The sequence below is a fragment of the Pseudochaenichthys georgianus genome, chromosome 11 (assembly GCF_902827115.2).
Source record: "Pseudochaenichthys georgianus chromosome 11, fPseGeo1.2, whole genome shotgun sequence".
Taxonomy (NCBI): Eukaryota; Metazoa; Chordata; class Actinopteri; order Perciformes; family Channichthyidae; genus Pseudochaenichthys; species Pseudochaenichthys georgianus.
The window spans coordinates 5435935-5580113 of NC_047513.1; the positions used below are offsets into that span (position 1 = coordinate 5435935).

Consider the following 144179-nt stretch of genomic DNA (forward strand, 5'->3'; position numbering starts at 1 on the left):
TCAGATAATAAATAATAATAATTCATTCTATTTAGGGGCGCCTTTCAAAGCACCCAAGGGCACCTTACAATTCATAACATATTCCAAGGAAAGGTTTTAAGACAGTACAAAGAATGCAGTCCGGGTGATGTTTTTTATGTGGGGTGCAGATGAGAGAGCTGTCCAGAATGACACCAAGTGTTTGAGTTCTTGATAAGCCATGAAAACAGTAAAATAAGTGTCTCCTGTTCACCAAAACATACCCATCTGTTATGGAAAAAGAAAGTATTCCAAAAGTAATCTGAATACTATTTATAAAATTCTGGGCTATATAAAAATCGCTGGCCCGCGATAGCGTCTATTGGTTACATATCGGCCCTTGGACAAATGTAGTTGGTGACCCCTGGGTTAGGAGGTCGTCACGGTGTTTGGATTTCCACCGTTTCCGCTCTGCTGCCCGAAGGACGGTTCTATTAGCACGCAGTGCGTCATTTAGCCAGGGAGCAGGAGGGGACTGACGAGCCTGCCGAGATGTGAGAGGACAGAGAGAGTCCAGAGAAGATGAGAGAGTAGAGAGGAGAGTTTCTGCAGCAGAGTTTGGAGGCAGGAGTTGGAACAAGTCAGAGCAGTGACGTGCGGTGAGGTAATATTCGGTTATTTTCAAAAGCTTTTTTAGTCTGATGCTTCGATTAATTTTAAACAGACCGTTCAACAAAAGGATAGGCCTACTCACAATCTAAATATTGTATTGTTCTTTCTTAGTAAGATCCCATTTTCATTACAATTGTGGTCTTACCTTGACTTGAAGATGAAGTCCATGCTATCCTTCTGGACAACAATCTCTTACTTTTTTGTAAAAGTCCTCCTTATCTTCCTCTAGTTTCAAAAGTCTAGTTTGTTGTTTGCGTCTACCGTCTCTGCGTAGAATAACAGTAGCAACAAGAACCTGTGGGCTCACTTGCGCCCCCTTCAGTGCGGCAGAGGTTATGGCTGCCTCTCCTGGTGCTTTCTCATTGCGGTTGTATGATGAGACCAGCGAGCCTAAATACCATATATACGTGAAATAAGTTATTTAGAGATTATGGATGGCGAGGATAAATGTAATAAAGGGACCTACAAACATTACATTGGTGACATACAGTGAGATGGTGCAGGCATGCGCTTAGGGCCCGCTTTCCAGCCAGTTTCTGTGGGGTGACGCATTCTGAGGTGAGGCAGAGCTCATCTGTGCCTCACCTCACCCCACAGTAACTGGCTTGAGCGCGCTCACAAAATAAGTGCCTGCGTTAAAATAGTACCCCGCTCTCCAGCCAGTTACTGTGGGCTTACGAGAGGCAGAGCTCGTCCCTGCCTCTCTCCTCATCGCTACCCGTAGTTGTAGCGGAGCTCGGCACATTTGTTGATTTTGACCATAAAAAGCGATTGGAAGCAAACATAAATTACATTTACAAAACAGATCAGTGGAGACATTTTATTATTATTTAGTTTTTCTTTAGTTGTTTTTTACGTTACATTGAAGTGAGGCTCTGCCTCCCCTGACTGCACGTCGCTGAGTCAGAGGGAGGGAGGGCTGAGAGCACCGATGAGGCAAAGGTAGAGGGGGAGCGGAAACGAAGGTTGCGGCTAGTGATGGCGAGATGAAGCCTTATGAAGCTTTGAAGCTTTCCAGCCAATTGGTTCGCAAAAGGGTTCATCTCATGAGGCTTCATCATGGGCTTCATCTGAACACAAACCCCCTGCTGGTCAAAGTGTGTAAAACAGGCAGATTGGACATCTCAACAGTGTGCTCTATCTCATACCGAGTTCCCATTGAGTAAAGCCTTAGAATAACTCTAAACAACGAACAGAAAATCATATTTTCACGTTAACAATATTGTATTTATTCCAGTTTAATGATTGTGATTGAAAAGCCTAAGGAGGCTGGTAAACATTGCAAAGAGGGATTTGTATTCCTTAATAATATTCATAAACTTAACCATGTTGTAGCCTGAGAAAGGCTAAACCATATCAAAGAATACATTTATTAACTACATTATCTCATTTAGCTGTAGCTTTTATAAACAACAACAAAGACGTATTGATGAGTCGTTGAACCAGGGACCCTGCGGTCATGAGTCAACTGCTTTCCAGCTGAGCCACAGCACACACACTGAAGCTCCCTGAAAACACTGCAACATATGTATTGCTGTATTTATTGATGTTTTTATTCCTACATGTATTTATGCTTGTATCTATTTATTATGACATGTTCCGACCTCTATATGAGTGAGGGTCTGAGCTCTTTTAATTACATCGTGTCTTGGTTCTTATTATACATCCATGGGTATTATGAGCGTTGTGGTTCAACGGTTCAACCGATCTAAAGCACTTCCTGAAGCAGTCACGTGGTATCGACAGGCAGCGAGGCTTCGTTTGTCATCGATGACGTCACTGGCCCAAAACGATACAAGCCTCGATACATGCTTCACAAAAAGCTTCGGGGATTACTCGACACACGCTCCGAAGCCTCGGCGCAATACGTAACATCACTAGTTGCGGCGGACAGGTGCAGAAATAGAATAGATTAGTTCGTTATGTTTGGAAAGGGGTAGAGAGAATGAAATGAAGAAGTGATCAGATGTGTGGAGCGGGTTTACAGAGAGGTTAGAATGCAGTTCCTTGAGAATATGAGATCAAGGACATTGCCAGCTTTATGAGTTGGTGGAGACGGAGACAGTGAGAAAGCAAAGGCGGTTAACAGAGATGTTAGTTCGTCTATCTTCCCCGTCTGGAGGTTGAAGTCTCCGAGAAGTACAGCGGGAGGGCCAGTTTCAGGGATGTGTGAGAGGAGATTATCCAATTCCTCCAAGAAGTCCCCCAAGGCACCTGCTGGACGGTAGAGAACAACAATGGTTAATTGTATAGGATGGGTTACTGTGACGGCATGGAATTCAAAGGTGGAAGGAGTGAAGTTAGGTAGCTTGAAGAGGGAAAAGCTCCATTTGGGAGAGAGCAGGAGACCAGTGCCACCTCCTCTGCCAGTGGGTCTGGGTGTATGGGAGAAGGAATGTGCTGTGGAGAGAGCTGCTGGGGTGGATGGAGTAATCCAGGTCTCAGTGAGAGCACGTGGGATAGACGAGAGCAGGCCGGTTATATCGATTAGGAGATACACGGGGCCAGTGATAATTGTGAGAAGACACATGAACAGGAATGGAGAAAATACACATGATTATAGCATGAGGGGCTAGAAACACAAAATAAAATAAAACACCAGCGATACTTAGCTCAATCAAAGTAGGATTTGCCTCCTCTTTGCCTCCCTCGTGACTCCAGCAGGACTCCTTTGTCTTTGTCTGGAGCTGACGCTCCAGGAACATGCTACCTAAAATGGAGACCTGATTGCTGAGTTCTCACAGCTGTGGGGCCACGCCCCTTTAATTAGTTAACTCTCTGCAGCTGGTGGCCCTCAAAAGGAAATCTAGACTGGCTCCCTCTTGAGTTGCTATAGTATCTTTTCAGTGGCACAATGGTTTTACAATTACATTAAACCCTAAGTTATAAAGTTGAGTTTAACCCTTAATACAGTTACACCTACTCAATAAAGCTCTTAGTATTCTACAAATGTTTAAATCAAAGTTAACCCTAGCAGTCAGTTAGTTCAGTTTTAAGGTTTCAGTCAAATGAGTTTTCCCAAGTTTCTGCCTGACAGATACTGTAGCGGTTTTGAGATTTAAAATCACAATTTCAGTCAGATCAACTACAGAGCATTTATACAGAGTACACACACTGAAACAGAGAAGTCTAAAAACAGAACGTTACTCACACAATTCTAGAAGTCACCAGTTGTTATCCTGTCAAAATCGAGTTGCACAATACTGATTATTTTGTTGCAACTTCTGTAGAGCCTCAATAAGCAGAATGATGTTGGAAACAGTAACCAAACATCAGCAATACTATCATTAAGTATATTTGAGCAAAGGTCACTAAGAAAGTCATGACTGAAGAAACAGAAACTGAAGGTTGAAATCAAACACAGACGTTTCCTCTGACAGTAGCTGTAGTGCTTTTCTTGATGTGGATTGTTTTGGTGTTGGAGCACATCCTTCTGCGCAGTGATGAGGATGGTACATGTACTTATACGTAAACAGCTCCTAAATGAAGTTCTGAGAAGTTATTTGGCTTTTCATAATCATTTTCTGCGCTATTTGTGCACCACAAGCCAAATTACATTTTTGATGAGAGAGAGAGCAGACCTCCAATATCTCCAACACTCTGTTACTCACATTAAACACAGTAAACACATGAATAGAACTACAGGTAAGAAAGAGCAACATCTATTTGTGATGTTGTGGTGAAGTTTCCCTTTTAGTGTGAAGAAAACCTGAAGTTAGTATTAAATGCTGTTTTTGACACGCAAATCTAAAACACTTTATCAGCACAATTTGAGAAGATTAGATTAATAGTAAGCAAATAAAAAAAACACCAGCAGTAATTAGTATATGATTTAAGTATTAGATTAATACGACATTTCAAATAATAAATGCACAAAACATAAAGCAGAGTAGTTATGAAATGTACACACCGGTACAGCCCTCCACTTAGAAATATAATATTCTGTATTTTGTCATAATCTCACTTTTTAATTTATATGCTTTGTAAATATTTCTCTTTATTTGTTAATATTAAATAGTTTTTGTAATTGTTCTATTTTTTCTCTTCACATTTATTTCCTTTTAAGGTGTTTATGTTGGTGTGACGACCCCTGCTTTGGGCTCCTGTGGTGTGTATGGCCCTTTAATGTTTCTCCTCTGCTTGTGCCCGCACTGATTGAGGACACCTGACGGCTCACCTTGTGGTGTAACCGGCAAGAGAGAAAGCCTGAGCTCCAAACTGTTTCAGAGAGAATCCTTGATATGGCATGATATGGCATTTCATCACGGCAGTATTTAGTTTATACAGTAGCTGCCGGGTCCCGCATGAGCTCAGCCCCCTCCTCTTTTAATTGTTATTTTGTTTAAGCTTTATACCCAAATCAGCACTTTTGAAACAGGAAGTGAAATAGAGGGATATGAGAAATGGCTAGAACGGGTGAACTGTTTGGTATTTTGGGCAAAACACTTCACAGACATGTTTTTTATATGAGACCTATCATGCTATTGCCTAAAAATAGCATGATAGGTCCACTTTAAGATGCATTACTGTGCATGTGTGTTCTGTGACAGTCGTACACAATCTGACCTCAGATCTGCTGCCCTCAGCCTTCCTTAGTGAGTTCCGATGCCTTGCTGGAGGGCACTTCAGCGACGAATGAGAAGACAAACAGAGCTTCAGCACAACCTGCAGAGTCAGAGGTAACACTCCTACATTTATTACATGAGTTTAAATTGCACATTATGTTCCACAATGCATACTGTATAATCAGTCCTTCCACATGACTGGCTGGAGTACATACACGTATCGGTGCACAGCTGCTGGTCCACAGGCGGCACGCAACACAGCATTCATTAAGAGGTTATACTTTGTTCATATGCTTCAAAATCTCTAGAGGAATACAAAACAACCAAATGTGTTCACCACAGGCCTGAACATCCCGTTAGAAAACATTACACGACGTGATATAAACATGAGATGATACAAAAACATTCAAGTTCATGTGTCTGAGAACATAGATTATTAATTAGTTATTATTTAGCACATGATTCAAACAGATATTGCTTCTTGTTCTGCTCGATAAATCTCTTCAAACTCCCTCGCGGCTTTTACAGTCAAACCAAAGACAAAGTTAAATATGGAATCCAACACTCATTACAATATTTTATAAACATTTCTGTTTCCAGTCCGTCTGAACTCAGAGGTTCCATTGTTTCCCAACATCCCTTATCATCTCCTGCACTTCATTCTCTTTTCATTGGAGGATGTGTGTCCTCGTCCCTCTGAAGATGAACACGTCTCCTCCCTGCATCACAATCAATATTACAACATTTTAGCGTTTAGGCATTTCTCAAACCTTTCTAGGCATTAACTCCTGCTGTCCTTCCTCCTGACGGAGTACTCTGCTAGCGTCAAAGCCAGTTGAGGGTTCACAGAAACAAAGTGTGGTGAGTCTGAAACCCCTCCCTCAGTCACTGATGGGTTAACTCTTCATGTTACTGTAAAGAGGAAATAAGGCAACAAATAAATACATATTTTCCCATTAGCAACACCAGAATGTTACTGCTCTTAAATGATTATACAATTGTGTGTAACGCTATAACTATAGTTGATATGTTTATGTAAACTAATAAGCAGTATTTCTCTCCTTTTGAATATGTAGTAATCAGGAATACTGGGGCAAAGCTACGCTTGAGATTCCATTTCAACATTCACTTATGGGACAATAAAACATCACGCATCAGCAGTAGTGTGGTAGAAATGTTATTTAAGCATCTATCAAAGGTTAGGCTTTGCTATTTAGGATAATCAAACAATAATTGCCGTGGACTCTACTTTGTTTTGATGCATTGTGGGATATTTTTAGAGCAAATTATAGTGCATACATATTACATAAAGTAGTGCCATTCTAAAATGTGAGTATTTAGAATGTAAGATTCTTGTATTTTAGGCAATTACTTTTGCCTAGGATCCCCAACATTTATTTTTATTTTCTGATTCAAATAATGAATAATTGTTGATCCATAAAAATAATATTCTGTTGCACCATTACAAAATGGAAATTGAAATAAGGAGTGAATAGGGGTTGGTTTCAGATGCAGCCAGCAAAAGGATCAATTGGATTCTCTGTATTTACAAAAAGCACCTTGAATATGAGCAGAGAGCTGGAGTGAGCGAGAAGCAGAGAGAGAGAGAGGGATTGCACATTTCAGAAAGACAAGGTCTGAGCTGTAGAAATCAATCAAACCTACTGAAGTGACTCGTGCTATATGCTAGGCAGACTGCACGCTCTTATTGTCTGATGGAGCAGAAACCTAAGAAGAGAAGCGTTACACAGATGGCTGGATCCAAATCAAGCGTCCTTAAGAGAAATAAGAGAAAAGATGGAGCGGAAAGAAAAGCAGAGATACAAAGAAGACCTTGGAAAACAAAGAGTAAAGCCCAAAACTGAAATGAGCAACTTCAGTTTCAGATCCTCCTTCAACCGGAACAAGACATCTGAAGATATTCCAGCATATTGAAAACCATCCGACGAGGGAACATTTGATTATAGAGCTACATCAGTTCTTCATGCAAAACACAGACACATATTCCCGTGGAGGTAGCAGTGGGCGCTGAGAAGTGTCCCAACATATTCCATGTACTGCTCTACAAGTTAGTTCAAAATAAAAAGGACACGAGCCTCAGGCTGTCTGATGAACATGACGTAGTGTTCCTGAACATGCTGCATGTTTCTACCGTCAGGATGGGACCCCCCACACCTGGATGTTTGTGTGATGGCAACTCACACCCCTCTGTGGACAAGAGGAGGCGGTCTAATAAAGAATATTATTATGAACCTGCTGAAGCTGATATTTGAACCAGCTGTAGTGTGCAGGTGTTGTGAGTACTTCCCATCCTGAGAGCCACGCAGGCAGCGTTCACAAAAGCTATTTGATCCGTGTCAAAAACTGGGACTTAATACACATTGGTTTCCAATGACAACCAAATCTTTTCATTTCTAAGAATAAATGAGCTTCTAATCTACACTATTGATTGCTCTTAACAACGGGGGACAAAGGTTCCAGTTGGTGGGTCTCAGGCTGAAGCGTTCTGCATCGGTAACTCCTCCCCCTTGATATGGATTCATATACTGAGGAGTCTGCCAATGTGGAGCACTGATCCGGTAAGTGGTGGCGTTTTCACCAATTAGAATGTGTTCACACAGCACTACACTGCATGCAAGAATCTAAGTTTACATGAGAAAAAGTTAGCTGGTGGCCCGGTTATTGACGAGGAAACTGTATTTAATTGAGTTTGTTGGCACACGTGTAATTAAAGTATTTGCTGACGAGAGAGCATGAATCCACGCTGAGACTCAGATTCATTTCCACCATGTCTTTGTGTTTAAGTAACTAATGGGGAAAATGTTTGCCGTCGTAATGATTGGATAAGAACAAAAACAGGCTGAATGTAGTTGAAGCGGTTTCGCAGCGTCCATTAAAGTGATGCATTTGTTCGTACTGGGGTGGGCTTTCCTTATCTGCCGAGGGGTCTGAGGACGGAGTGCTATGCTGTGCAGACCAAACAGACCTGCATCAGATATGTGATTGTGACTACATCATATATTTGTTTAAGTGCTTGAGACAGGCTCATCAATATTATTATTGAAAGTGTCTACTAACATCATGTGGACCCTCACAAATAAATAAAAGGTGGTTCCTTTTAAATAAAAGCTTGTTTTCTCACGGTGAAAAAGAAGAATGGATGCTGGGTCCCTGGAGCGCCTGTCCCTCAACATTTCAAATGTGTGAATTGAAATGGGAGAATACCCATTGTATTGACATGTTGACTGAGCAGACAGTGAACACAGCATGGTGTTGGGAAGAAGCTACAGGGGCTTGTGAACTGAATCTCATCAGCCAACACAAACAGCTTGCAATGCCTTACAGGCTGAAGAGGTGTGAACGCCGCCGGAGCAGGAAGACAGAGAAACATCCAGCTGTAAATACTTGTTCTTTTTTTAAAGTTGACAGCAGCAGGATCCAGTCTGTAAGTGTGCAGTGTAGTGGCTGGTTATGAAGACGGTGACACTGTGTCTATGCGGGGATGTGCTTTCTCTTTGTCCTCATCATCATCCAGGAAGAACAGCGGGAACATCCCCAAGATACAGCCGATGGACACTCCGATGGCTTTACCCTGCAGGAGGAGGAAATGATATCATCATAGAGTCAAAATAACCTTCACCCACAGACCTAGAATCCAATGGATGTATTACATGTCAGAACAGCCTGTTAGCATGCTATGCTACAGAGGAGAAGCACAGCATCAGCTCCAGAGACATGTTTCAGTGTGCAGAATAGAGTCACTTGCAGGGCTGCTAACTTTGAAGTTATCTCCACATGAGTTTCTGATAGCTTTGATCTTACTCCGCTTTTCAAATTCTCTCTTTTCGTACCTGTGGATTCTCCTTTTAAAACATTTCCTCTGATGTGCCTCACAGAAGAAACAAATCGGAGCACACGGCCTTTGAGGTTAAACTGCAACATCAGCCCTTCGACTCCAGCACGGGACCTTTGTTCCATGTTATCCCATTTAACACGACTTACTTGTTCCTCGTAGTCATCTCCTAACTGTTGGCTTTGTGTTGAAGTCATCAAATTAGAGATGCACATATTGCAATTGTCTTCTCAAATTTAGATTTTTCTTTCCACGTCAAAAATATATTCAGACAAATATTTGTATAACTATTTCTCATGGAACATTTTTAATTCAGTTAAAATACATGTGTTAGATGTTATTTAGCTGCTATAAATGAATCCGTTTCTCACCATGTGCGAGCTGACCCTGGTCTGCCACATGTCCGCCTGTTTGGGCGTCAGTTCTGGACCCTGCATCCCAAATTTGGTCGCCAGAACCTCCACATAACCTGCAAGACTGCATTCACACATATTTGGGTTAGTATATTTGTGTAGAGAGTTATTGACAAATCATGAACCATTCCAATCATTTCCCTCATTTGAAACCGTTTGCAGAAACTAAAGCTACCATTAAAATGTAGCTAAAAAAGGTCCTCAGGTTTAAGGTGGGAAACAAAGTTGTTCTCCTGGAAACAAAACAACAAAGTATAAAAATAAAATAAACTCAAGCATTAATATGTGTAAAGATCGAGCAGCAGATGAGATGAAAATGAAAAACTATAAGTAGTAACAACTCAAATCCCACCTGATTGAACAAGAGCACAAAGAAACCTCAGTTCTTTCTTTTAATGAAAATGCAGCAAACACAGACTGTACCTTGAAGCACCTTTCTTCAAAGACTTCACACATCTACCTTAACATATCACACATCAGAGCGTTCATAATGCTGCTCACCCGAGACCGGCCAGATCTGAAATCAGGTTCCCCCACGCAGCAGCTGCACAAACACAAAGAGGGAACACTCTGATGTTCTCTGATGAACACACGCATAGTGACGGATACATAATGCACATAACAATCACATGATAAATATAGAATTGACTGATTTGTGGGTATTGGCTTCGTAATATTGGCTGGCTTTGTCTTGTGGCAATTGCTTGATGTTTGGCTGTGTTAGCAAAGATAACCACTCGTTAGCTATTCTAATGGATTCATAAAAAAAAAAAGCAGGGGTAATGTTCGATCTGTCCACATATTCTAAAGTGGTGCATCAATTCATCCACTCTGAAACTGCTGGGGCGCTAAATCGCAAAAATACAGAAACTAGTATAATGGTGCTTTAGGAAATATTTGTAAGAACATCCTAATAGAGTGGTGCAGGAATGAGTCCTAAAGCCTGGATATGAGTTGGCATGTAAGCACTTCTGGGCTCGCTCATGAGGGTCTAGATTTTTTTAACGTGTTTTGGTTGGATGCCTGAAATAAGAAAAATGTCTTCACTTGTTGGCATAAATTAGTCAATCATTACTAATGTGGTGTAATTCATTTATAACTTGGCTTTTTATTTCTGCCGATTGCATTTACGCTTCAAAAATCCTAAAAGTGGTGATGCCAACAAAACATGCAAGTATCATAAACGTGTGTTTGCCATAGATCTTATTTTATATGATACTTAGAAATCTAATGAAAAAATACTATTGAGTTTTTGTTGTCAAGGGAGCCCTTGCTATGCTAGCTGCACCACTCTATTAGCTCGGGTTACACCGACTACTCGGTAACAATGAAAGGAGCCAGTTATGATGGTTCAGACATCCGATCAGGATGCATCCTGGATGACTATCTTGAGATGGTTTCCAAAGAAAGTCAAACCGGGAGGGGAGCTGGGAAATATCCCACCAGGCCTAGAAAAGCATCAGGGTCCCCCAGGAAGAGGGGACGTCTAAAGAGAAAAAGATGTCTGGCCTACTTGCATTAGTCTGTTGCCATTGTGCAGGTGCCTAAAAAAAGATTCAAGGAGTAATTGAAGTTTAATCTACAAATAAGTGGCTGATATTTAGGCTGTTATCCACCTCTAGAGCCTGTGTTGTCCCTGCAATGCCCACGTTTCAGCAACATTTAAGAAACTCACCCACACGAAGAAGTGCTTGTACCTAAAAATGTGCTGTGCCAAAGGGCCCACATAAATGCGTATATGCAAGAAGATGAAAAGCAGAGAGAGAGAGAAGTTCAAACAATAGACTGTGGCAGCACAATGCAAGAGGAGAGCAGTAGGAGTGAGAGAAGGTGTTTACATGTTCACAGATAAAAGAGCACCTTTGGAAACCCTCCAAGACACCAGTCAGCTCCTTTTCCTTCTGCCTTCACGTTAAGACTGTCAGCAGAACGAGCTTCAGATCGACAACGCTTGTGAATAATTCACGCTTGGATTTTCACAGTGGATGGCTGACAATGCGGTAGAAATTACATTTGTTCACGGTTAGTTCAACTTAAAGTGGACCTATCATGCTATATTTGAAAAATATATTGTTGGGCCATACCTATATAAAACATGTCTGTGAAGATCATGCATTTTAGCCATGCCTCATTTCGCTCTATTTGCTCTTTTCCAGCCCTGTTTTTGCAAGGGCTGATTCTGCTTTTGTGGCAGACTACAGCGCCACTTACAGGCCTGGCATATGTACTACAGCGTCTCCAGCGCTTTCGAGCGGTCTCTCATTCCCCTGATAGGTGGAGAGTTGCTCATATAGGAGGAGCACCCCTTTTCTGATGTCAGAAAAATTCAAATAATAATCAGTCCCGTTTTTAGAGATTTGGGTATGGAGGAAAAGAGGGTTGTGTTTTCTGACACTTGGTGAGTTCCCTGACACACCGGGGACACATATTCATGTATACTGTAAAAGACGTACAAAAGTGCATTTTGCATGATAGGTCCCCTTTAAGGCGTTACGTATGTGTTTGTTTTGAGTGGATCTCTGGAGGCACCAAAAGCAACGGTGCTTAGCGCTGGATGCTAGCAGAGTTTCCAGCAGGAACTAAAGCTCCAGATGGAAGTTTTCAGTCCAAGTTCCCTCAAAGAAGTGAGATGGAAAAGTGAAAGAGCGATACAATCTCACAACCTCATTTCACCAGCACCTCCGACTGATTGCATATGGCAGTAAAGTGCTGATGATCACGGGAGTCAGAGTTAAAAGCTAGAAAAGGTCTGCTCTCAAATCAGTCGTTGAGCATCACCGCAGGCTGGATGATGATGACACAAATATGAAGCAGCGCCGGAATGGATAAAGACGGGCTATTGATCTAGAGCCTTTTTTTCCCCATTTGCACTTTGCAGAGGAAATTGGAGCCAAGTATCCATGGAAACAGAATAATCTAGTGTTGAGCAAAAGGGAGAAGACGAGCACCAGTGCCTTTATGATTTTCACAGCCTAATAAAGACCTGACCTGAGACCCAGAACAGCAGCCATGATGGCAGCAGGCGGTGTGCAAGAAACTGCTGCGGTGCCCAGGAGAGCTGAGGAGTTTCAAGAAGATTCTTCAGTGCAACTTTATACAACTGGTGGCATCAGCCAGGCTTCAGAAGTAGAAACATGGCTCTAGTGATGGCTGATGGAAGAGGAGGCATCGCTTCTAGAATATACTGTGAATTACAGCCTGAAGTATGGAGCCACAGTGCATCTTGTGTGATAGATAGACATTCTGTGTCTAAATGTGTAATTCACCCATCACAACGTAACTGAATTGGGCTTAGTTTGACACAGATCTGAATAGTTCATAAATTACAACTGATGCTTTGTAACTTTACCCACCTAAACCAATACATGACGGGTAGCCTTAAGGATGAGTTTGCTGTACCCTAAGGCTAGGTACAGCAAACTATATTAATACAATTCATAAGCCACATATTTTTTGTTTACAAATCATTTTTTGCATTTGTGGAAAGTAATCACAGATGACACATTTAAAGACAGATTTGTGACCTGTTCACACACATAATACTGAGGCAAATCCACCTCCATACTGAATGAAAGCAATAGCAGGGGTTTATGGTGAACAACATGTTTTTAGAAAAGGTCACTTTTCAATGTTTTGAAGAGAAAACAAATATATTTGAGAAGATGGAACTAAAGAATGCTTGGCTTTTTTATTTAGAAATGACTTCAATTATTATCGATTAAATATTTTGACCAACATATGTATAAATGGAATTTGGGACAAGATAATAAACTCAATTTTAAATGTCACGGTGACCCGACTACAGATTCTCTACATGTTCTTACCAGCCATGGTGGAGATGCCGAGAGTGACTCCGATAGAGAGTTCAATCTGTGTTCCCTGGAGGAGAGGAGAGAGTGAGGGGGGGTCTCATCAGAGTCAGAGTTTTAGAAAGAATACAGGTAGACAGAAGAAGATACATCATTGACGGAGACTTGCATTTGTCAATCATGAAGGAAATGCATGACAGTCAAAAATAAGCTTCATCATTGTGTAAGTAAAAAAGGCACTTACTGCTGCGATCATGATGGCATTATCAAGGAAGCCAAATCCAATAAAGGGGATACAGTTGTGGAACAAAACTGCAGAGAAACAGGAAGAAGGATTAACACAGAACGTTGCCATCAGGGAACTGCAGAAATCATGTTCACCCTTCAGCTTAATGTGCCGTTTCTAACTCTAACACATGAGTTCACTTCAAACATATTTGAAGGAAATTGTGTTTAACTATTTTTAAAATCAGGAAGAGGATGACAGTTTTGATAACTTTTAAGTAAGTTTTGAAGAGGTCAAAGTCGTAAAGCCTTTTAGATTATTGAAGTGTTGAATTATATGTGGTCAATTAGGGGTGTTGAAAATAATCGTTTCTGCGATGCGGACCTGGACGATTCGGTTTCGATGCAGTGACGGAAGATAATCGGTTATAGAGTAGTAACGTTGCTTCCTGATTTTCCGGCCGCGGCTTTACTATAACGTTTTTTCTGTCACTTTAATATCAAATCGGTCGGTGACGCAGAGATCAGGGAACAGACGTGACAGCGGCACAGCAACACCAAACACGGAGCAGTCTGCTTTATCCACCAACACAAGAACACCAGTCCAGAACCCACAGCAGAAGGACCCGCTCCGAATCACTCCGTGTCGCTGCGGCTCAGAGACACAGACAGGGATTTATGTTTTTCAAAGATAATCGCGTTACAATCATGTCAGGTTTTTGTTGGATTTAATTAAGTCTTGGATTGCAGAGTATGAATGTCCTCTAGCAATTTTCAGACGATATATACGTGTGTAAAGTTTGTGAAGGCAGGAGGAAAAAAGCTTCCGCGATCACCGTCTCCTCTCCGTTCCTCCAAGCCCCGCCCCCTCCCTGAAAATAATGAGTGACAGGCTGATAGTGACCCGATATAAACTTTATTATTCACTTAATCACTAAGATATAATGAAGCTAACTTAGTCTCATGCATCCATGGGATTTATGTAACAGTAAGACAGAGAATGTAAGTGTGCACCCACATGCACTATTTTAGTTTGTATATGCTGTTGTAAATACTCCTGTTGTCTGCTGTGTTCAGACTCAAGTCCTGTGTGTGATGCCACATTCAGGACATTCAGTGTCCTTTTTTAACAGAAGACCGTGGCTAGAAGCTGCAGCTAGACTGCAGGAGCATTAGCTTTTTGTTTTTGAGGATGGAACAACTTCACACACGGAGGCTAGACCTATACAATTCATTTATTTTGGTTTATAAATTAATGTCAAGACATTTATGTTATTGATATCTGAAGCACTTTCTAAATAATAAAAAGAGAGTTCATATGTATTTACTGCATGTATGCATTGATGAAAAATAAGCCATGTGCAGTAATATAGAGAATTGAGGATGCAACGCATTGGTATGACTCGTGATGCATCGGGATATCGAACCGAAGACAGGATAATCGAATCGTGAGACCAGTGAAGATGCACAGCCCTATGGTCAATACATGCAAAGTATATGAATAAACAGAACAGACCGGCCTGAACAGTATTGCATACTTAATGAGAGGAAGTAGTAGAGTTTGGAGAATCAAAGCCAGCTGCTCTGTGAGCTTGGACTTATTGTCAGCGTGCAAACATGCTCACATTGAGATGTCTAGCAGGTTCATATCATGTTCACCATCTAAGCATATTAGCTTTAACTTTATCAGATAACAAGCCCTTAACAAAGTACAGCTGAGGCTGATATGACGAATGTCTGCATGCTTCTATTGTGGAAAAGAGTTTGTACAATGCTGTGGCTCTATGGTTTTTAATAGAGCATACAGGATAATATAGCATTTTATTTATTCTATCACTTATTAGTCTATGTTTATATTTATGGTTCCTGATATAGCATGTTTATTACATACACACTACACAAATAATACTTATACATCAATACTTTTATTTTGAAAGCCATATGAATATCCAATAATGAATTATAAGATTTAATCAGTTTACACAACAAATCCAACTCTTTTTGTTTCCGTTCTCTTCGTTTAGTAATCTCTAGGGCACGAGGATTTCACCCTTTTTAATAATGACCTACTCCACATGACCCCTGGTGGTCTCAATATTTTCCCCCTGTGGATAAATATTGTTTGAAAATAGCTTTTTTTAAGTCTGATGTTGAGGTCAGTTATTGAACCGAAGTTATCACCGAAGTTCAGACTTTACAGTACAAACTGGTATATGATAGAATGATATCTTATATATCTTAAAACTTAAAAAAGAGATCAACTACTCAAAGTGTTTAAGGAAAACAGAACTGCTGACATATAAATACTCATGGAGGAGTTTCAGGTTGCGGTTTATTTCCAAAACATAGATGATTGTGAGTGTGTGTGTCACATTTAATCTCACCATATTTGATCTGGGCCCTAGTCGGCGGCGAGGGCTCCTGGTTCTCTGAAAGGAAAAAACATCAAAACACATCAGACGTTTGCTCATTAACTGCTGAGGTTTCACTTTAAAAAGGCCCCTACACACCAGGCCGTCGATAGATGTGGGGCTGTCGATGAGCGTCGTGTTGCCCTACTCAGATTGGTGTGTCCCGCACCGTTGTGTCTTTTCGGCCGTGCCGACACCTTCCGCCCCCGATTCAACATGTCGAATCGGGGAGCTGTCGGCAAAAGAAATCACTCTGATTGGCTGTTCAGCTTAGTGAATCAGTGCATGAGAAGCGAAACGGAAGTGAAGAAGGTACACACAGAGGGCTATTATTTTTCATTTTCATCTCACCTGGACGCAAGAATTTATTTTACACCATGGCGATCTGAAATGAAGAAACCGAATACCAACTCAGTTGCCAGGTAATTTGCTGCCACACTTCCTGCATGAGGTGGACAATAGCTTCTTCAAGTATTTAATGGACAGGACCCTGGACGATGTGGCTATTTTTTTTTTATTGTAGGCCTATTACTTACTATTTTTATCTTATTGTATTTTAGTCGATTGTTTCCATTGTACAGTTCTACATTTGATAATACTTTTTACCGCTACTGCAAAATACAAAACTTTATTTCGTACCTTCAAACTACAGCCATTAGATATCACATTAGAATATGAATACAATTAGCTATACTACAATAAAAGTCAGACACAGATGTACATAATGATAAATCATTTGCATTTCAATGTTATGATGTTGTATATTAATATAATATTGGATTATAATTACTGATGCATGGAATGTGGTAGCAGCAGTACTTTAAGGTTGCCAGCCACAATGCTTAAATAGTTTATTTCTGCTTCAGAGAGCTGAAGTTTGTATCACGCAGTCCGTCTTCCGGTTGTTGCCTCGTTTGAATGACAAATACACACTAGCGCCGCCTGCTGGTAAGGAGAGTTATTGCCACTCACGCATGCGCAGTGCGTGCGTGCGTGCTACTTGGCTGTCGGCTGAAGTCTTTGCGGTGTGTTCCAGTGCGACTGTTGGCCAAGACGCAGGAGACGTGAGGCGACACAACAGTCGTGTTCCGTCGGGACGTGTCCTTTGGTGTCGGCTTGGTGTGTCAGGGGCCTTAAGCTGCAGCAGCAAGATGGAGACAGTTGGCTCATCTCTTCTCTAAAGTTCAACAATTCACACTTCCAGTGGATGCTCTACAGCAGGGGTTCCCAAACTTTTTCAGCATGAGACTCAAAACAGAAATGTTGTGGTCCTAAGGGACCCAAGCTCAAAAAATGTCATGATTTTCCATAATATCTACAGTTATAAACAAAGAATGCAACACACCATGAATTTAAAATGAAAATATTTATTTAATGATAAAAGTGCATCGCAGCAATTCGGTTTCTCACCATAGCAACCTTCTCTTTGAGCATGCCCAGAAAAAATAAGGATCAAAGCAGAAAGACGAAACCTGGGAAGTGCAGTCAAGTATATACAGTACAAATCTAATTTAAATTATACAATTATCAAAAGTGCAATATTAACTTTGTCACTAGCTCAAAAACTATGTACACACCATTTTAAACTATTTTAAATGAACAAAGAACAAACATGTTGTAAACAGAAAGGGACAAAACACTAACTATAGGAAGTGCAGTATACAGAACATCACAGGTGAAACCACATTTAAATTATCAGAAGTGCAACATTAAGTTTGTCACTAGATCAAATACTATGTACACACATTTTTTAAACACTTTTAAATGAACAGAGCTGTTGTAAAACACTCTGAGAGACAAAGAAACTCCAACACTTGGCAACTGATTAACTTTTTTTTGTGGAGGCTGACTTGATAGGATGCCCTCAGTGCCCCTCAGTTCCCTTTGAATGCCTGAAAATAACAGAGAAGATATTATCATTAACATTGCTGGGTTATTGGGTGATTTTTAACACGGCGTATTTTTAACACGGCGTACGCTGTATACCCAATGTGGACCTGGCAACCGCATTTATAGCGCATTAGATTAGTTACTTGTTAGACGCTTTTATCCAAAGCGACTTACATACTCAATACTGTGAGGAATCCCCACAGAGGGTTTTTGACAGGGTTGTTGCACAAAAGATCCGAGCGTGCACAGAAGAAATCTGAGAGCAGACATTTCACGAGCGCACAGAAACAGCCTGAGTGCGAGGAGAAGGTTTTAAGCTGGAACACAGGAAATCTGTAAGCAGCAATATATCCGAGTGCAAGCTACAGTTTGAGCAGAAGCAAAGCAAATCTAAGTGCAAGCAGGCACTATTTGAGTGCGAGGACAGGGTTTGAGGGAAAGAAATACATATTCTGAACGTGAAATCAATAAAGTATGTTCTCAAATTTAAAGAACAAGCTCTTGAATAAAGATAGGGAATAACCCCCAAGACGACTGCAGCAGTCACGTCCGTGCGGCTGATACTTTCTCTCGCTTTCCTTCTCATACTGCCTGTCACTTTCCCTCTAATCTTCCTGTGGTTATTGTTTCTCTGTTTTTCTCCCGGCCGTTTTAAAAACATTTCAGGCAAGTAAAAGTTGAAACACCGCTCTGTGCCGCTGCAGAATGTAGTGGACTCGCGGGACTCTGCATTTCATCCAACTTTGCATTAACGAAACAATTTCACAACAGACCCTGACAAGCTCACAAACACACAAAACAAATGATTAAAATGAGTGACTTACTTTTCCGCCGTCAAAACACTGCTTCTTGAAAGACTCTTCTTTGCAGATGAAAAAATCCTTCGATTTGTCCCGATGCACGTCTGTCCAATTTATTCATTTTCAAGCTTTCGTTACTGAGCACCTCTCCACATAAAACACACTGAGGCCGCTCCTCTCCATTTCTAACAGCTTTTGTGAAGCCAACGTTTAAAAACTCCTCTTTGTATCGTCTTTTTGCCATCATGTACGATCGGGATTAATCAACAGACAATAAACAGACGGCGCGAAAACTTTTGCGGGGGACGCGTCAGAGCTGATACAAATACAATCTTTTATTTTTAGTTTATTTGTATTTAGAAAATTAAATCATTCAATATACAATGCTATATTGCATAATTTCATTTTCAAAATAAAAAATAAAAAAATAATTAAAAAGATTGTATTTGCAACGCAGCCATCAGCTCTGACGCTGTGTGTGTGTGTAGCAATGCATTTAACTGGCGACCCAATCAAAACGGGGTCGCGACCCTGAGTTTGGGAAAGGCTGCTCTACAGTAATTACCAAGCTTCTTCAAAACCACACCAGATGTGTTTTACAGTTCAGGATTTGACTTTTAGTTATGGCGTCCCCATTATGCAATGAGTGTTTATTTAAATGCCAGAAGAGGGATTACGATCATATTTCATTCAAATACAAAATGTGTTTCTCAGCAAGCAAAGATATCTTAAAAAGCTGAGCAAACCATGAATTTGAAGGCATTTCTTGAAAGGAAATGATCCTCTAATTGTAGAGCACTGTAAGGAGTTGGGTCAGAGAAGTAATCCCTTGCTCCTCTGCTCTGACTGCTTCTACTGCAGCATATTCAATCTTTCTCTGTGTTCCCGTCTTTGTGCCAGGGGCACATTTGTTCTCTTACACACACTCACACACACACTCACAACAGTGTGAGACACTCATCACTGCAGAGAACAAAACGATCCAAACTGTGAGTCGAGGTTGATAACGCTCATGGTCACAAATGCAATAAAACCCTTACAAGTGATATCAGCAATTTATCAACATCCTGCGAATAAATGTAAAATCAATCTGCAGAAATGCAAATATTCTTCTACTGATGTTATTACTTGTTGTAGTACGGTCCAAAGTGTGAGTAGATGTTGATAACGCTCATGGTCACAAATGCAATAAAACCTTTAAAGGTCATATCAGCAGTTTATGAACAAAATCCGGCGAATACATATAAAATGAATCTGCAGAAATGAAAAGATTCTTCTACTGTTTTTATTACCTTTTGCAGTTTGTTTTGTGTTTGTTAGTTTTAACATCACAACAATAATATAATAGTGCCGATTCTTTACTTAAATGTTTTTTTAATTCTTCAAAAGCATTCTCTAAAGATAGAAATAGAGCTGAAGTGGAAGTCTTTCACTGGACCACCTGAGACTGTAGCCCCGTGTGTGCTGCAGCGCGGCCTCACTGCCAACAGATGAGGCTGCGCTTCTTATTTAACCTGCTCTGTCTGAAAGGGACCTTAGAGCAGAGCTCTTCCAACATGGCTGCCTGACCGGGGCACAGTATTTACCAGTGCATGACATTAAGGATTGCAGATGGCCCTGAGCCCAATGGAGATTGCCCTGAAAAATGCTCGCGGACGAAATGACGCACGAAGGGTTTGGGGGGCCTCCCCTAGAACATTTAGATGTTTGCAGGTCTTAGATGCTGTCTGGTGCATTCTCTAGACTGAATTATAAGATGAACCACCACAATATTATATTGTTCAATTTTATTCTTTGTTTGTGTTTGCTCGCTTGCATGCCCTGCATAGCTATAAGAAATACTTAAGTTGTTGATCAAGACACTTTCCATCTGATGAAGGCAAATGCCTTCCCAGATGTAAAAAAGTAGAAAACATTACATTCAGTTATAACTGCCAAAACAAACATTATTTACACTATTATGGCCCCTATTAAAAATGTTTGTAATGTTATCTACTGTAAGTTGGTTGAACAATGCCTCCTCATCCGGAAGTTGACCGAGCAGACCCGAGCAGCAGTCGATAGGAGCCGAGCGCATCCGCGAAGCACACAAAATGGCGACGTCAGAGTTCCCGTTAGCCGGCAAGTCAAAATGTCCGGTCAAAATAATTTCCCTTTAGAGCAATACCGCTTCAGTTGCGCCACTTATGTGACAGACAAGAAGAGTATGTGACAGACAAGAATAGTCAACTCTAATGTCTAACACTTAATGTGGAGAAAGAGATGTCCTGTATGGGTTGATTGTGCGTTGATCTGTTGGTAATGCCTCGGGGTTCCGGTGGGCATGTAAACAAATGCATAATGCTGCGCTATAGTTTGCGGCCTCACCCGGTTGCATAGCGACACTTATTGTTTAGGTGTCTTTTAATAAGCAGGCAGTCATATCATTAGCTAGAACTAGCTGGATCTGATCGATATGGACATAAACGCGACTGAAGTCTAATCTGACGGGAGAGAGAGAGAGATCAGCTGCTGCTGACGAGTCGACACGCAGCTCTGCATAATCACATGCAGCGGTGAGCGGACAAAACACACACTTCAGGTTAGAATATCACACGTAGCTATTTTAATTACCTCTCAAACTACGTAAACTAGTTATAGATATGTTTAGTTTTACTGTCGGGTCACTCATTACTGGATCCGCGAGCTGCATGATACTGGCATAATAGATTGCCCGGTCGGGCCACCAGCAGGTGAGGCTTCATTGCCCGAGCTAAATGCTAGATGGCCCCGGGCCATCGGGCAGTCCTTAATGTCGAGCCCTGGTTACAGTCAAATGGAAGTCTCAATAACTCACTCCATCTGCTATCAGAGGCCCACAATGCTGCAGGGTTTACAAAAGTGTTCTCCTGTTGGAGCCTGAGACAAACATCAAGGAACAACTAGAGAAAACACTATTTTTGTTTTTAAAAGAGGATTTGATATAATAACTTTTTGGATGCAAGTTTTGATTTGAATTGCAATCAGGCATTACACTAGCAGGGGGCAGGACTCAATGTAAAGTACATGAGCATTATCAGAGGATCACATATGAAAGCAGCTTTAATCAATATTCTTTATAATAAATTCATAAAAAAGACATTTGAAAGAGTTTGCAAATAGTAATGAACCTACATATAGTCATTAGCTGAATCTGCAGCTCCCTTTGGACATACGGAGCTTTATTGTTAATCATTGTTTAATCTGGCTGACTCAGTGGGCTCATAGGGACATTATCGTCTGCAGCACTACGCTGTTTTCAGAAGCGCAGTCAAAAGCCCCTGTGCTCTACTTACTGAGCAGGGAAAAGCACACGCACAGTTAGAGACTAGCTGGGGAAACAGTGGAGAATGTAGCAGCTAAAGAGACGGGTGTTTCACTTTTCAAAGGAGCTCAAAGAGAGACAATATCGGACTTTGCATTCATCAGCTGGACACAAACAAAAGTCATTATGATTATCTTGCTCCATAACTGCTGGATGTGTTTGGAAGCATCATTTTTGTTTGTTTTTTATTAAAAAGGGACCCTATCATGCTTTTTGAAGTTTCCCTTTCCTGTAGTTATCCAAGTTGTTTCTGCATGCAAATGGTCTGCAAAAGCTACACTCCCTGTGTTCCTCTCCCCTACTGCATCACTTTATAATGAATGACATCACTATGTTACACTCACTCTTCTATTGGCTAGTGCTCGTAGCGCTCTGTTTTAATCAACCACAACAGAGCCGGCCAGCTAACCAATCAGAGCAGTTTCAGACATAGGGTGAAAAGAGGTGCTGCAGCACAGGCAGTATGAGAAAAGAGGAGCATGGAGACATGTCCCAGTAGAGACACTACATACTGATATACACCTGATAACAAGCATTACAGTACATGTCTTCTGTGGCTTAAAAGTGTATGGTCTGCCATTCCTATTTTTACAATATGCTTCAACAGCCAACAAGTGGCACAAAAAAACGATATTGCAGGGTAAAAATATAAGCATGTATACAAAGGAAAATATGCGCTAAAGATCTAAAGCTGATTAAGTTGGAAAAATAAAAACCTCCTAGATTTGGGTTATATAAAGGGCACGTTCAAGTGTGAAAGACATTTTATAATAATAGGTTCTTTGAATCTTTATTCTTCCCCTTATTATTATTTCAGCAAATACTTTGGCTCTCCATAAGTTCAGCTTACTTTCAGCTACAGAAACCATTCAAATATTAAACTATTCAGCCTTTTCAGGAATCGATGGGAAACCTTCAACTTTTTAAAAATATGTTATACTTTTTGAAATATTCAGGTTTTTAAACTCTTTTTTTAACATGGAAGTCAATGGGACGACTCTTCAAATCCTCTTTTCCTACACCTTACACCAAATGCTTCTCCTTCCACATACTTTCAGCTTGAGACTAGGGGTGCAACAACTAATCGATTTAATCGATTACCAAATTAGTTGCCAACTAATTAAGTCGTCGATTCGTTGGTGACGTCATCACGTGTGTTTTACGCACCGTTAAACTCCAACGTTATTGGTCTTTTTATCAGTACTGGAGAAATGTAAAAAATATATGTCATGTATTATTACTACATAAGCATTATATCGCAGTCTTAGTGTCGCCAACTCGTTTCTAATAAGCAAAAAGACAAACAAATGCGTCTATGATATATTTTCAATCTTTCCAATCCAGAAGAGAGATCTTTCTCTCCCCCGTCTGTGTGCGAGGGGGCGGGGCAGTTTACACACGCGCGGCTGCTACATGCAGCAACACACTGCGGAGATGGTGGAGTGAACGCGCTCCGAGGTGTGGTTAAACTTTACCCGTCTCCAGGGGCGGACTGGGAGGAAAAAGTGGCCCGGGGATTAATTGACAGACAGGCCCACTTAATGCGCGGCATTTATCGGCCGGCCGGCGACGAAAGTATGTTACTTAACAAAAAACCCTATGCATTTAATGTTATTTTGGACCATTATTCATATAGTAATCACATTGAGCCCTTGAGTTGCCTAGAACAAAATAGTTAAAGCATATATTTAGTTCTTTTAATGTTAACAGATGATTGATGCAATAACATTTGGACCCAATTTGCCTGACTTGACGCATGGAATAAAACATGGGCGTAGGAAGCATCCTCAATGTGGGTGAGACAATTTAACTGGGGGTGTGGGCAGGTGGTGGACCTCACCTCCTCTAGGGGGGTCCGGGGGCATGCTCCCAGCATACACACGGTTTGATTGGCTAGCGCTTGTACTGGCAGATTTGCATAAACGGGATTTCATTGGCTGACGCCTCCATCGAGGCGTCAAAAGTTGAACATTGCTCAACTTTTGAAGCCAGCAACGCTCCACGTCGCTTCCTAAAATGCAGTTTGGCTAAAAGTGACCCCATTCAAAGTGAATGGGCAGAAGCGTTGGAAGCTTCAACGCACGCCGCTGTGTGGACGGGCCGTTAGGTTTCAAAACAAACGGGCAGCAGCATCGTGCTCAGACTCACACCGCTCTGACTGAACAGTCTCTGTGGAAAGGTCAGGCTCTATTTCAGGACACAGGGGTGCAAGGTTTCTTACAATATTCTTACTATATAAATAAACTTGCCTTGCCTTACAAACCAGGCCAGGAAAACCTCCTGCTCTCCATTGAACACAGCGCCTCATGCTACATAAAAATGCACCTGTTACTTGTATTACTTCACCCACCTTATTGTTTAATAATAGAACATGGTCCTCACTATATTGGCTCATCTTCTTTTTATGCAGCCACTCAAAAAGAGTAGGTCTGCAACCAAAGACATATCTTCATTACCAATTGACTTTAAAAATAAATAAAATATTATATATAAAATTGACATACATTTTTTTTACAGCACACTGTAAAATATGCCAAGTACAAGCTGAGGCCATCAAACCCATTTTGATTTGTCAAGGCCACAGTTTAAATCCAAAAATATTGACTGTGTAATGTATTATAATTCAAAACTAGGAAGAGCAATACATTGTTGAATCTGGAGGAATCAAGTGTTCAACATTTGTGCCTAAAAGATCACAACTTATAGACCAATCAGTTTCTAAAGTAAAACATTTAAATTAAGTCCATTCCCCTTTCTTTCTATATGCCTTTTTCTTGCGATTAAAACTATTATTTAAAAAAGTCTATGGTAAAAGGTTCAAGCATCCTTTCTCTCTACAAATCAGATCGACTCGACTATCAAAGAGATGTGTGTCTTTAGTTCCACATGGTGGTCTGGTGCTTCCTTCATCTCCATGAAGAATGCTCAATGAGCTAAAGATACTAGGCAACACATTCCTTTACACTCCGTGACACTGGACCTGGGTGCAGGAAAATGTTACTTATTACAACTCTTAACATCTTCTGAACCAACTGAACGCCCCAAACAGTCACAGAAACTTGAAGACCTGCAGCCTACAAAGTAAATGTCGAGTTGATTACTGAATTCAGTCAGACTGCTACATTGTACCTCATTAAGCTTAAAGGTCCCATGTCATGCTTTTCCGGTTATTACCCGTCTCCTTGTGTGTTATGAAGATTTGTATGCATGTAAACGGTCTGCAGAGTCAAACACTCAAAGTACACCCTGTCGCGAGTAAAACTCCAACACATTTTCCATTGTTTTCTTCCTGGGTTCTCTGACGTGTCAATACCCAAATCAACAACAAATGACCGCTCTCGCTAAGCGGTCCTACGACGCGGGTTATCAAGTGGATCGCTCAAGCCAGCCGTGTCCCATCTAGTTAGGTGCACGTTCACATAAAGGGGCGGGGTTAGCAACATTTGACCAATCACAAACATGGAGAAGCGCACTGACAGCGCAGAATTATACTTCCTGAATGAAAAGTCAACTATAATATTAGTCAAATATGAAGAAGTTAAACTTTAAACATCCATGACTTAAACACTTTATCCAGGATCAAAGCCTCAGAGCTGCACCTGCAAGGTGAATACAGCTGGTAAAAGAAAAAGTGCTTGAATGCGTACATTAACAGGTTTATGATATCACTGCCCCGTCTAAGACACGATCTGACTTTAATTACATTTGACTCGAGTGTTTCGTCAACTTAATGTGTTGCTTAAAATAATACTTCTGCATACAGTATGTGACACTGAGTGTTGCACGGCCAGATACGGCTCAAGAAGCTGACTCCGATAAGGAAATATATACATTATGATGTGATATGAATGATGGGACACATCGACGTCTGCACTCAGTGCCGCGGACTGATTAATCAATTATTATTCGCCAGGGCTGCCGAATAATCGATTTTGATCATGGTCAGTTTCTGGCAACCCTAGTTTCCGCACAGTTTGGCTTTATGAAGCAGGCACGCAAACGGTTACGTCATGATGCAAACGATGACGCAATGACGCAGCACCAGTCGGACTCTGGGCGGTGTGAAAAGAGCCGGAGCAAAACCGAAGAACCGGTTCTGAACCTGAAAAGCTCTAGCACGGAGCTTGAACCGGAGTTGCATTGGTGTGAATGAGGTATATGAGAGCTGGTCACAGGGATGCGTTCAAATTTAGTCAGTAATTTGAGGAACTGTCGAAATGGCGAACGCAGATAAAGTTGAGCTCGAACATCCTCCAGCATCATTGAAGTCTCCGATTTGGGAACATTTTGGTTTCGCAGTTACGTACAAGGATGACGAACAAAGACAGGTGGACCGAACCAAAGCTGTTTGTCGGCATTGTTCAACTAAAATTGGTTACGCGGCTGGCAATACATCAAACTTGCACACTCATTTGAAAAGGCATCACCCGAACATGAATATCACCGGTACCAAAAGAAAAAAGACCGAAGTGCAAACCCAACCCCCACTAGCATTTAAGCCTCCACCACTCGCAAAAAGTTTAGACCGAGCCAAAGCTATTACAAACGGCAAATATCCTTATGTTGCCATGTTAGCAAAGCGCTACCTGGCTGTATCTGCTACCTCTGTCCCTAGCGAGAGTGTGTTCTCCACAGCAGGAGACATTGTTAGTGCCAGCAGATCTGCCCTTTCGGCAAGCAATGTGGACAAGTTAATTTTTCTTTAAAAAAACATGAAAATACAAGCAAGTCATAATGTCAAACTGGCTGCTTAGGTACTATTACCTTACTTACCTTTAGTAACAGTGACAAGTGTGGGAACTGTGGAGGTAAGGGAAATGTAGAACATGTTTTATTAAATTGTGTCACCCATAAAGCTGAAAGAGAAAAACTAAAGGATAGAGGCAGAGAGGGAGTGTGGTTGGTATTCTGGGAACAGAAGGAGAAGGAGTGAGAGCTACCAAAAAGGCACGGTTTACCTTTCTGAGAGAAACTGGGATAGGTAAAATAATCTAAAAGTAGGTTAGAATAAATTATGGATGATTGTTTTGTTTTGTGGTTTCTTATTTTAGTTTTCGTTATTTTGTTTATTAGAGATGGAATGACATGGTGATACACACTCATGTACAGTAGGTGGCGGTATGCAACTAAAAGCTGTTTGCGATCCGCCATTAAAAAAGAGAAGAACGGTCCATTAACTGCGGTCCATTAACTGCGGTCCAGAAACTGCAGTCTTCAGCTTTATACTATTGCTCCCGCCCGGAAAATCTTCAGTGTTGATTGACACTTCAGTAATAGCCTATCAGATAGCGTTGTGGGCGGGACATTGCTCGTGTACACAGAGTGGTGACTGCAGCCAGAGAAACGGCCGCATCAGAGGCAAAGTTGTAACGGCAATTTGATTTTTAAAAAAAAAACAGATGCGATAATCGGTCAAATGCGGAATATCGGCCAGGCCGATTAGCGGTCGACCCCTAGTGAATACACATACTACACATTGCTATCCTGGCTCCAAAATGGTGGAATGAGCTCCCCATTGACATCAGGACAGCAAATAGCTTGCACATCTTCCGGCGCAGACTGAAAACTCATTTCTTTCGACTCCACTTCGAGCAATAGATTTACTAACAAAGAACTGCTAACAGAGCACTTATATACTAATAAAAGGACCGGCTTATCTATAACCAGTTGAGTAGCATTTGAAATGTTTGGCTCTATGAAACCTGATGTACTGATATGATTCTGTTTTCTTCAAGGTTGTGTCTTCCTGGTCGAATGTACTTATTGTAATTCGCTTTGGATAAAAGTGTCAGCTAAATGCAATGTAATGTAATAACATACTATACAGAGGCAGTATGAGAAACCAATGTGATTTTGGAAAATTGCACAATTTAAATCTATTCTAGTAGACCTCAACAATGGAAATATGATCAGTAGAAATGGCCATGGCACGGGACCTTTAAACAAACATTTGGAGATGCCTCAATTGATATTTGGTTTTGTGATATTGCTGAAACATGGTCACAATGTTTGAGCAAACATTAAAGATCTCCTATCATGCTATTTTTAGGCATATATTATGGGTCTCAGATGTATACAAATATTAAACACATCTATGATGATGTGTTTTGCTCAAAATACTTAACAGATCACCCATTCTAGCCGTGTCTCATACCCTCTATTTTAGGCCTGTTAGAGAAGTGCAGATTCTGGGTCCTTAGCTTTTATAAAAAAAAAAATTTAAAAAAAAGAGGGGGGGGGGGGGGAGCTTGTGCCTGCTCAGAATTCTACCCAGATACAGCTAAATGCTGCTGTGATGAAACGCCACATCATGTTCAAAACCACATCAAGGATTGTTTCTGAAACAGTATGGAGCTCAAACGCTTTTTCTCTTGCGGGTTTACCACAAAGTGAGTTCCTTTTTTATCTCCTGTTTTTTTTACACATGCTCTCTCCAGTACAGGTTAACGTGTTAGCGATGCTTGCTAATGTAAACACAGATCATATTACTTCCAAAACACGTTGGGCATTGTTTCTGATAGCGACATTTCTGATCGGGCAGTGGGTGTAAAGCCAGCCCACATTTCAGATATTACATCATATCGGACTCAAATCTGGATTCGCGCCGGTGTTCCCCCGTTTTTAGAGATTTGGGTACGGAGGAAAAGAGAGAGGGTTTTGTTTTCTGACACTTTGTGAGTTCCCTTACACACTGTGGACACATATCTATTAGGGATGCTCCGATCGATCGGCCGCCGATCGATATCGGCCGATAATCACTCTCTGCCGATCGATCAGTGCTCTCTAAAAATGCCGATCGCGAGAGCCGATCGCATGACGTAAAATACATGACACTTTTCTCTGTGCGTGGCAAAACAAGCTCGCCAAAATGGCTTCACCAGTCTGGCAGTATTTTAGGTGTCCGAAAAAGACAATAAAATAGCGCTATGCAACGTGTGTGAAGCAGAAATCCTGCAGCTCCACCCGCTGTGACGGACCGGTGAGCGGAGCGAAGCACACACCAAGAGTTAGACCTAACACACTTAGCTACTTTATCTAGCTCTGGAACTAGCTAAACTAGTTATACATATATTTATTCTTCACTGTCGGGTCACTCGTTACTGGATCAGTGAGCCGCATGAGATACTGACAGGCTGTCAGGAGAGAGAGAGAGAGAGGAAAAGAGAGCGCTTCCACTCATTTCTCCCGTGTTATTATCCAAAGTTAATGTAAACTTGAATAATGCACTTAATTTGAATGTAATAATTATGTTGGTTGTTGTTTGTGGAAGCGCCAGTGAATGAGCCCCATTAACTGAGTTTTAAACATCACTTTAAATGGAAGATCCCCAAGATCGCCCACTCGATCGGATCGGCCGATACTGATTCTGGCCCAAAAATTGGCGATCGGAGCATCCCTAATATCTATGTTTAAAAGACATCAAAAAGTGCATTTTGCATGATTTTCAACAGAATCTGGAGAGGTTACAGGGTTGATGTTGCAGCAATATCTACGCTTAATGACTTGCTTGGATAAATAAAGTTTAAAAGTGAATAAAAACATGAAGCATGCTAATCGATTAGCTGACTGATGTTTTGAAGGAATATACCCTTAGTTTAGATCAGAGGTGTCAAACTCAAATACACAGTGGGCCAAAATAAAAAAATGGGTACTAGTCGAGGGCCGGACTAGTTCAGTGTTTATTGCAAAACTTATTGAAATGAACTTATTGCACATATTAAACCTGGAACTAACAAAGCTTAAATTATTGCCTATAAAAACATATTAAATAATATATAATATATTAAACATTAAATAATCAGTTGCATTCTTTTCTTATGGCTCTATCTGCAGCTTTTCCAGAGTAATTTCTTATGATTACATTTTTCCACAGGCCAACAACAGCTTAAAAAGAACATTTCCCTCAAAGACAAAATCAAACATGCCCTGTTGTCGCAAGAAACAAAGTGCAGAAGGAAACATGCATGTAAACTCAGTGTGCTGCTCTGTGATGCGAGTTCAAGCAGATACTTGGCATCTCATCTTGAGTGCAAGGTCATCAATGTTTGGGCTCAGGCTGTGAGCTGAGGAAACCCTCAGGATTGAGTGAAGATGTGCGTGCAATATGCCACACCTGTGAGGTGGGATGGATTATCTCGGCAAAGGAGAAGTGCTCACGATCACAGATCTTTTCAAATTTGTGAACAATATTTGAGATAAATGGTTATTTTGTGTATATAGAAAATGTTTTAGATCTTTGAGTTCATCTCATGAAAAATGCGAGCAAAAACAAAAGTGTTGCGTTTATATTTTTGTTCAGTGTAGTAATTACTAGGGATGCTCCGATCGATCGGTCACCGATCGAGATCGGCCGATACTCACTCTCTACCGATCGATCGGTGCTCTCTAAACATGCCGATCGCGAGCGCTGATCGCATGACGTAAAATACATGACACTTTTCTCTGTGTGCGGCAAAACAAGCTCGCCAAAATGGCTTCACCGGTCTGGCATTATTTTAAGGTGTCCGAAAAAGACAGTAAAATAGCGGTATGCAACGTGTGTGAAGCAGAAATCCTGCAGCGCCGCCCGATGGACCGGTAAGCGGAGCGAAACACACACACAGGGAGAACCAGACCGCAGTTCATTTCCTCATATTACAAACGAGAAATTACGGTAGCAAATCACCCGGTTCTTTACGACCAGAACTATTAACGGGATACAAACCGGAGGAACCAGGCATGGAGGGAGGTGGCAGAGACAGTGGGTGAAACTGGTAGGTTTTCGCCTGTTTGGGGAGTGTATATATATATATATATATATATATATATATATATATATATATAGCTCGCATAAAATCCCCGGGTTTTTTTGCTTTGTATGTCGGGGGCGGGAGATTCATGTGATTGGTTGTTGCTCGCAAAAAATCCCCAAGCTTTCAGACACGCCCAGCTCCAAGATTTTTGAAAAGCTGCTGTGTGGACGTACCGTAAGAGTTAGACCCAACACACTTAGCTATTTTATCTACCTCTGGAACAAGCTAAACTAGTTATTATAAATATATGTATTCTTCATTGTCGGGTCACTCATTACTGGATCAGTGAGCTGCATGAGATACTGACAGGCTGTCAGGAGGAAGAGAGAGAGGGAGAGAGGAAAAGAGAGCGCTTCCGCTAATTTCTCCCGTGTTATTATCCAACGTGAATGTAAACTTGAATAATGTACATCATTTGAATGTAATAATTAAGTTGATTGTTGTTTGTGGAAGCTCCAGTGAATGAGCCCCATTAACTGAGTTTTAAACATCACTTTAAATGGAAGATTTAAAGTGATGTTTAAATCTTCCATTTAGGCCCCGCCCACTCGATCGGATCAGCGATCGGTATCGGCCGCTCATCCAAACTCCAGTTGGTACTGTGCTTCCTAGGGTCCACTCCTTAGCTAAACACAAGCCAGGTTTAAAGTCTATCGGTTATCACATACAGATACAAAAAATGTGTTAGATGTCCAGAGAAAATGCATTTCTGAAAGAACATTGAATTTGAATGAGGATTGTTGAGTGTTTCATCATTGCATTGCTGGTGCATTTCACAAAGAATAAATCTACATGTGTAAATAAGAAGGAATGTAGGTCTGTCTCACTCTTCACAATTAGCTCAGGGATTTATCGGATTTATTCACTCTTCATAAGCAGTTTAAATGCTGAGTATTTAGACTTTGTTGAAATACTGCAACAACAACAGACCAATTTAATCTCTGCCTACCTGAGCTGTACAATCTCTGAACTCGATGCATCATGGATTGCAGATTCAATGTGATGGAGCATTAAATTCCCCTGGCATAAACGCCTTTCTTTTTTAAATCAACATTGATCCCCTGTCTAATTATAGAGCACTGATTCATCCCAGAACATTACACAATCTCAAAACATCTTTAGAGTGGGGCACTTCCAATGAGAGCAGACCGAAGATCTTGGACCTGGACAATGACTACAGGAAATGTTTATCTTAAATATTTGACAGTCAAATTATAATAATCCATGGATCAATGACAATACAATCATCTTAATTAAGCCACTATCTCTGTAAATGCGGGGGCAAGTACTTTTCACTTGTTCCCTAATTATCATATGTGTATCTTTTGGTAAAAAACTCCTCAATTGCTTTATTGGGAGAGCAATTCAAGTGTTCATTATACCAGTCCAGATAGATCAAATGTAATCAGACACCACTATAATGTATGTTTGTCAAATTGGTCCAGAATGAAATCTCACCACAATTATTGAATGTTCAATTAAATGGCGCTTTGAGAAAGAATGCTACCCGGTCTTATGGCACATTTCCACTGCAGCGGGGTAGCCCCGTTTAAGCGTCCCCAAGCGTCCTCGCTCAGGCCTCGGGCTGCCTCGCTGGCCGTCCGAGGCGCATTTCAATTACAGTTTAGGACCTGGGGTAGCAAGCAACGCAGTGTAGGCGGGGCGATCGGCTTTTTGGTGGGCTTTTGGGGCGGAGCGGCGCTGGGTAAAACTGCAGTGGCGTCATCTTCAATGCGACAACTCACAAAACAATGGAGGATGTGGAAGCGATTCATTTAAAAATGCTATATATATATATATGTATATGTATATATATATATATATATATGTATGATCTCGCGCGCGATCTTGTGACGATTCTCTCTGACCAATCAGCAGTCGAGAGTGTTGACGTCACTAGTTCAGCCCTGGCCCGGATAGAAAAAGTACCCGCTAGCCGGGGCTACGCTATATGGAAAGGCCACCAAAACCTGGCCTGGCCGCTTGAGGACGATAAAGGACGCTTAAACGGGGCTACCCGCTGCAGTGGAAATGCGCCATTAGAGTCCATATGATACCCATTTCCTCTAGCACCACAGTCAAACTATACTTCACATTATTAGGAACTAAAAGCAATCTTGTCTCAATTTTCATCCATCCAAGAGTTTTGTTTTCTTTTACATTACATTGCATTTAGCTGACGCTTTTATCCAAAGCGACTTACAATAAGTACATTCGACCAGGAAGACACAACCTTGAAGAAAACAGAATCATAAAGTACATCAGGTTTCATAGAGCCAAGCATTTCAAGTGCTACTCAACTGGCTTTAGATAAGCCAGTCCTTTATTAGTATATAAGTGCTCTGTTAGCAGTTCTTTGTTAGTATCGCTCGAGGTGGAGTCGAAAGAGATGAGTTTTCAGTCTGCGCCGGAAGGTTTTCTGATGTATCATGAGTGTTGCAGCCTCACAGGGTTGCTGCAGTGGCTGTTGACTTTAGTCTTGTGGAAAGGAGACAACTATTTCAGACACACTGCTGAAAATATGAAGCCACATGGTGGGAATAACCCAGTTTCACCCTTTGTGATTTTGGCTTCCTAATGACTGCAGTGTGACGACAAACACGGGGACTCCTGGGAAAACACGTCCAGAAATAGGTCTGAGTGAAGCAGGCAAAAAAGACATATCACTGCTGACAATGTGCCAAGAGCAGCAGATTTGGAGTCAGATGAGTGGATGCAGAATATCTCAGAGTACATAATGACAGGAGATGGAGTCGAACACAGCTCATGTGTCAGAGTGTGATTCAAGCAAACACAAGCTGAATATGTGTGTGTGGATAATTAGACGTCAGCAGATGCTCCATCATCTGCATGCTTTCACACTGCTCATTATACGAGAGGAACTGCTTCGTGCAACACACTGCACACCTGAAAAACCAACCGTTCAGAGTTTGAGGCTTTGATGCGATTGCAGGGGAATATTCAGGAATCAATCATGACTAAGTTAATGTTTCCTACAGTTGAGCTATTGCAGATCCCATTGTGCTGCCAAAATGCATTCCGCCATCACACCGTCCCTGTGATACTAATAACATGCCATGTGAGCATCTGTTACTGAACATTTGTTTGAAGGACTGAATCTTTTTAGCACTAATTACATCCGTTCATACGTTAAAAAACATGACATTTATTTTTGGCTTTTGCATTTTGGATAATCTTTTGAGTTTTTTTACACAAGGTCATTTATTGGCCTTAATAACTTCAGAGTGAAATGAAACAATGTCCACAGACTAGCTTCAAGGGAAACAAAATCATGATATTTGAATGGATGGAAGGACTACATACTGTCCCATTTAAAAAACAGAAATATCCCATTAATTAAGCCTACAAAAACAATGAAAATGCAAACCAAAGAGGATTTAAACAGCTTCCGATACTGTGTCTACACAAGAGATTACCACACTGTTGTTTTTAAACATAATGTGAAATTATAGACAGAAAAACTCAAATGCCAATGTCCTGAAATAACTCTGAACAGCTCCTATGAGACACTTCTGCTTGGGCTGAAATTGGGGCAGAAGCAGAGCCTCAGCCACTAATGATGAGCTAAGGGCCAACGGCAAATGTCAACAAATCCAGACTGAATAAGGAAGCGAACACTCATTGGGAATTCAGTCTAATTAACAGGCTACAACGTAAACACACATGGATAATTTATCATATCAGTTTGTCATCTTTGGAGAAATCAAACCCTTTTTTTTTAATGAAGCAGTGCATATTTGATTCTTATTATTTGATATTTTGGACCTTTTACTTTGATTTATTGGACGGTTTTACTTTAGTTACTTTTCTTTAATACCTTATGCTTATATTGCAACTTGTTACTTCTTCTTGAACCTCAATACATCTCCTTTTGCTTGAAACTTTTTAGAAAAGTTTTCAAATGATTTTGTAGCACATAAACATTTGTCTATGCTTTAATTAAAAGACAAATCAGTTAAGACACAGACTTTCCTATCGAGTAACCAGGCAACACAGGCTGTCATGCTACACCCTGCTACAACCTCACACACACCAAATGAACGGCTAAATGCTTTTTCCCCTCTCCCAGCCAACCGTGCAGCTCGTCCACTTTATAACTTGGATATGTCATTATATAAATAACTCTGACTCCCCATAGGTTTGGCATGCCAACTAATTGGCAGTGTCATTTTGGCAACTACAATCTAGTTTAAAAAAAACATCCATCACTGTTTTCACTCTGCGGTCTTCTAATTAGCTTTCACACATTTTACACTTCACCACTCCAGGCGTCAGATGCTTCAGTTTGGAGAAGTTTAGTGTGATGATGAAACTGCATTTTACCAAGTGTTTTTATATCCATCACTGAAAAATGAGGACTGTGCTCTAATACAAAATGTGAAGGATAATGAACTTGAGAAACTAAGGAGGATAGCATCGCAAGTACTCCAGACAAAAATAATATGATTTTGGAATATGGCAGAAAATAATATCTGTGGCAAACACACGGATAGTTACACGCTTTGTTCAGCAGGAACATCTCCACGTATTAACACAACTTTGTGTCATTTCTGAAGCGTAAATGCAATCGGCAGAGAAGAATGTAATGCATAGAAGCTTCAGATATTTACTGCCCTTTTTTATGTTGTAAGACAAACTGTGGAAATATGAGTTAATGTTAACCACAGACCTTTTTTCCTTATAACCGTTGATTTTGAGGCAAGGGAACAAAAGGTGGTCAAATGCCAACTTATTTCCCGGTTCCAGTCCTCCTGCTGCACCGTCCTATACGTCAATTATTGGATCGTAATTAGGGCGGAACGATTAAAGGTGGGGTAGGTAAGTTTCAGAAACCGGCTCGAGATACACTTTGTTATATTCCATGGAATGTTCTTAACATCCCGATAGCAATGAATATCTTAAGTGCTTTGACAACAAATCCATAAAAAAAATTTCATCTGTGGAACCCGTGGTACTGTAAAAAGTACAACCAATCCGTTTAGCCGGGCCGGCTAAACGGCTGGATTGCCGCCCTGTCTGTCAGCCTTCCATCTTGTGCACGCACAAATGTATCTCGTGCCCTCATTGGGCGTGCATTGTGCGTTCCTGTGTGTTGGAGGAGGTGCTCTGTAAGGAAGTCTGAAGGAAGGGGCGGATTCTTTTCGGCTGTGTACTTTCAAATTTTAGTGCACTCGAGCCGGTTTCTGAAACTTACCTACCCCACCTTTAATCGATTTTAAATATTTAATTTTTGTTCTTCTTGTTTGTCAGTCATCCACACCAATCAGAAGTGCTGTGCTCCAAATATCGCAAATCGAATCGCAATATCTGTCAGAAAAATCGCAATTACATTTTGTCCCCAAATCGTGCAGCCCTAATCGTAATGTGGCATGAATTGTGTCTTTTTCAGGTTTAAAGATATGGAATAAAAGTTATGTAAAAGTGATTATATGCCAACAATATTGTTGCAATGTCGATTGTCGAGGTTTTTGTTAAAAATATAGTGATATTTGATTTTCCAACTGTCTCCAAGCCCCAATTGTTGCAGAAAAATCCAAAATCATTACAATGAATCTGCTGCCGCCTCCACTCAGCGGGTGTGAGCTTTCTATTAAAGTGTAGTTATCAGATACTAGAGCAAGGCTCACTGACAGCAGTTCATCCAAATTACTGGTTAGTCGTTCACATTAAATAGAATGAAACATGCTTTTATGCTGTATTATATTTCTTTATGTTTTATATAGGGCTGTCAAACGATTAACATTTTTAATCAGATTAATCACAGCTTAAAAATTAATTAATCATGATTAATCACCATTCGAACTATGTCCAAAATATGCCATTTCTTTATGTATATTGTTGTGGGAATGGAAAGATAAATGAAAGAAGGCGGATATTTCCATTTAACATACAGTATCTATGTTTATTATAACATTTGTCTGCGTGTCAAAATGAAAGACAACCCACACACCTATCAATCATCAAACCGTGGGGTCTTAATTCATTACGTGTTGATTTCTATCAACGGGGGAGTACTTCAGGAAAGTCGACAGAGGGGGGGGGGGGGGGAAGTGGAGTACTTCGTGACCACAGAGTGTGAACGTTGTGATCAGCTGTTTTAGCGCAGTTCTCCAGTGACGGGGGGAGTCTCCCTCCGCAGCCGGTTGGCGTAGTTTTGGCACAGTTCCGTTGTACAGACCGACGTTAACAGCAGCCTGTCTGTGCACACGGAGACCGACTCTGTCGTCCGGTGATCAAACCGCCTTCTGGAACAACACCACGCCGTTATCAAAGATGTTCTATTGAGAAGACGATCACTACGTGACAAACGTTTTCAAAACCGTGGCTACTGAAATCAATCTTACTAACTGCTGTCTGTGCAATTTACTCCGCGCGAGTTGGCAGACTTTATTTTGCTTAATTTAACATCATTTTTCATGGTGGGGCTAAGCCATTTCTTGGTATGGCTGTAGCCTACCCCAGCGCTGCCACTGGTGGCACGTATGGGGCGGGCCATTCTGCACATGCGTTAAATATTTTAACGCAATTAATTAAAAAAATTAATTACCGCCGTTAACGCGATAATTTTGACAGCACTAGTTTTATACTTATATGATATGAACAAAAATTGTTTCGCCGAGCCATTGTCCAACATTCAAAAAAGTGTAGCCTTCAGTTGAAGCAAACAATATACTGTGTTCAGGGTATTTGGGGTGTCCACGTCCTTTTGCCCATCATGTAGCAGCTTCTGAATTGACACAGAGCTAATTGATGCCCCACTATAGCTTGAAAGGTATGCAACTGCCACATGTAAGAAACTGCTGTATGCAAACTAAAGATAACACCTTTGAGTGAAGGTCATTCATTCTGGTTGGATGCTGGTTTAACTCGAGCTTTTTTAACACTTAGTGTATCAGCTTTACAAAAGTAAATGTGTAAAGAGCTGCTGACACATTCTACAGTTTATCTTTGGAGGCCTGGGGATTTAAGGAAATGCTGACATTATCATTTTATTCAAAGTTTATAGTTAGAAAAAAAGCTCTTCGGCTATCTCTGCGGGGAGTAGGCCTGCAACAGGGAGAACACAAAAGATATGAAGCTCTTCTGTGTTAGAGGAGGACAGCAGGAGTCCAGATAGTGTCAGGAGTTTAAGCTGTAGTTGAAAATATGACTGGGATTTCAGTTTTCTGTGCTTCAAACACAAAGCAGACGACTTCCTGCCTGACAGCCTTTAACGGTTTTCACTTTGCTCAGTAGAATCAAAAACTTAACAGAGCCCAGCATACAACTCTACAGACGTCAAGGTGTTTTAAAAGGACATACCGACGTAGCATACGGCAGACTGACCGTTGGGTGTAACTGCAAAAATGGAGGAGAAAACACTGTTGATCGATTGTCTCGCATGGTGTAATAGTCGTTCGGAAATAACTGCAATTGGATTTCATGCTGCCCACAGCATGAGTGGCCTTGTTAGACAGCTCACAGGGGCTGAGCATACACAAATGATGGTGCTTCATTGTGCTCTATAACATTCATGGTTTTCTGCTAATCCCTTGTGCTTACCATTGAATTGTTTTTGCAGAAATTATGATACTATTCATGAAAATCTTGAGCATTATCAATGTAAGATATTTGTACACATGAAATGATACTGCGATCCCCTGTAACTCTAGGTCAAAGAGGATTGTGTGGAATAGTCTAGAATTCACCTTCTCTTGCCCTCTCTGCATTGGTCTCCTTAGTCCGGACCTACTGTCTGTGCTAATGCATAAAGATGGCATTCTAAGGGTTGGGTCAGGTTTGGGTAGTTGATGAATGAATCAAGGGAGTGGGCGGGTACGGGTCTTAATAAATACTAACCCTGCCAATGATATCCTTCACCAACCAAATGTAGTGAGGAGGTTTTTTAAAGGAAGGAGTAAAACAATCAACAATGTTATGTTCCTTTGCATTCGTTTAAAACTTGTTACCACAAGCTTAAAACGTTTTAAATAGGCCGCTGAAAATGTCTGTCCCATCTTCATATGATTGTCTTAGAATCTAGCCCCATTGAATTTGTTATTTAATAGCAAAGTTTAATTAAAAAGGTATAGAATTTTGTTTTGCTGCAGACCGTGGAGACCTCTCTTTTTGTATTTCTTCACCCTCCATCTCCCCCCTTTCTCTGTTCCTGTTAATTTGTCATTGTCAGCTCTGAGATGCTGAGCGATCTCAATCTCCCTGCATGAGGCAGCACTTTCTGCTCAGCTGAAAGCCACATTATGCTGCTGTCGACCTGCAGGCTGCGGCTTTGATTTAAGGACACAGCTCAAGTTTTGAGGTGTAGTCCAAAATTACGTGTTAAACATCAACTCTTTTGATCTGGCTCAAACTTCCAAAGTGCTGCTGAGCACGTCGAACCTAAACAGATCATTCATCTGTCTCAGGTCTCAGAGGAAATAACGGCTTCATTCCCAGCAACCCCCAAACCTCAGCTCTACAACCGTTGATGAGACAGGTTCCTCCTGAGGTGTGTTGGCACGAAGCAGGGAGTGGATCACAGTGCTGTGTGCAACAGCAGGCTTTACAGTGTTATTAAAAGCCTGTCTCCTTCCATACACTAACAATGCAATGACAACAAAGTTAATGAGGCTATCTGTGACCCGCTCTATCGAAACCAGTCGGAAGTCGCAACGGCTCATTTAAAAATAAACGTGGATTTGTGTAAAAAACTAGTTTTTCTGGGTTTGGGTGTTTCGTTTGATTTTAAATAAACAAAAAGTTTTGGCTTTCAGAATATGAAACTTTTATTTCCAAAATCACACGATAAATACATTCTTTAAGCTTGTAAAGGGAAGATGAGGCACCTCTCACTCGCAATCTGCTGTTCCGCAGCGCCGCCCCCTCCCTCCGGCTGACATTATGAATGTACGCGTAGAGTAATCATAAATAACACGGCAGGGTCCGTTACGGTTTGTTTTCATCCGTTTTCAATTAAACAAAGTCTTGGCTTTCAGAATATTAAACTTGTTTCGGCAAATTTAGATGATAAATACAGATTTGAAGCTTCGGCATAATTACAAGCGGAGAACGGAGTAACTTAACGTCACAGCAGGCTTAACAACAGCCGGTGTTAAGCCGAAAAGGAGTGTTTTCCCCGGGAAACAAACACAATACACACAAACGCAAAATTACACAAACACGCACTCGTGAGCTTCCCCCAGACCAGTAATCCAAACGAAAATATCTTCCCTCCGTAGTATTTTGATCATTTGCTAATAACCAATCAGATCGATGGATTCCAGAGAAGAAGAAACTTTGAAGGCCTTTTTCTCAAAATGATGACTCGGTGACAGTCAGTATATAATGTGACATATTTCGCTTAATATTTGGAGTACAACAACAATCCTGATATCATCAGAAAGCTAGGAATCTCCTCTTTCCAGCAGTGTATTCAACTCTAGATGTGTCTTCGGGTCAATGCGACTGATTTCGATAGAGCAGGTCACATATGAAGTACACTATCGGAGTTTGACAGCATTTTATACAATCTGAATTCATTGTCAATCTATTATTAAACCCAATACTGATTGTAATTAGGTTACCTTCTGAACATATCAAATGACATTGTTTTCACCTATTGGTAGCAAGCAGATGGTTATTTATAATACTGAGTGGCAGCAGGAATGTATAGGTAAACAAAGCAAGAGGAAATGCAGCTGTGTCTGCTTCAGCACAGTGCAGTGTCCTTTCCCCACTAATTAATTCTCAGTAGGTTTGTACTATTTGCCTGAATTCATTTCTGCCGTCTATTATTGTCGCTGGTGGCACTTTGCAAACATCAAACATAGAAAGGAAAAGGCAAACCTCCAGCACTCAATACAAAGGAGAAAACAATAAACTAACTCTTCATGCTTCCCTCCCTATACAGAATGAGGTTTACATCTGCACAGGGGCCATGAGGAAAACAGAACTGCTGTCTTATATGTACTTTGTTCAGTACATTCCGTTTGCTATTACAAATAGTCTGTGAATCTCTCCAGGGCTCGACATTAAGGACTGCCCGATGGCCCGGGGCCATCTAGTATTTAGCTCGGGCAATGAAGCCTCACCTGCTGGTGGCCCGACCGGGCAATCTATTATGCCAGTATCATGCAGCTCGTGGATCCAGTAATGAGTGACCCGACAGTAAAAACTAAACATATCTATAACTAGTTTAGGTAGTTTGAGAGGTAATTAAAATAGCTACGTGTGATATTCTAACCTGAAGTGTGTGTTTTGTTCCGCTCACCGCTGCATGTGATTATGCAGAGCTGCGTGTCGACTCGTCAGCAGCAGCTGATCTCTCTCTCTCTCCCGTCAGATTAGACTTCACTCGCGTTTATGTCCATATCGATCAGATCCAGCTAGTTCTAGCTAATGATATGACTACCTGCTTATTAAAAGACACCTAAACAATAAGTGTCGCTATGCAACCGGGTGAGGCCGCAAAGTATAGCCCAGCATTATGCATTTGTTTACATGCCCACCGGAACCCCGAGGCATTACCAACAGATCAACGCACAATCAACCCATACAGGACATCTCTTTCTCCACATTAAGTGTAAGACATTAGAATTGACTCTTCTTGTCGGTCACATAAGTGGTGCAACTGAAGCGGTATTGCACTAAAAAGGGAAATTATTTTGACCGAAGAGATTTAGATTTGCCGGCTAACGGGAACTCTGAGGTCCCATTTTGTGTGCTTCGCGGATGCGCTCGGCTCCTCTCGACTGCTGCTCGGTCAGCTTCCGGACGAGGAGGTATTCGTTCGACCAACTTACAGTAGATAACATTACAAACATTTTTAACAGGGGCCATAATAGTGTAAATAATGTTTGTTTTGGCAGTTATAACTGAATGTAATGTTTTCTACTTTTTTACTTCTGGGAAGACATTTGCCTTCATCAGATGGAAAGTGTCTTGATCAACAACTTAAGTATTTCGTATAGCTATGCAGGGCATGCAAGCGAGCAAACACAAACAAGAACAAACAAACAAGTGAAATGAAGAATAAAATTGAACAATATAATATTGTGGTGGTTCATCTTATAATTCAGTCTAGAGAATGCACCAGACAGCATCTAAGACCTGCAAAAATCTAAATGTTCTAGGGGAGGCCCCCCAAACCCTTCGTGCGTCATTTCGTCCGCGAGCATTTTTCAGGGCAATCGCCATTGGGCTCAGGGCCATCTGTAAACTAGCTTAGATGGCCCACAGGGCCATCTCCCAAAATCCTTAATGTTATGCACTGCTCTCATTAGCCTAGATCAGTGCTTCTCAAAGTGTGGTCCGCGGACCACTGGTGGTCCGTGAGCGCCCCCTAGTGGTCCGTGAGTATATTGGTAAAATGTCACATTTGAAATAAATAAATACATTTAAGTTGTTCGCACTCTCGCGGGAATATCTACGCAATGGAGCGAGCTTAAGTTTCACTTTCGATTGCATGATATATCCCAGATAAACACCTTCATCACACATGTTGCCACTTGTTTGTACCATTTTCAGGCGATTTATAAAAAACGATGTGTTTTTGGATATTTGTGGAGTTAGGTGGTCCTCGAGTGTTTTTTTATTGGTTAAGTGGTCCTTGGTATGAAAAAGTTTGAGAAACACTGGCCTAGATAATCAAGTTAACATTTTCAATATTCAAATTAATCTGTTTTTCAATTCAAAAAAGCGTATGCAGTATGTAGACCTAGAAGATCATTGTATGAGTTTTTTCCGAAGCCATAGCACTAGTGAAAGCAGATAGACACTTTGTCTGACAGGTAAAAGGTGTAAGTGCAAAGTCAAACACCTGCAGTATGAACTACAAGCTGCTCCAATCCATCAGTAGGCAGTGAGCTGCAACACTAACAGAGGGTTCAATGTGATCACTGGATTAACATGAAAATGTCCCCCCCCCCCTCGGATCCGGCCCTCTGATTCTATTCTGCCCAATAACTTCATTTTTAGATTGTGCATCAAATAACAATAATTGAGGATATTGAAATGTTGAGTCATAACATCTTAAAGTGAAATAGATGACTTTTCCTTCTGGCCCTTAAAGCTATTGGTCATTCACTAATTCTCCCCAGTAGATTCAATACACGCATCATAACGGTATCTCAAAAGGGTCCGTGTTTTTATGACTAAAAGGGCAGTTTAGAAAAATATAGGGTTACCGGGTTAACGTGAAAGGCAGACAGATCATTCCATAAGGAATAGGAAACAAATAAAGGCTGTTTTCTTGGTTAATGCACTCTTTTAAACTGCTGTCTCTGATCATTCAAAACAGCACTCTGCAACCACAAGGGTTTTTCTTGACCAAATACATCGACAGGGGAGTGACTCCTAGCTCATTGCGTCATGTCACTTTTGTGCATACTATCAATATTTTAAGATGATTCAATTAATACATCTGAATTAGGACCCCCATGATTTGGAGTAGGGATGCTCCGATCGCCAATTTTGGGGCCAATCGCCGGAATCAGTATTGGCCGATGCCAATCCGATCGAGTGGACGGGGCCTATAGGGATCTTCCATTTAAAGGGATGTTTAAAACTCAGTTAATGGGGCTCAGTTAATGGGGCTCATTCACTGGCGCTTCCACAAATAACAACCAACATCATTACATTATTCAAGTTTACATTAACTTTGGAGGGTTAGCGTTAGACAATCAAATCATATGCCAGTACAAGCTCTAGCCAATCAAACCGCGTGCTTGTGTGTCCGGGGTGGGAGATTCATGCGATTGGTTGTTGGTCGAGCATCAGACACGCCCGCCGGCAAGCGTCAACGCACGCCGCTGTGTGTAAGGTCCGTCACGGCGGGTGGAGCTGCAGGATTTCTGCTTCACACACGCGATATGCAGTCTTTTTCGGACACCTTAAATTACTGCCAGACTGGTGAAGCCATTTTGGCGAGCTTGTTTAGCCGCGCACAGAGAAAAGTGTCATGTATTTTACGTCATGCGATCGGCATTTTTAGAGATCACCGATCGATCGGCAGAGAGTGAATATCGGCCGATATCGATCGGAGCATCCCTAATTTGGAGTAAGTATCTTTTGAATGAGTTACATCTGCTTAATGTTTGAAATACATATTTATTGAAATGTTGTGCTTTTCAGCAATTTTTAGGTAGTCAACGGATTTTTGAGTCCGCTTGCAACGTTGGTTTTACATTAAATGTGGAAAACTAAATGTGGATTTGCACTCAATGAAATGATAAGATCACCTGACCGTGTTTGCAGTAAATACCCACACTGGGCTGTATAATGAATCCAAAGTAAATCGAAAAAGCAAAATGGACAAGTGCAATATGCACAATATTGGTTAAAGGCTATAAATGAGTTTTGATGCAGTTCCTATTTAAAAAAAAAAAATCCACCATGATCAATTTAAAACATTTAAATATATTTTTCAATTTAAAAAAAAATAATGAATGCAAAAAGGATTGATTTCCTCATATATTGCAATAGCAATATAATTGCAATTAGTTCCTTTCTTTTTATGTATTTAAAGCAGCACAGATGGGTTCAGCTACAATCAGAGCTGATGTACAATAACACATAATTGGAGCCATCAAACACATTCTGCTGCTGCACATACATCCAAATGTATTATTATGTGGTAGGGCTGTACCCGAATATTCGACTATTCGAATATTCGTTCGTTGGTCAACTATTCGGGTTTTAATTTCATTATTCGGATATTCGTTTTTTTATTTATTTTCAATTCAAATTTTTTCCTAAATGTATGCCATCAATAAAAGGCGAATTTCCATATTCTTATACTATATTTATACTTTTGAATTGCACTGTTAAAATGCGGAAATATATACAATCTCAGCCTGTGCTCCTGACATCGCGTTCACTCACAGTCACGAACGCAAACGGCACGCTTCACACACCTGAACACAAAATGCCGAAGACTTCAGCTGTGTGGGACCATTTTTAAATTGGACGATGGTAAGAAGAAGGAAGTGTGCCAAATATGCGACAAGAAACTGGCCTACCACGGTGGCACAACAACTCTGAAAAGTCACCGGATGCTGTAAGTACTAGCCTAGCTTAGCTTAGCTGTTGTCAAGTTGCCATGATGAAGCTGCTTTATCCGCCGTTTAAACAGTAACGTTACACATGATAAAATCGTGCACTTACTTTGCTTGGAAAATAGTTGCAAGCAAGCAACCGAATTGTTTTTTTATATTAGTTTTTCAATTTGATCCGAATAGTGAAAATAATAGGAGCAATGTGGGAACATCTGGGACTAAGGCAATTATTGGCATACAGTTCGTTCATTTATTTTTCGTTCTTCATTTATTTAAATACTGTTTACTGTATCGGTAACAAGTATTACACTGTTAGGCCTACTGTTACGGCTATGTTATTAAAAGCATTGTTGTTATAACATAAATATGTGTTTTGTATCTTCAGGTTGTAAAACGTTATAGACGGAATTTAGAACCAGATTTGGTCCCCAGGCGCTGCACTGCGGCTCGGTTAAATGCAGAGGACACATTTAGTTTTAATGTATGCGAGTACTGAGACAATAAATAAATAAATATAAATCGTAATAGTATGCTCTTTCTGCACTTCTGCTTAACAGCATGTTGTCAGGTGTCTCGGAGCGTGTTATGAAATTTGTTTGTAAAAAAAAAAAAATTATTTAAAAAAAAAATCTTTCCGCACCGAATATTCGAATATTCGCTGCTGATTACTACCGAATATCCGGAGCCCGAAAAATGGTATTCGGGACAGCCCTATTATGTGGATACCATCATTTGAGCTGTAGACTGTTGGGTTAAAGAGTTTTATTTCTGGACAGCCACAGTTTCAATTTCAGAACTCAATAGCGAGTTTTCAGTCCGATGATTACAGAAAGTCATGATAAATAGCCTATTCTAGGACACTGATCCGAAAGACTGTGGCATACTTTCACTCAGCCTGCCTTGATATGAAGAGATGGGAAGAGGCACAGACCAAGGAGGCAGAGGGGTTCATGGGAAAATATAGTCTGTGAGCTGTATATTAAAACGATTTATTCGTATATATTCTCCCACTAAGGATTCATTCCTAAAATGTGGGAGCAATCCTGTAAAGATAGCTGATTCAGGGAAAGCTTGTGAGGCTCTTTGTGCACAGGGAGGCTTTCATTGCCAAGTGGCCTCATGAAACTCATTTAAAAATCACTTCCCATGCTGCAAAGCACGTTGAATTCCAGCCAATAGTTCCTCAATACTGTACACCTAAATGTTTCCCCAGCACCGCCAAGTGACAAACCCTATGAGCTTATTTTTAGACTGAGAGAAAATAAAGTGAATACAACTCATAATTAACTATTTTCTATCTCAAATGAATGGCTAAGGTCTAATTGCATTAGAAAAATGCAGGTTGAAACGTGTGATAAAGCCACTTTACATGTATCACATTATTACATAGGCTACTTCTGTAAGATACATACAAGACACTCTTTTAGGAGAGAGGATAAACAAATGCAAGTCAGAAATGAATTTAACCTAACCCTTTTTTAAATTGTCCCAAGCATCAATGACGAATTACATTTTATGAAAACCAAATCAATTTCCAAAGCATCATTAGCTAAATAAACAACAATGCATCAGCATTTAGCAGTCTGACATTATCTGCGGAGAATAAACAAACAGTCAATAGTTCAGATCGGGGGGGGGGGGGGGGGGATTCTGTTCCTTCTCATCTTAACTCCTGAAAGTCAGGAAACGATTCAGTTTGGCAGATGTGTTGGAATTACAAACACAGAGTGACGGTTCTTTCATTACCTGGGCCCAGGAGTTCAAAACTTTTAATCTCAATCAGATTTTGAAATCCCATTTTTTGTGATCCAGGATCAGACAAATCGGCCAGATTGTGTCCCTGGAGTTCAACGCAATTCAGGATAGGATCAGCCTGATCCAGATTACGATTTTTCAAGATGACTAGATCCTGAATATCAGTGCTTTAATCCTACCGAGCGCCATCTAGTGGACATGAAAATTAATACAAGGAAGACAAGAGACCACATTGCAGAGACATCTATTGTCCGCAATTACTTTTGAAAGGCGATGACAGATGATGGACTTTTTTTTTGTTGAAGATATTTTTTCTTTAATCTAAATTACATTTGTGATTGAGAATCTTTGTTGTGATACTTTCATGAGCATAAACATTTATGTCATCAACATTTGGTTGAAAACAAAATAGGCCACCACAAACGTGACCAACAAATGAAAAATAAAATGTATTTCCCATGAAGGCTAAAAATTGTGTATTATTTCAGTTAACAAACTTTGCCATCTTATTTATATTGAAACATATTTTTAAATAAATGGTACAGTATATTTTGCTCTGGTAATCCACCCCTCTGGTGGGATCAGGATAATCCAGTTTTTTGGGAACAAACTGATCCCAATCCTGTGTTGTCGGTTTGAACTGCCCATTTTGAAGATTTGATCCATATTAAAGCTTGGATTGGATTTCCTGATCTGATCGGATATCAAAGTGATCATAATCCTGTTTTTTGGTTTTGAACTCCGCAAAATCCAAATCTGATCGGATCAGATAGGGATTCAAAGTTTTGAACTCCTGGGCCCAGAGGATCTTTGGTGGATTACAGACAAAGAGTCTAATCTGCGTATTACAGATGTGATATGTCAGATTCCAACAAAAAGTTGTAATTTAGGTAAGGCACAATATGTCTGTCATTTTAAGTCCCTCGCTTCAGTCCGTGCATATACAGTGGGGCAAAAAAGTATTTAGTCAGCCACCAATTGTGCAAGTTCTCCCACTTAAAAAGATGAGGCCTGTAATTTTCATCCGAGATATACCTCAACTATGAGAGACAAAATGAAAAAAAAAAAAATAAATAAAAAAAATCCAGAAAATCACATTGTCTGATTTTGAAAGAATTTATTTGCACATTGTGGAAAATGAGTATTTGGTCAATAACAAAAGTTAATCTCAGTACTTTGTTATATACCCTTTGTTGGCAATGACAGAGGTCAAACGTTTTCTGTAAGTCTTCACAAGGTTTTCACACACTGTTGCTGGTATTTTGTCCCATTCCTCCATGCAGATCTCCTCTAGAGCAGTGATGTTTTGGGGCTGTCGCTGGGCAACACGGACTTTCAACTCCCTCCAAAGATTTTCTATGGGGTTGAGATCTGGAGACTGGCTAGGCCACTCCAGGACCTTGAAATGCTTCTTACGAAGCCACTCCTTTGTTGCCCGGGCGGTGTGTTTGGGATCATTGTCATGCTGAAAGACCCAGCCACGTTTCATCTTCAATGCCCTTGCTGATGGAAGGAGGTTGTCACTCAAAATCTCACGATACATGGCCCCATTCATTCTTTCCTTTACACGGATCAGTCGTCCTGGTCCCTTTGCAGAAAAACAGCCCCAAAGCATGATGTTTCCACCCCCATGTTTCACAGTAGGTATGGTGTTCTTTGGATGCAACTCAGCATTCTTTCTCCTCCAAACACGTCTAGTTGAGTTTTTACCAAAAAGTTCTATTTTGGTTTCATCTGACCATATGACATTCTCCCAATCCTCTTCTGGATCATCTAAATGCTCTCTAGCAAACTTCAGACGGGCCTGGACATGTACTGGCTTAAGCAGGGGACACGTCTGGCACTGCAGGATTTGAGTCCCTGGCGGCGTAGTGTGTTACTGATGGTAGCCTTTGTTACTTTGGTCCCAACTCTCTGCAGGTCATTGACTAGGTCCCCCCGTGTGGTTCTGGGATTTTTGCTCACCGTTCTTGTGATCATTTTGACCCCACGGGGTGAGATCTTGCGTGGAGCCCCAGATCGAGGGAGATTACCAGTGGTCTTGTATGTCTTCCATTTTCTAATAATTGCTCCTACAGTTGATTTCTTCACGCCAAGCTGCTTACCTATTGCAGATTCAGTCTTCCCAGCCTGGTGCAGGTCTACAATTTTGTTTCTGGTGTCCTTTGACAGCTCTTTGGTCTTGGCCATAGTGGAGTTTGGAGTGTGACTGTTTGAGGTTGAGGACAGTAGTCTTTTATACTGATAACGAGTTCAAACAGGTGCCATTAATACAGTTAACGAGTGGAGGACAGAGGAGGCTCTTAAAGAAGAAGTTACAGGTCTGTGAGAGCCAGAAATCTTGTTTGTTTGGAGGTGACCAAATACTTATTTTACTGAGGAATTTACCAATTAATTCATTAAAAAAATCCTACAATATGATTTCCTGGATTCTTTCCCCCATTCTGTCTCTCATAGTTGAAGAGTACCGAGGATGAAAAACACAGGCCTCATCTTTTTAAGTGGGAGAACTTGCACAATTGGCGGCTGACTAAATACTTTTTTGCCCCACTGTACATTCACATTCTTTTGAATACATAGGCTGGGGAATATGGTAAAAAAATCTAATAGCACAATATGTGTGATCAAATACCTCGATATCGAGATGATACTGTAGGGTTGACAATGGTTTACACAACAATATCTTTGATAAATAATTTAAATAGCAATCTGGATATAATGGCTAAGTGGGTAAAGGCAAAGAATAATAACCGTCTGGTATGTTCAGAAACGTACATCCCTTTACCGGTTATGATAGTGAACATCTTAGAGAATATCTAGACTTATTATTAAACATAATATCCAAATATAGCCCAGCCCTACAAGCATGGGAGTGAAATGTTGCAGCAAGACTGTTGCATTGAAAGTGCTGTTTGGAGATATTCTAAAATGTGCCTGTTGGACTGCTCTGGACATCTCCATTACAGCCCAATCAAGCCTGGACAGGGACATCTAGATGTAATCTGTCATTAGAAGCATTACCTTACACCTGTGAAAAGGGCCTTTAAAGAATGTCAAAAAATCTCCATTTCATTTGACCCCCCATTTTCTCTGCATTAACATCTACTAATAGGCTCTGGAGAGGAGCGTGTGCATGAATGTCTGAAATGTAGATGAAATATTTTAATGAGCCTGGAGCTCAATGTGAGACTAACTCACTGGGCTGAAAACGCTTCACAGCCTAACAGCAAACGCGCTATCTCACTGTTCTTTATTTTGCTAATTTGTGATAAGAGTGAAGGGGGTAGGCTGGGGGTTCTGACTTGAAGTTGACTGCTTATTAGCGAGGACTATAGGAGCCAAATATGGAAAACTCATTAATATGCTGGGTAGTGCTGCAGAAAGAGAGCGGGATGCTTTGGTGACTCTTTTGGTACTCTGAGCTCAGTCATATTTGTACTTAATTACTTTTGACTGACTTTACATACACAGAAGAAACCACGTTACCCTGAGAGGTCTGAGTAGGTTGCACTACCAAAACCAGATTAGTGTTAACTTTGACTTGATTATGGACCTGGAACATAGACAGGATCTGGACCCATGCTAGCAGAAGTCTTTGAGCAAAACAGAAGGACAAGTAAGGCGTGTGCTGTGCATGTACCTCTAGTGATGGTTTCCACTCGGACCTGTGATCATGCAGAGCTGCGTGTTCTCCGTCAGCAGCAGCAGATCTGATCTCTGATCTCTCTCTCGCGTCCGGTTATACTTCACTCGCGTTTATGTCCAAATCTAGCCGATCTAGCTAGTTCTAGATAATTATATGACTGCTTCTCAAAGGACACCTAAACAATAAGCGTTGCTTGGCAATTATATTGCTATTACCCGTTTCCTTTTACTTCTAAAATGTATGCCATGCTTATAAATACATTGTTTTGCTCCCGTGTTAAAACTGTTATCATAGCTAATGTTAGGGATCCTGAAATATATGAGGCAAATAAAGGACACTGATGCATTTATGAAATACAGCAGGGATCATTATTAGTCATTTGGGTCTAACACATAAGAGAAGCTCAGAGCTCCCAGTTGCCATACATACGTTTTCATAATGAAAAAAATATAAATATATCTTTCTAAACTTTAAAACGTTCCCTTGGCTGACAGATTAGCCAGGGGTCGGCAACCCCTGGCACGCGTGCCAGCATAGGCACGCAGCACCGTAACCAGTGGCACACTATAGGAATAAGTGGAATAAGTGTGCAAAAATATTTAAATGTTATTTTCGGATCCTGAACGAGACCACCGCCGTTACCTGCAGAAGGAAGCCATGCACGCAACGCAGCCCCGCTCTCTTTAGCTCCAGGTGACTTTCTGCCGCTTTCCTCCGTGGTGCAGTGCTGATCGTTTCACCACGGAGGAAAGCACTTCACAAATTGCAGTACCCATAAGGAGCTGTACAAATGCCGCAGTTTTTGCGTGGCTGTGTATTTAGTTGAAAGCCCAGTGGCGATCTGCTCATCGAAATAATATGCTACAAAGGGGCGGACTGGCCATCTGTGTGTTGAACTTTCCTGTCGGCTCCCAGACCGTAGTCGAGGAGGGCAGAAGCAACAAGCTTCAGGTTCAATAACCCACTTTAGCTTAAATGACTAGAGAGAGGCGAGCTCTTCTTGGGAGGCCGTTGCATTTATTTAGCTGTTCTTCTGTTTCACTAAATACATCACAGACCTCTGTTTTTCTGCTTCCTCCTTTCACTTCCAGAAACATACACACGTTCTCTCTAGGGATGCACGATAATTATCGGCCCGTTAATTATCGGTCCGATATTAGGAATTATGACGTCATCCCGATAAACCCGATACCAGTGTTAATAGCCCCGATAATATACAATATATTTTTTGGGTAAAAAAAAGAAAAAATACTGCGGTGTGGGTGGATTGGGATGAGGAGCGCTTGTTTTTCACTCGGCTGCTCCCGTTTTGCCAGTACTGTGGTATTAGTGGTTTAGGAAGAGGGGAGTTCTTCACAAATCCAGCGCTCCCTAATACTTCGAACCTGATCAGTCACCTGAAACATCGCCATCGCTACGATGGTGTGTTAAAAGCGTACGAAGCCAATAATACAATACAGTGCGTGTGTCTGCGTGCACGCGCGCTGGAGCTATGTGCAACTCAAGGCATATGCTCGAACGGGAGCTGCCTGTACGCTGCAATCATGTTGCGCACTATCCGTGCTGAGTGTGCTGACTGTTCGTACAATGTCCCACTGTCTGCTTCCTGCATCAAGTCAAGTGCTCGGCGCAGTTGTGGCGAAATGTCGCTCCTCTGTTTTCATTTAAATAGCTCCTTATATCCGTTAGCGCAGCTAGCTAGCACCAGATGCTAACAACAACAATGCACGTAAGGAAAAAAAAATACACATGCGTTAATCGCGTTAAAAATAATTAGTGGCGGAAATCTTTTTTTATTATCAGTTATCGGTATCGGTCTTGAGAAGCAGGAAGTTATCGGTATCGGTTTCAAAAACCCAATATCGTGCATCCCTAGTTCTCTCCATAGGTTCTCTCACAGTCGCTCTACCATCCACAAACACACATGCACAAGCTACACCCCCCTCTCTCTCAAAGGGACAGCGATCTCATCTCACTCTGCATGACCCTAATATCATAACGTGTGTGTGCTCTGGAGAATCACAGAACGGACGATCGTCCTTATTATTATGCCGTTTAAACTAATTATTTAAATGCGTTTGTTAAATTCGGCATCATGTAAGTTGCACTGACAGGTCCACACAGCTTCCCCGCAGCGAGGCTCCCCCGCCCTCCTGCTGATAGTTGACGAGGGTCAAGCTCCTCAACCGCCCCCCCCCCCGTTGAAAATTCTCGATCGTTGGCACGCTGATAACAATTTTTTAAATGGCACTTCATATCAAAAAGGTTGCCGACCCCTGGATTAGACACACACACACAGTGCACAACAGTACTGAACCCTTATGACTGAAGGCCATTAGGTTTGCTTACTCTTTAAAACCTGCCGTACCTGTGCAGAGACCAGAGCAGACACATTCCTACATACAATCTCTTACACAACAGTCTCTCAAGAAATGTTTGCCGACTACTGGGTGTGGAACCAGAGCTGGTCACGGGCAGTCTTTGTTTCTTTTCTTCATTTTGCTTGAACTACATATTATGCAATGTTGCAACGTACATATACATTCCTTAAGTGAACAAAATGCTGTTACATTGTAGGCGGATAAATAAGCAGCCAGAAAAGGGTTTTCTTAAAAATCCAATTACATAATACCCCCCAAAACCTGTTGAGAACAGTGTGTTGCACAACAAAGAAATAAGAAGCTCTTTGACATCTTGGATCTCTACACATCTGTGGTTTCGATGCATATTTGTTTTGAATGGAATCTGAAAACCTTTTGAGAATAACGCATATATTTTGAAGGTTAACCCTGAAATGAAAGACGACCATTTGCAGGAATGGTCGTGTCCCCAAGACACTGAGAGGAAATACTCAGATATTTGTACCCATGATGCATCTGCTGACTTTAGTATTTTAGTCCTAAAATGAGTCAAGAGGAAGGAATGCCTCAACTCAACATCAACCAACACCGACATAAATGACCCTCTGCCGGTGACTCGAAAGAGGAAATATGCACACAAGTGTAATATCTAACCTGGATAGTGTGCACCGGAGGCCAACTTAGATTTAGACTCAACTGAGTCTGTTACATGTACAGGTGTCAGTATTAGTTAGGTTATATAATCATCAAGTGCTGAATGTGAAATTAACTTCCTAATAGGTTACAATCTTAGAGTTTATGATTCAACTCCCGACAGAATGTGCTAGTTGTAGAGGACCACACCCCTTTTCCAGTGTTGATGCAGTTACCACAGCAGCCACCTGATGTTACCAAAGAGCCACATGTTTTACTCATTACTTCTTTACTTGGTACGTACAGGTGTGGCCTACTATACGCCTTTATGGGCCTGCCAATTTTCATTCAAAAACTCCAGCCATTAATTAGCACTCCTCAAGAAGAGAGGAGGGACCCATCTTTGAAACACCTGCTAAGTGAGAGAAGACTTAACCCGAATGCACGTGCACACGATGTTCAGAAAGTAGTGTCCATCGATATCGGTTAATATGGGGGCGGGGAAATATGGGCGCGTGCCTCGTACCTGTGACTTCTCATTCATTCCCACTTATAGCAGTTGTCAACTTGTTTATTTCTTACCTTGTACAATGGCTATGGACTCGAAACTCTGGAGCTCCTTCAGTAAACAGGTCCTCTCCGTCGGATGGAGGTGGTAAATAAAGTCTTTGGCTATCTTGGGGGAGCTGAGCGGCTCCCTCGGCTCGTTTCTCCCGTGTGTTCCCATCCAGCAGCTCGGTGTGTGTGTCCCAGTCCCCGGCAGCCTCGGCGGCACTGCCTGCCTCAGTCCTGTCGGTAACTTATGTGACACCAGAGGAAAGGCTTTCTGTAGGCAAAGCTTTAGCATTATGGCGAAATAAATGACTACTACAACAAGTCTGTTAAATTTACTCCTCTTTGTGCGCCGAGCTTCGTCGTCGTCTCCCCGCTCCAGCAGGGCTGCGCTCGGGCAGAAGTTGTTTCTTCGGTCCTACTAACGCTAGCTGCTAAAGAGAGAGACACCGGTGACTTTTGAAGTCCGTTTCACAAAATCTCGGGGTAACTTCCAAGCAGCTGTGCATGTCTTCTTTTCGTGCTGTCAGCCGACCAACCCGTCTCATGGTCTTTAGACTCAGCGGTCAGGAGTTTGGCAGATGAAGCTAAAGCAGAAGCACAACTAAGCAGCATTAAGTCATCAGAATAAAACAACTTCCGGAAGGAGCTTTCAAAATAAAACAAGTTGCTTCCGGTCAAACCTTCAGCGTTAAATACACTGGAAAAAATGTTGCAACATGAGTCTGCTTAAAAAAAAAAAGGCATAATACAAGACTGTAACTTCCCTTTGCGGTCAGGACAATGATTTATAAGCCAAACAATACAAAGCACTTAACTTCTATATATTTGTGATGTACTACCTATATATTATATATATTGTTGTACTACTCTTCATTTTAGATAAACATTTTGTTAATGCATTCCTGTTTACATTGGGATGTCTTGAGCAGGGGCGGTTCTAGGGGGGCAGGGGGGGGAAGTGCCCCTAACACTGACCTCTGACCCCCCTGTGGCCCCCCTAAAAATGAAAAGTGAAAACAATTTATGATTTATTACACGATTTATTGAATGACGGAATAGGCGGAACTAACGTTATTCGTCATTCTAGTCGGACCCATTAGAGCGGTGCACTCAGGACCCATTAGAGCGGTGCACTCACTTTCACTGTCCGGCTGAAGCGCGCGAAAAACAAACACTTTTCATCTCGAATCATCAGAGGCTGTTGCATCCAAGAAAGACTGATTGAAACCTACGTTTCGAGAGACTACCACGATAATTGAAGGTGATTTAAACTATTTTATAAAACGGACAAGTCAAATCAAGCAATCTGATCTTAGCCGTGATATACTGAGCGTATACCACAGGTAGAATTGTAAGTTACTTTTCACAACAAATCAGTATCCCTCCGCGTCTGAGAAAAACAGTATACCGTTGGGCTGAAAATCAAACTGCCTGCAGTTTGCTTTTCATACTGGAACAAGAAAGCAGTGGAGAAGTAACGGGGCAGAAACCCTCCTTTTTACGCAGCGGTCCAGACATAGACATCAAACGGCAAAACATATTCTGTGTGCAGTTCCTTTGGCATTAGGGCAGGGATTTCTAGATGCTTTCCAAGGTTTGACATCATGAATTGTGCTACTTTTAAAGCAAGGAGCGATGTTTTCAAATCTGTAATCAAAAAGGTCCGCAAAAACACTATCGACCAATCAGATTGCTTGATTTGACTTGTCAGTTTTATAAATATATTTCCATTTCGTCCGTTACGAAACAAATATGATTCAATCAATCATCAATCAATCAATGTTTATTTATATAGCCCAATATCACAAATGTTACATTTGTCTCAGTGGTCTTCACAGTGTGTACAGAATATCAGTATGACAATACGACACCCTCTGTCCTTGGACCCTCACATCGTACAAGGAAAAACTTCCGGAGAAAACCCAGTTTAAAGGGAAAAATGGGAGAAACCTCAGGGAGAGCAACAGAGGAGGGATCCCTCTCCCAGGACGGACAGACGTGCAATAGATGCCGTGTGTAAATTGAAAAGATAATACATTTGCAACATAGGTAGTCCAAATGTTTGGAAATGCATGTGTGTATAATAGGAAGATGAATCCACGAGGATATCCATCCAGGACCTATGATCCAGGACCACAGCCACGACTCGCGATCCAGGACACAGCACCGCAGGATCATTCATGTCTCTGGATCCCGGCGTATATAGACACCAAAAAGAAAGACATTTGGGGAAGCTGGGTTAATCGGAACATGAGAGTACACAGGTATAGACAGAGAGAAGGAAGAAGTAAGATGTCCCCCGACAAACTAAGCCTATATCAGCAAAACTAGGGGCTGAATCTAATCAGCCCTAACTATAAGCTTTATCAAAAAGGAAGGTCTTAAGCGCACTCTTAAAAACGGATAGGGTGTCTGCCGTCCGAACACAAACTGGAAGCCGATTCCACAAATGTGGAGCTTGATAAGAAAATGCTCTGGCTCCCATTGTACTTTTAGAGACTCTAGGAACAACCAACAACCCTGCATTCTTGGAACGCAATGCCCTAGTAGGACAGTAGGGTATAATGAGTTCTTTAAGGTAAGATGGCGCCTGCCCATTAAGGGCTTTGTAGGCGAGAAGAAGAATTTTAAATTCTATCCTGTGTTCTATAGGGAGCCAGTGTAAGGCAGCCAGAACAGGAGTAATGTGGTCCCTTTTCCTAACTCTGGTTAGTACACGAGCCGCAGCATTTTGAATCAGCTGAAGCGACTTGACTGACTTCTTGGTACTCCCTGATAATAAAGAGTTACAATAATCCAGCCTAGAAGTAACAAATGCATGGACTAGTTTCTCTGCATCGTTTTGAGGCAAGATATGCCTGATTTTTGCAATGTTACGTAGATGGGAGTAGGCGGTCCTTGAAATTTATTTTATGTGGGCGTTAAAGGATAAATCCTGATCAAATATAACACCAAGATTCCTTACAGTCTCACTGGAGGCCAAATTAATGCCATCCATAGTTAGTATATTGTTACGTTTCCTCTTGGCTAGGGATACAAAAGGGAAACGACACGACCAGATTGGATTTGGTATATGTTACCGGTGGTTTATTTGTAACGGCAACTGAGTAAAATGATGTACACAAACAGCTTGGCCCAACAACGGGTCAAGCTGTCACTATCTCACAAAAGGGTCTCCAAAAGAGAGTTGCCCAGTACTATACAAAAAGGAAAGGAAATACCTCACTTCTAAAGTGGAAACAGAACAATAATCAAAACGAGGCTGTGGGAAAACACAGCTGGTGCGGGTCCACAGGTGCTAATCACCTGGATCTACGCAATATACACACGGGAATGCTAGTCTATAGGTGCTAATCAACCTGGATCTAAGCAATATACACACACAAACCCTATACTAACACAGAACCCGACGACACGCTGCTAATCAGTGTAGCTAACACAGAATACACACGGCTAAACAGTCTCAGAACTCACAGAACGAAGGCAGTATCACAAGGATAGGCTTGAGGCATCTGTCACACAATACAGAGCCTCCCGAATGGTATCCGTGCCCAGCCTTTATACTCCTCCCCCGGATGACGTGGCAGAAGCGGGCAGGGCTTGGGTGACGTCTGTCCAATCCCCGCGGATGTTGCGAGGTCGAGACGGCCACTGACAGCATAGGAACTGCACAGCTCATTTGCATACACCCACACACAAACAGAGTTAAGGGCACAAGGTAGCAGCCGCTGTAACATATATCTTTAGATAATTTGTTTCGTAGATTCTTCGGGCCAAGTACAATAACTTCAGTTTTGTTCGTGTTTAACATCAAAAAATGTAAGGTCATCCACGTTTTTAGGTCCTTAAGGCAGTCTTGAATTGTATTTAGATGATTAATTTCATCAGGCTTGATTGATAAATATAGTTGAGTATCATCCGCATAACAATGAAAGTTTACAGAATGAGGAATGAGGAACAAAAGTTTCCAAACTTTCCTTCTGTTCAAACTAAATATAAATTCCCTCTTAAGGATTGTAATTCTAAATTAACCTTTTTTCTCACAACAATGTTGGTTTGTTGTGCCCCAATGTAAATCCTAATGTGAGAGTGAAAAGGACGGTCAACAATATAATGTACATTTCACAAACATTTTGTGTTTCGATTGAATCCTTTCTGATGTCAATCCAATAATTCAGGAATCAAACCAACATTTGATGATAGGTACAGACGTAGGGGAACAATTATTTTTATAGTATTAATCATGACACTTTTATTTTCTTAGGTTACACTGGAACAACCTCTTCAAGTGACGAGGACAGTGTGGTTGTTTTAAAGTTGACATCTGGAGACAGTCTTGCTGACACCGTGGTCAGTTTGGATCTATCGTGGCATTTATTCTTAATTAAGTTAATTTTATTTCAGTCAGTCATTTGTGTGTTGTATGCAGGTGTGGGACTTTCCAAATGAACAGAGCACTCCCAGAATGGACAACAGTTTTCCAGGGTAAAATAAAACATTGTCAACATGTTATTTTGTGCCACAAGAAGCAGAATGTTTTAACAGTACAGTAGTTTGAATATATTTTTTGTTTACCTTTATCAGACCTCTCAGGCACCCACAACCACCGTCTTAAGACTAATTAAAAATGTAATTATACCATGTAGGTTTGAATTTGTGAACATGAAATCAATAAATACCTTTGTGTGCTAATGCCACTGTCATTAGATCAACTGCATCATTATTATTTCCTGGGTAAAAATAGGATGGAGAACCTAAATAAAAGAATTATTCTATACTGTAAATCGTATTACTAGCTTCATCATTTAATATTACTATACATCACTTTGTCTTTCCCAGCACAGAATACCTGACTGCGCCAGACGTTGGAGAACTCTCTGCAAAAATTAAAAATACCTCTTGCAGCAGGTTTAATATGAACCGATCCAGTGTGTGGGATGGAGCAATCTGCGGCTTCAAAGGGGCCTCATTCGACCCCTCTCATCAGATACAGGTTAAGTTCACTGACGATGAGGGGCAAACTGAGGATGGAGTGGACACTGGTGGTCCCAAGCGGGAGTTCCTGACCCTCCTTATGGAATGCCTGAGAATGAGAAGAATATTTGATGGTCCACAGGACAGGAAATTCCTCACGTTCGACAATGCAGGTAATGATGTTCGCAAATCTGTCTTATGTTCAATACTGTGCTGTAAGTATAGGAGCTGCTTATGGATTTTGCAGCTGGATTTACGTGACAATTAAATGATCTTATACTGTATATCTTTATGATAACGTGGCAACTGCAAAAGATGACGAATACTTTCATGCTGGGAGGATGATTGCAACTTCTATAGTTCATGGTGGTCCAGGCCCCGCTTCCTGTCAGAGGCGCTCTACCAGCACCTCACTGGAATGAAAAACACCAACATTGAAGCCATCATTGAAGACATTACTGAAGACACTATGAGAGCTTCCCTGCTTGAGGTAGGTTGGCATATTAGGGCAAACATTTGTTGTTTTACGATCACAGCCCAACATACAACATGAAGTTGTCTCCCTTATAACCTGTGAAGAATTTGGTTTTTTTATTGTCCGGCATTTGATAGTTTGTTATTGGGCTTTTGTAGCCTCTTTTGGAACCATAACGAACAACCTTAGCTAGCTGTTGTGGCACACCATTAGAAATGATGCAGTATTTATTTATCATACCTAACTGTCATTACAAATATCATTAATGAAAACAAATGTACACTAGTAAGAACAAGTTTATGTCATCTTAGAACAATATTAAAAATGTATTCCTCCTTTCATGACATGGATATAGTTATTAGGGATGCCAGCGATTATTCGATTATTCGAATATTCGCTACAGTCTCCATAATCGAATATTATTTTAAAAAAATAATGTCTGTCTTAGTTTCAACCAAAATATATATATGCTAATAATAGTAATAGTATTAATAATTGTAAATGGTCATTGGTCACACCACCAGTTTGTTTTACTGTAAACTTGGAGGAAGCCTGCGTGCAGAGCAGACTGCTGAATAATCGATTATTATTCGCCAGGGCTGCCGAATAATCGATTTTGATCATGGTCAGTTTCTGGCAACCCTAATAGTTATATACGCTTTAATATCTTGCCACTTTGATTAATGCAACTCCTTACACTAGGTATCATTCATAATTCTTGCTCCCCTCTGCAGCTGGTCAAAAATGATTGGGGTAATTAAGTGTAAACCACAATGTTTAATAAGAAGAAGAAGAAGAAGAATAACTTGGATTTATTTACCTTTCAAGAAACCAAAGGACACTTACATTTATGATACTATTTAATGAGAGTAGTAAATCAGTCAGATTTAAACCGAACACCATAGGAGGGAAAGAAGATGTTACAATTATTGAGGATATATATTTTTAATTTGATAAATTGCCTGGCTTCCTTCATATGCGAGTTTGACAGCATATTGATTTATGTTTATGGATTATGATTGTTTTCTACCCTAGATATCCAGCGCAGCTACATTGGAGGAACTACATGCATCAATCGACAGAATTCCAGCTTGTTGCAGACTGCAGGTTGCTTGCAGTACCCTGATGGTGTGGATGGCAAAAACGCAATCATAAAGGATTTCATGCAGTGGTACATAATTTACCGCAACCATTTTTCCATACAAAGGTAATGTTTCTGCACCATTTACACATCACCATTTAGATGTTAAAGCACGGTTATAATTTATATTAGCACCATTCAGACACAAAGCAATTCCAAGTGCTTTACACTTTCAGAAAATACAAAATTGCATTTAAAACATCATTAAAATTATTAAAAGCAGTTTAACGTATATTGAAGCTCGGAACAAACATTTAAAGATAAGAAAAGCCTAAATCAAGCATTCTATGACCAATTGTGATACCAAGGCGATTGAGGGTTTACAAGGGTAGAGTTGCACCTCTCGATTCACTGGACAATCCTGCATTTGGAGATAATTTTATAATCAGTTTAGTTACTTTCACAGAAGTTATTCTGACTTTATTTAATATATGTTATTGGTCTTGGTCAAAAAGTAAAATATGAAACAGAAATATGTAAAGATTATTGATTGATTTACTTTACTGCATGTAAAACCCAGAGGTCATTAAGAAATGAAGTAGATCTAAAATTGGTTCTAATACTTTCTTCAGATATTGTTACTAACCTGGCGATAGGTGATAGTAGAGTGGGTCTTTGTGTCTAATGTTTCCTAGATTCAAAGACGGACTTGAAGCCTTGGATGTGATTCATGCTTTGGAGCAGCATGGAAGTGTTTTCAGAGCTTTTATGTGCTCAAGTGTGGGAGAGCTGACTTCTATGGGCTCAGAACAGTCTCATAATACACACCTGCACACAGAAGGATTCACACTTGTATTTCCGGATCCACACTTGTGTTTTTCAATGCACACACAAATGTGTTCCGTTTCATATACATGTAAATAAAATCCAAATACAGAAAAAAGTTTTACATATGTATTTTTGATCCTCACATATTTGTTTTCCGTTTAAATCCTCTGCACCTGCAAACACAAACCGCTTTCTGTGCACGGATCGCTGTGCATTCGTGTGTGGGTTTTTTGAGACTCCCCTGACGCTCACCCGATTCGTACTTGTAATTTTTCTATCGATAGCCAATCAGATGTCTCCTCAATTCTAAGCCAATCACATGAGCGCGCCCCCACGAGGGTATGATTTCTGTGGCACCACAGGGGCCGAGAAGGGTGGGGCCGCAGGCGAGGGCCGGGCCGGTAGGGGCCCTAACAAGGGCGAGGGAATCCCCACCGGGGGTGGGCCGGAACGGGCCCGCAGTAGGCGTCGTGGCGAACGAAGAACTCACCCGCCAGTCGGAGAAAGCTGGGTCGCCGAGCCGCGACGTGGAGACGGGCGTGAATAACCCGGTGGTCCCCAGCAGGAAGGAGCGCTACCCGAGGGCACAGCGGCGGCGGGCACAAAGTCCTCGGGAGGAAGGAGCCGTGTCCCCGGGGGCAGGAGCAGCATCCCCGGGAGGAAGGAGCCGTGGACAGGGGAGAGGCCAGACGGGGTGCCGCCCGAAGCCGCCGTCGAGGCGAACCGTGAGCCGCGGTAAGAGGAGAGGCTAGGCAGGGTCCAGAAGCGCGCCACCCATGGGCCGATGAAGGCATGGGCGACGTCCGAAACCGCCGAGGCGAGGGAAGAGGCCAGACAGGGTCCCGAAGTGCACCACCCGTGGCTGATGAAGGCATGGGCGACGTCCGAAACCGTGTAGAGTCGAGGCGAGACGGGGTCCAGAAGTGAGCCACCCAGACGCCGATGAAAGCGTGGGCGACGTCCTAAGCCGCTGTCGAGGTGGGCGAAATTGTGAGAGGATCCACACGAGGCCAACCAGACTAGGTCGAACCTCCTCTCCGGCACCACAAAAAAATTGTCAACAGTCAAATGTCAACCGATGGATGTCGATAGCCTTTGCAGCTAGTCGTTAGATGTCGTTGTTAGCCGCCAGCTGATAGTCTTCGGTAGCTGCTAGCCGTTAGCTGCCAGCCGTTAGCTGTCGTGGTTAGCTGCTAGTTGCCGTTAGCTGTTAGCCGTTGTTAGCCGTCGATAGCTGCCAGCCGCTAGCTGTCGTGGTTAGCTGTTAGCTGGTGTCGACGGCCGCTAACCGTAAGCCGTTAGTCGATGTCGTCGGCCCCGGACTCTGTTAGGCGGCGTTCCTCTACTAGGGAAGGTGCCGCTGCGTGTAGTGGCCAGCACCTCAGAGTTAAATCGCCGGGCGGCCAGGAAGAACCGGCTAGCTTCTCTGGCTAAAGCGCGGGGCTCAACCATAGGGGCTCAACACTAGCCGTGTTAGCTAGTGCAGCCTGGACATGCAGCCTCACGTCCAGAAGAAACAGCCCCATGAGGCAGAAGCCGGAGCTGAAAAAGCGCTGGTGTGAAAGGGGCATAAGTCAGGGGTCTGCAACCTTTTTGACCAAAAGAGCCATTTTGCTCCTTTTTCCAACAATTTTTGTTTTTGTTTTTTATTGTTATATCAGACAAAAACTATAGTTTTTTTGCATTTATTAGGCTATTTATTACATGATATAAAACTGTTAACCTCTAATAAGAAACAAAGAACTCTTATAAGGAGAATTAAAAATAATACACAGGCCTACTTTATAATAAATTAAACACAGTACTTGGAGAGTCCTCTGCACATTTGAAGGGAAAAAAAATATTATTAAAATGGGCCCACTTTGAAATAAATAAAACAAATATCTGCACCCTAAAAAGAGTTAAAGGTAGGGTAGGTAAGAATGGAGAAACCAGCTCGAGTGCGCTAGAATTTGAAAATACACAACTGGAAAAAATATGCCTCTTCCTTCAGACTTTCTTACAGAGTCCCTCCTCCAACACACACGAACGCGCACATGACCAATGAGGGCACGAGATAAGTTTGTGCACAGATGGAAGGCTGACAGGCAGGTAGGCCATCCAGTTATTTTAGCCGGGCCGGCTCAGATGATTGGTCGTGCTTTTTACAGCGGTACGGCTTCCACAGATTAATTTCTGTATGTATTTATTGTCAAAGCATTTTATATATATGCATTGCTATCGGGACGTTAAGAGCATTCCATGGAATATAACAAAAAGTATTTTCTGAAATAAATTACATACCCCATTGAATTATGACTGAAGATCGTCAGCTGGCTTCCTCTCCCTTGTTGTTCCTCGATACGTAAAGGCTGCACCACCGTTGACAACGTCTCTCTACATATCAAACATACCGGTAAACCAGCATCGTTCGCTGTGAAAGCAGATAACTCTGTCCACACAGAATTAAATCCTGTGTTCCTCCGGTACTTTTCTTTGATTTATCCATAGTTCGCTCATCGAGCCGGGGGTCAGGTTATTCGCCTCCAAGAAAAGGCGCTCGTGCGGGACCGTAGCAGGATGTGACGCATATTTTAGTTGACCTAATTAAAACCGTTTTGTTTTTTATTTATGTGTCACAGTATCACCTCAAAATACAACATACGAAACATTTTCAACCATGCAACAAAATATAAATAGTCCTACAAATACTTTTATTTTATTTCCATCTTATTTTTGTCTAAGCTCAAGGGAGCCAGAGCAGAGGGCTTAAAGGGCCGCGGGTTGCCGACCCCTGGTCTAATGCGGCTTTCACACCAGCGCTTTTCAGTTTCTAGCTCCGAGCGGGAGCTTTTCTGGTTCAGCTCCGGTTTCCCTTTTCAGCTCCCGCTCTGTGCACACCGCCCACTGGCGCCCCAGAGCTGCCCTTGCTGCGTCATGACGTCACCGTTTACATCGCTGATTTGCCCCCCAACGGCAGCCATTACGGCAGCTCACAACAACAACAACAACTGCGTCGGGTCGATGATCGTGTTGCTTTTAATCACACGAAGCCAGAATAAATTGAATAACGACTTCTCCAACCTTATACTTTTCTCCAGAGTGCCGTGGTTCATTGTTTATTAATGTGTTTCTGCAGCATTTACCGACCGCTGCAGTGCTGGCTGCTCTTCCACGGGAGTTTATTCTCCCGTTAGCTCCCGGTTAGCTCACACTGCAGCGGCCGCTCTAAAGTATTCACTGTCCGACTCACACAAGCAGCTGATGCATATCCCCAGTTCCCTTAGCCTAAGTGAATGTGTGTCAGTCTGAATTGACACTGTTTGGTATCACAACGCTGTTATGAAAGTTTCTCTGGTATAAAACGGGTGATGTTACATTACATTACATTGCATTTAGCTGACGCTTTTATCCAAAGCGACTTACAATAAGTACATTCGACCAGGAAGACACAACCTTGAGGAAAACAGAATCATATAAGAACATCAGGTTTCAAAGAGCCAATCGTTTCAAGTGCTGCTCAACTGGCTAAGCCAGTCCTTTATTAGTATATAAGTGCTCTGTTAGCAGTTCTTTGTTAGTCATTCTATCGCTCGAAGTGGAGTCGAAAGAGATGAGTTTTCAGTCTGCGCCGGAAGGTGTGTAAGCTTTCTGCGGTCCTGATTTCAATGGGGAGCTCATTCCACCATTTTGGAGCCAGGATAGCAAACCCACGTGTTTTTGCTGATGGGAACTTGGGTCCCCCTCGCAGCGAGGGTGCAGCGAGTCGTTTGGTTGATGCAGAGCGTAGTGCACGTGCTGGGGTGTACGGTTTAACCATGTCCTGGATGTAGGAAGGGCCAGATCCATTCGCAGCATGGTACGCAAGTACCAGTGTCTTGAAGTGGATTCTAGCAGTTACCGGAAGCCAGTGGAGGGAGCGGAGGAGCGGCGTGGTGTGGGAAAATGTTGGAAGGTTGAAGACCAGACGAGCCGCTGCATTCTGGATGAGCTGCAGAGGTCGGATGGCACATGCAGGTAGACTAGCCAGGAGGGAGTTGCAGTAGTCTAGGCGTGAGATGACGAGAGCCTGGACCAGAACCTGCGTCGATTTCTGGGTCAGCTGTGGGCGTATCTTCCTGATGTTGAAAAGCGTGTATCTGCAGCAGCGGGTTGTAGCAGCGATGTTTGCAGTAAACGACAGGTTGTTATCTAGGATAACACCCAGATTCCTTGCAGTCTGAGTCGGGGAAACAACAGAGGGGCCGATGTTGATAGTTAGGTCAAGAGTGGGACAATCTTTTCCCGGAAGGAAAAGCACTTCAGTTTTGTCAAGGTTGAGCTTGAGATGATGAGCGGACATCCACTGAGAGATGTCAGCTAAACAAGCAGAGATGCGTGCGACGACCTGGGTCTCTGAGCGGGGAAAGGACAGAATTAATTGGGTGTCGTCAGCGTAGCAGTGGTATGAAAAACCATGCGGGCTAATGACAGATCCGAGCGAGTTTGTGTACAGGGAGAAGAGGAGAGGACCAAGAACAGAGCCCTGAGGGACCCCTGTAGTTAATTGACAAGGGTCGGACTCAGACCCTCTCCAAGTAACCCTGTAGGTGCGGTCTTTGAGGTATGAGGTGAGGAGGGAAAGTGCAGAGCCTGAAACTCCAAGTTCTTGGAGAGTGCGAAGGAGGATCTGATGATTCACCGTGTCGAATGCAGCAGACAGGTCCAACAGGATGAGGACAGAGGAGAGGGAGGCTGCTTTGGCAGTGTGCAGTTCCTCAGAGACAGCAATGAGAGCAGTTTCTGTGGAGTGACCTGCCTTGAAACCAGACTGGTGCGGATCCAGAAGGTTGTTCTGATGGAGATAGCAGGAGAGTTGTTTAAAGACAGCGCGTTCAAGTGTTTTAGACAGGAACGGGAGGAGAGAGACAGGCCTGTAGTTTATAACATCAGACGGGTTGAGAGTGGGTTTCTTCAGGAGAGGGTTTACTCTCGCCTCCTTGAGAGTGTGTGGAAAGTGACCAGAAGTTAGAGAAGTGTTGATGAAATGGGTGAGAAACGGTAGAATATCAGGAGCGATAGTCTGAAGGAGGTTTGAAGGGATAGGGTCCAGAGGACAGGTGGTAGGGCGGGCAGAGGTAATGAGGGTAAGAACCTCACTTGGAGAGAGAGGGGAAAAGGAGGTTAGTGTGCCGGTTGAAGGTGGCTCAGGTGATCCAGCGGTGAGTAGGGGTGAGTCAGAAAAAGAAGAGCGAATGTCGTAAACCTTTTTTCAAAGTGGTTAACAAAGTCGCTTGACAGAAGGGAGGAGGGGGAAGGGGCTTTGGGAGGGTCCAAGAGGGTGGAGAAGATGGAAAATAGTTTTTTAGGATTGGAATAGGAAGATTGGATCTTATCTTGAAAGAAAGTGCTTTTTGTCTGAGAGATGGAAGCAGAGAAAGAGGAGAGGAGAGCCTGATAGGTTAGGAGGTCGTCACGGTGTTTGGATTTCCACCATTTCCGCTCTGCTGCCCTAAGGACGGTTCTATTAGCACGCAGTGCGTCATTTAGCCAGGGAGCAGGAGGGGACTGACGAGCCTGCAGAGATGTGAGAGGACAGAGAGAGTCCAGAGAGGATGAGAGAGTAGAGAGGAGAGTTTCTGCAGCAGAGTTTGGAGGCAGGAGTTGGAACGAGTCAGAGGAAGGGAGGGCTGAGAGCACCGAGGAGGCAAAGGTAGAGGGGGAGAGGGAACGGAGGTTACGGCGGACAAGTGCAGGATGAGAAGAGATTAGTTTGTTATGTTTGGAAAGGGGTAAAGAGAATGAAATGAAGAAGTGATCGGAGGTGTGGAGCGGGTTTACAGAGAGGTTAGAAGTAGTGCAGTTCCTTGAGAATATGAGATCAAGGACACTGCCAGCTTTATGAGTTGGTGGGGACGGAGACAGTGAGAAAGCAAAGGCGGTTAACAGAGATGTTAGTTCGTCTATCTTCCCTGTCTGGAGGTTGAAGTCTCCGAGAAGTACAGCGGGAGGGCCGGTTTCAGGGATGTGTGAGAGGAGATGATCTAATTCATCCAAGAAGTCCCCCAAGGCTCTATGCTATGTTAGCATAGCAACCGAAGCTAAACTGACTACTTGCATCCGATAGCTGCAATAATACAAAACAACACGTCTGGCTCTCTCCACAATGATCGATAACAGTGAACGGATGGTCAAAGTAAGGCACAAATAAACAGAACCACACGAAGCCTGGTTAGTGTTGCCTGACTTTATAAAGTGTGTTTATAGGCACTACTGCTTGTATGCAGGCATAACAGTCGACCCATGGTAGGTGGGTTTAGTTTCCTGCACGCCTCGACGTAAGAGAGACGTAAGCGACGTCACCTCTTAGCTCCAAAGCTCTTGCCTCTGGACCGACAATTTTTTGGAGCTGGAAATGAAGCGGATTCCGGAGCTAAGAGCCGGCGCAGCTCCGGTGTGAACTGGAAAACCCGGCGCTTTTCAGGCTCTAGCTCCGAGCCGGAGCTGAAAAGGCGCTGGTGTGAAAGGGGCATAAGTGAACGGTGACTGTAAAAACTACACTGCGCATGCTCAGAGTATTTTCCTATTTAATGTGTGTGGCAAAAAATAATGACCATTGGGGCAAAGTGCTGCCATCCCCACCATACGTCATCTCACATAATTCAGAGCTGATTGGCTGTAAGTACGTGTGCCGCGAAAAGTGTGGTGTGTGAAGAGGAGACGAGAGATGCGTCCTAAAACCAGGAAGTAAGCTGCGCATGGCTTCCCTCCACAAAAAAGCAATGAGATTTCTTCATAGAATTTTAGAAAATAGCTACAAATAAGATCTGTGGGAAACGTACCGGTTAGATAAATGCACGTTTTGTTCAACCGGATAATATCCACATGTCTACCCTACTTTTATCATTTTCGAATCATAAATCCATCATTTAGATTTATGATAGACTTTTGAAACGACAAGAAGATAAGGAGGACTTTTACAAAAAAGTAATAGAGATTTTTGTCCAGAAGGATAGGCAAATGGACTTAATCTTCAAGTCAAGGTAAGACCACCATTTTATTGAAAATGGGATCTTACTAAGAGAGAACAATTAAATATTTAAATGATAAAATTACATTTTTTTTGGGTATCCTTCTGTTGAACTGTCTGTTTAAAATTAATTGAAGCATCAGACTAAAAAAGCTTTTGAAAATAATATTATATTTTGATTTAGGTCAAAATATAAACCTGAAGAGTCAGTGCCAGTGCCTCACCAGCCATGAACCTCTCTGCAGAAGCTTAAAGACATCTGAGTTTTTTGTGCCCCACCACTTTTGTACATATAGAAACGCCACTGCCCATACCTAGCAGGTCGTGTATCGTCTCCGTGTAGTCGGAAGGCTTGCTGTCTTCCAGTGCCGAGACGATGTGGGAATGGCGAGCGACGTCTCAGCCATTCCGTGGGGGGCGCACCGAGCCTCAGTCCGTGTGCCGGTGGCAGCCACGGACGTCTCTAAAAATCGCCGGCATATCGAGAAAAACAGCGTTTTTCGCCATGTTCGGGTCAGTCCCGGAAACTTCACGAGACGTTGTCAGGGTCACCAATGTAGTGCCGAGAGATAGGGAGTCGGAGGCGGTGCAATGAAGGTATGAAGCTGGCTTTAATGAGCAGCAGACACGGACATGTTGTCGGGTCGCAGCCCGGGAAGACAAGAGAAAGAACTGGGCACATAAGAGGGGTGGAACCTGTGTGTGTGTGTGTGTGTGTGTGTGTGTGTGTGTGTGTGTGTGTGTGTGTGTGTGTGTGTGTGTGTGTGTGTGTGTGTGTGTGTGTGTGTGTGTGTGTGTGTGTGTGTGTGTGTGTGTGTGTGTGTGTGTGTGTGTGTGTGTGTGTGTGTGTGTGTGTGTGTGTGTGTGTGTGTGTGTGTGTGTGTGTGTGTGTCAAAGTTGACTAAATCATCCAAAATGCAATGAAAGTGGTGATCAGCAATTTTCTATGTTCAAATATCTACTGTGAAGGATATCATAAAGCCTTAATGCAATCGAATGTAAAACAAAAAAGTTATGATTGATGAAAGTAGTACATGGGTCAAGCGAACAGGGTTAATAAATAAAACATTGTGCAATGACGCCATCTGCCGGTTCAATCAGTCAACTGCATCTACACACAGAAAGCTGTACTCATGTGTAACGTGGATGATTGCAATGCAGAAGCTACATTATCTTTTGTGTCACATGAGTACTAGACAGTCCTTTATGGGTGATGTCAGTGATATCTGAGATACAGTCCAAACGCAATATCAAAGATGATTTTATTTACATAAAACTCTTTTTAAAACAAAAGGCAAAAATAAACAGCTTTTACCTTTTGAAAAAGCTTTCAGAACAATCAACTAATAATCAAAGTCCTTCATAGCTGAAACCGGTCAAAAAGCACAGCTTTCTAATCAAATTCGCATCTCTTTCGCATCATCATCAAGAAGTTCACGGATTCCTTGCAGCTTCTCTTCTGCCAGCAGTAATTACAACAGTAATGAACACGAGTTTATAGTGAAACTCTTAAAGACGTTCAGGCTGTGGAAGTCTAAACAATGTCATACTCGGAGGAGTTGTGCTTGAAAGTGATTTAACACAAATTCACAATGAAGACCTCTGACGTCGCTGGACTGTCAAAAAGGTGAAAACATGGCTCTTAAATATTTTCTGCTTCTTTCTTTCATTCCAGTAGTTGAAGATTTGTATTCAGTGTTCAGTCGGACATCTGCTGCTGGAAAACAAGTGAGGATTGCTTCTTGTAGCTGTTGGACAGAAGGACAGCTCCTGTCCACCTGTACCAGTGATGTACTGAATAACATGGGGACATAAATGACTTCTGGCGTTACAACATGGCTGAAAACTGACAGCTAAAACAAACCACGGCACTTTGTTCCTCGTGAAACCAGAACGTCATGGTAGACAAACCAAGTGGCATCTTTTCATACTGTATGTGTCAATTACAATAAGCAAAGAAATAATCCCAAACATTTGCATTCGTCTTCCAAACTATTTCTGGGTTCGAAACAAGAACTTTACCAAAGGAAATACTGACTTGTGTGAAGAGAAATGTGCATTATTGAAAGAAAAACAAGTCTCCTCTTGTCCTAAGGGAGAACGTGTGCACATGTTTTATTATATGTACAATAACGTACACAATTGTAAGCGCGGTCGCACAATAGACCAGTAGTAAGTAATGATCGAGGTATATCAGTGATTACAGTAGCAAGTCACTTCTTCTTTTTTCTTTTGGATCAAACACCTCTCAGTTTGTCTCTGGGTTGATGGGAACCGCTTCTCTCCCCGGCCTTCACTTCTCTCTGGACACGAACACACTGTTTCAGTTCGGAAAGACCCCCACGTGGAACAGCTGTGTGACTTCCTTGAGCTGCATGCATCTGTAAGTCAGGCTTTGAGAGCACTTGTTTGGTAAGACAAATATGTCGGGATCAACTGTGCTACAGAGGCTCTTTTCACCCCTCCGTCTGAAACCAGAGTCTGCTCCGATTGGTTAATTTGCCAGATCTGTTGTGATTGGTCAATCACTTACAGGTGCACTCTTTAGCCTATCCCATACAATATGTTGGAGCGCTAGCCTATAGATGTGCAAGTGTTACTTAGTGATGTCATTTTGTTACGGAGTGTGTGGGAGGGAAACTCCATCTGGAGGGAACAAGGGCCCCTGCTGGCCATTTCCATGCACACACATTACAGGAAAGGGAACAACTCCAGGAAGCATCAAAGGGACTAACAGATATTATTTGGCACGATTAAAAAAGAAACCTAGAGAAAATAATATCAGCATGTTTGAAACAGAAACTGTGCACCATTCCTCTTTCTCCCAACTCCTAAAACATGACTTACAGATGAATAGTTGTTGTGGTTACGCCAACCCACTCCAGTGTTTCCCCTTCACCCCACTCCCAGGGAACATGAAGTGCACCTTTAAGACATCGTCTAGGCACATTGCATGTCGGCACACACACCCACACACACACACACTTCCTCACAGACACACAAATCATTGGGGCTGCACAAAATCGAAACAAAGTTGTGATCTAAATTATTTTTCTTTTCTTTGGACGAAAACATATTTCCACACCGTGCTTAAGAAGGCAAACTTGTGCTGTGCAGAACATACGTGCTGCAGAACATACGTGATGCAGACCCAGTCGTCAGCTTTGAGGCATTGGGGGGGAACGTGTCGAGACAGCTGTGCCCGCATAGCAAGATATATATCTCCGATCATTTGGGGATACAATTATAAAAAAGTAACCTTACGAGTTGTTGGCGTGCATCATGCAGTCCTCCCTCACGCACAGAACCAGAGCAGCAGCACTCTTTCCGTGAGCCCTTATCGAGTCATCCCAAATCAAAAAGAGAATAAAGACAAACGGAGAATGATATCCCTGACATTTTTGAAGAACAAATTAAGATAGTGTTTTATAATTATTTTTTAACTTAAATATAATAAAGATATATGTATATTTCTCTCTATAGATCTCTTGCTGTCAGTCCTCGGTGGAGTCTGTGTCGTCGTTGATATAGTCTTCTTCTATGTGTGCGTTGCCGTTTTGCGTCCCCCACTCGTCCTCGTCGTACTCTATGCTGTCGTTGTCCTCCAGCAGCTCGTTGTCCGGCTCCCCCGCAGCCTGCCCCCCCGCTGCCCCCCCCTCCCCCGGCAGCTCTGCGTCCTCTTGTCCGCGCTGGTCCTCTGCCTCCGCAGCGACGTCCCGCGGCGCTGCGTAGCCCCCGTTGTTGTTGGAGAACGCCGCTCTGTCCCGGCTCTCGTCCTCCACGTACACCCTCTGGTGGCACATGGGGCACGTGTCCTGGATGTAGAGCCACTTCCTCAGGCACAGCGCGTGGAAGTAGTGGTGGCAGGGGGTGATGCGTGCCGAGGTGGCGAACTCCTGGTAGCAGATGGCGCACACGTCCTCGATGTCCCTCAGCTGGTCGCCGCGCATCTCCGGCAGCGAGTTGATCTTCTTGACGGCCGTGCGGCGGTTGATGAAGGTCTTCCAGCCGTTCTTGGCCTGCAGGTAGATGTTGAAGTAGGCGTGCAGGCACATCATGCAGGCGCGGATCTTGCTGCCCGACTCGAACATCATGGTGTAGGCGCCGTTGCCGAACATGATGACGCCAAACAGGAACTCGATGATGTTGCCCGAGGAGCGAACGTAGTACACGTAGTCGTCCAGCTTCTCCCACAGGACGTTGGAGAAGCCGTCCACCATGAAGAGGCCGTAGACGGTCAGGGACACCACCACCTGCAGGGAAATACAAACATGGACTGTTAGTAGCTCCTGTTTCAGATAGCTACACCAACAGAAACAACGGGTTCTGCCTTCATCTGTAATCTGCTAATCAACCATCTTCAAGTTATTTATATTTTCAAAAAGGGCCAAAAATTATGAGTATTTTCAGTTTCAAAAGTGAAAAGACGGAGGGGAAGTGGGTGGGTGGCTTATTAGAATACTGATTCTGATTGATACACTTGGACTTCCAGAGGTCTGGATAGCAGACTGCTAATAAGGACGCTCTGACTGAGGGACCTTGTGCAGTCATGTCAACCCGCTGATTTGACCTTTAGCACTGTCTGACACTCCATCAGCAACACAGTGGAATACTTTTTGAATATTCATCTTTATATATTGAGGGTGCATAACATTTGAGATTGTTAGACAGCTTAATATCGCCCTTTAAAGAAAGTGAAAACATAAAGAGGAAAGGAAAGAGGTTTAAAGCCACAAAGTGCTGGAAGGAAGTGAGATCACAGGAGAGGACGGACGGAAGGGAACACATGGCGACCTCACATTTCACACTGAACCTCACGGACTGATGAGACTTCTAGTAAGTATCTGTGCGTCACTTCGTAAACTAAAGCAGCCGCAGAGTCCCCCACTCACCTTGAGGCAGAGCTCCACGCAGAAGGCGGTGACGGCGAACAGCCAGGTGTTGAGGGCGTAGTGGTGCCACAGGGCGTAGCTGAGCACCACCGGGAGCACGAAGAGCGCAGAGGACACCAGCAGGACGGGGAAATGGCGGCGGAACGAGGAGACGTGGGAGGCGCTGAGGGACATGAGGACGGGGTCCGTCATGCCGTGGATGAAGTGCAGGATGGCGGTCAGCAGAAGGCACATGTTCCGACTCAGGCGCACCTGCAAATCAAAGGGTCTCGTCATTGGTACAACATGTTAAAGATGGCCTCTACTTTCACACACGGGATGATTCCACATAATCAGATCGATTGTTAATACTACTCCTGAAACAAAACTACATTTTACAACACTGCATTTAAACATATCATGATATCATGTGTATATACCCTCCCTCAGTACACGTTTTTACTCAATAGAGCTTGAACACACCATAATGAAACTCAGTAGAACCTAGCGCTGCTCTGTTATTTAACCAAGGGGTGCGATGCCAACCCTCTGCTATTATCTAGCAGGGGGCAAAGGGTGTACCCAGGACGCGTCCATCGTGAGGTCACTGCGTCGTTTAGGATTCTGCAGCAAAGCCAGATCTACGCCTGAAGCATCTGTGATTCCGAGGCAAAGGTGATGGGAAAGGCCTAGAGTTTTGTTCAGGGGCCTGTCCGTGCACATCCAACAATATATATATATATATATATATAGAAAATGGAAACATTTGGGTATCTTGATCACTTTTCTTTTTGTCTTATGCTTCCCAGTGCTCGAGCAATACCAATAATGTTGCACTTTCCAAATGTTGGCATCGACTTGGCACCGAAGTGTCCTGTGTGACATACCTACTTCAGAAAGCTTAACCTAGTTTGGCCAATAGGACATTTAAATAAGACTACAAATACAACGTTGAGCGTGAACCACAATATCAGTAAAGGTCTAATCGTAATAAAGCAACTGAACCGATTGACTCGTTTCCCGTACCAGGCGTTCCTCGGGGTCCAGGCTGCTGAGGCCGGTCTGCAGGGCGAGGATGAAGAACAGAACAGGAGCTACGAAGCCTAAACGCTTGTCCTCCTCCTCCGTCGAGCCTGAGGGTCAACAAGAGACAACATTTGCATTCCAGGACCTTTCTTATGCGCAGCAGTTACAGCAGATAGTCAACGCTTGTAAAGGACACACACTCAGCCGTACCTATGAAGGCCAGGATGCTCAGGCCGAGGTAGTGTGCCACAGAGGAGATGACGGCGCTCATCCCCAGCACGGTGAGCGTGGAGTCACAGCCGGAGATGATCAGGTTACTGGTCAGATCCCAGAACACATCCCAGCTCAGCAGGTAACCCTGGCAACAGAGAGGTCACACAAGGAAGCATGTCAGCATCACCTGGAGCTCCCTTTACTCTTTGTATTCAGATTGTGCAAGCTACGATATAACATGGGGTTCCATGAAGGCAGCACCCCTGATCTGCGCTCCAGGTGTAACCCTCCCAGGGGAAGCCATTTGCCTGGCTGCACATGTTGGTGCAGAGTACAGACATTTTGACCTTCAGACTTTGCACATCTGCAATTAACAAAATGGGTTTAATGGCCTTTTTAAATAAAAAATGAATGTAAGTTATTTACGGTCATAATCGTCAAAGAATGATTTAGAAACAGTAGGGGCCACTCGGCTTATAGTAATGCATTACATCTCGAGTTGGTCTTTCCAAAAGAAGGAAAATGTGTATATATTTCTCTACATATCGACAGCAATTAATAAACTCAGACAAAACACAAAGTACGTTTTGTTTGTATTCCTGTTTGTTGAATCAAATGTTTTTTTAATTATTATTGTTTTTTTGGGGCCAAATCAAATGATAGGACCCATCTGTAAATGGACTGTACGTATAGAACGCTTTATCCAGTCTGTACGAGCCCTCAGAGCGCTCGACATACTACATGTCATCATCCCCCCTTCACGCCTCATTCAGACAGAGCAGCGCCCCGTGCTCGAGGAACCAACATTCATTCACATTCAAACACCGTTGGCCATGCCGCCGGGAGCAACTGATGAAGTACTGATTAAGCCCAAGGACACAAGGACGTGTTGACGGCACGGGCTGGGATCAAACCCACAACCTTCTGGTTGGAAGACGACGCAGCCAGCCGCCCTGTCTACCTGAACACAGTTCATCACAAACTGCTAGCGTGACAGCTGTGAGTACTACAAATAGCCACTTTCTTGTTTACATTCAAAAATAGACAAGTTTCTTGTTTACATTCATTCTGACATGTTTCTGTTCAAGATGATGACTTCGGGGGGAGTGCTTTTGAATGTAAACCTGAAACAATTGTCTGTCAGCGTTGCCGACTTCTTGACTTGGACACTGTTGGAGCTACGGTCGTGCTGCTCGCTCTTCTCATAGAAAAAGGGCTGCAACTAATACCGGTATTTAGTTGGAGCATTTGAACATCTACCATACTCTGGCTTCCCACGATGAAACACCCTCGGTCTAAGTACAAGCATCCAGGGGGTTTATTCAATGTCAGTTCTTACTAATTATTTATAACAAGGATTCCATCCAGTTCATTGCATAAATCCGGAGGGCTTGGAGCCAAAATCACACTTTAAGTTTATAGATCATTTAACGCTTTCTCGAGCAGCTTGCAAACACATAACATATTTACAACCTACTTTATTTTCAACAGCAAAAACAAAACATAAATAGCCAACAATACCTTTTCTAGGGGAATGAATTGAGTGTTTTAGGACCGGCAGATATGAGCTTGAAAGCAGACGGAATGGTCCTGGTCTCACCTGTGAGTCGGAGCCTCCGTCTATGAGACTGCCTGTAGCGTCTCCGCTCTCCCTCCGCACGGCCCGCACCACGTACACCAGGATCAGCGCCTGGGCAGTGAGCCGGGTCAGCCAGAACACCCGCAGCACGTCTGGGAATCGGATCCTCTTCCAGGTGTCCTCCAGCAGCAGCTGCAGCCCGTAGATCCGGTACATGTGGCGCACCAGCAGGTAGACGTACCGGCACGAGTAGTAAAACCATTTCAGCCTCATGGCCAGGCACACGGCCGTGTTGAGCGCCAGCGCCAGGCCCGAGAACACGGCCACCAGCTGCCGCACGTCCACGGGCAGCTCGATCATCAGCCCCCACAGAGGGATCATGATGTCCAGCACCACCAGAGCAGCGAACACCGACTGGAGGTTGAGAAGGAACACGTAGCCCACTCCAAAGACAAGCTGGATGGCAGCCATGCCCAGCCACAACGTCGGCCCGTTTCTAGGCACCAGTCTGAAGCCCAGAGCCGCTTTGTAGTAGGCGCTGTAGAAGTCTATGTGAGAGGTGGCGTAGTAGTTGATGAGCACCGCTGCCATGCCGAGGAGCACAGCAAAGAAGAGGGTGTAGAACTTGAACAAGGCTTTCTGAGAGAGCAGCAGCACCATGCTGGAGATGAGGATACCTGAGGCGCAGCAGAGGGGCGAGGATTAGGGCTGCACAATTCATACAAATCACAGCAACCGTTGGTAAAGGCAACATTCATGAAAATATCTCAATGAAGTATTATATCCCAGCCTATAAATGGTATTCTATATTGTTTTTAAGATAATGCTTCAAACATAATAATTCTGTAAGATATCAAAACATTTCGCAACTGAAGTATCAGGCAAAAATGGACGTGATGGAACTATTTCCTGTCACACGTAGAAAATGAACAGAAGACTTCTGCCGACTGTAGCTTGTAATGGTTGATATGAAACGTGCTAAAGCTGTCTGCAAAAACAGGCGAAGGATGTAAACATGGTTCTTATAGAGAGAAGGGCATGAGTGCCAGAAACACAAAGGAGATTAGCAGGAGAACAATCGGCTTACAGTGCAGTAATCCTGACAGGTCAAAGATACAACAAGCAGCGGGGCAAAGGGAAGCAAACAGAGACAAATAGTCTAGATATTTCTGCCCTATTCTGTTCATGTTCAGGCGTATATCAGTATGTACTAGTGTCTCTACTTTAAAGAGTCCTCTCCTGCTGATGTTCAGGCGTATATCAGTATGTACTAGTGTCTCTACTTTAAAGAGTCCTCTCCTGCTGATGTTCAGGCGTATATCAGTATGTACTAGTGTTTCTACTTTAAAGAGTCCACTCCTGCTGATGTTCAGGTGTATATCAGTATGTACTAGTGTCTCTACTTTAAAGAGTCCACTCCTGCTGATGTTCAGGTGTATATCAGTATGTACTAGTGTCTCTACTTTAAAGAGTCCTCTCCTGCTGATGTTCAGGTGTATATCAGTATGTACTAGTGTCTCTACTTTAAAGAGTCCTCTCCTGCTGATGTTCAGGTGTATATCAGTATGTACTAGTGTCTCTACTTTAAAGAGTCCTCTCCTGCTGATGTTCAGGTGTATATCAGTATGTACTAGTGTCTCTACTTTAAAGAGTCCTCTCCTGCTGATGTTCAGCTGTATATCAGTATGTAGTGTCTCTACTTTAAAGAGTCCTCTCCTGCTGATGTTCAGGTGTATATCAGTATGTAGTGTCTCTACTTTAAAGAGTCCTCTCCTGCTGATGTTCAGGTGTATATCAGTATGTAGTGTCTCTACTTTAAAGAGTCCTCTCCTGTTGATGTTCAGGTGTATATCAGTATGTAGTGTCTCTACTTTAAAGAGTCCTCTCCTGCTGATGTTCAGGTGTATATCAGTATGTAGTGTCTCTACTTTAAAGAGTCCTCTCCTGCTGATGTTCAGGTGTATATCAGTATGTAGTGTCTCTACTTTAAAGAGTCCTCTCCTGCTGATGTTCAGGTGTATATCAGTGTGTAGTGTCTCTACTTTAAAGAGTCGTCTCCTGCTGATGTTTAGGTGTATATCAGTATGTAGTGTCTCTACTTTAAAGAGTCCTCTCCTGCTGATGTTCAGGTGTATATCAGTATGTAGTGTCTCTACTTTAAAGAGTCCTCTCCTGCTGATGTTCAGGTGTATATCAGTATGTAGTGTCTCTACTTTAAAGACTCCTCTCCTGCTGATGTTCAGGTGTATATCAGTATGTACTAGTATCTCTACTTTAAAGAGTCCTCTCCTGCTGATGTTCAGGTGTGTATCAGTATGTAGTGTCTCTACTTTAAAGAGTCCTCTCCTGCTGATGTTCAGGTGTATATCTGTATGTAGTGTCTCTACTTTAAAGAGTCCTCTCCTGCTGATGTTCAGGTGTATATCAGTATCTAGAGTCTCTACTTTAAAGAGTCCTCTCCTGCTGATGTTCAGGTGTATATCAGTATGTAGTGTCTCTACTTTAAAGAGTCCTCTCCTGCTGATGTTCAGGCGTATATCAGTATGTAGTGTCTCTACTTTAAAGAGTCCTCTCCTGCTGATGTTCAGCTGTATATCAGTATGTAGTGTCTCTACTTTAAAGAGTCCTCTCCTGCTGATGTTCAGGTGTATATCAGTATGTAGTGTCTCTACTTTAAAGAGTCCTCTCCTGCTGATGTTCAGGTGTATATCAGTATGTAGTGTCTCTACTTTAAAGAGTCCTCTCCTGCTGATGTTCAGCTGTATATCAGTATGTAGTGTCTCTACTTTAAAGAGTCCTCTGCTGCTGATGTTCAGGTGTATATCAGTATGTAGTGTCTCTACTTTAAAGAGTCCTCTCCTGCTGATGTTCAGGTGTATATCCGTATGTAGAGTCTCTACTTTAAAGAGTCCTCTCCTGCTGATGTTCAAGTGTATATCAGTATGTAGTGTCTCTACTTTAAAGAGTCCTTTCCTGCTGATGTTCAGGTGTATATCAGTATGTAGTGTCTCTACTTTAAAGAGTCCTCTCCTGCTGATGTTCAGGTGTGTATCAGTATGTAGTGTCTCTACTTTAAAGAGTCCTCTCCTGCTGATGTTCAGGTGTGTATCAGTATGTAGTGTCTCTACTTTAAAGAGTCCTCTCCTGCTGATGTTCAGGTGTATATCAGTATGTAGTGTCTCTACTTTAAAGAGTCCTCTCCTGCTGATGTTCAGGTATATATCAGTATGTAGAGTCTCTACTTTAAAGAGTCCTCTCCTGCTGATGTTCAGGTGTATATCAGTATGTACTAGTGTCTCTACTTTAAAGAGTCCTCTCCTGCTGATGTTCAGGTGTATATCAGTATGTACTAGTGTCTCTACTTTAAAGAGTCCTCTCCTGCTGATGTTCAGCTGTATATCAGTATGTAGTGTCTCTACTTTAAAGAGTCCTCTCCTGCTGATGTTCAGGTGTATATCAGTATGTAGTGTCTCTACTTTAAAGAGTCCTCTCCTGCTGATGTTCAGGTGTATATCCGTATGTAGAGTCTCTACTTTAAAGAGTCCTCTCCTGCTGATGTTCAAGTGTATATCAGTATGTAGTGTCTCTACTTTAAAGAGTCCTTTCCTGCTGATGTTCAGGTGTATATCAGTATGTAGTGTCTCTACTTTAAAGAGTCCTCTCCTGCTGATGTTCAGGTGTGTATCAGTATGTAGTGTCTCTACTTTAAAGAGTCCTCTCCTGCTGATGTTCAGGTGTGTATCAGTATGTAGTGTCTCTACTTTAAAGAGTCCTCTCCTGCTGATGTTCAGGTGTATATCAGTATGTAGTGTCTCTACTTTAAAGAGTCCTCTCCTGCTGATGTTCAGGTGTATATCAGTATGTAGAGTCTCTACTTTAAAGAGTCCTCTCCTGCTGATGTTCAGGTGTATATCAGTATGTAGTGTCTCTACTTTAAAGAGTCCTCTCCTGCTGATGTTCAGGTGTATATCAGTATGTAGTGTCTCTACTTTAAAGAGTCCTCCTGCTGATGTTCAGGTGTATATCAGTATGTAGTGTCTCTACTTTAAAGAGTCCTCTCCTGCTGATGTTCAGCTGTATATCAGTATGTAGTGTCTCTACTTTAAAGAGTCCTCTCCTGCTGATGTTCAGGTATATATCAGTGTGTAGTGTCTCTACTTTAAAGAGTCCTCTCCTGCTGATGTTCAGGTGTATATCAGTGTGTAGTGTCTCTACTTTAAAGAGTCCTCTCCTGCTGATGTTTAGGTGTATATCAGTATGTAGTGTCTCTACTTTAAAGAGTCCTCTCCTGCTGATGTTCAGGTGTATATCAGTATGTAGTGTCTCTACTTTAAAGAGTCCTCTCCTGCTGATGTTCAGGTGTATATCAGTATGTAGTGTCTCTACTTTAAAGAGTCCTCTCCTGCTGATGTTCAGGTGTATATCAGTATGTAGTGTCTCTACTGGGACATGTCTCCAGGCTTTAATGTTCAAAAAGCTCTTTATTTTTCTCATACTGCCTGTGCTGCAGCACCTCTTTTCACCCTCCGTCTGAAACCAGAGCCCAGTCTGCTCTGATTGGTTAGCTGGCCGGCTCTGTTGTGATTGGTCAACCGCTTAGAGATGTCCCGCCAGTTAGCCTATCAGTTGCAATGTGTTAGAGCGCTGGGCAATAGCAGCGATGTGATTGAGCGATGTCACTATGTTACGGAAGTAAACAAAGGACTACTATGGAGGTGAAGTCCCTGTGGAGGACACAGGGACTTCATACTCTGAAGAGACATAGACATTTATCAAAACCCTTAACATGGATACCAGGTGCACTTGTGAAAAATGACCTGAGATGAAAAAAGGAAGCACACAAAAATAAATGGATTGAATGAGCCCGAGTGTGAAAGGAATGCCTTCAACAATACCCATAAGAGTAGCATCAACTATATACTGTTTGTTTTTCCCTTATCTTCGTCATGCATGACCGTCATGACATGTTTTTTATCTAACATAAATCAGCACAGTTACTGAAGCGGACGGGAGGGACCGGTCAGACGGTCCTTGGCATTTCTATTTGTATCTTGGCAATGCAGTAAATAGTGATATCAAATGATACAATTAGGTTCTGTTCACGACGCAAGTTACAGAGTTTAAACTTGTTTTGGTTTTCTAATGAATACACTTTTACTATTTACTTGTGTACCTCAAGGCCTCTACATCAAGTCCTTTTGAGCAGATACAAACTAAGATATTAAACTGAACACAGCAAAACTAGACTCGCGTCATCTGAAAACTGAGAAGCAGCAACAGTTTACTCTTTGCTCTCATCTTTGGGTCAGTTTACTGGCTTTCACGGTCCTTATATCCCACTGCTTGTGTTCCACTTTGACCTTAGTCCCCTTCCAACATGAACCTGTAACTGTCTGAGGAGACCAGAGACAGAGTGAACCGTGGAGCAGCTTTCAGAGTTCAATGACTACATTGACTCAGGGCCGTGAACTTTGTGGTACCAGACGTATTTGTGGATGTCTTCATTGGAATTGATTGAAATAATGTTCTTTTATTTCATCGCTATTTCCCAAAGTCTAGTTTAGATAGTCTTTGTTTGTGTGCATGTAACAAACATCAAAGGATTGTGGGCTGAGGTGACATGATCTTGTTGGTTGACTTGAACCTTATTTAGCCCCTTGCCCCTCTAAACCCTGAGTGCTAACACCAAAAGGACTTCCATGGAGCCTACGCTGTTCAAAGGTCTTCTAACTGTACAAACGGACAGTTACACAACGTGGTAGATGTTTGTCTGGGAACAGTGTTGTCTGCCAATGACTCCACGGAGAGAGGCTGGTTCTCTCTGATAAGTAACTGAATAGATTTGAGTTTGGTACCGTTAGTCAGACAAAACAAGACATTTAGGCAAGTCAACCTGGGCTTTTGAAACTGTCATGGGCTCATCTTTGGTTGCAGCCCTAGTGGTTTTTGCAATATCATTGTTGCTATTATCCCAGGTGCCTGCCTACACAGTCCTATACAGCACTGATCCCTTACCAGGGGTATATGAACGATTGTTAAGAAGCTCAGAAATATTTCATGAACCTACTGAAATAGTACACGCAGCTAAAGGTGATTGGTAAACTATTGTAAAAGCTTAATTAAACAGATAAGCAGTGAAGTATTCAACTAAAAGTGATTATTGGTTCACAAAAACTACCTAACCTAAAAAGATCAGATTCGTTTTAGCTAGGGTAACTTATAAATTGGCAACTGGGTGTACATATTAAACTAATGGATAATTGTCAAGTTTCTGACACTCCAAGAAGTAGTTGGAGAACATCATATATTGACCATATTGACAAAACGTATGAGTTGCAGCAATATCCACTTTGGTGTAATCATGAGTGTAAAAAACACCCAGTTTTAAATGAGTTTAGATCATATTTGCAACATGACAGGCGGTGCTGATAAGGGAGGAAGGGTAGTTTATCTGACAGGCAGTAGGGGGACACCTGCCAACAAGGTTAAGAACCTCAACTTCACAGAGTCCAGACCCTGGTTCTGATAAGATAAGAGTTCAGGTCAAGGTTACAGGGATAAAAAAGTGTTTTTTTACAGTCAGGTGCTAGGCTTCCTAATGTCCCCCAGAGTTAGGCTACTTGAAGGACCACCGCTGGATTCCGGCGTCGACACAGAATTTGACACGACACCTGAGATTACAAATACCTGAAGTTAGCGGTTAGCTAATCTTATAGCGAATATTGAGCATCAACTTAGACTGAATTACGTTTGAGGTTAACTATTTTAGCACCATGTGGGAAAAGGCTTTTATTGATGTTATAGCCCGTGGTTAAATCGGCTTTAGTCGGTGTGACAGTTGACATAGCTCCACACTGATGACAGGCTAAGAGTTAGCTTAGCTGTCAGTTAGCTTAGCTGTTGTTGACACTATATGGAGGCTCCTGTTCTGGACTTTCAAATACTCACCCATGACTCTGACCAACACCTTCCCCATCGCCCCGGCCCATCCCGAACCTGGGTCGTAGTAAGAGTTAAAAATGGCGTCGATAATAAAGATACAGGGAACTCGCAGAGCCACATCAAGTACCGCTAAGGCCTGCTGGCCTAGCCGGACTTGACTGGACGCCATGCAGGTTCAGTGTAGGGCGAACAGTCCTGAGGAGCTCCGGCTATCCATGTAACATTAAACTAAATGAAGGTCCTCCTGCAGCCGCCTCTAGTCTTCGGTTTCGCTTTCCCTGACGTTTAGGCGCTTAGGCGATAGCTTGTAACCTGCTGACGTCCGCCATGTCCTCCCAGCTAAACCTCCTGTTGCTGCTTCTTCTTCTTCTGTTTAATGTGTGGCTGCTCCCATCAGGAGAGTTATGGCTCCAACAGTTACACTTCAGACTCCTGCCCCAATCCCGTCTCGTCAGTTATCGTTTAAAATATTAGGATCATTCTTGAATGACAATTTGGTTGCTTTGGGAACACCGCAGAAGTTACCAGGCTGTTGGTTCCGACGTAATGTGACGTAACTTCCTGCGTCAGTGGGTGTGGCAGCTGACGTAGCTTTAAAAACAATCGTTTACATTTTTGAAAATCTGTAATATAACATAAAAACAAAAAAAGACTTTGTCCTACACAAAGGAATGTTGCATTTGTTGTTTTAAAAACATGTTCAATTGAATCTGTTACAATGCTGTTATTTTAATTGTATTTATTTAATTATAAAACCCTTCATATTTACCATTTTGTGCATAGTTCTTCTAATTACAGGAAAATTGAGGCTGACCTTGTACTCGTGGTGTGCTTTATGGCCAACAATGGAAACAAATAAATAAAAGAGGTACACGAAACATAAACAAATAACCAATTGTAAACGCATTCAGGGAAAACCCTTTTTTATTTTAGTTTAAGACTATTTGACAATTCAAAATTGGCAAAGGGAGAGTTTATCAACCATTGTCTGTCTCACTCACTCACTCACTCACTCACTCACTCACTCACTCACTCACTCACTCACTCACTCACTCACTCACTCACTCACTCACACACACACACACACACACACACACACACACACACACACACACACACACACACACACACTAGTCCATCTCCTGAATGTGTCTCCTGCTCCATCCTCAGCTGGAGCTGAAGAACACTCTGATGGTGTTGTTGTAGATGGTGTTGGACAGCTCCAAAGGGTCCTCCTCCCTCGCTGCTGCCATCACCTCCAGCACTTGTCTGAAAAATACAAATAGTGAAACCTCATCAATTTACAGTTATTGCTTAAGTGATTTAAAAGCGTTGATCTCTGCTCGCTTGCAAACTGGTCCATTTATTTGTATTGGAATTGTCCCTCTTTCTTCACCACAACATTACTCACACGATGTGACAGGGCTCATTCCTGTCCTTCAGACAGTGTCCTGCCTCCCATTTCTTCTTTGTGGGAAATGTAGTGTTGACGTGTTTGGAGCCTGCATGAGTGTTCTTTACGCCGCACCATGGAGCATCTGGGAGCAGGACGGTGTCAACGCATAAATACATGGAATAGTTTGCTTAGCAACCTTACAACAGCAATGTGATACACTACATATCTAGAATGTTAGTTTATTTTCTATAATGCTGCAGTAAAAACACAGCATGGTGGATGTTTAAAACTATATAAATGATGTGATGTTGCAAAACAACAATAATACTGGTTCTATTTCACTTGCGAATGTAACGGTAACATGTGGCTTTATGCTACTGTATTTAGCTTTATTTGAAGATTCAAGAATATGATTCAAATACCTTCTTTGACACAAACCCGCGCTTTATCTCACCTGTTTCTATCATGAGTCTCTCAGTGGGGATAGACTTCATGGCTTCCATATTGGCCTCTGTTTTCAAGGAACTGAAAATAAAATAAACAATAAACAGATTTCAAGTTGCACTATTGTTAATAAATAATAAAATGCTGTTTGATTTGTTTAAAACAGAGGTTTTGCTGTGCAATCCACAAAGCTGAAAAGTGTTGTTATCTTCAGTATTTCATATATTCAATATCAGGACTCTGTATTGTCCGTGTTATTGATGAGAGTTTAAACTTGACATGAACAAACGTTTAACAAAAAACTCTCAAAAATGCATATTGTAGGAGTTATGCTTCCACATTAAAACATCTCCCTTCACTAAAGATTGAATGACATATTTCTCCTCTAGAACATGTAAGCAGCTGCAGATGTCCCAGCTTTAAGGCAATAATCTGCTTTCATTTCATTTCATTTCAAACCTTTATTTATACAGATAAATCCCATTGAGATCATTGATCTCTTTTCCAAGGGAGACCTGTTAAGTAGTTCCACATGAAACATAAAAACATAAACAGAACAACAAAAGGACATCATACAGCATCATTTACATAATTATCCACATAAGCAGGTACCAATAGCTTCTGATTGAGTAGCATCCAACCGAGCTTTAAAAACATGTAGTGGCACCAGATTGTTCAGTTTCCATTTAATTTGCAGACTGTTCCAAGACAGAGGATCTGCGCATCTAAAAGCTGTCTTGCCTAAGACAGTCCTAGCAGTTGGCACATTTAATAAAACCACAGCATTCGATCTCAGGCAGGAGCCACTTACAATTCTCCGTGAGATCAGGGAGCAGATATAAGATGGAAGTTTCCCTAACATGGCTTTGTATATAAAAATGTACCAGTGACTGAGCCTCCGTACAGTTAGTGAAAGCAAACCAGCCCTTGCATACAGGGTACAGTGATGGGTTAATGCTTTACAGTTTGTCACACATCTCAGAGCGCTGTGATACGCAGCATCCAACTTGACCAGGCAATTGGCAGGTGCATTCATATAGACCAGATCCCCATAGTCCAGCACAGGTCAAAGGTCACAGAGCCTTTTCCTGGCCTCAAGCGAGAAGCAGGACGTGTTCCTGTAGAAGAAACCTAGCCTAACCCTCAGCTTTTTAAGCAGGTTATTGACATGAAGTTTAAAAGTGAGACAATCATCAAGCCAGATACCAAGGTATTTGTAACAGGCAACAACTTCAAGTTGTGTTCCTTGCGTAGTTACAATATCTAAAACAGGCTCTGGTGTCTTTTTAGCTTTAGAAAAGAGCATTACCTTGGTTTTATCCACATTTAAAAGAAGCTTTAATTCAGAGAGCTGAGTCTGAATAGTGTTAAAAACAGCCTGTAATTTAACACCAGCCTCCTGAATGGAGGGACCTGCACAATACATCACGGTATCGTCCGCATACAAATGTAAAGTAGCTTCATCCACATTATCACCTTTGTAGGCACTCATCAGATATTGGGTGTTAGGCCTGAGTAGCCGAGCCCAGATGAGGTTAGGGTTGTCTGATTCAGCGGAAAACAAACTCCTCTCACCATCCATTTATTCCAATGTAGAGGTCCAGGTCGATGAGGGCGGCAGCGTCCTCTGCTGTCCCGTCAAATGAGTGGACCTGAGAGGAGACATTACAGGCAGCTGGACCATCATATTCCAATTGACAATTTATTCATTTCATTTTGATGACTGCATTTCTATTTATCATGATTATTGCCTTTGTTTTAACATTTTAAAGCAACTGGCTTATGATAATTAGTATCGTTGCGCATTCTAAAATAGTAACACGGTTTTACAGGAGTATACATTTAAAATGTGTGGATTAAATGAATCTCTTCCTGTAAACTCTAACGTTTCTAGTATCCCACAATGCAATGCACAATGGACACTGAGGAGTGATACAAAGCTAATCAAAACAATTTCAAGACAGCCTCCACCACATCTTGAAGTAAAACGTACATATAAAATGTAATTTTTGATGTTTATAAATCTATTAGTGCAATACTTTCTTGTGTACTTTAGCTAAACAGCTAACTGTAGAGAACAGTGTGGTGTATATACTAGAGCAGTGGTTCTCAAACTGTGGTACGCGTACCACTGGTGGTACGCCAGGTCCCGCTAGTGGTACGCCTAGGAATCAGACATTTTATTTAACCAGATGAAAATATTGAGACAAAATCTCATTGACAATGCTGACCTGGCCAAGAAGGCAGCAACGCTACACGTTCTTGCACATTATAACACAGACATATAAAATACAGAGAACACAACTACGTAAACAAAAAGACGAAAAACAGTCACTACATTGTGCACATTTGGGACAGTAAGAAAGATACACTACTTATTACTACAAGAGCAGCTGGTGGTAAGGACTTCAGACAACTTCAATTTAAAACAGGCTATAGGGACAAGTGCCCTCAGTTTGAGGCGTGATTGAATAACATTAATTAAAAAATAAATCATACCATCAAAATACTACAACGAATGAAAATAAGATTGAGATAATTGAAACTGTGGTTTGAATAAATTCTTATAGGCTATTGTTGTTTTTAGATTTAGAAACAAACATTTTTTTTCTTTTTCTAGCGTTGCTATTGACGACCATACTACCCGCGAACGATTAGCGAACGTTGCAAGCAAGCTAAAGAAAGAAGAAAGCTGAATGATGTTGTGAGAGAGGTACAGAGGAGAATATTACCAGCGAAAGTGAACAAGTGAATGAGGAGGACAGTCATCAACGAAGAAGTGACTCAGGAAGAAGGCATTTGCGCAAAGAATGGAGAGAAGGCTGTGACCGAGGTCAAAAGATGAAAATGCACACACTTGTCCTTAATTGTTATCTTTTTTATTTTATTTTTTTACTTGCCACCACAGAAATGGCAATAGCAAACATCAGCAGACTGAAGATTAGCTATTAGCCCTTAGTATAGGCTCATCTGCTCCTGGAGGCTTTCATTTCATTCACAAGAGGCGATTCAAACATTTCGATGAGCAGGCGTTTCTACGTGATGTTTTTAATAGTGATTTACACATTGTTTCACTTATGACCGATGTTGAGTTAGCATGGAATTATTTTAAATCCACCTTCTTGGCTATATGTGACAAGCATGCTCCTTTTAGGACATCTAGGATAAGCGGTAAAGACAACCCCTGGTTTAATGATTCTATATCCTCTCTCATTCGACAGAGAGACACTGCCTGGGCTAAAGCAAAGAAATCGAATATTCCATTAGATTGGAATCTGTATAGGACATTAAGAAACAAATGCACTAAGCTGATTAAAGACTCTAAATGTGCCTACTATCTTAATGCAATACATGACAATTTGAATAACCCTGCAAAGTTTTGGAAACTTGTTAAATCCTCCTCAGGTTCTATCACTCCAAACAGCCGTCCTGATCTCTTAAGGGTAAATCAGAGTGAAATCAAGGGCAACATGGATATTGCAGACAGCTTTAATAATCATTTTATTTCTGCTGGCTCAATCTTTGATTCTAGCAACTCAGGGATGATCGCTGCAGAAGGAGAGCCAGGTCCTCCGCCACTTGACCCTGATCAACTGTTCACCTTTGCCCCCATCTTGACCTCTCAGGTTCACAAAGCTTTAATGAGCCTAGATGTAAAGAAATCTTCAGGCCCAGACAAGATAGAGCCGTTCTTCTTCAAAGTTGCTGCAGGTCTGATTGCAGAACCCATAACCTCTATTCTGAATCTCAGTCTTTATGCTGGTGAATGACCTAGCTCATGGAAGTCGGCCATGGTTCTCCCCTTGTTAAAGGGCGGAGACCCCTCTGACCTAAATAATTATCGCCCTATTTCCAGACTGTCTGTAATGGCCAAAGTCTTTGAATCTCTTGTAAACGAACAACTGAAAAAGTTTCTAACTGACCATAATATTCTTAGCGAGTCTCAGTCAGGCTTCAGATCAGGCCATAGTACTACTCAGAGGCTATGCTAGTCTCAAATGACATCATTGAAGCACTAGACAAGAAAAAACACTGTGCAGCATTGTTTGTTGATCTGTCTAAAGCTTTTGATTCTGTGGATCATGCATTGCTGCTGCAGAGGCTTGGCTGCAGAGGTCTTGGCAAAATGGCTTTGAGCTGGTTTAAAAACTATCTATCTGAAAGAACTCAGTGTGTCTCAGTAGAAGATTATACCTCAGCTGCTCTTACTATAAACAAAGGTGTTCCACAAGGCTCTATTTTGGCCCCTGTCTTATTCTCCATCTTTATAAATGAACTAGGAAATGGGATAAACCCAGCACGGTTTCATTTATACGCCGATGATACAGTTGTTTATACAGTGGCTTCCTCTTTAACTCAGGCTATAGAGCTTCTACAGGATGCTTTTAATACACTGCAACACTCCTTGCTAAGGCTAAGACTGGTCCTTAATGCAAAAAAGACCAAGTACATGACCTTCTCTCACTCTCGAGCTAATACAGCTGTCCCTCCGATTCTTACACTGGAAGGGACATGCCTTGACAAAGTAGCATCCTACAAATATCTGGGCATATGGATTGATGAAAAGATGGCCTTTGATGTTCATATTGGGAACCTACTGAGAAAACTTAGACCTAAACTGGGCTTTTTCTTTCGTTTAAGGAAATGTTTCCCGTCTGAAGCCGGGAAGAGAATTGTGCAGAGTTCCTTTCTGTCTGTATTAGACTATGGCGATGTGATCTATATGCATGCTTCTTCCTCCCTGCTTAAAAAGCTGGACTCTGCGTACCATACTGCTATACGTTTTGTAACGGGTGCAGGCTCTCGCACCCACCACTGCACTTTGTATCAGTCCTTAGGATGGTCCTCTCTGTACCAAAGAAGACAATCACACATGTTGATTTTTATCCTTAAGTCATTGCTAGGTAAGCTGCCCTTATATATCTCCAGACTTCTGTCCTTTTATACTTGCTTTTTTAATACTAGACGAGCAGCCAATGGGATGCTTTTAAATGTTCCTTTGATGCAGTCAGAGCTTGGTAAAGCTGCATTCTCCCACTATGCTCCCTTTTTATGGAATACGCTGCAAGTAAAACTTTGTCTAGACGCACTTCCTACTGTAAATGCTTTTAAAGGTATGCTACGATTAGCCCTTCATGAAACATGTAACTGTTTTACCTGATGCTATTGCTGATGTGATTATGCTTCTTGCCACTGCACAAATGGCCTTCTGTATTTATATTTGAATTGTATGTTTTTTTGTTTAATGCCTTTGTTTTATGTTGAAACTTGTTGTGTGCCGTGTTGGTCAGGACTCCCTGGAAGAAGAGATCTTGTATCTCAATGGGACATTCCTGGATAAATAAAGGATAAATAAAAAATTAAATAAAATAAAAAAAATTATTATTGTGGAACTGAATTCCCAATAGGAGTGAGTGAGTGAGTGAGTGAGTGAGTGAGTGAGTGAGTGAGTGAGTGAGTGAGTGAGTGAGTGAGTGAGTGAGTGAGTGAGTGAGTGAGTGAGTGAGTGAGTGAGTGAGTGAGTGAGTGAGTGTGTGAGAGAGAGAGAGAGACCTTTGTACATGTAGCTGTGGCTGACAATAAATAATGTTATTATGAATACATTTGCCTCCGAGTCCTGCATGAACTGCGCATAGACTGTAACAGTCTAACATTGGTCATATGGTGGTACTTGGAGAGACAACTATTTTCTCAGGTGGTACTAGAGTAATAAACAAGTATAAAACAAATGTCCTGGGTCGCCGGATAGCTCAGCAGTTCGAGCTGGCGGCCCATATGCAGTCACCGCTGCCTAGGCCCGGACTGGCCATCGGGAGGACCGGGAGGTTTCCCGATGGCCTGGCCTGCTAAGTGGCCTGCTAAGTGGCCTGCTGGCCTGAGGAATTCTTTTTTTTATGTATGTATTGTGAACACAACGCTGCGCAAATGTGGGTCTGACTCTGCCTCACAGAGGGTGACTGGCTGTCTCCATGATGTGGCCTGCCGACATGGCCACTTTCATACAGATCATACACTAATGCCCTTGATTGGTCTCTGTGTGTCATTCAAGCTCGGGAGGGTGTGTATGTGTGGCGCGAGCGAGCGAGCGAGAGAGAAAGTGCGAGCACCGGTTACGTGTATTGTTGTTGTTAGCATCTGGTGCTAGCTAGCTGCGCTAACGAATATAATGAGCTGTCAACAAGGTGGAGCAGAGTCCTCTGCAGTCAGACTGAGACTGATAACTACAGCTCAGGTGAGGTAAAGGACTATGAGTGTTTAGATAGTTAACTTAGTCTGAGTTATCTCAGTGGGTCTCAAACGGTTTGGTCACCATTTGTGTAAACACATATTTCCAGTTGAAGGGGGAGTGATTAGTAAAATATGCATGAATAATTAAAAAAAAAATGTTAACTAGGTGAAAAAAGGTAAGATAAACTTTTAAAACTTGTTGAGAGATAAAACTAGTCTTTGCTGCTGCCTCAAAGAGGAGCAGGGGGAGGGGGGTGAGGCTGGTTCAGGAGCCCAGACATACGTCACAGCTATAAATGAACCAAAAACAAATAAATAAACAAGTTTAAATGTTTTTTCATATTGGATATGGTATGTTATTGGTTATGGCCATGTTCTTATGATTTTATGATTATTTAAATGTATACAGTTCTGTTTCATATGGGTGTAGTCTCTTTATTTCCCCCTCAAAATGCACCAGATTGATGCATTTAAGTCCAACATTTAAAAAAAAATCATGCCCCCGGACCCCCCTAGAGAATTTGAAGTCCACCTCCATTTGAAATATGTTCAAATAGGTTCCTAAATAGATTTGCAAAAAATGTTTATATAGTAACCCATGTCCATATGTTTATTCTGGGGTAGTAGATTTAAAGTTTAGGGCTATCACTATGGGCAGCAACGCTGTAAATATTGACAAATAAATCCAGAAAAATGGCACAAAAGAAAACTGGTAGTGGCCTGGCTGGGTGTATAATTCCTGGCCTGACTTATTGTCCCAGTCCGGCCCTGCCGCTGCCTAGTAAGCTGGTTCAAATCCCGAGCAGGCTGAGACTTGCCAGTAACGTCCTCCCCTCTGTCTCCCCATTTCACCCCTGAGATGTCCAATAAAGACCCTCTTGCTATAAAAATAAAGAACAGTGTCCTCACCACTCCTCCAACACATCTGTCCCGATTCTTCTTCATGATTTCTGTCAAAGCAAAGACAAATGGACGGTAAGGTGATTCTGTAAAGAGTCCCTCTCATGCAGCAGACCTCCTGGAGCAGAAACCCACCGATGAACTCCTGGTGGGAGTTTCTGCAGTGCAGGAACATGGGCAGCCTGCTCTCCTCTGCTAGCTCAAACTGCCTCTCAAAGTATCTGTTACACACCAAGAAGAGAGGGCTTTCTTTCAGGGCTGTACTTATTGTTATCATTGTGGATTATGGACAATAACAATGCTTTATTTATTTCCAATTAGTGCTAAAACAGTTGAAATATCAAGGAGTTTATCAACAAAAGATGAATAGACAAATGTTGATGAGTGATTCATAATGTATCAAACTAAAAGGCCAACTCGTGGAGTTCCCAGCTTCCTTGATGTGAGGATTTGCTGCTTTTGATTTGTATATCCAATTGCTTCACCTTTACATGTGTTTTTCTCTGCTGGTCGGACAAAACAATACGTGTTAAGATGTCTCTGTGGTCTGGGAATTTGCAGTGGACATGTTCCTTATACTTTTTTGTCAAACAATTAAGAAACAAATAATGAATTGACAAGATGTTGAGGAAAATAACCATTAAGTGCATTTCTAACATTAAGTTTAACAAGCCTTTCTGTCCATGCTTGGAAGGAATCAGAACATCTGCAATTGTAGGATGCACTGGATATATTTGAAACCTCCAAACATCATTTGAATTAATTTGAAAAGGTTAGTTTCATTTAAAATTGTTAGACGGAGAAATCTTAATTTCCAAGTTTCTGATTAAACTTCTCAGTGACAAAACCCAAAACTATTGATGAGGCATCACAACTGCCAGAAAGTACACTTTAAAGGCCTAAACAGCACATGCAAACACTGAAAGTTAATATGCAAATAAAACAAATAACCTTACTTTAGTTGAGTCTCTTTTGGGCAAAACTCCAACCTGTCAAAATCTGGAAAAACGGAAAAAGACAATCGGCATCAACATATAACTAAACAAAATAAATACTTTCTGATACGACCCACTTATCTTACTCCCACACTTGGGACACTAAGGCATAATATGTCAAGTGTTGCCAAAAGTGGTTTCTTAATCAAAACAATGGAAAGACAGAATCTGGTGGCATTGGGAAGTAACATGGGATCGTCATAGTTTGTCCTTTCCGTCAGCCTCCTCCTTTTAGAAATCCTTCACTATTCATCATTCAGGAAGTGTTTACCAGGAGTTGTTCTCAGTCAAGAAAACCGGTAAAAACACTGAATCAATTAATTTCACGTAAGAAAATATGTGTTACTCGGATGCAGTCTGGCAGAACACAGACGTATTGAAGAGGCTGCTAGCCCCGAGCTCACATCGTTTTTTGCTCATTTTGGTCAAGTTCAAATGTAAAGGTGTGGCTTATAACTGGATAAAAAGTACTTTCATTCCAGCTTCTGGCAGACAGCCACGTCACGACCAGATAGAATGGACTGAGTAACACATGTATCTGGGTTGTGGATATTGGATAAGATATATGTCGTGTTTAGATGCATTCATTTTACATATTATACCTTTAATAATGAATTATTAAATATAAAATATGTATTCCAATAACATGTTGACACTCACAGTAGTATAGCAAAGCAAGGAGCCATAAGTAACTCATTTATTGCGTATAGAAATGTGAATCATGTCATCACCGTGTTGCATCTTATTGTGTTATATTACAAACGCAGCACTGTCAGCAGCTCACACCTAGTCCACACTCTCCGATGGCCACCACCTTCCCTCTGTGTGAGGCCAGCTCCCTCAGCCCTGAGAAGTATTCCGACTCTCCCTTCTGCTCAAACTCAGAGCAGCGGGTGGGATGGCAGCCCACCGTGCAGCAGAACTCATCTGTAATAACAATGAAAAAGGACAAATACAAAGAGATGTAAGAGAAGAGTCCGATTTTGCTCATTCATCATTGTTATCATCACCTCTGGTCTCCGCTAGCTTCAGGGCCTCCTTGCTGTCTTCAAGGTTTCCTCCTGTGATCATAAACTGTAACAAAGCACCAGGTTTTACAGAAGTGATGAGACAAAAATATAATTTTAAAATGGCTTGTCCGTGTACCACAACAATTATTCAAATGTAGTGCAGGCAGTCAAGGTTTGGTGAAAGATTATATGACAATCGATTTCATATTTGTCAAAAATATTTTAGTTTTGACTAAAGAGGTGGACAGAGAAGACGACCAGCATTCTAATCCCTGAAGAAAGGCTGCTTGTGCTGCAACAACAGTTATGTTAAGGTGTTGATGACATGGCTTACCTTTTTGACTCCGGTTGTGACCGCTCTGTCAATGATCTGATTGAAGTCATCTGTCAAAAAAATCACAACATGTCTCAGATGTTCTGCTCTCAACAGCACACAGGTGAAAAGTGAATGAGTTGCTCACCGTCATGTTTCTGCTTCCCTCTGTAGAGTCCTCTGAACATGGGATCTGTCAGGTTCACACCAATATCTGGAGAGGGAAGGTTCTTAATGCCAATGTTGTTGTTATCATTTCTTCATTGTCATTGGTAGTGTACTTAGTGAAATTCCACAATGAGAGACACGGTTAAGCGGTTGAATCTAACAGAGGTCAAATCTAAATGTTCCACATCAACCTTCATGACACTATCTGGATTCAATATTTAAGATTCAAATACCTTATTGTCATAGGCACATTAGCTACAGAATAGTTGTGGGCAATGCAAATCTTAAATCCCAGCCTCCAACATTGAAACATACAATACACTTGAGAATTAAAGGGGAAAGGATGTAAAAGAGTGAAATAAAAAGGTGTAAATGACATGGTGCATTCTTTACTTTAATCCCAACGTAATAATAACTGATAAAGGTAATAGCATTAGTAATGCCGTATAAGCTGTCACCAGGAGTTAAAACAATCCATCAGAAGTTTCCACACACAGCTGCCAACTTTGAGTGCTGTGTTGTCATTTTCAGCAGGGCTAACTCAAACTAGCATCATGCTAACTATCACATGCAGGCTTGTCTTCTTACACCATTCACTTACACACACTGACACTCAGTTATTGACCTTCTCACTGTTGTATTAACATTTGCATTAAACACAAGTGTCTCACCAATGAATTTGTGCTGAGCCATGGTTGTAAGAGCTCTCCTCCTGAAAAGAAGCACACATGCAGCTCTCAGCAGCAATCCCATGCTACATACCGTAATAACTGTAACAGGGGTTACATTTCTGAAATAGTAAGATGTATGTAACATTCTTGATACCAGTGATACAATCTAATTTAATTGATTTGCTTAAGTACTACTGTACATACAAGGTATTCCACTTTTTTCATTTTATGATACATTATCTTTGTATTTCTACAACAGGAAATGTTGCAGTTTGCACTCCATTACATTAGGTGCCAATATTAGTTAATTTACGAAAAAGGGATAGGCTTATAAAATCAAATAAACATGATTTTGAGAGAAGGACTTTAACTCGAAGCGGAGCATTTCCACACTGGTATTAGTTGTATTTATTCCAGAGTAAGAAAGTGTCAAGATAAGAAGAACTGTTGCGCATTTCCCACGAGTTTACGGCGGTTTACGGTCATACAGTCCACAGAAGAAATCCCACAATCCCTCGCGCCGCTTGCTGGGAAGGTGACAGGGGACGGTAAACATGGCCTTTCTTACTCACCACCAAAAGGTGTTGCGGCTTTACAAGAAATCACTAAGACACCTTGAGTCGTGGAGCGACAACAGGTAAGAGGAACTGTCTTCGTTGAAGCTCTGTGGGGAAAAATGCAACAAACAGGACGCCGGGAGTCTGTTTGCTGTGCTGCTAAGCTAACAGCTAAGCTAACTGCTAGTCAGGTCACTCATTCCTGGCCAATATCCTGCAAAATATATTCACCCTTCACCAACTAACCCACTCTGCATCAAAACAAGAATATATCCCTGACATTTGACTGTTTATTAAATATATGTATGTATATGTATATGAAATAGATCAAAGAGCAGTTGTTAATCTGTACTTTGAAAAGGGTCGAGCTAGCAAAGGAAACCTAATAGCAAAATGTAAGCTTGACTCTCAAACACATACAAATAGCTGTAACTACAAATCATAATACACAGGCCTAATATCAATGCAAATATATTATAGGTTAGGAATTTTGACAGTTCTAAATACATGACTCTACTGTATCTTATCATTTTAAAGTAATTAATTAAGCAACCTTATTATAGTAGTAGCACATCTTTTGATAATTACACATGTTCTCTTGTTGATAAATGTTATGTTATTTTATCATACTGCATTATATAAAGTATTAAGGCTTCTCTTTCTTAAACTTATAGTAGTTCATAAATATGCTCTATATGTAGTCAATCTACAACCTTAAATATCTGTAAGAAGTTACACAATATTTAACGCTTAAAACTGACCTTTTTTGTCCGAAAAACTAAATTAGACCCTAAAGTTGAAACCATACCGAACCTTTGAGGATAGTAACTATAATTTAAAGCTTAAAGATATGATTAATATTTAAGTTTTTTGATAAGGATTTCTTGTTATCTATGTGCTCAAATACAAACACATGTTGGGTATTGTTCTGCAATATTGTTGTTGGATTAAAATACTGTTATTGTGGTCGTTAAAATTCCCTTTCAAACTGTACATTGCAGAGGAATCTAAACTAATTTGATATTCTATATGTTCACATGTTGATGTTACAGTGCAAGATAATGCTGGAACCAGTGTAGAGCTTCTCTTGAGAGGAAGAAATAAACATGCATTGTGTTTTCATTTGTGTAAGGGAGAGATGCCTTTTACTGCGATATTCAAATGGCATTGTTGTGTTGTTTTTGTGTTTTAGACACGATTACCGGTTCCATGCCTGCGTTCTACGGGGTCGCTTCAATGACAACATAGCAGAGAAGGACATGGTGAAGGCCACCATGCTGCTGAAGACAGGAGAAGAGGAGTTCTGGACAAAACAGCACCCCTGCCCCTACATCTTCCCCGACTCCCCCGGAGGGACGTCCTACGAGAGATACGAGTGCTACAAGGTGAGGCCTGCGACCAGGACATCTTGTTCAATCATTTCTCTTACATGACTAAGAAAATGTGTGTATAGCTAGAGTCAGGGGCGCCGCCAGGGATTTTGGGCCCCATGAAAAGATATCACATTGGGCCCCACCACCAGGCCCAGGCCACGGCAACCAAGCACAATGCTGTAACCACACCTCAAGAACCCAACCCACTCATTTATGCTTTAAATAACTCTACCTGTACAGGCTTGCATCTATCTTGTAGTCCAATACTAACCGCACAATATTTACTGACACTCAGCGGTGAAAATATAACACTGTGCAGACGTGCAACATTCTGCTGCAGTATAATTCACTATTTGATATAACACTAACATTCCTGACAATAGACCTCAATAGTTATCTTTTATGGAGTACATGCCTTTTTAATAACATTTTTGAATGGAACATTCAAAAACCAAAATAAATATAACTTAAATATACATGACCTCTTAAATTAAAATAAAGTGAACATTAACCCCAATATTATCATTTATAAAATGCTATAACAAAAAAAACAACATAAGCAGCAGATTTTTTTATTAAATATACCAACTACAAAATAAGGGGGTATTAAAGTGTAACGGACAACAACACGGAAAGGCCTGATGGTGGTGCTAAATCAGAGCCTATCACCCGTTCTCAGTCTTTTTCTCATCATGCATCTTCTGTGTAGTGATCCAATATCGTTACCATAGCCTTGCCCTTTAACAGTTATCACGAGCCCTGGCTCAGCCTTACTCACCAAGAGCCCAGCGCCTAGCCTTCTTACAGGCAAAGTCACTGATCAAGTCCTTGAAGTCCAGCTTTCTAGCCAACTGGCTTTCAATGGACAGCATGGCAAGACTGAAAAGCATTATGGGGGACAGGGCTGCGGAGCCTAAAGATGGATCTGTTGGTCCTGGCACCAGGGAGAGGGACAACTGATTTAGTATGAATAGCTGCTAAAAATTTACCTGAATTTATTAAATGTCAGCTAAAAGAGCAGTGAAATGAAAAACCTATGAATTTTCTGTGAAGATATTAACAGTACTTAAAGGTGGGGTAGGTCATTTTCGAGAAACCAGCTTGAGTGCGCTAGAATTTGAAAATACACAACCGGAGAAAATCTGCCACTTCCTCACAGAGCCCCTCCTCCAACACACACGAACGCCCACATGACCAATGAGGGCATGAGATAAGTTTGTGCCCAGATGGAAGGCTGACAGGCAGGTAGGCCATCCAGTTACTTTAGCCGGGCCGGCTCAGATGATTGGTCGTGCTTTTTACAGCGCCACGGCTTCCACAGATGACATTTTTTTGATGGATTTTTTGTCAAAGCACTTCAGATATTCATTGCTATCGGGATGTTAAGAGCATTCCATGGAATATAACAAAGTGTATCTCGAGCCGGTTTCTCAAACTTACCTACCCCACCTTTAATGTCAGCAAAACATTACAATATTATTTACAATGGACTACGCTTAGCTAACAGACTCATGGACCCACTCATGGACCACACCCACCATTTATTTTGAAAAACTGGATGACATACTGTCGCCCTTTAGTCCCTCTCTCTTGTCTTTCTCTCCTTTCTTTTCTTTCTTGAAAGCCTGACTTTGTTAGTCGTTGAGACATCGTACACACGTAAATACAAGCATCCCTCCTCACATGCTCTCACTCTCTGCTAGAAAGGGCCCCGCACAGCGTTTGGAGGCAGGACCAAACCATTACATGTAAATAGAGGGGGGTGTTCGATGCTTTGGATAATTAACTTTTGGAAGAAAATAAGTTAAATGAATCATAAGTTTAGTGTCGTACATCATCAATATGACGTTATAGATGATTAACAATAATCATAAGGTTACTTAAACGTTTTTTCTTAATGTTCTAAAAAATATTGGGGCCCCTGTCAGTCACAGGCCCTTAGAATCATCCTACCTTTTCACCCCCTTACAGCGCCCCTGGCTAGAGTTATTGCCTACGTTGGGTTAGGGTTTATTTATAATAATGTGAGAATGTAAAACAAAAAAATGGTAAGATGTGGGGAAAGTGTCTGTCCAATGTTACCTGTTATGTCTGCTGGAGATGTAAGGGGAGTGCAACTGGATTGTATCTACATCTACCTTAAACAGATCTCCAATTCTTATCCATTCAGATTTTGAAAAGACTTCATCTTTTGAATTCTCAAAAATAATTGTATCAAATATTGGAAATTGAAAGTATAGTGGGAAAAAACAGACAATCCTGATGTGACATGATCAAAGTGTTGATCTCTGCTTTGTCCCTGCAGGTCCCTGAGTGGGTTCTGGAACACTGGCACCCCTCAGAGAAGGCTGTGTACCCAGACTACTTCTCCAAGAGAGAGCAGTGGAAGAAACTGAGGCTGGAGAGCTGGGACAAAGAGGTGGGCTGCTCACACACAGTTAACCCTCCCCAGGCACATTTCAGCTTACCTTCAGACAAGAAGTGTTTCCAAAATGTGACTCCCAAAATGACCATTTGTTCATTTGGCACAGACGAATGAATGGGGGCCATGATTGATAAGCACCACAACTATATCAAACATTAGTTTACAAACTCTCACACAGCTCGTGTAGCATCATCCAAGTCTCTTTTATCCAACGGCTGTTATCCGATTGGTTACGCGTCGAAAGGTCACCGACGATTGAGGTCAACGTTGAAATAATGAAAACGTTTTCACCAGTTTCTAAACTTTTCTTTGCTCCCGTCTGTTCTAGATCACCCAGTTGCAGCTCGAGGTTGAAGCCGGCGGCCCCAAGACTGAAGCCCTCCCCCCCGCCCGCATAGATGGAGATCTCCCCCCTCTGTGGTGGCAGATCGTCACCCGCCCCAGGGAGCAAGGCGCATAAACCCCCTCCACCTCCTGGGTGGAAAGCCATCTCCACCATCAGCACAGACTCCTGGCTGATCACCATCTGAACTCCGTCTGTAAAGAAAGATTTGTAGTCTTCACCTTCAGGTTGCCGAGGAAACAACCTGTCTGAATTTACTCTGATCCTTCAGTAGTCAGTTTAAGGAGCTTTGTGAATTTTTGTCTTGTAGATGCATCAATTAAAACCTGTAACTGTTCCAATAAATATATATATATATAAAATGTAAATTGTGTTTGTTTGTTGTGCACAAAAAGACATATTTACACACAACTCACAAGAAAGTACTCTCTTTGTAAATCTACAATGAGTTCAATGGAGAGCATGAATCTACTTTAATTTGGTCAGAATATCCTTTGCATCTCCAAATATCCACTCCAATTGAATGCACGTTAATAGATTTTCTCATCTTATTCTGGATGGACACAGCTTTTTGGGTATTCTCCAGAAAATGATTGATATACTGGTGCTTTTACTTGTCGTCTAACTATGCTAGGCTTCCTCTGTGGTCATCAACTTTTCTTTCAGACACATTTCAGAAAATAGTTTCCAGCCTCTTCAATATATGGATTGTGGAGACATTACCTTGGACTTTGACAGTTTGGGATTGACATTTGTTACTGTATTCAAGAAGTGGAGAAAGTACTCAGATCCTGATACTTAAATAAAAGTAGAAGTACCAGAGTGTAGGAATACTCTGTTACAAGTATAATTCCTGCAATCAAAACTACTCAAGTAAAAGTACTAATTTTACAGTATGGCCCATATCAGAATTACAAAATATAACATGTATTATAATTATCAATGCTTTAATATCAATGTTGCACTTGGTAAAGGTGGGGGTTATTTAAATTACTTGATATATTGCTTGGTAGCTTAACCTATAATACTTCATAGATTTATATTATGTATTATAAATCAAAACCTGCAAAGTAGCGAGTAACTACATTTTGTGGGGGGAAAAGTAAAAATTGTACTTAAGTACAGTACTTGAGTAAATGTACTTAGTAACTTTCCACCACTTCTATATTCTGACATTTTACTAATTGCCAACATTGAAAACACTCATAGAACATCTTGCTTGTTTTGCAGATTCATACAATATCTATGTCCTTTTCAAATATTAGGCCACTCGCATTCAAGAAAGTTTTCATAATAGTACTTGCTTTCAACTGCATAACAACACAATTGCAATGCATCTTTTGCCAGTAACCCTAAACGTGACAACAGGGCCGGCCCTTGGCACTGGCGAACTAGGTGGTCACCTAGGGCGCCAGATCTGGAGGGGTGCTGCGCTGGGAGAAAAGAAAAAAAATATTTTAAATTAATTTTTATTTTGCCTAATTTTCTGCCCTTGATGTAATACATTTTCACTAATAATTGAATAAACACCCTTTTCACCCCGGGCCGGCAACATTTTGCATTTGCCCTGTACGATGGGCGCTGTAAGGGATGAAAGTGGGGGATGTTGACTTATCAGGCGCCTGCAGCTCACAGCCAAAGTGAGAGAGAGCAACAGAGAGAGAGATGGCGCGCATCGGTACCGCGGATTGTTGTTGGATTGAGGCTGATAACTACAGCTCAGTGAGGTAAAGGACTCTCAGTGTTTAGATAGTTAACTTTAGTCTAAGTTATCTCAGTGGGTGTCAAACGGTTTGGTCACAATTGATGTAAACAAATATTTCCAAGGCACACCTTTATAATTATTAGGATAAATAACAACAGGTTTGAACTCATTCCAATGTATACTATAGGACAGTACCAAAAAATATCGTTTAAAACTGGAGATATTAAAAAAAATGCATGAATAAATAAATGTTTACTAGTTAAAATAAGATATGAATGAACAACAAAAATAAAATATGTTACATTTATTTATTATTGGCTATGGTAGGTTATAGGTTATGTTCACTACTTATTTGATTAAAATGTAAACCGATCTTTTTCATATGGGTGTTTAGAGTTGTACCCCCTAGATCTAGTCTCTAGTAATTCTGCTCAAAGTGCACCAGATTGAAGCATTTTACTTTAAAATGTTAAAAACTTTCCGGGGGGGCGGGCATACCCCCGGACCCCCCTAGAGCAGGGGTTCCCAACCTTTTTCCCCGAGAGCCCCCCCAAATTACTCCTGTTGGAAGTTGTGCCCCCCCCCCCCCCTCGCAACAGCGGTAATTAAAGTTTAAAAGTCTCAACAACAAAAAAGAGACCGATCTGCAAATAATCCAACTGAAACCGGCATGGACAATGACTATGTTTTAAAAATGCGCTTATCCAGAAAAGCCTGGTTTGGACACTTTACGGGCAGAAGAAACATTTCTATTAAAGAAAAAATTATACATTTCTGTCTTTTTATGCCTTTATTAGCTACGAACTTGAATTTGTATTGAAATTAATTAATCAATTTTTTAAATAGTTTAGCTTCTTAGCCTGAGCTAGCTCTGTTTACTTCCAGTTCGGAGGCAGCAGGTCCCGCCTCGGCTCCGCCTCTTTGCCCTTATTTGGAGCAGGCGGGATTAGACTCTGAACAGTCGAGCCGTTAGTGGCCGACTCTGCCTACTAAGGGCTTCACGGCAACTCTGCAGAATCCTATGGGTGACGTCACGGACACTACGTCCATTTATATATACAGTCTATGGTTACAACACATTTAGTCTATGAGAAAATGAGCCAATTTTTCCTTTGTCCAGTATTTTCACCTTACAACTGTAACATGAAAGTTAATTGTATGCCAAACGTGAGGCTTCAAAACATTAGTCAAAAAAAACAATATATGCGCATATGTCACAGTGACACTAAGGCAAGGCATTTGACTGTATGTTGTGAAGGACTCGGCACATATGTATTCGTATATGAAGATGTGGACCACAACAAACCACTCAACGGGGATATTGCCAAATGCCATTTCAAATAAATAGTAATTGATATAAAAAATTACTTTATGTTTTCAGAAATATAACTCTTGGCCTGCTCAAAGAGAAAAATAAACTGTGTATCTGTTTTAAATTTTTAAATGTGATTAAACTTAATATTAAACATCTATTATTTCTGTTCAGTGTGTAGACAAAAGGACAGAAAGACCGACTGAATTTAGTTGAAGGAGTTGGTGAATAAAGTGCCTCCACTTCCCAAACTGCATCAATAATGTCATCGGTCATCTAGTCTGACTCTTATTCCATAGTGCCATTACCTCTTAGTGTCTTCTCTGAACATACTAGAGTGTGTGTCCATATTGGGCTGAATGGAGCTTCAAGGCCGTGGAAGTCATCTAATGGGTTTATATATTTACCATCCTGCATCCTCGAAGCTGCTCTGTTTGTTCCATTAGAAAAACAGAAAACAACAGAATGTTATGTCTATGTCGTGATTATAAAAGAGGCTTGATATCAAGCCAACAAAACTTCAGTTCTTCTCAAGTTTTAGCTATGTACCAAAAGTGTACATTTTGCACATTTCAGGGGTCTCCAACCTTTCTCCACCTGAGAGCTACTTTGAAAAAATGAAAGTGGCCAAGAGCTACTTGCATCGCATCGCTTACATTTATTCACATAGCACTCATCAGTTGAATTAAGCTACTTTTGTGTGAAATTACAATACCTAAAGCTTATCTAAAATCTTAACTTCACATCAAGGTCCAAGAAAACGACAATTTCTCACATATTAATATGGACAACATAGTAAGTACTTCACTGAAGATTCACATACATGTCCAAGAGCAAATTACAATGTTTTCACTTCTTAGTATGGCCCACATAGTAAATACATCGCCTTAATCACCACCTTGCAAGCATCTTATGGCACGTGTGTAAAATAAGTGCATTCACTCTTTTTTACAGTCAGTGAGACGACTGGCGCTGCATGGAGTCTACCATACAGGTGTATGCTGGACCCACTTAGGTTCACTCTAATGGAGTCATTTAATGTTCATCAGTCGGTCTTGTTCTGTATTTAGATTGCATTCATGCCAGAAAAAGCTGCTTCACAAAGGTCTGTAGAACAGAGCCACATAAAGCAGACAGGTTCAGTGCTGCTTGGTGATGTTCTTATAGTTTTCTGGGTCTAAGGCTCCAGAAATGTTGTGAGTTTTGCTGAGACTTAAGCTGAACATGATTTTGGAGATTTATAACCTCCATCTCCACAGGATTGACACTGAACAGTGCAGCCATCTTTTCTTCTTCTTCGTGTTGACATGAAATTATAATAAATGAATTGTATAGGTCTAGCCTCCCTATATCTGTGTGACATTTTTCCATCCTCAAAAACAAAAAACTAATGCTTCTGCAGTCTAGCTGCAGCTTCTAGCCACGGTCTTCTGTTAAAAAAAGGACACTGAATGTCTTGAATGAGGCATCACACACATGACTTGAGTCTGAACACAGCAGACAAGGAGTATTTAAGCATTATAAAAAAAAAAATAGTGCATGTGGGTGCACACTTACATTCTCTGTCTTACTGTTACATGAATCCCATGAATGTATGAGATTAAGTTAGCTTCATTATATCTCAATCAGTGATTAAGTGAATAATAAAGTTTCTATCAGGTCACTATCAGCCTGTCACTCATTATTTTCAGGGAGGGGGCGGGGTTTGGAGGAACGGAGAGGAGACGGTGATCGCGGAAGCTTTCTTCCTGCCTTCACAAACTTTACACACGTATTTATGAACTGAAAATACTAATAGCAAGAGGACATTCATACTCTGCAATCCAAGATTTGACATGACGATAACGAGTGTTTTTCAAAAACACAAATCCCTCCCTGTGTCTCTGAGCCGCAGCGACAGGGTCTGATTCAGAGCGGGTCATTCTGCTGTTGGTTCTGACTGGTGCTGCTGGAGAAAGCAGACTGCTCCGTGTGTGGTGTCGCCCAGCCGCTGTCACGTCTGTTCCTTGATCTCTGCGTCACCGACACATTTGATATTCGTGTGACAGAAACAATTCTAAAATAAAAACACTTTATTGTCCGACCGCGGCCGAAAAATCAAGAAGCAACGTTACTACGCTATAATCGATAATCGAGCGGCGAGCTACTGAAAAGCTGCCAGCGAGCTACCGGTAGCTCGCGATCGACGTGTTGGAGACCCCTGATTTAGCACAACAAAGGAAGTATGAGCACTTAGATATGGTCCAAGTATTTTTTCAGAATAGCCTTGAAAAAAAGACAAATACATTTATTTTCTTACTTATGCTGCGTTCACACCGGACGCGATGCAAATATTCGCTTCGCCCTAATCGCTCTACGGCCCGTCCACACAGCGGCATGCGTTGAATGCTTCACCATTCACTTTCAATGGAGTGACGTCACTTTTTGCCGAACTGCATTGTGGGAAGCAACGCAGAGCTTTGCTGGCTCGCGGCAAAAGTTGAGCAATGTTCAACTTTTGACGCCTCGGCAGAAGCGTCAGCTAATCGAATAATATGCCAGTACAAGCTTTAGCTAATCAAACCGCTGCTTGTGTGTCAGGGGCAGGAGATTCATGTGATTGGTTGTTGGTCGAGTTTCAGACACGCCCGCCGGCAAGCTTCAACGCACGCCGCTGTGTGGATGGGCCGTTATCGCATCGCTCTAAACGCTCGAGTTTCACCTCGGCTGTCAGCTGTGTTTACTTGCATCGTTCAAACAAGACGCGCTGGCTCGGGGGCTACAACTACAACAAAATGAACATATTTCACCTTGTAATACACGTTTCTGAATGATGCCGAAGTAACAACATACTGATACCGGTTAGTAAAAGCCATGAATTAATGCTTGACAAGTCTGCAGACAAGACAGCAGGCGAAAAACCTTTTAAAATGCTTGTTTTCTGAATGAAGATTGGATCGACCAGGCTAAGCTAACGTTGTATATGCTCCGTCCACACTCATAACAACGGCCTACAGACATAAATAAAGCAGCGACTGTATTCGCCATGACACAGGCAGTCTGTGGTTTGTACTTGTTTAATTTTTGTCCAGTTTCTGAAAAGATATGAGGAGCTGTGAGCTCTGTGTGCTAACTGCTAACAGCTAACGGCTGATGTTTTCTGGTTGAACATCAGTGACGGCAGGCTGAGATTCTCACCGCTGATTGGCTACCGCGAGATTGCGTCACGCGAATATGATGCTCGAGTTGAAAGGCAAGGGTCAGCACAGAGAGTTGACATTTATAAATATATGTTAGCTAACGTTCGCCAGCTAACGTTCACCAGCTAACGTTCTCCAGCTAACGTTCGCCAGCTAGCGTTCGCCAGCTAACGTTCGCCAGCTAACGTTCTCCAGCTAACGTTCGCCAGCTAACGTTCGCCAGCTAACGTTCGCCAGCTAGCGTTCGCCAGCTAGCGTTCGCCAGCTAGCGTTCTCCAGCTAACGTTCGCCAGCTAACGTTCTCCAGCTAGCGTTCTCCAGCTAACGTTCGCCAGCTAGCGTTCGCCAGCTAACGTTCGCCAGCTAACGTTCTCCAGCTAGCGTTCGCCAGCTAACGTTCGCCAGCTAACGTTCTCCAGCTAGCGTTCTCCAGCTAACGTTCTCCAGCTAGCGTTCTCCAGCTAACGTTCACCAGCTAGCGTTCAACAGCTAATGTTCGTCAGCTAACATTAGCTTAAAAACTATTTAGAGCTTTTCACAAATGTATTATAAATCATCAATGACGTTTTTTTAAAGCTAAAATAAAGTTTATTTGGCAAATAAAGGTGGATAAAGCTGGTTACGTTAAGCAGAGTAAGCGCATTTCAGCATTTAAGTGGAAGGAACACAAATGTGTCCCCTAGTTAAGGTGAAAAAAAGGGTAAATCACCTTTTTTTATTGTTGGTTTGTTTCCACACACACAACAATTATTATACAAGATCCAAGGTTGGAACGGGTCGTTTTTCAGACACTGTACCACTTATTGCCAAGCACTTCTATTGACAATGTATGAAAGGTTTAAAATGAAGGCTGCTGGTGTTTTGTTTTTTTAAACGTGGGTCCTTATTAAAAACTTAAAGAGAGGCTCCTCGTGGACACAGAGCATTGATAAAAAGATGTTCAACCTTTTCCCCGGTGGTCCGTTAAACAAGTCAATCCCCTTCAGATTGATCACACGTCACACAGAGGCCCTGGACAAAGGGAAGATGCTGCGGCAGGTGAGTCTGGGTGTAACTGTACACTCTCACCCACCTGTCTGAAGCCCCACTTCCACCCTCTGACAACATGTCGGTTTGGTGTTAATCTGTCTGATGCGTAGTTTGACATTTAACACGTAGAACATTGGATGGAGATTTTCATGGTGTGTTTTGTGTGCCATTATGTCTTTGGAGTCTACAGTCTCGACAGGGTTTTGGTGTTTGAAGACAGGTTTGGCACACAAATAAACAACATTTGCATCATGAAACATCAGTGTAGATGTATCAGGAATGTGTTAACTGCCAATCCCAGACGCGTCAAATGTCAAAATTGAAGAAATCGCAGAGCAAGAGACCTATATCCCAAGAGATTGATACTGGTAGTTACTTCCAACAAACCATTACGTCCATTTTGATGGTTGGGTCAAACTTGCACATGACTTTCACCCAGGAGATACCTGCTCGTGTCCCATTTGTAGATGTGTCTTGTGTAATGCGAAGTGGTCACGTTACGATACATCACTAAGTCCTGTGTCGTTACATCAGGAGTCTTTTTGACCAAAACCGTACCCTAAAGGTTTTTCTTGCCTTAATGTTGGTGCCTAAACCTACGCAATTCTCTCACATCGTTATTCACTTGGTAATATAGTGCGTTTCGGCATTTGAGGCTCATGTGAAACTTTTCTAAGATTTATTTTTAACGTTGCAAATAAAGATTTTATTTAAAACAGACTAATGCATTTAAGCTATTATGTTAGCCGCACTGTCAGGCTGGAAGCTAAATGCTAACATTAGCATACTCACAATAATAAGGCGTGCATGTTGATGTTTATTGGTTTAATCCTCACCATGTACAACATCTGCCATGGGGGTGAGTCCAGCTGCAGGGCATGGACTATCAGGTGCAGGTTCAGGCTGAAGATGAAAGGGTTGACAGAGGTTTACAGAGTTCAATACAGTTTCTGTTTCAGATGTTACATTCTGTCCAGGAGCAGGGGATGGTATAAATACTGGGACACTAATGAGGGAAATGGTAATGTCAAGTGACAAGAATGGCAGGAATGGTTGGATGTTGGAGTCTGGTGGCTGGGAAAGCTGGAAAAGATTGAGACTGTTTGACGCAGGTCGTATTTAATAATGTGAACTTCTTCTGGAATTAGCTAATTAGCTAACAAGATAATGTATATGATACAATCAGACTTGTTGTCAAATCACAGTTCTTTAACGGAACTGTTACACCAGTTCACAGATTTGAGTCATGTTATCTTGTTAACATGACTCAAGTGCCCAGACGGTGAAATACTCACAAAGCACATTAAATCTCTGCTGTGGCCTTTCTTTCCATCCGTAAAGATATAGTATACATTTCCTATTGTTGAACCGTAGGAAGCGTATTCCTCAACTATAGAGAGTTACAGGTAGAATATAAACTGTGTGGTAACAATAGGGAACAGATGTGAGGAAGGAAGCCTTTACTTAAAGTGTGTTTAGAGCATTAAAACCTGTCACTCAGCCTGATGCAAAAAGAAAAAAAAACTCTTACTTTTTACTATGTTGAAATTAATTCACCCTTTATTTTAAATAATGGGATTTCATTTTTATATATCAATTGCCTAACCATGATATCATTTTCTAAACAAAATATTGACACAAATATATTTAGTCTCTGCCTTAATAAACTACCCTTAAATGAAAATGAAATAAATCGGTAAAGATACATTTGAAGTTACTTGATGATGATGACGATGACGATGATGAGGATGAGGATGTTGTTGTGTGGTCGTGGGAACCGGAGGTATAATATTTCAGTACAACGTCATCTGTGAGAGTTTGTGTGTGTGTGTGTGTGTGTGTGTGTGTGTGTGTGTGTGTGTGTGTGTGTGTGTGTGTGTGTGTGTGTGTGTGTGTGTGTGTGTGTGTGTGTGTGTGTGTGTGTGTGTGTGTGTGTGTGTGTGTGTGTGTGTGTGTGTGTGTGTGTGTGTGTCCTTGGCTGACAGGATATAAAGTCTCCTGGTCAGATGGAGAGACAAAGGTAAAGGTACAACAGAAGTCTCTGCCCAACGAACGACAATCAGCAGCGAGAGACTACAGCGTGGTGAGTATCTTCATTTTCTGTTCATATAATATTCATTTTAAACCCATTTTATCTGCTTTTTCTGTGTTTTCATTTTACTAAACAATTAGGAAGAAATAATATTCAAATACACTTACCATTAAGAGCATAGGATGTGAAATAAAGGTACAGATTATATTTACAGTCACAAACTTAAAATGTTTTTAAAACAATAATGGCGTGTGGCGCAGTGGTTAGAGTCCTGGTCTGGGGATCAGATGGTCACAGGTTCAAACCGGTTCAAACCCCCTGCATGTCGTTGTGTCCCTGAGACACGTCACCCCAAATTGCTCCTGTGGGGATTGTCCACAGTATTGAGCATGTAATTCGCTTTGGATAAAAGTGTCTAACAAGTAACATGTAATGTAATAACTCAACAGGAGAAATCATTTTGATTTTGATTTTGATCTAATCTTCGATCCGACAGTTTAAAAAAATAAATGTTCATCATTGTATTATCTCAACATTGTCATTTAAATTATTACAACTAAGTCATTTGTGATCTTTAAAAGAATACATTTTTGTGATTATAAAAGAACATTTATGGCTATGAAAAAGCAAATATTTCATGACAAATAAATGTTTAATTTTCTCATCTGAACAAAAGGAGGACACTGAAAGCTACCATACATAGGCAAATATTATTTATGAATGTATATTTAGAAAATACTACTATATTATTATAATCTGGCATTTTCTTATGTTTTGTTTAAGGAGTGCTTTAAAATGAAGTTGTTAAATATATTTTTTTCATTACCAATATAAGTATTTGTAGGTATATTACCTACTGGGTAACACTTTACGGTAAGGGTACATGAATCATCATGAATTCATGCATGACTTAATGCAGGAACAATACCTAATGAATGCATCAACTAAGGTACCTCAATCATCATGACTTCTGAGTTATTAATGATGCTCATGTCTTCTTCATATAGTTCTGCAGTTAAAGTGTCAGGCCAACAAACTGACCAATCACAGCAAAGTGTTGTAATCCTGATTAACTAAGCGTGACTTTGTCCTTACTTCATCCTGTTTGTGCCCCTTCAAATAAATCTATATGAAGAAGACATGAACATCATTAATAACTCAGAAGTCATGATGATTGAGGTACCTTAGTTGATGCATTAGTTAAGGTATTGTTCCTGCATTAAGTCATGCATGAATTCATGATGACTCATGTACCCTTACCGTAAAGTGTTACCATTTTAATTTGACTGTATGCGTTGTAAAAGTGAGGTTTTTATTTAGTAATTTCTGCACTGATAAGAGTTTGCAATATTTATGTGACTGTCTCTGATTGGCTGGCAGGGAAAATGTGTCCTGCGTGGTTATTAGCGGCTGTGGCGCTGGTGGGCGTGGCCAGAGGAGCTGCCAGTCAGTGCTGGGAACATCCGAGCTGTCAGGAGATCAACTCTGAGAGTAGCATCATGGTAACACACACACACACACACACACACACACACACACACACACACACACACACACACACACACACACACACACACACACACACACACACACACACACACACACACACACACACACACACACACACACACACACACACACACACACACACACACACACAATACAGTCTGTATAGTGCAATATTTGGATAATTAAATAACCAGTGTTGGAAGAAGTACTCAGATCCATTAATGGAGTAAAAGTACAAATACTATGGTCTAAAAATACTCCATTACAAGTCAAAGTTGTGATTTCAAATGTAAGTAAAAGTACAAAAGTAAGCATCAAAATATACTATAAGTAGAAGAAGTAAAAGTACTTGTTATGCAGAATGGATATTTCTCACAGTATTATATTACTATTTCATCCTGTTTTTATACATGTAAGAGTATTTTAGTATTGTAGATTGGAAACTTTACCAAATTAGGATACCGTGTAGTACAGTAGTGCATTATACTAAATCAGCATATCATGTGTTTTTCTATGAACAAAGTAACTGAGTGTTAAATAAATGTTTTAAAAAGTATAATATTCACCTCTGAAGTGTAGTGGAGTAGATAAGGTATAAAGTAGCATTAAATGGAAATACTCAATTGAAGTACAAATATGTACAAAAAAGTACAATACTTGAGTAAATGTTACTTTCCATCACTGGTATTTACCTTTATCCGGATGGAAGATGTTGCCACATCACCTTTTCTTAAGATACAGTAAACTCTCCTCTCCACTTGCAGGAGTGCATCCAGATCTGTCGCTCCGACCTCAGCGCCGAGGTGCCCGTCGACTCCCTCCTCCACCCTCCTCTGTCAGACCCTGTGTCCCTTGCTTCCTTATCCCTCTTATCCTCCACCTCCTTCCCCTCATCCCCTCAGGCCAAGCGCTCCTACTCCATGGAGCACTTCCGCTGGGGGAAGCCTGTTGGCCGGAAGCGCCGCCCAGTCAAAGTGTACACCTCCAACGGCGTGGAGGCGGAGTCAGCGGAGCTCTTCCCTGGGGAGATGAGGAGGAGGGAGCTGGCCAGCAGGATGATGGAGGCAGCAGAGGAGGGTGGGAAGACCCAGGAGGAGGAAGAAGAGGACGAGGAGCCGGTACCCGGGGACGTCCACGAGAAGAAAGACGGCACCTACAAGATGAGGCACTTCCGCTGGGGGGGCCCGCCGGCCGTCAAACGCTACGGCGGCTTCATGAAGAGCTGGGACGAGCACAGCCAGAGGCCCCTGCTCACACTCTTCAAAAACGTCATCAACAAAGATGGACAGCAGGAGAGGGAGCAGTGAGGGGGGAGGAAAGGGAGGGAGGAGGTAGAGAGAGGATGGATACTAAACACACATTGATTGTCACTGCCTTCCAAACAGACCCACTTTTCTGATTCCCTATCAGCAGGCAACCCTGCCTCCTAGAAATTACACCAGCAACAATACGTTTTTTAATATCACTTAATCTGTGTCTTTATCATAGTTACGTCGACACAATGTCACACAGTCTAAATAGACCGTGTCACATTTCTTATTGGGTCCAAAACCAAAACATATTCAGTTTGCAATGATATACAACTGAAAATAGCAGTAAATGTGCACAATTGAGAGAGACTCTACAACTAGGACTCTTGTTTGCTTAAAACATATTTAAACAGGGATTTGACTGACTAGTTGTAGATCATTAATCTGGTGGAGACCCTGAGTCCTGCAAAAGCTCAGCTTCAGAGGCACTTCGGTGATTTAAAAACAATTGTTAACAGATTTCTTTTTAAAATAAGGTAATTTCTCCAAATGATTGAGACATATTTCCCCCTCCCTTTCATTAAGCGTTGTGTGTGACTTCACATACATGTTTTACAACATGTTGGCTGTTGTACAATAGTCATTTCATGTAACGTAATTTCTAAGATACAGGGTGAGAATAAGAAGGCATCAGTTGTCAGTGTCTTCTAAATCTGTTTGATTCATATAGATGGTTGTTATTATTGTTGTCATGATTGAATGTTTACTCTCAGAAGGAAACATAATGTTCATCCCGCTGTCACTCTTCCTGTCAGTCACTTCCCCGCAGGGACTGGAATGAGAGAGTCAGAAAGAGAGGAACATGTTTTATATATTGATTTGTGTAAATAACTGTAAATCACATGAAAACATAAAGGGATTTGCAAGCAAAACACGAGAGATGTTTCCTTTACTATCTGTCTATCATGACTTTTACATGTGTGTAGTAGCATAACACGTCCTCAAGAGGGCAGCACCGGATTACAGCTGCACACACGAGAAGAAGAGTGTTTTCATACTTTGTGTCACTATAAGAATAGTAAACCATTAATACTGAAATTATGAAATCCTTACCTGACCGTGAGGCAAACTGTTTTCAACAAAGCCAGCAATATATCACTGGATTTATTCTTGTTATTATATATATGAACATATAATCTTAAAAAAATTAGGGGAGATACTAAATTGTGTTTTAACTAATAGATAAAACCATAAAACGTATAAAGAAAACATATAACAATTGCTTTTTTCTGTATTTTGCATTTATTTCCTTAACAGAAATCTGGACATTGGGTAAAGCCAGGTTTCAAATTCTTGTTATATTTTGTTGACTTATTAAAGTGAATAGGAGTTATTTACAGAGATAATTTTAGAGAGATCGTTGCATAACCCTTACATGAGGAAGGAATACATCAGAACATGTTATCAACATTAAAAGAACAAGCCTCTTCCTGACATAGATAAGAATGAATGTTGAATTGTGGTGTAAGTGCTACTGATAGAAGTTGCCACCTGTTATTCAGGAGCAATAACCATTCAAACTCACGGGTTAATAATTGGGGGTTCATTATGTTTGCCCAAAGACATTAGCGGGCCATGGATTGAACCATCAACCTTTCAATGGAGGACAACAGCTCTACTTCCCAGAGTCTGCATGTCTAATTAAGATGTGAATGCAGGATATCATCTTGAATGGTCATTTCCGTTATTGGCATATGGACCAGCAGTCTTTATATCCAATTTGAGACAGTGGCCAAACAGTCTGATCTGTCATGTGATGCCATACAAATGTAATTCCTAGGATGCAGCCTTTGTAATGTCTAATAATAATAATAATAATATATTTAATTTATATAGCGCTTCTCATCTGCCAAGACAAATCTCGAAGTGCTAGAAGTGTCTAGAAGCGCTGTCTAGAAGCGCTCCATGATTGAATGTTCATGTTAGCATATAATCAGGAAGTCAGATTGGGCAGCAAAAGTCTTGGGCGCGCTTGATTTATGGGCACTATGGATGTGGTAGATTACTGTAAGATCCGTGCATATACTTGATTTTTTTTTTTGCAACTTCCATGTGAACCGGGCTCTGTCTCCAACACTTCAACCAGAACTCTCTATAATACATCCATGGTATGGCGAGCAATTGTCATTTGACTGAATATGCGCCATCTTTGGGTCCAGAGTTCAGTTCTTATTTCACATCCATGGTGAGTTTGTGTTGGGTCCATGTGTTTCCATTACACTGGCATTCATAATTGCAGCTCTGTGTATATCCCAATAGGCACATTTTCTCTTGGTAATTGTACTGATGTTAACTCTTCACCTCAGTGGCGGTTCTAGAACATTTTACATGGGGGGGCAAAGGGGAGGCAAGAGGTCATGCCAGGGTGGCATGGGAGGGCGGACAGTACGTGGTATTTTATACTGTATATAACCTATTTATTGTTAATTCATGCCCTAACACAAGTGTTCTTAATGCACAAGAGAAACAAGGTGTTCAGACAAACAATCGGGTGCCCTTTGAGTCCCCCAAGCTTACCTCAACCATTTTAAATGAAAGGAAACTACAACATGTATTTTAAAGCAATGAATTAATGGAACAGGTTGTTTTGCATTCAAATGTAAAATTAAATATTTTGTTTTAAAAAAAAATTGTTGTCTTAGACAGACATATTTGCATGTGCTCACTAAGCATTATTACATATTAATTTAATATTAAACAAATCAAAATGGCCAATTATCCCAAAATGTTGCTGCTAATATAATCATATGCTTGTCAACTTTATCCATCCATCCATCCATCCATCCATCTTCTCCCGCTTATCCGTGGTCGGGTCGCGGGGGTAGCAGTTCCAGCAGAGAGCCCCAAACTTTCTTTTCCCTGGCGACATCAACCAGCTCTGACTGGGGGATCCCAAGGCGCTCCCAGGCCAGCGAAGAGATATAATCCCTCCACCTGGTCCTAGGTCTACCCCTTGGTCTCTTCCCAGCTGGACGTGCCTGGAACACCTCCCTAGGGAGGCGCCCAGGTGGCATCCTAACTAGGTGCCCGAACCACCTCAACTGGCTTCTTTCGACGCGAAGGAGGAGCGGCTCAACTCCGAGTCCCTCCCTGATGACCGAACTTCTCACCTTATCTCTAAGGGAGACACCAGCCACCCGGCGGAGGAAACCCATCTCGGCCGCTTGTATCCGCGATCTCGTTCTTTCGGTCATGACCCATCCTTCATGACCATAGGTGAGGGTAGGAACGAAAATGGCCCGGTAGACAGAGAGCTTTGCCTTCCGGCTCAGCTCCCTTTTCGTCACAACGGTGCGGTAAAGCGACTGCAGTACCGCTCCCGCTGCTCCGATTCTCCGGCCCATCTCACGCTCCATTGATCCCTCACTCGAGAACAAGACCCCGAGATACTTGAACTCCTTCACTTGGGGTAAGGACTCATTCCCTACTTGGAGTGGACAGTCCATCGGTTTCCTGCTGAGAACCATGGCCTCAGATTTGGAGGTGCTGATCCTCATCCCAGCCGCTTCACACTCGGTTGCGAACCGATCCAGTGAGTGCTGAAGGTCGCAGACCGATGAAGCCATCAGAACCACATCATCTGCAAAAAGCAGTGGTGCAATCCTTAGTCCACCGAACTGCAGACCCCCCCCCCCACGACTACGCCTCGAAATCCGATCCATGTATATTACAAACAGGATTGGTGACAAAGCCCAGCCCTGGCGGAGGCCAACCCTCACCGGAAATGGGTCCGACTTACTGCCGAGGACCCGGACACAGCTCTCGCTTTGGGAGTACAGAGATTGGATGGCCCTGAGTAGAGACCCCCTCACCCCATACTCCCGCAGCACCTCCCACAGTAACTCCCTGGGAACCCGGTCATACGCCTTCTCCAAGTCTACAAAACACATGTAGACCGGATAAGCGTACTCCCAGGCCCCCTCCAGGATCCTTGCGAGAGTAAAAAGCTGATCCGTCGTTCCACGACCAGGACGGAATCCGCATTGTTCCTCCTCAATCTGAGGTTCGACAATCGGCCTGACCCTCCTTTCGAGTACCTTGGAGTAAACTTTCCCGGGGAGGCTGAGTAGTGTGATGCCTCTGTAATTGGCACACACCCTCTGATCCCCCTTTTTGAAAAGGGGGACCACCACCCCGGTCTGCCACTCCTTCGGTACCGTTTCCGACTTCCACGCAACGTTGATGAGACGTGTCAACCATGACAGTCCCTCAACACCCAGAGCCTTCAGCATTTCCGGGCGGATCTCATCCACCCCCGGGGCTTTGCCACTGTGGAGTTGTTTGACGACCTCAGTGACCTCCCCCCGGGAGATTGGCGTTGATCCCCCGTCATACTCCAGCTCTGCCTCTAACATAGAGGGCGGAGTTGTCGGGTTCAGGAGTTCCTCAAAGTGTTCCTTCCAACGTCCCAACACTCCATCAGTTGAGGTCAACAACGTCCCATCCTTACTGTACACAGCTTGGATGGTTCCCTGCTTCCCCCTCCTGAGGTGTCGGACAGTTTTCCAGAACAACTTTGGTGCCGCCCGAAAGTCCTTCTCCATGTCTTCTCCGAACTTCTCCCACACCCGCTGCTTTGCCTCGGCCACGGATGAGGCTGCTGCCCTTCGGGCCTGTCGGTACCTTGCAACTGCTTCGGGAGTCCCCCGGGATAACAAATCCCTGAAGGCCTCCTTCTTCAGTCGGACGGCTTCCCTGACCACCGGTGTCCACCAGGAGGTTCGAGGGTTACCACCCCTTGAGGCACCTAAGACCTTGAGACCACAGCTCCCCACCGCGGCTTCGGCAATAGAGGCTTTGAACACCGACCACTCTGGTTCAATGTCCCCAACCTCCACAGGAATGCCCGAAAAGCTCCGCCGGAGGTGTGAGTTGAAGGCCTCCTGAACTTGGGCCTCCTCCAGACGTTTCCCAGTTCACCCGAACTACACGTTTGGGCTTACCAGGTCTATCCAGAGGCTTCCCCCGCCACTCGACCCAACTCACCACCAGATGGTGATCAGTTGACAACTCCGCCCCTCTCTTTACCCGAGTGTCCAAAACATACGGCCTCAGGTCCGATGATACGATAACGAAATCGATCATGGACCTTCTGCCTAGGGTGCTCTGGTACCACGTACACTTATGAGCATCCTTATGTTCGAACATGGTGTTTGTTATGGCCAATCCATGACTAGCACAGAAGTCCAGTAACAAACCACCACTCCGGTTCAGATCCGGGGGGCCGTTCCTCCCAATCACGCCCCTCCAAGTGTCTCCATCATTGCCCACATGTGCGTTGAAGTCTCCCAGCAAGACTAAGGAGTCCCCTTCAGGAGCCCCATACAGGACTCTTTCCAGGGTCTCCAAGAAGGCCGAATACTCTGAACTGCTGTTGGGTGCATAAGCACACACAACAGTCAGAGTTTTCCCCCCCATAACCCGCAGGCGTAGGGAGGCGACCCTCTCGTCCACTGGGGTAAACTCCAACAACGAAGCACCTAACCGGGGACTTGTGAGTATCCCCACACCCGCCCGGCGCCTCACACCTTGAGCAACTCCGGAGAAGAATAGAGTCCAACCCCTATCCAGAAGTAAGGTTCCAGAGCCGACGCTGTGCGTAGAGGTGAGCCCAACCAGATCCAACTGGTACCGCTCCACCTCCCGCACAAGCTCCGGCTCCTTCCCCCCCAGAGAGGTGACGTTCCCCGTCCCCAAAGCCAGCTTCTGCCGCCCGGGTCTGGTCCGTCGAGACCCTCCGCTTTCACTGCCACCCGTCTGGCAGCGCACCCGACCCCATCGATGTTTCCCGTAGGTGGTGGGCCCGCGGGACAGAGAAGCGGAGGTGTTGCCCACGTTGCCTTTTCGGGCTGGGCCCGGCCGGGCTCCGTGGCAAGCCCGGCCACCAGACGCTCGCCGACGAGTCCTCCTTCTGGGCCTGGCTCCAGAAGGGGACCCCGGACTTCCTCCGGGCCGGGTATCCTCACTTCTTGTTTTTCCTTTCATGAGGTCTTTTGAACCAATCTTAGTCTGGCCCCTTGCCTGAGACCAATTTGCCATGGGAGACCCTACCAGGAACACAAGGTTCCAGACAACACAGCCCCCAGGTTCATCAGGGCACACAAACCTCTCTACCACGGTAAGGTGCTGGTTCTTCAGAGAGCACACTTCAAAGCCTCTTTACTTTGACTTGAGTAAAGAAGTTTAGTCAGTACTTCTACTTTCACCATTTTTAAACACGAGTATCTGTATTTTGTCAACTTTAACTGATCAAAAATCAATTCTGAAAAAATACTTGAATTATCTATGAAATTGCAATATTGTCCCTCAGTTTGTTTCAACCCCGTCACACCATACCAGTTACCCTCCTATTAAAATAATGGATCAGTCCATGTGTGATCTGCATTGAGGGAATTACATCACAAAAGTGTCAGTTTCTTCTCTTACCTATATTTCAGTTTTTGTATTTTCAGATTAAGATGGACAAGCTCAACATTTCAACTATGTTGTATGAATTAATAATAGTTAATAATTAATAGTTTTGCAAAATATTACAATTTTGTAATGTCCTTGACTTCCATGTGGTGCCATATCTTAGCTAAACAAGGTCTCATGCCTACTTTTTGTCAAAAACTTCAACCCTGTTACATTTTTTCAAGGAAATTCCTAGTAGGCCTAATTATTTATATTTTGTGCCTGAGGTGGGAAAATGTAAGTAGTCCACTACCAGATGTTATGACCAAACATTTTGGTTTCATTTTTCAAAGATATAAAGACCCAAAAGGCACCCGATTCAGAGAATACTCAGAATTCTGCATACTGTAAGTACTTAGTTATAATTAAGTACACAAATGACATCACCCATCTCTTCAGAGAGCTACAGGTGACCTGTGCAGCAACACATTTCAATCAATATTTGTCAATACTAAGAGCTGCTAGATTGTGCTGCTGTAATGGAATATGTAAGGAGAATAAGAACATACCATGTGGTCCAGCTGGAGTTTCATCTGCCTCCTGATCCCTGCCTCTGGCCCTCTTTCTGATACTTCATCTTTATTCCTCACATATATTTCTTCTTCTTCACTAATGTCTTCATCTCCTCCTCTTCCTCCTGCTCTGACCCTCCTGGTCTCTTCATCTCCTCCTCTTCCTCCTGCTCTGACCCTCCTGGTCTCTTCATCTCTCTTTTCCTTTTCCTCTTTCTGTTCGTCCTGATCACTTCTCATATGTCTTTGTGTTGGTGTTGAATCACTCCTATACTCTGGCCTGCAAGAGTCTACTTGTGAAAAGCACTGGTACAAATGCTTGTATAACTTTACACGTTAGGGCTTGTAGCCTAGCTAATATGTAGCATATCATAAATATAACATCAGAAAGTATTGATCAAGCGCACACGGGCAGCTGTGTTTGGATCCAGTTTTTACGGTAAAGGATGTATCCTGGTTTCATTGATCTGGCCTCATGGCTGTGATGTGTAGTTTACGTGGATTTAATAGTAGGCTACCGCGTAGTTTAGCAAAGTGATCGATCTCCCAGCTAACGCTGTCTGCGTAGTATTTTGTAACGTAACGCCCCAAACAGCGCCCGTCTGTTAAACGCTATCGATTCAAACGGCAGTGTTTTATTAATATTTAGTTTCAAGCTCTCGTCCTTAGTAAAAACAAAACTATTGGAAAGGGAAATGCTCCCAGGGGAAGCTGATCCATAGGTGCTGGGACAGCTCGCTCCCTCTCTGCAGCGGTGTGAGCCGCGGTCTGTGTGAAGTTGAACGCTGCTCTGCAGTTTAATGCAGGGCCGTAGCTGCATTTTTAACGGGCCTAAAATGATATTTAAAATGATTCAATTTTAACTAATGTAATGCTTGTTTTGTTGCTTGAGAAGCTTGTGGAAATGGTGTAGGTTTGTTTTAGTACAGTTTTAGGGAAACAAAAGTTAGGGGGGCAGATGGGGGGCAAGGCTCTACAGTGGGGGGGGGGGGGGGGGGGAAGCTGCCCCCCCTTGCCCCCCCGTAGATCCGCCCCTGCTTCACCTGGACTCTGCATCTTCTTTTCTCACCTGAGTACGACATATTATAACCTCAAGCAACTGCTGCCACCCCTCCACACACTTGGTCACACAGGCCAATGTAAATGTTACCCTAACATATCCTCTTAGACAGAGAAGGATGCAAAAATAAACTTTGATTTCTTTATTCCAACTGTCCAATCCAGCTCATCAAAGGGCTTCATACATTTCAAATGTTTGCATTTCAGTAGTTTTCAGCCAAATATGAATTATTTCTACTTGAGTAATAGGATATGTTCTACTTTTACATTTTGGTTGAGGTAACACCACTCAATATTTAGCCTAGAGTGCCTACACTTATCCTTTATAATATATAACTTCCACACCACAGCAGTGCTCTCCATTCAAACAGTGGCATTGATCGTGCTGCTGGCCTGCCCCCTGCTGCTCAGAGGTGTAACTGCAGCTCAGACTCCCCCAGAGGAAGGCACAGGTCGCGGTGAATCACCCGGAGTCTCCCCCATCACAGTCGGATCCAATGCATCTCAAAGTCCCGCTGCTTGGTCTACACTGCTGCTTATCAGCCGGCCGCTAACAAACAGCTTTGTCTGGGAACAAGCCAAAGGAGTCAAGGACACAGCGGCCCTGCTGAAGGGGGGGGGAGGAGAGGGGGTATGGCAACTGGGAGTATAAAGTGAGGAGGCTGCGCTGGTGGAGCAGCACTGACACTGAGACGCTGAGAACTCTGCATCAATCTCCGAGGACGAGCACAGAAACACTTTCCGAAGGAGATACACTGGATATTTTTCACCCTTCTGGCGGATTATTCATTTTTGATGAATACTTTTGTTTTAAAAAAGCCTACAAAAATGGATGTATACATTTTGATTTCCGTTTTGTCAATGATGCACTCCTGGACTTTCAGCGCAGGTAATTTTTGCGTAATTAGTTGTTTGTTTGTCTTGTGCTTTTCCATTTAACTATTTGTGCATATACACAAATACATATATTGTAGTAATATTTGGATTCAAATCATGTCAGTTAAACTATATCTCTGCGCAGTGCACAGTAAAGCCAACGCATCTGCAATGTTTCTGTTATATGAATCGTCCTGACATAAGGTCGGCTTAATATCTGGTACGCAGTGTTTTGATAACTTTGATTTCCTTACAGTGCTATCAGCTCCAGCTGCACAGACACCCTCCGCCTCCACCGACTCGCAGAGGCGCCATGTGCGGACCAAACGCTGCTCCTGCGCCACCTTCATGGACAACGAGTGCGTGTACTTCTGCCACCTGGACATCATCTGGGTCAACACTCCTGAGTAAGTCTATATTCACGGATTCAATACTTTCTCCAGCAGCATTAGCATAGAATCAGACGTTTTATTATCGGCAATTGGCGAGTTTAGAAAGCAGTATTTCAGTCTTTTGGAACTTGGCTTGGAAACTGAAGGGTCGCCGGGTTCGAGTCCCGATCGGACCTCTTAGAAAGCGCGGACTTGCATGTCTATACTGTTTATTCCGGGCTTTATTTGAGTGCAATTAACATAGGCCTAGCCATTAGGCTATAAGAGTTTTAATCTAACTCTAAAAATGAAGTGCACCCTTTCCCTGTTAGCATATATATTTGTAATACTTATTCAGAAAGCGAAAGGATTATTTTCGACAGCTTAAACCCTAAACACAACGCTTTTAAACTGAATAGTTTTGAACTTTAATTTCAGTTGATTAATTCTCATTGCTTCTTCTTCCTCCAGGCGCGTGGTTTCATACGGACTGGGCAACAACGGTCCCAGGAAGAGGCGCGCGGTCGCGGAATCCATAGCAACCAGCAGCGGACCCCTGCGCTGCAGGTGTGTTAATCAAAACGACGACACGTGTAGAAACTTCTGCGGACTGGAAAACCTCCTCAGGTAGGCTATGTCATCTATTTTCAACACAGCTCCCGAAAACACAATAATACTGCGAACACTCATCATATTTACTGTCAGGGTTACTAATCGCACGAGCGCTTGTTCCCAATACGTGAAAACAAGTTCCGTGTCTTAAATGTAAAGTGTGGAAAGTGTCCGGGATGAATACATGACATGTGGTCTCTCTCCTGTAGGTCTGAAGCCTCCCTCACGGAGAATCTCCCCGCAGAGCGCGATGCTTGTGTCGGGCCGCAGTGTGAGCCCCGGCTGGCGGCAGACACCGGGCGGATTACACGGTAAAACAACAGGCTATAGGCTACCTAAAGTGTATTTGCTAAATAAGTGCAAGTGGTAATTAGCCTATTACCACACGCAACACTGAGGTATTGTGAGGCAAACATATCTCAGTAAATAGAGGAAACATTTAGATGTTTTACTTCAATAAAAGTCTGTTACAAGTAATACAAGTAGCCTATGCATTTATTGTCTTAAGTCAAAGTAAAAAAAACAAATCATATTTTCTTATAACAAGTGATGCATTAATCGGTTTATAACTTAAATGTTGCAGCTTGTTAATGTGTACTGATTTTCATAATACTGCTGCAAAGCTTCACATATATATTGCACATATTAACTTTGTGCAAAAAAAGCTTTAAATCAAATACAATGGCGTAAAAAAACGTGTGCCTTTTAGATGTATAAAGTAGAAACTTCTAAATTGTGATTTGATCAAGTACTTGAGTAAATGTACACGGTTACATTCCACCACTGATCGCAGTGTACATCATTTTTGCTTGAGAGATGTCATCACTTGGAATTTTGAAAATAACCCCCAAGCAAGGAATTCCCAGCTTGACAAGCACAACAATAAACTCCACCTACCTACCTACCTCTGTATCTCAACATGAGAGTAAGACAGAGACACACTCTGAGCAGCATGTGCCATCACGTCTGAAACTCGCCTCTCAAAGTTTGCGGCGCCATCCGTCTGCACTTCCTGACACATTCATAATTCTTCATAAAATTGTGACACTTAGCAGCTTAAATATGAGCGGCAGCTCAAATCCCCCCCGCTAGGTTGACTTTTTCCATAAGCTGAGGGATCGATGGTTCAGATGTCTGACTGTTATCTGTCTTTGTTTACAGGATGAGGAAAAGAAACAATGAGAAACGGGTGTCGCCTCTAGCCATCAGGTCTGCCCTCAAAACACGCCTGCTGCTGGAGAAGTGGAGGGTGAGACAGCACCACAGGGGGAGAACCTGGGAGGGAGAGAGCAGGGCCCCCTAAACACCACAGACCCTCCTCCGCACCAGAGGGGAAAAAGGGTTCCCAACTCTAAAGCCAGTGGAAGACAATGAAGAGCCCAAAGAGGGTCGAAGACAGTTCTCTTCGCGGTGCCAGAGCAGAGACATGCTCTACTCAGTGGCGCTTCGTCACACAGATGAACGAGGTCAGAGACAATACAGGGACTTCAAGAGAACGAAGAGAAGCGGACGGAGAAATCAATGATATTCATTGATTGTGTTGCTATCACGGTCACTCCTTCAAAACCTTATCAAGTAGCATTTCAACTGAGTCAGAATCACTGCTGCGTGTGGACCACAGCAGTCCTGCTCGTTGTGCTCCACATGCCGTCAGTCGCAGTAACAGGTTATGACGCCCACATAGAAGGGATTGTGTGACTTGACACTTTTTCACCGACTGAAACTATTAGTGCCTTTACGTAACAGGTCGTCTCCTGCCTGCCAGGTCTTTGTAGCTGTGAAGTGCTGGGAGTCTTTCATGCTCATGTTATCGGATTTCTATACATGTCATAATTTAAATGTTTTTCACGACATACATACATTCTATTTATTTATTATTTTGTACACATTGCAATGTGATTGCCATGTTGGCACGTCACATGTTCCGGTTTGTCATTTCTGTGAAATGTCTTGTCATCGAGGTGCCAAATATTGGCCAAATTTACACAATTTTGCAAAAATAAATACTTATTTAAAAAAACTTTTGATCAAGTCCTTCTTCATTATTGTTTACATGCTGTCTTGTGTTGTATGTGACATGGATGTGACCTTTGAAGCTGATGATAGATCACTGACTCAGATTGAAGATAATTACTCTAAAACAGGGAAGTGAGGTTTTTAACTTGGTAAATAAAACACAAAAAGGAAAAGTGAAAGATAAATGAGTGGAACAAAGTTTTGATGGACGGGGAGACAGACTCAGGGGTGATACACAGAACGTGTTGATGTGGAAGACGACGAGGCAAAGAGCAACAAACCCGGCTGCCCTTTCATCTGCGTGCCAAACCAGAGCTACCATTTCTGAATCAGCTGAGAGTGGAAAGCTTCTTTCAGTAGCTTACATTTCCAGAACGTTGTTTATTTCCCCCCCTTTAGATATCTCCCACCTTCACACTGCAGCTTCACTTACTTTTGCGGACAAGTGACTCAGCAAAATGAGGTATTGCCTTGGTCTCGGACATTATTGCACATAAAGACCTTAATTTACAACCGCTGAACGTTTACCACCTCTAACCACTCTCTCCAGAGGCCTTTGCATCGGTTTGGTGCCAAGATGAAGCCATACCTCCTTTCTAATTTGACTTTAGCTCATAAATCTACTTTAGTTGCAGTAAATCACTCATCAAGCACATTTAGCTGCCGTCAAAAAATAAAACGCCGTGTCATAAAAATGCCAAACATCGCATGAATTAAGGCTCATGCATTTCTGAAGATAAGAAAATGTGTTTTTAAGCAGCCCAAGATGGAGTCGTTTTTAAACCCAGGGATCATGCAATCCATAAATAAGACTTAACCAGTAAGTGCTGAATTAGAGAATAAGACTTGTTCCACCATCACACACATTTTTCAGATGAAAGAATCAATCCGATTGGTCCCCTCTATATCTCGAATGTAAATATGATGAAATGTAATGCAAGTTGTTCTTGGGTTCGGTTCCAACATTGGCGCGCCTCACTCTCTCCCATCACTCATCATGGGCTGCTTGATCTGGCAGCGGAGAACAATTTAATGCAAATTGGTTGCAAAGTCTTATCTTTCCAGCCCATTTAGCAAACAAATCCATGGTGAATTCTGCGCCTTAGGCTTATTGAAAGAAACTCCCGCCGTGTCCTCTTGCGTGCAGAGTGCAATCATAATATTACTGATGTCATATTTTCCAGGCAAGACCTGCTTTTGTTTGCAACACAATTCCAAAGACTTTCCCGCTGCAGGCGACAGGCAGGAGAGAGTCAGATGACAATAGACACAAGGGTTGGATGACAAGCAAGACATGTGTTCAGCTCGACTCAATCCAACGAGACAGGTAATTTAAAAGTGGCTTAATTACAATATGTTCGTACATATCTCTCTCTCAGAGGCTTATGAATTAAATGCAAGATGTCATATTTGACATGCTACATGTTTCAGACCAGAAGCTGCATTCACACAGTACGCAACTTGCCCTTTGCTCAACATGAGTTTGCGCGCAGAGCCTTGCGGTGAAAAAAGCTAGTTCCCCTGCTAGCTTGCGCCGCTACACACAGCTGTCGGCTGATTGGTCGTAAGGTCAGTGGAAAAGAGATCAAAGTTGAAATAATTGAAACTGTGAGGTGCTCTAAATGGCCTAGGATATAGACTTAAAACAACAGAAAATTCATTTCAGGTACAAATGATTGGTTAATCATAAATACAAATGTAGTGGACAAAGATGTGCAATATCTCCCTCAAACTTAGAATAGCATTTAATGGAAATATTAAAGGACAAGTACCTACAAATAGTAGCTACTGAACTAAGTATTTTGATTCTCTCCACCACTAACACTTGACTCTTCATGCACAACGCTGACTCCATAGCTTATCAGATCACCTTTATCATGTTTGCTTCTATGACTGGGCATTTTCCTCTCATATCTTCAAAAGCAGCCACGTCATAAGCCAGTCACGGCTTTATATATCTTCCAGTTCTGCAGAGGCATTGCTAAACGTTAGGACATGCCTTCATATTCCCTCACACTGAAGAGGTTAACAGCATGCAGACGGCCCGGGATCAAACACAATGGCACTTACCCTCTAAAGTCTAAAGTATGCCGCTCTATGCAGGGAACTCCCCTGGGACATTAGCTTTTGGCACAAGTCATTAGTCTATTGAATAGAGCGAGCGCTATCATAATATCCCATTACACCGCGAGGACTCTCCTCGGCACGACAGGAATCCTCCAGCTCAGCAGCAGAACAATAGCACTATGTGCCAGGAACATCTGGGCGGGAGGAGCTGCCTCCAATTCTGACGTCTGACCAACGCCCGACTTTACCTCCAACACGCCCTGTTTTCCAAGCAACAATCCCAGCTGTGAGCGAGCATCTCGCTAAGGCCGCCCGACCAGAGGGGATTCGTTACTGAGGCAGGTCAAGTCAAACTCAGGGTCTGTCCGAAAGGGTCACCGGGAGTCCTCTGCGTGACTGAGCACTGCGGGAAACCTGCCAGGGACGCTCGGTTGATGTTTTGGAAAACGTTAGTCTAGCTTTGCAAGAGAAAGACAACACTGGCAACTTGAGTGACTCTCCTCTGTTGTTGAGAAGTGTGTCGTCCTCTCACGCCCACATGTGATGACAGGCCACATTCAGAGGGTTTATTCATCTGCAGGTATCTCTCAGCACTCTGTCTGCTGTAATCCCGCTCCCAGTCCAACCCAGCACCGTGTCTCCCTCCCTACCTGCCGAGATCCAAACAGATACTGAAACGCATTACAGCCAATATCCCTGAGATATTTAAAAAATGCTTGGCTGACATACAACAATGTCAGGATCAGTCTGCAGGTCTGTGCTTCTGCTAAGGGGTGCATGGTTGGATATTAAAGAGGTCCTATTGTGCTTTTTGAGGTGTTCTCTTTCCTGTAGTGTGTCTATAGGTTTTAGTGCATGTCAATGGTCTGCAAAGGGTAAAATCCCTGTGTTCTCCCACACACTTCTTTAACTTCTGTAACATAGTGACATCACTATGTAACACTATCACTTCTATCGGCTAGCGCTCCAACACATTGTATTTGATAGGCTAAGGGGCGTGACATCTCTAAGCAATTGACCAATCACACAGTGCCAGCTAGCTAACCAACCAGAGCAGGCTGGGCTCTGGTTTCAGACAGAGGGTGAAAAGAGGTGCTGCAGCACAGGCAGTATGAGAACAATACAGAGCTTTTTGAACATTAAAGCATGGAGACATGTCAGAGGAGAGACACTAAATACTAGGGATGCTCCGATCGGCCGATACCGATCGCCAATCCGATCAAGTGGGCGGGGCCTATGGGGATCTTCCATTTAAAGTGATGTTTACAACTCAGTTAATGGGCTCATTCACTGGCGCTTCCACAAACAACAACCAACATAATTATTACATTCAAATGATGTTCATTATTCAAGTTTACATTAATTTTGGATAATAACACGGGAGACATGAGCGGAAGCGCTCTCTTTTCCTCCCTCCCTCTCTCTCCTGACAGCCTGTCAGTGGGTGTTTCTCAATGTCGAGTAAAGCTGCTCCAGAGCCACTATTTCAAGCATACTACGTCATCGAGTGCCGCCGAAGGACTGTTCCAATGTCCAGCATACTTGGAATTCTACCGAGCCCGGCGTACTTCGTTTGGAGACATTTCGAGGCTGCACATGTGTAGACTCCGCAGTCTTAAAATCCCCACAATGCTTTGCGCACGGACCAATTTCCCCAAATCTGTGGCGGAAAATATAAGGCGGGGCCTCTCATATGACGCACACCTGCACACTTGCTAGCCTGTTAGCCTGTTCCACTCTTTGTTTTCCGAGGCTAGGAAGTATTCTTGCCTCGCTTCTGAAGCGATGTTTGCACATTTGCGCGGAGGGTCCGCCACATTAAGTGCTGTTCCAAACCAACGAGTGTGGAGGGGGAGTGGGTTATCAAGCCCTCAAACAGCGAGTCTGCATCAGTGCTCACTTGAGACCGGTTAACACTGTGTGTGTCCGTCAGGAAACACAAGTAGTTCCAGCAAACATCCACTGATAAATTGCGGGTTACCTCATGATAACCTCATTTTTTTACAAAAAAGTAATGTTTGGAGTTTTATTTGAGTCATTAATTATTTTTTTTGTCTAAGAGACGCTGATTTGAAACCGCTGTTACATACAGTTACGGCATTTCCTGTTTCTGCCGGAGAGAGGGTAGGCCGTCCCAAAGCTTGCTGCTGTGTTTACTCCCTCCATCTGACAGGAGGGAGCCTCGTTGAGCTGCGAGTGTCACTCCGTCACGGAGGGGGAGTGTGTAGGGGTAGGGTGTAGGGCGTGGTTTGGGATTGGGCCTCTGTGTGTGTTTTGCTCCGCTCACCGGTCCGTCACAGCTGCAGGATTTCTGCTTCACACACGTTGCATATCGCTATTTTACTGTCTTTTTCGCACACTTTAAAATAATGCCAGACCGGTGAAGCCATGTTGGCGAGCATGTTTTGCACTGAGAAAAGTTTCATGTATTTGACGTCATGTGATCGGCTCTCCCGATCGGCCTTTATAGAGAGCACCAATCGATCGGCAGAGAGTGAATATCGCCCGATATCGATCGGCGGCCAATCGTTCGGAGCATCCCTACTAAATACTAATATGAACCTGAAAAAAGGCACAATATGGCCCCTTTGATATTAAGGATATGCCTGATTTAGCTTTGAATGTAAACAAATTGGCCCCAGTCTATTCCACACAGTAAGGCATACAGTTTATAAATGAAACTGTGGTGAAGGATTGGTATTTGCCAATGCTGTCTCCAGCAACGTCCAGGTATCAGGACTGACTAAGCAGAATCAGTTCTTGGCATCTCTGCTCTTCCCTGACTTCATGCATCTTCACTGTATTTCAAAGAGAGTGGGGGGCCCTGTCAGCCATTGCTCATGTGCACATTTGGAGGGAATGTTCAGAATGCGAAGAATTATACACCAAGTTTCAGCAACAGGTCACAGTGTGAACTCTGGAGTCCAAAATTAACTCTGCCAAATATATACACTTCACATAACAAATATATACACTCGATCTACGCAGATAATAAATGTGTGTTGAAATAAGCATTATTTGGCACTTGAGGTAATTATTTGCATTTTTGTTGAGGCGGCTAACAGGCGTTCGTCTCAGAGCATTCCAGATGCACTCCTTCACCCTGTGAACACCAGCGGCTGATGGGAGAAGGCTTGAGGCTGTGCTATGTACAGTAGGACTACAGTTTAACCTCATTCAAAGCTATAAACAGCATAATTAACTTCAACATTAACATTGCCCCCCCTGCTCTAGGGGGGGGGGGGGGGGGGCTAATGGATGGACACAACATTTTTCACAGATACTCATGGTCCAGTGAGGATGGCTGCTCTTTAGCAACTCCAAGTGTGAGAAATATCTTGACCACTTTCTTGAGTGGGGATGCAATATTATTTTAGGACAGCCATTTTTCATCAACTTCTTTAATTATTGTATTTGTTATTAGAGTTTCATATTTATTTTCTATGTACATTCATTACGTGCATGGCTTCTCTTTTAGCAACTCCAGGAGTTGGACATTTGTTGTTCAGAGTGAATTATCTTGATGACGATCATTATTATTATCGTCATATCAATATTTTCATGGTTCCCAGAATATGAATCATAATGACTTTGTTGGCACTCTGATTTTTGCGGTAATTCATGACGATGTATATGATTTTAGTGATCCTCGGAATTTTCCTCAAGCTGGTGGAAGTTTTAGCCAGTTTTAAGTCAAATAAAACCTGTATTTCCATTTGGTGTAATGGATCTTATAGGACAGGGGTGGGGAACCTTTTTCCTCTCAAGGGCCATTTCAATTTTTTCAACATCCGTACAAATTATTGACCTCTGCTTAAAAAAACTAAAATCACAGCGCATTCATTTGGCCTTTCTTTCATGCTGTGCAAAGAAAAAGCAACCTCTTAATTCAGATATCTCACCATGACTCGTGCATGCATGCACGTGCACGGTTGCATTACCACCAAAACAGAAAGATATGCACACAAGATGTGTGCAAATGTATTTAGTTTCGTATCCATGTGGACATAATTTAAGTGGGGGGGGGGGGCTAACCTCCTCTAGGGGGGTCCGGGGGCATGCTCCCCCGGGAAGATTTTTCTTTAAATGTTGAAGTTAAAAGCATCACTCTGGTGCACTTTGAGAGTAACATTAGGAGCTCTATGGATAGATTACATGACACTACATTGCATTTAGCTGACGCTTTTATCCAAAGCGACTTACAATAAGTACATTCGACCAACAAGATACAAACTTGAAGAAAACAGAATCATATAAGTACATCAGGTTTCATAGAGCTAAACATTTCAAGTGCTACTCAACTGGCTATAGATAAGCCAGTCCTTTATTAGTATATAAGTGCTCTGTTAGCAGTTCTTTGTTAGTAATTCTATCGCTCGAAGTGGAATCGAAAGAGATGAGTTTTTAGTCTGCGCCGGAAGATGTGCAGGCTTTCTGCTGTCCTGATGTCAATGGGGAGCTCATTCCACCATTTTGGAGCCAGGATAGCAAACCATCATGTTTTTGCTGATGGGAACTTGGGTCCCCCTCAACAGACGTTTTGAGACATCTCTCAACACCCATATGAAACAGAACTGTAAGCAGATTTCTTTTTCTTTATGGATGTTTTATAAATCACTCCCCTTTCTAACTGTATTCTTGTTTATTAATAACAACTTTTTTTACTGTCATATAGTATTTTATACCTGTTTACTTTATTCTCTTATTTTTTTATAACTATAATGATCATATAAAGATGTGCCTTTACCTCACTGGTTGGAGAAAAAGCTTCTTATATTCGTTAGCATAGCTAGCTAACCAGATGCTACTAACAACAAAGTTATTGAGTGTATGATCCAACACGTTCTCACTCCCATCCCGTCATATATTGACGGACGGTCAGGGCCCCTCCCCGTCGCTATATTACGTACAGGGTACCCCTTGCCCATCAGGCTTCTACGGGCAGGGCGTCCCATAGACCTTCATTGCGGACAGCGGACCCCTTGACCGTCAGGCTTCTACGGGCAGGGCGTCCCATAGACCATCATAATGCCTATTTTAAGGTTCATTTGGCCATTAAAATGCGTTTTGATGTCATTGTATGCGAGTAATGAGTTTTTATTTCTGATTATTTGTGCAGTACATGTACATGATGTTTAGTTTGCTAGTTATGGCGAAGATTACTTCATGAATGCTAACGTTTTTTGGGTGGAAATGTGTTTTTTCACAGCAAAGTCACCCTCTGTACTTGGACTTATTGGGAGAATCTAAAGGCAAGAACATCCCAAATATTAATTTAGGTCTTTATTTTAGACCTTTAGTGTTGCCGTCTGTGAGGAAAATACATGGGGCTCAGAGCCTCGTATTTTTAAAATCTTTTTTTCCTTCTAATTTGTTATTCTTTTCAAAATAACACACTGTTATTTACTCACCAATAACACACAATTATCCTTGCTTTTATTTATTGGTTTAATTCCATAATCTCGGGCTTTTTTGGCGTTCGTCAGGAACTGAATTTCAAAATAAAAATAACCGGAAACAGACGTAGGCCTATAAGGGACATTTCGAGCATCATTGCGATTGTCAACATTTTTGAGTTTAGGATGGCCGAAGACACTACACTACCCATAATCCCCAGCTATCGTTTAGGACTACAGTCCCCATGATTACTCTTCAAGGTCTGGGATTGGATGTTGGAGTGGCAGTGCGCCAAGGTTACGCAGAGCGTCAAACAGCTGTTTGAAATCGAACGAAACCACGCCAGACTATCCAAAACTGGAATCGAACGCCCCCCCAGAACTACACGCTACACTATTGTGTTTCGCAAAATGTTCTATGGGACGTCTCTACTGAACGTTTTCGTTTTTCCCACAATTAGAAGTTGCCAGTATTAAACACATTGGTGTTATCAAATGTAAAACATATAATTAATAAATGGGTGAAAATCGCTTGTGTCCATAATGCGCAGCATCAATATATAGCATTAATATATACCCACATGACAGCTCATTGATACTTTGTAATTCTACTCCACTACAATTCAGAGGTTAACCTGGTATCTTTACTCCACTACACTTATTTGAGTTACTTTGCAGATTCTGATTAATGATGTGAAATATAAACAACCCTTAAATCAGACTTTAGTTACACCTGAGTAAAATTCATTAATTACTCGTTATTCTCTACTAATAGTTAATTAAAGACTATATATTATGGCTATTTTGCACATCCCTTTCAAGATTTCAAGATTTTAAAGGTTTATTGACATATCATATACACAACTACGGTGTAGTTATGCAATGAATGAAAAACTTGGGTCACAGGTTCCTCAACAGTGCATTACAAGACATCTATCAATATGTGTGTGTACCTCCACCATTAAACTGTCATATTCTGCACATTTCTTATTCTATCTACATACATAAGAGTATAATCCATTATGTATAATATTAGTTAAAATAAGTGCTTCAACATAGTTAACATTGCAGGAAAGCAATATATTAGACGTTAAGTACTTTGTCAGGCTTAATATCTATCTGTAGATAGATACCCCAACGTTTTTTCTTATTTAAAAGAAGACCTTAATCTGTTATTTAATGTTTAAATAAAGGTTAATTCGTTTTTCTGTTTTGCACCTCCTCCTATTAATATCTTTGTACATCTTGCACTAAACTGTTTTATTGTAGAGATCACTTATAGTATCTTCTTGATTTTTTATATTCTATATTTCTATCACAGACCTTCTACTTTCCCCCTATGAAAGTATATGTACTCTTAATATTTTTTTAATCAAATATAACACATAAAAACAATAATTCAATAATGTGCTTTAACCACTAGGCGGTGCACACAAGGTACACATAGACACTTGTATGTACAACATCTGAAGATGTGTAGTTTTATTCATGCTTTCACATAATTTTACAGCATATTGCTATACTATTTCAGACTCAGTATTTACATTCTTACATTCAAAATTAAATCAAATTCAAATCAGTAATATCTTTAAAAACTACAAGTCCTTTTATATCAGCTGTGCACCGTTATGGTGTAAATATAACCTATGAATTATAATATATTGATATAATCTATGAATTATATCAAATTTAAAGTCAGCCGAATTAGTGTTGATACTGCAAGGAGACGTATTGTGTGAAGAGAAATTGAAGATGTTTTTTAATTGTTGATATATTTATGATCCACGTCAAGTATTCAGTTTCGGCGGCATTTCTTCAGTTTTTCCAAAGGTCTTCTCATCAGGGCTCTATAAATAAAGAACTACGGCAGATCTGTAATATGTAATGCAGCCGAACCGTGTATTACAATGCCGTTATGTGATGACTTTTGAAGAGAAAAGCAAGAGCACTCGGAATTAAGTAATATTTTATTCTTTTAAAAATGCTTTCCGGATTTCATATAATATAAACACCAAATCCCAGCATGCTTTGCGGCTAAAACATCCAATCAGCGTAGCTGAGGATCTTGGGTAATCGCTCGAAATGCCTACGTCTGTTTCCGGTTATTTTTATTTTGAAATTCAGTTCCTGACGAACGCCAAAAAAGCCCGAGATTATGGAATTAAACCAATAAATAAAAGCAAGGATAATTGTGTGTTATTGGTGAGTAAATAACAGTGTGTTATTTTGAAAAGAATAACAAATTAGAAGGAAAAAAAGATTTTAAAAATACGAGGCTCTGAGCCCCATGTATTTTCCTCACAGACGGCAACACTAAAGGTCTACAATAAAGACCTAAATTAATATTTGAGATGTTCTTGCCTTTAGATTCTCCCAATAAGTCCAAGTACAGAGGGTGACTTTGCTGTGAAAAAACACATTTCCACCAAATTTTTTTTAGCAACCATGTGTACACATTCATGAAGTAATCTTCGTCATAACTAGCAAACTAAACATCATGTACATGTACTGCACAAATAATCAGAAATAAAAACTCATTACTCGCATGAAATGACATCAAAACGCATTTTAATGGCCAAATGAACCTTAAAATAGGCATTTTCCACCGAGAATAACACGAAGGTCGGCCATCGTTGTTGATCACGTGGTCTATGAAGGTCTATGGGATGCCCTGCCCGTAGAAGCCTGACGGTCAAGCGGTCCGCTGTCCGCAATGAAGGTCTATGGGACGCCCTGCCCGTAGAAGCCTGACGGGCAAGGGGTACCCTGTACGTAATATAGCGACGGGGAGGGGCCCTGACCGTCCGTCAATATGTGACGGGATGGGAGTGAGAACGTGTTGTATGATCAGTATGACAGATGAACACATGTGTACGGCTCCTTATGGGTACTGCAATGTTTGGAAGTGGCGGAGCGGCGCTCTGGTGCTCTCCGGCAGAACTACACCCCTGTCAGACGAGACATATACCACGTGATGACACGTTAGGCTCCTGTTGTGTTCAAGGACCCTGACCTTGGCCAGGAAAAACAGGCACTCGCTTGTTTAATGTTTTTGCGGTCTAGATTTTTTAATTTTTTTAATTTTTTGCGTGTGTTTATAAATTACCTCGAGGGCTGTACCAAATGGTCTTGTGGGCCGTATACGGCCCGGGGGCCGGAGGTTCCCCACCCTTGTTATAGGACATCCCTGTCCTCCCGCGAGAATAAATGCAAAGGCAGGGATATTAACAGCAAATAACCCCCCCCCCCCCCCTAGAGCAGGGTTGCCAACTTTGGGTACCTGGCTGGAGTGAGATTTTGGTATCATGGGTTTGATTACACATATGCGCACGAAATGACTGCTATCGTGTCAGTAGCGGGACCTTAGCATATATATATACAATATATACAAATACACAATATTGGACACAGACTATAAAGGGCACACAGTTTCATTCACTAATGAAAGTCAAACACATGTTTGTTTCCACTGTTTTATTGTGTGCATAGGCCTGTCGCGATAAGCAATTAGTTGACTTATCGTACGATAAATAAAAATGAACTCGATAAATTGCCATTTACATGAGGATGTGACTAGCAGTTTTAAAGGATGTAATTGCATTATTATTATATATTACCATTATGTCAGTGGTCTAAAATGGTCATACAACGGTGCCGACAATATTATCGTTTATTGCAATAATTTCCTGGAAAATGTATCCAACAAAATTAATTATCGTGAGAGGCCTATACATGAAACACACACACACAAACACATTTACAGACTTACTCCAAACTGCCAAATATATTAATTAACACACTCTCACTCTCATACTCTTTGACTCTATTTTGGCCTAGTAGAACAATAAGCAGCAAACTTTTACTTTTTATCATTTCTACTGGATCTTAGATCTGCGCATGCGCAATACGGGTCGGCAGTTGCGGCCACGGAGTATTTGTGTTGGGTAATCTATTGTAGGGCTAACCCATACAGTGGTGGGGCTCAAATCAGTATTTGCAATGTAATTACATACACGCTCCCCTTGACAGTGAAACGCCATGCGTGAGGTTTAGATTATTTCCCTGTCTCAATCCAAATTGAACTGTATGAAACAAAAAGGCACATTTGTCTTGTAGTAAATAAAAAGGGCGACCTGGAGCCAATCCTGCAATTTCTCCACAGGTGAAAGAGTTGACATGCTGAAAGCCCAACCCCTGCAGGGGGGTCTGGGGGGATTCTTCCCCAGGAGATTTTTTGAAATACTAACATAAAATACACATTCTGGTTCTCTCTTGAGACGAAAAATAAATACATCTATTACTACATATTTAAAAAAATGAATGCCATTTTAGTTTTGTGTTACTTTGTTCTGAAAGCTGAACCTGCTGCTCCTCACTGAGAGAAGAAGGAAGAGGCTGTGTGAATTTCTTTACATTGTGGATAAGGGTGGACTGGATAGCCCCCATTGTTCTGTGTGTCAAAATGAAAGACAGCCCACACACCTATCAATCATCAAACCGTGGGGTCTTATTTCATTACGTGTTGATTTATATCAACACGTAATGTTGTATCGATGTATAGAGATGTACTACAGCGAAAGTATTCTCCGTCGGGACTTCCTGCAACAACACCACGCCGTTATCTTGATTCTGATTGGCCAGAAGACATTATCAAAGATGTTCTATTGAGAAGACGATCACTACGTGACAAAAGTTTTCAAAACCGTTTCTAGTCTTCGGTATTCTTGTTTTGGCGTGAGAATAGTTTGGGCAGCGTGAGAGCGTGAGATTGAGAGTGAAAGCGTGTGTCACACGCCAGATGCGTGAGAGTTGGCAACCTGGCCTAGAGTACAGTAGAGAGCAGACATCGATAAAAACAGGAATTACCTAGATTAGTCAGACACAGTAAAAAAATAGGGGGAATTTTGGTGGGGTCGGGTTGCAGGCCCTGCAGGAGAGGCAGCCTGCAGGGGAGCAGGGTAAGGGTTTTACACACAACTCTTTTTTCACACGCATGAGTTTTTAAGTGGTTATTTCTCAAGACACAACCAGAGTGTTATGGCTGCACCCTGAATTATGGCCTGGACAGTGGACACAGGTCACAATTAGGCCGCCTACGCATTCCCTTGCATGTGCACTTACCGATCCGGTCTTAATATTGTTTGCCAGGAGTTCCAGAAATCTTTGTATTCCTTTAAAGGAGAGTTACATTCATGCTGTTAACGGCCATAACAGCCATTCCTTACCTCAACCTCTCTTCCAACAACCATTTAGTTTGTTATTTGTTTCTTCTGCACTCACTTCGGATCGTCGGCAGTCTGCATTAGTTATGAATTGAGTATTCAAAAAAAGTTAAACCCTTGGAATATAGCAGTGCACTTTTCTTGTGACGAGCAAAAAACAATCACAGCTGGCAGATATCTTTACTTTCTTCTAGAAAAATCACTCTTCTGTGACGTGTCCAAATGTTTATGAATGATTGTCTGCTTTGTGCTAATTGGCTCATAGCATGCTAACACGCTAATCAAAGATGGTAAAAATGGTTAACATCTCACCTGCTCAATATAATGTTGGATTTTTTATGGTTAGCATGTTAGCTCTACTGTGTCTAACGGAGCGTCCACACTACAGCTTCAAAAAAAGCTTGGAGCTGGGCGTGTCTGGAGCTTGGGGATTTTATTCAAGCAACACGACCAACAACCAATCACATGAATCTCCCGCCCCCGACATACAAAGCAAAAACCCCCGGGGATTTTATGCGAGCAATATATATATAAACTCCCCAAACAGGCGAAAACCTACCAGTTTCCCCCACTGTCTCTGCCACCTCCCTCCATGCCTGGTTCCTCCGGTTTGTATCCCGGTAGGTGAAGAGGGTCTGGTCATACAAAACCGGGTGATTTGCTACGGCGATAGTTAGTTTCTCCTCCAACTTTTTTTGAAATATAGAAATGAACGGCGGGATATCTCTCCCAGCTTAGACGCGGTTTGATTGGCTACGGCTTGAGCTGTCAGATTTTCAGAAACGGGATTTGATTGGCTGGCGCTGGCTACTCCGGCGTCTCCGGCGGAGACGGACCGCTCTGCTACCCACAATTCAGTTCGGCGAAAAAGCGAGGCAACGTGACGTCACCCCATTCAAAGTGAATGGGCAGATTGGAGTTGTCGACGCTGTCGACGCTGTAGTGTGGACGGGCCGTAAGTGTAGCCTCATACAGCAGCTAACATGGCTCCAGACTCTTAATTAATTTAATTTCATACAGAATAAAATTGTGCAAGATTATATTTGTCCTATATGATAATGTGCCACTGATAGGAATGTCCCTTTCCGCTTCAGGATTCTGACCCACATCTCCGACTGCTATCATTGTCAACAGTAGTGCTGATATATTGGGCCGAGAACAAACATTAGACTTTTTGAGAAAACACTCCACTGAGCTAACAAGCAGATATCAATCTGCTTTGGGTTTTCAAAGATAATTTCAAAGACAAACTTGTCCCTGTTTGCTTTGCTCTCCTTTATCACTGTGTTTGCTTACATTGCTAGGCAATTGGAGATGGAGCTCTCATTCTGTCACTCTTTTTTTCTCGCTCAGCCTCTATCAACACTCCTTCTGAAGGACGCATAAGGTCAACGTTGATAGACATTGATGGTGTGTATGGAGCCCTTCCCTTTGTGTAAATCACTTCAAGAACATACATTTCATCAGGACTCGCTTTTCATTTCTTAACGCATGTAAAATATCACATATATAACACATGTCTTTAGAATAAGTGGGTTTGAAACAACAAAGCATTTTGTGCGTTAAAGGTTTGAGTTCCTGATCCATTAACACCCAAACTGTTATATAACAAATCCTGACAAAAGCCAAGTGTTTTTAAACTCCTATAGATTGCATGAAAAATAATCTTCAAATGAGTCAATAAGTTCAACCCAGGACATTGCATGTTACTGTTGAAATCAATGCTTACATTAGGTTAACTTAATACAAATAGACACTAATGCATTTTTCTAATAAACATAACGTGTTTTTTAATATTGCCTGTTGGAGAGCAGTTTGTTTCCTAGAAAACGTTGCTATCTATAGACTGCTCTGTGTGTATGAGTGAGTGTGCGGGACGCTGGCGCTTGAGACAATAGCGCAGGAGAAATCAATCATTGTGTGACATTTAGCAGCGGCACTCATAGAATGAATATAGCCGAAACATCAGATATCTCTTAAAGTCCTGGGTAGCCCTGCAATACATGTATCTAAGACTGGTTGTTCCGTGTCACCTGACATGCGCATACCATGTTGCGAAAGTTGAACTTCTTTCAACTCATGGCGCTTTGAAAACTAGGTGCTCGGAAAACTTGCTAAGTGACTTGGCGTCGCTCTCGTGTGTGAGCATGCCTTTCTGGAGTCCACAAAAACACAGCATGTGAACGGCCCCTTATTGCTAAATGAAGCTCGGCTAAACACGTCCTGACTCCAGCTGTGCAGACATTGTTGTAATTGTATATTATAAAAAGTTTAACAGCCTCACACTGCCATCGCTAAGTAACCAGTGATTGTGTCGGCCCACATTCTGCTGGCCCAGCAGGGGCCTATACTACGAAGCTGGTTCAACCTAACCTGGATATGTTTGAGTTAGCCGGTTGGCCTAATCCAAAACATACGCGCTCTCGCTAAACGGTACTACGACACTGGTTATCAAGTGGATCGCTCAAGCCAGCCGTGTCCTATCTAGTTAGGTGCGCGTTCACATGACAGGGGTGGTATTTGGAGCATTCGACCAATCACAAACATGGAGAAGCGTACTGACAGCGCAGCGTCATACTTCCTGAATGAAAAGTCAACTATAATATTAGACATATGAAGAAGTTAAATTAAATATCCATGACTTAAACACTTGATCCAGGATCAAAGCCACAGAGCTGCACCTGCAAGGTGAATACAGCTGCTAAAAGTGTTTGAATGCGTACATTAACAGGTTTATGATATCACTGCCCCTCTAAGACACGATCTGACTTCAATTACATTTGTCTCGAGTGTTTCGTCAACTTAATGTGTTGCTTAAAATAATACTTCTGCATACAGTATGTGACACTGTGAGTGTTGCACGGCCAGATACGGCTCAGCTGACTCAGATAAGGAGATATATGATACATTATGAAGTGATATGCCGCGGACTGTACTTAATGTTACTCTGATCCGGTTACTTATGTCGTGGCAGATATTTAAGTAAGCTTTCTTAACGCTAATGTTATAATAGTCAAATTGCTCTGAAGATGGAGGTGATATTCTATTAATGTTCACGTTCACACAGTCGGTGATTTTTGCCGGCCGTCTTTCCTGCAACGGCAGCTGTTCTGTATTTCCTCTATCCTGTAATATGACTTGATCGCTTTAAACTCCGCACACTGAGCTCTGATTGGTCAGCAGGCAGTGCTTTCACTGAGTTGAGCTCTTAGCCTGCAACCTAACCTGCTCCCGACCAGGTTAGCCGCTAAGCATAAGTTACCATGGAGATCTAGCCTGCTCAAAAGAGAACCAGCTTCATAGGACCGGAAAGCCGGAGTTTTCCCTGAATTTAGCCGGCTAAGCGAACATCCTGCTTCGTAGTATACCCCCCTGCAGGCCCGGGGGGAAGAAGAATATAGTTGAAATAAAAGAAATTGTAATTGTGGTTGTGGTTGAATAGCATTGTCAGCTGCATTTATTTGATCAATTTAAACGGTAAGTAACGTTATTATGTCAGGTGCGCGTGACCTGTGCCGCTGCACTTTCATCATCTGCAAGGTGCTTACACAGCAGTCAATGATGGATCAGAAAATGGTTAAAACAACCAGCCCTTATCGCCAGCATACACTGCATATACTGCAGGTAATAACAGTTCAGATCATGGGGACATTACATTACTGTCGTGGACACTAACGTCCTCCCGCCCGACTCGCCGGCTTTGCCCGGCTCGCCCACAGAGGCGGAGCAGCCACAGCCGTCTTCGTTACCCCAAACACCGCCACCCCTCGGCGGCCCGCAAGTGCCAGAGGACCTCAGCAAAACAGAGCCTGCCCAGGTATGTTTAAAAAAGTACCCAACTCGCCTGTACAGTGGGGTGAGGCGCTCATTTTGCAGCTCATGGTTTCAAAACAGAGATTGGCTGGAATATTCATGTAAAAAAGATGCCATCTTCTGCTATGCAGGTAGACATTTCGGTTCAAGTAAGGCAGATGCCTTCACCACAACTGGCTACAACAACTGGCACCATGCTCTTATAGGCTACGTGATAAGGGACTAGGAAGCCATGAATCAAGCAAAGAGCACATAGATCCATAGATCTCTTAATGTTGCTCTCAAAGTGCACCAGATTGATGGTTTTAACTTCAATATTTAAAAAAAAAAAAAATCTTCCCGGGGGAGCATGCCCCCGGACCCCCCTAGGAGGAGGTGAGGGTGTTAGGTACACTCCCCACTTATAAAAATAGCACTTTACCACTGCACCCTCTCTAATCTCAGATGCACCCTTAGTCATTTTGTTCTGGAACCGGGCCTGCCCCCCTGGTCTGGGTGAGCTTACTTCAATATATGAGGGGTTTCAAGTTAGTTATTAGTTATCTACAGACGTTCTCTTCTCTGCATTGTTTTCACTCTATTGTCTCAGTCTCTTCAGACATTATTCTGCTACTACAATGCATGACGTTGGCGGTAAAGGGGTCAGGTTGTTGAACCATGCAAATAGGCTCTCAAGTGGTCATAAAATATCCTGACCCGTGCATCTTCATGGCTGACACTGCCCCTAAACACACCTGACCCAGTGTGTTTAGAGAGGAGGGGCATGAGGAAGAGTTCAGAGCCTCCCTGCCATCCAGCTGCTGGCATCAGGGCTGTTGTGTTAGGACGGCTGCCAAGTGATACACTTCTGGGTTTACCTCATTGTGTCAAGTCTTTTTATATTCTCCATCTTCGTCCTCTCTAGCTCAGCCTTTCATTGTTTACCACGGTGCCAAGATGATTGTTCACGTCGGGGCCTGGAATGTGACATTCCCCTCTATTGTCAACACACATACAATAAAGAGGTTTGATCCGACTGCAGCCTCAGCCCAAACAATAACACACGCTGCTGCTCACTATGATCCAAGATATTTTTAAAACCTCTTCAAGTCATCTGTGTCTTTTGCACATCAGTTTGAAATTGAAATCCACATGAATCATTTTTTCCAGGTTAGTTAGTTACATAACATGGTGACAGTTTTGCTTGTAATTAATGTTGTTTCTCTAAGCCCTTGTTGCAACAGGTCGTCAATTTGAAAATGCTTCACAGGTTTGCTGCTGTGTTGTTTGAAGTTGACTTAACGGAACAAATGAGTTTGTTGCGGCGGCCTTCGACATGTATCATATTTCTTTGATGTGTGAAGATGGATTGATGTAGTTCAGTAGAAGTTCAGAGATGTAATCCCACCCTCGAGCGGGAAATAAGAGAGTAACGGCAATACGGGAGGAGCTGCTGAATGTGGTCTATAAATACGGGAGCTCCATGGACTGAGGAGACTGTTGACATGGTGTGAGCACTTCAACAACAGGGATGCAACTGGGGATGTAAACATCATCACTCTTTGAAGTTCACGCCAACAGGTCTGTGCAAAGCGCCATTGCCTATGTTTACATTTATTTCAGGCCTTTTCTGAGAGTTTCCCAAACAATTATAAAGGCAGTGTTTTTGTAGACCTTTTCAGCTTGGCCTTCTTAACGCAAACAGATCCATCCGTAACGTTGCATATCTATGGGGAGTTCACCTAAAGCCCAATGTTCCCTTAAAAGTATAGTTTATTATTTTGGGACATATGTTTACCTGTTTTCTAGATATGTAGATAAGAAGATAGATACTCGTCTACTATCTGTCTATTGAATATAACAGTCTAGTGCCAAGTTAAGTTTAGTATAAAGAATGTGAAGTGTCCAAATGTAACAACATCTGCCAACCTCTAAAGCTCATTAATAATAATGTTACATCCCATGTGTTTAATCTGTAGAGATAAAACAAATGTGCTTTAAAATGTGGGGTCCCGCACATAAACACCCAGGAAACACAACTTTTGTGTTTTTACAGATTAAAGGTGGGGTAGGTAAGTTTGAGAAACCGGCTCGAGATACACTTTTTGTTATATTCCATGGAATGCTCTTAACATCCCGATAGCAATGAATATCTGAAGTGCTTTGACAAAAAATCCATAAAAAAATATCATCAGTGGAAGCCGTAGTTCTGTAAAAATCACGACCAATCATCTGAGCCGGCCCGGCTAAAGTAACTGGATGGCCTACCTGCCTGTCAGCCTTCCATCTGTGCACAAACTTATCCCGTGCCCTCATTGGTCATGTGCGCGTCCGTGTGTTGGAGGAGGGGCTCTGTGAGAAGTGGCAGATTTTTTCCGGTTGTGTATTTTCTAATTCTAGCCGAGCCGGTTTCTCAAACTTACCTACCCCACCTTTAAACAAAGAAGATATACTATAATATGTAAATAAGTGAGCTTCAGAGGTGCTGCCACACTAATTTCTTAAGTGTATGGTATCTGTATAACAATTGTCACTTGCACGAAGCAAGGTTAGACAAAAAACAAAATGACCCTGACCAAGCTGTCATCCAAAGAACAGGAGGGTTTAGGACCAAGGTACGTTTTAACTGGTTGTTTTTTTAGTTCTAATTTAAACAAAAACGAGTTATTTTTTTGTTTTTCAATTTTCACCTAAAACGGAAAAACGGAAATTCACCTCGTTTTTTACTATTAAAACAAGTATATCACTCAATGTTTCATTTCCATAGGTGGGTGGGTCTCCAGTGACTCCTTGCTTCTGATTGGCTAGTTTGCCCTATGCTGTACTCTTCAAAATAAAGGTTCATACTCTTTGCCTAGACAGTGCAGTGCGTGTTAGCACAAATATATATTGAATAGGTTATATGGCTACTTGAAAAACATACAGCAGTCAGTCAGTCCGTCCGTCCGTCTGTCTTGACTCTTTACTGTGTACTTTTTGTACAATAATCCATGTTTTCTGCTATCTTTGATGAGATTAAAGGGCCCATGTCATGCTGTTCCGGTTATTACCCGTCCCCTTGTGTGTTATGAAGGTGTTTATGCATGTAACCGGTCTGCAGAGTCACAAACCCTCAAAGTACACCCTGCAGCGAGTAAAACTCTAACACAGTCTATGCTGCCCCAAAACGCCTCGTTGGAGATTTCTCATTTTCCATTGTTTACTTCCTGGTAGGGCTGAACGATTAATCGATTTTAAATCGAAATCGTGATTTTAAATGATGCAATTATCAAATCGCAAAGCGATTCTTGTGTGTCAGTCATTCCACACCAATCAGAAGTGCTGTGCTCCACATGTACCAGTCATTGTTAACCAATCAGAAGTGGCCCATGATAGAAGGTGATTGACAGATTGATCCAATCACCTGCCAAGTATCTTTGAAAGTGCCTGCCCTTTCCAAATGGCTTCCAATGGAGCTTTAGATGGTTTGGTGAAACAAAGCATCTGAGTCAGGTTAGTAATGCTCCATCACGTGTTTCTATTACAGGGTGAGTCTTAAACTGAAGCTTGACTTTAAAGCAACCCAACGGAAGTTTCATGTAAGTTTAGTTATTTCACTCGTAGCTCGGGGTGCTAGAGACGGGAGCACGTTGATACGACCTTCCTAGCCGGAGATATGGCCGTATTTTACAATAAACTTCCGTTGGGTCGCTTAAAACAAATATCCCAAATCGCAATATCTGTCAGAAAAATCACAATTAGATAATTTCCCCAAATCGTGCAGCCCTACTTCCTGGGTACTGTGACGTGGGGATACCCAGAGGCCACACCCTCTGCCAGCATTTCACAAAACAAAGCTTCCCAAACCTTTCAGCGATTCATGCCGGATATGTACAGCGTAGGGCACTGAAGAACGATGCTGTTCCTACTTTGTTTGGACCAGCGGGAGATTCGGGTACACAACCTGTAAGTATTCATTGTTGTTTGTATCGTATGGGCATAGATATGTCTCATAATTATTTGTGTGAACATAAAAATAATTTGTGTGTAAATATGTGATTTGTAAATGTAAAACACCATCCACAAATGCATTTAAAAGATTTGCAAACTCACAAATAAATGTGCAAGTGTAAAACGGATCTGCAAATACGCTAAATATTTTCACAAATAAAAAAAAAATCTGTGAATATCTCTTTAATATTCACAGATATTTA

The 144179-nt window shown here is 42.1% G+C and overlaps 6 protein-coding genes across 7 annotated transcripts; 3 read left to right on the forward strand and 3 right to left on the reverse strand.

Moving 5' to 3' along the window:
* Positions 1-5298: 5298 nt before the first annotated feature.
* Positions 5299-54362, reverse strand: tmem65 (transmembrane protein 65). 2 transcript variants are annotated; one of them, XR_004553082.1, is made up of 8 exons: positions 53762-54362; positions 15880-15924; positions 13515-13582; positions 13286-13340; positions 9963-10005; positions 9420-9525; positions 8601-8787; positions 5299-5914 (listed from the first exon to the last, which is right to left on the reverse strand). XR_004553082.1 is itself a non-coding variant. In XM_034094807.1 (7 exons), exons 1-7 carry the CDS (start codon positions 54024-54026, stop codon positions 8665-8667), a joined length of 705 nt encoding a protein of 234 aa, XP_033950698.1. In that variant the 5' UTR covers positions 54027-54362; the 3' UTR covers positions 5299-8664. The 2 variants fall into 2 exon arrangements, 1 of the variants encoding a protein (XP_033950698.1); XM_034094807.1 differs by having other exon boundaries at positions 5299-8787.
* Positions 54363-69325: 14963 nt separating this feature from the next.
* rnf139 (ring finger protein 139) lies at positions 69326-83248 on the reverse strand. Its single transcript, XM_034094438.2, has 6 exons — positions 82718-83248; positions 75791-76446; positions 74188-74335; positions 73978-74084; positions 72973-73224; positions 69326-72333 (listed from the first exon to the last, which is right to left on the reverse strand). Exons 1-6 carry the CDS (start codon positions 82878-82880, stop codon positions 71575-71577), a joined length of 2085 nt encoding a protein of 694 aa, XP_033950329.1. The 5' UTR covers positions 82881-83248; the 3' UTR covers positions 69326-71574.
* A 371-nt stretch (positions 83249-83619) lies between these two features.
* tatdn1 (TatD DNase domain containing 1) lies at positions 83620-94921 on the reverse strand. Its single transcript, XM_034094588.2, has 12 exons — positions 94837-94921; positions 94146-94211; positions 94019-94068; positions 93685-93748; positions 93461-93601; positions 92636-92678; positions 91815-91900; positions 91689-91729; positions 86127-86203; positions 84562-84632; positions 84123-84249; positions 83620-83980 (listed from the first exon to the last, which is right to left on the reverse strand). Exons 1-12 carry the CDS (start codon positions 94916-94918, stop codon positions 83878-83880), a joined length of 951 nt encoding a protein of 316 aa, XP_033950479.1. The 5' UTR covers positions 94919-94921; the 3' UTR covers positions 83620-83877.
* A 408-nt stretch (positions 94922-95329) lies between these two features.
* On the forward strand, positions 95330-99902 carry ndufb9 (NADH:ubiquinone oxidoreductase subunit B9). Its single transcript, XM_034094597.2, has 4 exons — positions 95330-95473; positions 96586-96778; positions 99072-99185; positions 99520-99902. The coding sequence occupies exons 1-4, from the start codon at positions 95391-95393 to the stop codon at positions 99649-99651; spliced, it is 522 nt and encodes a 173-aa protein (XP_033950488.1). The 5' UTR covers positions 95330-95390; the 3' UTR covers positions 99652-99902.
* Positions 99903-106756: 6854 nt separating this feature from the next.
* pomca (proopiomelanocortin a) lies at positions 106757-111607 on the forward strand. The gene is made up of 3 exons (XM_034094871.1): positions 106757-106772; positions 110172-110293; positions 111065-111607. The coding sequence occupies exons 1-3, from the start codon at positions 106757-106759 to the stop codon at positions 111605-111607; spliced, it is 681 nt and encodes a 226-aa protein (XP_033950762.1).
* An 8723-nt stretch (positions 111608-120330) lies between these two features.
* Positions 120331-123472, forward strand: edn1 (endothelin 1). Its single transcript, XM_034094951.1, has 5 exons — positions 120331-120523; positions 120767-120917; positions 121353-121508; positions 121703-121804; positions 122655-123472. The coding sequence occupies exons 1-5, from the start codon at positions 120430-120432 to the stop codon at positions 122794-122796; spliced, it is 645 nt and encodes a 214-aa protein (XP_033950842.1). The 5' UTR covers positions 120331-120429; the 3' UTR covers positions 122797-123472.
* Positions 123473-144179: the final 20707 nt, after the last annotated feature.

What these genes read in the sequence shown, in the direction of transcription:
- tmem65 (XM_034094807.1), bottom strand. Translation starts at nt 54,026, where the DNA reads ATGCTAAAGCTTTGCCTACAGAAAGCCTTTCCTCTGGTGTCACATAAG. An exon ending in ATGCCATCATGATCGCAGCA is followed by an intron (nt 13,341 to 13,514) that starts GTAAGTGCCTTT and finishes CCTCTCCTCCAG; the next exon opens with GGAACACAGATTGAACTCTC. An exon ending in TCAGATCTGGCCGGTCTCGG is followed by an intron (nt 9,526 to 9,962) that starts GTGAGCAGCATT and finishes GTGTGAATGCAG; the next exon opens with TCTTGCAGGTTATGTGGAGG.
- rnf139 (XM_034094438.2), bottom strand. Translation starts at nt 82,880, where the DNA reads ATGGCGTCCAGTCAAGTCCGGCTAGGCCAGCAGGCCTTAGCGGTACTT. An exon ending in TGGACCCCGAGGAACGCCTG is followed by an intron (nt 73,225 to 73,977) that starts GTACGGGAAACG and finishes TTTGATTTGCAG; the next exon opens with GTGCGCCTGAGTCGGAACAT. An exon ending in GCGTGGAGCTCTGCCTCAAG is followed by an intron (nt 72,334 to 72,972) that starts GTGAGTGGGGGA and finishes ATTTCCCTGCAG; the next exon opens with GTGGTGGTGTCCCTGACCGT.
- tatdn1 (XM_034094588.2), bottom strand. Translation starts at nt 94,918, where the DNA reads ATGGGATTGCTGCTGAGAGCTGCATGTGTGCTTCTTTTCAGGAGGAGA. An exon ending in GGCTCAGCACAAATTCATTG is followed by an intron (nt 94,212 to 94,836) that starts GTGAGACACTTG and finishes TTCCCTCTCCAG; the next exon opens with ATATTGGTGTGAACCTGACA. An exon ending in AATGAGCCCTGTCACATCGT is followed by an intron (nt 83,981 to 84,122) that starts GTGAGTAATGTT and finishes TGTATTTTTCAG; the next exon opens with ACAAGTGCTGGAGGTGATGG.
- ndufb9 (XM_034094597.2), top strand. Translation starts at nt 95,391, where the DNA reads ATGGCCTTTCTTACTCACCACCAAAAGGTGTTGCGGCTTTACAAGAAA. An exon ending in AGAGATACGAGTGCTACAAG is followed by an intron (nt 96,779 to 99,071) that starts GTGAGGCCTGCG and finishes TTGTCCCTGCAG; the next exon opens with GTCCCTGAGTGGGTTCTGGA. An exon ending in TGGAGAGCTGGGACAAAGAG is followed by an intron (nt 99,186 to 99,519) that starts GTGGGCTGCTCA and finishes CGTCTGTTCTAG; the next exon opens with ATCACCCAGTTGCAGCTCGA.
- pomca (XM_034094871.1), top strand. An exon ending in ACTCTGAGAGTAGCATCATG is followed by an intron (nt 110,294 to 111,064) that starts GTAACACACACA and finishes CTCCACTTGCAG; the next exon opens with GAGTGCATCCAGATCTGTCG.
- edn1 (XM_034094951.1), top strand. Translation starts at nt 120,430, where the DNA reads ATGAATACTTTTGTTTTAAAAAAGCCTACAAAAATGGATGTATACATT. An exon ending in GGACTGGAAAACCTCCTCAG is followed by an intron (nt 121,509 to 121,702) that starts GTAGGCTATGTC and finishes TCTCTCCTGTAG; the next exon opens with GTCTGAAGCCTCCCTCACGG. An exon ending in GACACCGGGCGGATTACACG is followed by an intron (nt 121,805 to 122,654) that starts GTAAAACAACAG and finishes CTTTGTTTACAG; the next exon opens with GATGAGGAAAAGAAACAATG.